This window comes from Capricornis sumatraensis, chromosome 2, assembly GCF_032405125.1.
Source record: "Capricornis sumatraensis isolate serow.1 chromosome 2, serow.2, whole genome shotgun sequence".
NCBI lineage: Eukaryota > Metazoa > Chordata > Mammalia > Artiodactyla > Bovidae > Capricornis > Capricornis sumatraensis.
Window position 1 is genome coordinate 59,751,611 of NC_091070.1, and position 123,414 is coordinate 59,875,024.

Here is a 123,414-nt window from a genome sequence, read left to right on the forward strand (position 1 = left end):
TAGATCACTATGTATTTTTTTTAGTTTGAAGTATTAACTACTATTTTTGATACCAGTGAATGTGTTGGAAAAATGAATGAATCCCAAATACTAATATTAAAAGAGTTGTTTTTTAAATTTACTTATAGCATAAAAGAAGATTTTTTTAAATAATTCAACATTAAGCTCTCAAAGTCAAAGCCTCAGAAAAAGGAAAGTTATGGTTCATAGCCACTGACTCATTTCCTTAGATGATTCAACCTCCTGGCTTTAACAGTGCCTTGCCCTCCCCTCCCCCTTCCACTTTTAATTCAGTACTGGGGGAAATAAACCTCTACCACTAAACAGCTAGCTTTCCTGTGCTAGCACATCATAATCTTTTAAGTAAATGAAGTCTCTCTACAAGCTTTTATATACTTTTGATATTAAAGTCCTATTATATAATTAACAGTGGCTCAAACACACTATGTGGATTTTTCCAAAAGTTATTGAAAAAATGCAGAGGTGTTTTTTCCACCTCTTAAATATGTCACTGGCACAAAGATGATTTCATTAAAATGTGCATCCTTCTGCTACCCTACCCTGCACAAACCTTTGAAAATAAGCCTGGGCTTCATCTCACTTCTCCATGTATTCTTTAAATATTTATATACCTCAAATGTTGTGTTCCTGATGAATAACATGTTCGTGAGCTTAGCTCATACAAAGTAGAGACCCACAAAGACAGATGAAGAGAATTAACACAAATACACCAAAGGCACGTCTACACATACCCAGAACTCCTGGCCAAATTCACAACAGAACCCAATACATCTGGCTCCTCCTCCCCGAGTAAGGCAAGACTAGCCAGCCACACAGAGTTCAGAAACCATGTGTACTGATGCTGCTCCTGAAAAACAACAAACCATCCCCTAATCAGAGGCATATAGAGGTATATAGTTCAAACCAAGTTGAAAGAAAAAGTGAAAGTCACTGTCACTCAGTCCAACTCTTTGGGACCCAGGATTTTCCAGACCAGGATACTGGAGTGGACAGCCTATCCCTTCTCCAGGGGATCTTTCTGACCCAGGAATCAAACCCAGGTCTCCCACATTGCAGGCGGATTCTTTATTAGCTGAGCCACAAGGGAAGCCCAAGAATACTGAAGTGGGTAACCTATCCCTTTTCCAGGGGCTCTTCCTGACCCAGGAATTGAATGGGGGTCTCCTTCATTACAGGCAGATTCCAACTGAGCTATCAGGGAAAACAAGTTGGGGTCACCTTATTTAACATAAGGTAGGAGAGAAGAAGGCCTCTTCCTCCTCACCATCTATGGCACCCCTCCCACCCCACACCGCCCCCTTGTTTACCCCAAAGCTTTTCTTGTCAACCAGGCCCACAGGTGAGAGAGGATATATAAAGAAGAATGTTTGGGAGTTATTTAAAACTGCCAACTTTTTCACTCTTTGGAGGGAAGTACCCTGCTCATACACTTCCAACAATCCCTGCCCTTCCAAAAGTTGTTTTGCCTCCAGGAGCATCCACAAGTCCCTGATAAGTTGGATTAATGATGGACAGATCTCCTGGATGACTGCCACCGTGTCTTACTGGATTCCATGTTGGAAAAAAATAAAACAGAAAATTATTGCAGTTTGTTAGAACCTTCCCCTTCTAAAGCCTATTGCTTTGAAGTCAGTAAGACTTGAATGTGAATGTAGGCTTTCCCATTTAATAGCTGTGGTATAATGGGCAAATTACTTGAATTTTGTACAGTAAGTTTCTTACCTGTAAAATGAAAGATAACACCACTTATGTAGCTAGTCTGTTGTGAGGATAACATTTAAAGTCTGTTGCACACTGGCAGGCACACAATAACCACTCAATAATGTGTAGTTCAATAAAATTATTTAGTACTATACTCCACTTTTTCATCCCGTAGGATTTTTTCCTCTAACTCTTAAATCATTGCAGAAGATATACCATGAAATTCAGAACTGATTCTGACAGGCAGTATTGTCAATTTGCAAATCTTTTTTTTTTTTAATAATTTATTTATTTTGGCTGTGCTGGGTCTTCATTGCTGCTCAGGGTTTTCTCTAGTTGCAGGGAGCAGGGGCTTCTCATTGCAGTGGCTTCTCTTGTGTTGGTGCACAGGCTCTAGGGCACATGAGCTTCAGTAGCTGTGGCGCACCGGCTTAGTTGCTCCATAGCATGGGGGATCTTCCCAGACTAGGGATCGAACCTGTGTTTCCTGCATTGACAGGCAGATTCTTTATCACTGAGTCACCAGGGAATCCTGCAAATCTTAAGCTTCCTAATAAATTGGTAACTATATTTTAGTTGAATTGGGATTAGGTCAATCATTATGTCTACAAATTAGAAACTCTTTTAAATTTCACTCCATGGCCATATAATTGCCAAATACAAATAAATTTTGCACCTAGTCTCAGCTACATCACTAATTGCTTTGATTTCCTGGACAAGTCAGAGCCACCATGGCTTACTTTTCCATCACATTTGTCATTACAGTGGGACTGGAACTACTCAGGCATGGTCACTGCATTTCGAAGAAGAGAGCTCCAACTAAGCTAAAACATAAAAGTATCTTACAGGAGTTAAGGTTTTCCCTGATAGCTCAGTTGGTAAAAATCTGCCTTCAATGCAGGAGACCCTGGTTCAATTCCTGGGACAGGAAGATCCCCTGGAGAAGGGATAGGCTATCCACTCCAGTATTCTGGCCTGGAGAATTCCATGGACTGTATAGTCCATGGGGTCCCTAAGAGTCAGACATGACTGATTGACTTTCACTTTCACAGGAATTAAGGTGAATATTTTTCAAATGATTTCTTTTTTCAATTTTCCTTTCCCTCTAGGAAACAGGTGGTAGGGAGCACATGTTCTCCATTCCCCACTCCACCATTAATAATCAAGACCTGCTGCTGCTGCTGAGGCTGCTAAGTCGGTTCAGTCATGTCTGACTCTGTGCGACCCCATAGATGGCAGCCCACCAGGCTCCCCCGTCCCTGGGAGTCTCGGCAAGAACACTGGAGTGGGTTGCCATTTCCTTCTCCAATGTATGAAAGTGAAAGTGAAGTTGCTTGGTCGTGTCCGACTCAGCAACCCCATGGACTGCAGCCCACCAGGCTCCTCCGTCCAAACTAGTTTCTGACCACTTCATTCAAATTTATCTAAGGAAGATCTCAATGACTTTTAATGTCAGTTCTAAAGAAGTCATTCTGAACTTGAACATTCTTGATCTCCCTGTAGGATATGATGTCATTGATATTCTGACCCATGTCTTCTAAGTCTTCTCTGTTAACACCCTCTTCTAACCATCCCTTAAACATTGGTGGTCCCCAGGGAGGTGTTCTATTCTCTGCCCTTTATTCTTCTTACTCCAAGGAAATGTCACTAGCATCTTTGGTTTGAAAAATCACCTACAAGCTAATTCCTAAACTTCCATCTGTAATCTAGATGTCTCATAACCCAGCTGGATGTAGACTGGACATCTCCATGTAAATGTCCATACCACAGGCACCTAAAACTTGCTGTCAAATCTGGGTATGTCATCTCCTTCCTCCCCTTAAACTTGTTCTTTTCCAGCTATACTTTTACAAAAATAAAACTTTAATTAGCAGCCACTTATGAAAAATTTCCCTCTTCTTCCTCTCATTTGGTTGACCCAAACTCATTTATTCTGTCTCTAAAATAGGGTTTCCCAAACTACAGTCCTCGGGACCCTTGTCTGTTTGTTGTGTGTGTGTGTGTGTTTTTTTAATATTGGGGTGTGGGATCAAATGAGTTTGGGAAATGCTGGGTTAAGGCAGGACTTCTAAGACTCTTCAATATACTGCTAAAGAGTCTTGTGAATCCCAAATGCAGATACAATCTGAAGTGTTTCCCAAATAACTCGGAAGCCTTTTTTTCCAAGGATTATCTTCTGTGATCAGTGTACCAGAGAACATACTTGACAAAATGCCATTCAGGGATTTCTCAGAAGGATCCTCTCCTCCACACCATCATAGCCACTGCTTCAGCTAGGAAATTCTATCTCATCTAGTCTATACAGTAGATTTCCGGCCTAGGAGCTTTATTCATCTTTTATACAGTATTTCGTGAGCTCCCTACAGTGTAAATTTTAGGCAGTTTCATGCTTAAAAATCTCACAGCTTTTTCCTAGTACCCAAATTATAGAATCCAAAGTTCCTCAAAACACCAAAGGCACTTCATGATCCAGCCCCTCATCATCTTTTAATCTTTATCTCACACCAGTCCACACTATGCTCAAGGCCTAACAAACCATAAATTCCAGAGTGGTGGTAACACTTTTTTGGGTTTTGCACATAACTGTTCTGCCTAAAATGTCAACCAGCTTTTGCTTATCTGAGTAATTGCTGTTTGTCCTTTAAAACTCACCTCAGATAGTCCTCTTCTGAAGCCTCCCATTCCCTAGTCAGAGGAAGGTGCCTCACTGGTGTGCAGTCAATGAGTCATCTACCATAACACATCTTTGTAATTAACTGTATATATTTATTTTCAACTGAACTGTGACCTTCTTGAAGATTAAAGGCATTTATTTATTCCAGCTACGGAGCCTAGCGCAGTGCCTGGAACCTAGTAGATGAATGCTTGGTTAATAAATGCATCAATATATACATTATCTTTTAGCTCTTTCAATATTATTTCTTTCTGAAAACTCATTTAAATGTGTAAAGTATGGGTTTTATCCTTGGAACTGTAGTTTGGGACCTAGAAAGATATTTGCCAACTTCAATTAAGGGCCAGATAGTAAAGGCCTTGTGCGCCATATGGTCTCTGCCCTAACTATTCAACTCTGCTGTCACTGTGCAAAAGCAGCCATAGACTGTACACAAATAAATGACCATGATCATGTTCCAATAAAACTTTATTTAACAAAAGCAGGCAGTGGGCCAGATTTGACTTGTGGGCATTGGTTGTCAATCCCTGGCTGAGAGAGCTTATCATATCTCAATGATCCTTAACTGGTACCCTCTAATGAAGTTACTGAAATTATAAGCATGGGATCAGGAAGAAATAACTACACTCTAAAAATGAACTGTCCAGTACGGCAGCTACTAACCACATGAGGTCACTGAGTACAGGAATGTGGCTAGTCCTAAATGAGATGTGCTTTAAGTATACAGTATTGCATACTCTTGGATTTTGAGGATTTTGTGTGAACACAAGTGAAATTATCTTAGTAACAATTATTTTACACTAGTGACATTGAAATAATATATTTGATATATTTGAGCTAAACATATTGCTAAAATTGATTTCACTATTTTTACTTTTTAAAACGTGACAACTAAAATATTTTAAATCATATACATGGCTTGCAATATATTATATTGGACAGCACTGCTCTAAGAGAAAAGTTACAAGAGTATGCCTAACAGATTCAACCTCTTTTCATTCAAATTATAAATGAGACACTTGACCTGATTATCAAACTGTTTCTATTCAAAGGTGCTGTGTATCTGGCTTTCTATCAATGATGCTATCATTATCTTTTACAAAAAGATTAAGGATCATAATCTAATTCCTTCTCCCTCCACATTAACATATGAGTAAAGTGGCAGATAAATATAGGTCAGCCAGTTAAATTGGAGTTTCAGATAAACAACAATTTTTAGTATATAATTTTAGCATATGGTTTGGGATTATTTGTACTGAAAATTAATGTTTGTGTGAAATTGAAATTTAACTCGGTGTCCTGTATTTTTATTTGCTAAATCTGGCACTCCTAGTCAGACAAGTCTTTTCTTTATCTCCCAAATACTATACATAGATTACTACCCTTGCTTACCTATTTTAACTGAGATAATCAATTCACTTACAACAGTGCTTAGCACACAATAAGCTTGAAGTAAGTACTGATATTGTTATTCCTCTGACTTTGTGGGTCTGGTACAGAATATAATCTCTCTCCTAAATCTAGTATTTGATAAAGTATTTCATTACTTACTTTGAACATTTCACATGTGTCTTATCTAGCCTTAAATTTCCACCTCATATAGAAATTACTGAGAAATAAAATAGGATGGTTAAATAAGGCATTTTGCAACTTTTTATCAACGTTTACTCTTAAGTTCCAGCTTAAATTCCTAAGCATGTGAATAAAGCGCCCTTGATAACCCTGGACTCTAGGCTCTTGCTGTCAGGAGGATACAGTGTTCAATAAACCTCACTTACAAAATGTGAGGTTACAAAAAGCAAGAAATTCATGTATTAATACCTGAAATGTCCACAGTTATAAATTTATCAAGTAAAGACAATATAAATTGTACACTCTGAATTTTCTAAAACTTTCTTAAATCAGGAGTCTATATATAAATAATCATACATTAATCAGATCATTGAAAATGTTTACCTATTTTTCACAATGATCTGTAAAATTCACAATCCAGCAAGTAGTCACACGTTATTTTTATAGAAAAAAATTTTTTCTCAGTTGGAGTTTAATACAGTACTATGTTTGCCACTATACAGAAGACTCAAATTATATAGGGACTGAAAATCTGTTGATGACCAAATAAAATTACGGGATATTCCTCAGAATAAGCTTTCTGTAACCACACACAAAATTTTAGGTACATTATTAACCAGTGGTTCACCTCAGTTATATTCTCAGGACAGTATAGACTACCTGAGTCCAAAGTCTGTCTCTGCTACTTATTAACATATGCTATCTAGTTGGTGACAGACAGGGAGGCCTGGCATGGTGCAGTCCATGGGGTCACAAAGAGTCGGACACCACTAAGCGACTGAACTGAACTAATCTAATCCTCAGTTTTCTCAGCTATAAAACGGGAGCCCTTTCTGCCAAGGCATTGTGAGGATTAAGAAGATATGCATGAAATGCTTAGAACAATGCCTGGCACATGGCAAACATTCAAAACACGCTAACTCTTATTATTCTTAGAATGTTTTCCAATTTGATTTCTTTGTGCCCCTGTAGCTCCAACTTAGGACTTATTCACAAAACTAATTTTTAGAAATAAAAAGATCTGGAGGAGAGAAAACACTTTGCTGTATTAGAACAAACTTCAAAAGTCCTGATCCTTGCTTCTATAACTCCTTTAACAAATTTGGCTTTTGCCCTTACATCCTATGATTTTCTGAGGCCAGTCTATTCAGATGTAATGGGAAACAGCTTTCATGCTTATGACTAGCCAGTTTCACATAGACCCTTCTATGAACAAGAAGTATTTTTATTTTTTAAAGCTCACTTGTAAATATCCTCCATAAAACTTACTTCCATAACTCCTAAATCATTTTAGGTTCTAAGATAGTTAGGAATTCCCACATCCTACTATGTATTTAGTATAGAACAATTTTTCTATGCAAGTAATAATTCACATGTAAATTATTTTTCCTAATTTATATTGATTAGAGGAATAGTGTTGTGGTCCATGAATAGTACAATAAGAAACCAAATACCATGCATTATATTATTTTCCAAGTCCAAATAAAACACTTCCTCTTACAAAGTTTCATAATTAAAAATACTGGATTCAGGACTTGATTAAACTAATACCAACTGAATAAAGGCCACAGTTCAATGATGTTATCAAACTATCCCAAACTAATCCAGGTTACCTGGAGGAAAGGCACTTTGAGGAAGGGTACGAAAAACATGCTTAACTTTGATATCCAAAGACCAGTGAAACGACCATAAAAATAAGAGAAATATTTTTAATGAAATGATTCACGAAATCTTTAAAAATGTGAAAACTGATACTGTAAAACTATGGATTTCACACACTTCATCCAGCAAGAAAAAAGCCCAGGTTAGACTACTCAAATACAAGTCTCAAAGATCACTACTTGTTCAACTGTGGTAAATTACATGTGCCACTGTTTCCTAAAGTTTTGATTAGACTCATTTAACAATGGTCTTTTGAGGGATTTGCTCTGTATTTTGGTAATGCTTTTAAAATAGGGCTTTAGGGAATTCCTTGGTGGTTCAGTGATTAGGACTCCATGTTTTCACTGCCGAGGGCATTTTCAGTCCCTAGTTGGGGAACCAAGATTCCACAAGCCTCGAAGTGCAGTCAAACCCCCCCACCCCCCACCCCCCGCCGAAAAACAGGGCTTTAAATCTGGGGTCAACAAACATTCTCAATCAAGGGCCAGATAAGTAAATACTGCAGGCTTTTCAGGATACTGTCACATATTCTCATTTGGTTTTTTTGATCAGTCTTTTAAGATCCTTTAAAATGTAAAAAAACATTCTTAGCTCTTAGCTTAGTCTCTATAAAAACAAGAGTAACTACATTTGCCCTTGGCCAGTTTCCCCACCCGTTTTACACTATACATATTATCTTTTTGTTACTATGTCAATTTCATTGATATTAATTTTTCTGCCTTCAAATCTTTGCTCAAAAGTCACCTTCTCAATGAGTACTTCTCTGGATACATGCCTACCGGTTCCCTATGTATATATATATGTGTGTATATATATATATATAAAACATACTATGTAATACATATCACCTAACATTTTTATCACTCCTACCTCCCAACACCAATATAAATTCCGTAAAGGAGATTTTTGTCCACTGATATATATTTTTTTCTTCATTGTCCCTACAACAGTGCCAGGCACATTAGTGGGCTCTCAGTAAGTAAACTTACACACTTAGAAAAACCATGGAGGAAATAACACAGTTGATCCTAGAACAACTTGGAGGTTAGGAGCACCGACCATCTGTGCAATGGAAAATCCAAATCTTTGCATAATGTAGTTGCACAGTATCTGCTGATTCAACCAACTCCAGATTATGTAATACTGTAGTATTTACTATTGGAAAAAAAAATCCATGTATAAGTGGACCCACTCATATCCAAACAGTTCAAACCCATGTTATTCAGGGTCAACTGTATATCCAAATGAAGACAAGAGAAAAAGTATCCAAGAAGACTGACAAATACTTTTTTAAACATTGTTTCAGGCAGTCATAAAACATTTTAAAATTCAAAAGTATTTTCTTACTGCCAAAGAAAGTAAGGTTATTTCTAGACTAATTCCCTGGAAGTTTACCATTACTTTGGCTTATTTAACAAATTTCAATTGTTATTCCTAAACCCCTCTATTCCACCTCTTTGACCTCACCTCTATGTATTCCCAGCCCATTCAACTCACTTATCTAGTCTGGCAACTTTCAAGTTTAGCAAAGCAGGGAGGGAAAAGTTACTTTGCCTCTTTTATCACTCCATCTCCCAACATTCCCTTCTATAAATTTCATAATATTGTAATCTTTCCTACTTTGTCTTTACCATTCAAAATAAACAAAGCAAAAGAAGATTCTAGTGAATATTATATTCCAAACACATTATACTCAGTGATTATTTCTAATTGCTGTATGTGGTTTTACAATTCTTACCTCTAAGGAAAAATCTGCCTTACCACCACCCATATATATACTCGGCAAGGTAAAGAGGAAATAACTTTGGGAATTCAGTAAACTTCACCACCATTCAGATTACAGCTATAATATTCCTAAGCTTATATTAAAACATAAAAACTAAGATATAAAATATCCTCTACTACTTTGATACTTGATAGCCATTAATAATATTAATATGGGAGTTAAATTATACAAGATCAAAGATATTCTAAACAAACTACTAAGTTAATAGAAGACTACTATTCTTTGCTAAGAAGGAATGCCCACAAAAAAAGATGTTTTTAAAAACCCTTTATACGTTATTTTTCATCTGTTTTATTTTCTAAAGTGCTACAATTCTGCCATGCTTATAAGACAAGCAGTCTTGGTTTTTAAAACACAAACTTTCTAAAATCCAAGTCAATTGTCAACGATTAAAACTATGCTGTAGGCTAATTAAGAGACACAATTCTGTTCTAAAAAAAAAGAAGCAGCATAATAAAAACTGCTATAGAACTTTCACTTTCTAAATTTTTCAACTGTTTTTGTGTCCTAAAAGTTATCATAAATTCAGATTAAATTTGGTGGAACTAAATCAGCACAAAATTTCCTTGACAGACAGAATCACAAGAACCAAACTGAATTCTTTTTCTTCTTACAAAGGCTATATGACTCCCAAATTAAGTCACTTTGTACCATACATCCCTGGAGAAAAACATGGCCCAACACACCACACGTCCCACTTAATCTAGTTCAAACGAGTAACATAACGTGAGAAACTGCACTGTGTAATTCCTTTATTTTCTGCATATTAGTGCTTTACCAACACTACAACCATAAAGAACACAATTCCAAGTACTGTACTTTTTAGTTTGGGGAGATCACAGTCTACAGACTCATTTACTTATATTAGACAAGATTAACCCATTCAACTTACTGCAGTTTTTAAATGCACATAAAATACAGAAATTGATGCAATTAAACAAAATCTTCAGGATCTTATTTCTTAAATTCTTAGATTGTAATTTTTTTCTGCAGGCTTAATTACCGGTCCCCATGATCACCAATGGTTATGGCTCAATTTAACTACACCAATTTATCAACCTTTCATATCCTTAAAGATAACATAAGTGAAAATTACAATTTCTTATCAAAAGGTTTAGGGTTTTCCAAATTTCAAATATTTGCTCCCCCTCCTCCCCCCACCTTAAGACATTTCAAATAAACTAAAAATAACCACATCTCACCTGCAACATTCCTTAGCAATCACTTGATGTATAAAATTTTAACTATGCCCCCAGTTATTTTAAGACACAAAAATGGCTGCCTACCAATCTGTCTTGTCACAAGTTAGAAATACTACATTTAAGAATTAACATGAGGGTTTCAAGTTTCCTCCAGTTTAGGCATTTATACCTTTGTGCTTGTCGCTTCAGGATGTTACTGTAATATTGATATTTGTATAACCCATGTTTATGTACCTTATATGTAATCATTTAAAACACTAGTAATTAAATGTATGATGGAGCTTTGGGAATTTTAAAAGCAATGAAAATGTTCTTAGATGTGTGTCAGCTTCATTTCCAGAGACACTTCTACTAAAGTGAAACTGAGAACTTGATACTTTAGTTGCATTTTGAATTCAAAAATCCCTCTGCACCATTAGGAGCCTACAACATAGCACCTTTTCTCATCTGCTTTAAGTAAAACGTTTGTCAAGAGTTTTACTTTGAAGAGTTAATTTTATAGCCTTGTATTTCTCATACATCTTTGGTAAAAGCTCCATTATACAATATGGCCAAAGCATGAAGGACCAATACTGTCCAATCATATACCATGATATCCCGTTCAATTTTTGTTTTCAGACACCCTCATAAACAAAACCCACTTCACCTTTTCCTGTAAACCGCGTTTGCAGTCTACATTTTTGAAATTCCCTAAGTTTTAATTCCTTGAGGATCTCTACAATTAATCCTTAAGGCTACACAAGAACCAGATGCTGCTACACTGTTCTATACCAAGCATTAACATTTGGTTCAAAGTTTTATCATAGTGGTCTCAATAATCTAGTTACTGGTCCTAACCAGCTAAGCAAGTAATCTTGTTAAGATCTGGGTATCACCAGCAAGCACATTGCTTACACTTGAAGAAAAACAAGTTTACATTCATTGTCATCTGTAGGTTCTTCTTCTACATCTTACTTCCCCTTTGTCATTCCTCAAGTCTACACATCATTCATTCATCACATTTCCTTCCTTAAAGGAGATAGTGTATTTTTGAACCAACAGGATATCTATTTGCATGAGTTAATCCAACAGAATACTTTTTATAAAACATCTTTTCCAGTGTTCTAATTAATGGATATGGATCACTCATTTACTAAAAAAAAAAAAAAAAAAAAGACATCTTCAGGTTAATCAGTTGCTGTAATGTGGAAACAGGCTTTTTTCAACTAGGTAAAAGGTGCATATAATTTGAATTGTTAAATGATTAATTAATGAACAAAATAACCATTCCAGTAATTTAAAATCTACTGGTCTTTAGATATTTGAAACATGGTAAAAGGATATATTCCAGTTTTGCCCAAAAGTCACTTAAAATATCTACAAATATTTCATCTGTGTATGTTATACACCATTATTGCTCCATTTTCTGGAAGAGTATGTTTTTAAAGTTAACAAAGAGGGAAAACACAGCAAAGTTGCTAACTTTGAAGTGAAAAAAAATCTGCGTCCTTGACAGGTTATATTTTCATAGTTTTATGCAGTGTAAGTTAGCTTTGCAATGGGGAACTTGAGTTTTATCCTTACTCATGCATGATGTATGTTTCAGAACTTAATAGCTGAAATTTCAAAGAACTTCTTACATTACCTGTTTAACATACTGATGTGCAACTGGAACATATTACAAGGATATTACTCATTATTTGCCACTGTGGGCTAAGTTTACTATTACTGGTCTTAGATATAAAAGGTCACATTTGAATTTACTTAAAGTCAGAACTCATAAGAGGGGGGGAAAGGCCTTAAATATAAAAGACAAACAGCAGTTTGATTAAGCAATAATTTTCAGTTTACTAGATGAAACAGACTTGCAACATAGTCTGCATGAACGCAAAATAAGCCATCTACAGCAAGTGATAAGGAAACTGGGCAAAAAGGAAAAAAGCATACATTGGAAAAGAAGATTCTCTCGAGATAAAAAAATCAAACCATTATTATAAAGGAATTTACCAAGAACTGCTATATTTCCCCCATCCCATTTGCTGGAAGTCAACAAGAGCATCTAGCACTTTGTGTTCATGTCAAAAAGTCAGATCAGAGCATCCTAACGCAAAGCAAAAAAGAAAGAAAATCCCTAACCCCCTCCCCCAAACCGCAGAACTGTAACTCCAGAGTTCAAATTCAAAAGAAGAGAAAGTGGCAATTGAAAGAGGTGATGGTGGCGATAATCCTATGAATGGGTTTTTGATTTCTCTCCTTTCCGGGGAATGGGTGGAGAATGCTCATTAGGATTTGTAGTTAGAGGTTAACCATGTGAGCCCCTCATAGAGTCCGTCCCCCGAGGTGGCACAGGAGGGCTGCACATACCAGTTCCTGTCCCGAATCCGGGTCAGGCCCAGTTTCTCCTGGATCTCGTGGGGTTTCATGGCATCGGGGAGGTCCTGCTTGTTGGCGAAGATGAGGATTATGGCGTCCCTCATCTCCCGGTCATTGATAATGCGGTGCAGCTCCTGGCGGGCCTCGTCGATGCGGTCGCGGTCGGCGCAGTCCACTACGAAGATCAGACCCTGGGTCCCGGTGTAGTAATGCCGCCAGAGCGGCCGGATCTTGTCCTGGCCGCCCACATCCCATACGTTGAACTTGACGTTTTTGTAAGTCACCGTCTCCACGTTGAAACCCACAGTGGGGATGGTGGTCACCGACTGGCCCAGCTTCAACTTGTACAGGATGGTTGTCTTGCCGGCCGCGTCCAGGCCCAACATGAGGATCCGCATTTCCTTGTTCCCGAAGATCTTAGATAGCACCTTCCCCATCGCGTCGGAAGAGCCGGGGCCGGGGGCATTCAGGTGTCCCGGGTCCCCTCCGCCAACAATGCCGCCGCAGCCGCGAAACAGAAACGGAGCCTCCCAGTTGCGAGGGCGCCCGTGCGGCCTGCGTGGGAGTCGCCTCCTCTGGGCAGAGGCCCGGGCCCGCCGCTCACTCGGGCATCACCCACCACACAACTTGATTCCTCCAGGCGCCGCGGCCGCCGGGGCGCTGAGTCTGCGCCGGGAGAGCCGCCGCCCTGCTGAGGCGCGGCCCGGCCCGGAACTGCCCTTCCCCCCGCAGGCACCGCGCGAGCGCCGCCGCGGTTCCCGCTCCTCCGCCTTCTCCTGGAAGGCTGCGGCCCTTCGGCCCGGTCCCCGGTCCGCGAGCACCGCGCTCACCACCGACCCAGGCCACCCGAGAGGCAGCGCGGCTCTGGCGTCCGGTCAGGTCATGGATCCTCGCGGGAACTCGGTGCGCTGCCTGCGGAGACACAGAGAGGGAAAAAGGAGTTACTGCGGAAGCCCCAGAGGAGAGCGGAGGCCGAGGGGGCCCGCCTCGTCAGCTCAGCCCAGGAGGTTACCTCCAGCCGCCGCCCCGCGCGCGGGCTCCCTCCGGCCTCCACAGCCTCCTCCCAGTTCTGCCGCTGCCGCCGCCGGAAAAGGCGCCGAGGAAACCGCCTCACTTCCCCTCCCGACTACGCAGGCGCAACAGAGGGAGTCCAACCGTTCGGGCAAGAGCGACCTCTGTAAGGAGAGCGGCCCGCGCGCCAAGCGTCGGGGCGCCACGCGCTGGGGGCGGGGCTACGGCGGCCCGGAGGTCTCGCAGGTGATGCCAACCCGCACCCCCGCGAACCTGGGACTCTGACTAGCTCCCACCTGTCTGTCGCTCCTCTAGCGACTCCTTCCTCTATGCATTCCTTCTTCTGCGCTCTCACTTCCTCCACTCCCAGCTCGATCCAGGGGAGCCGGTCCTCTACGGAGCTCCAAGGAGTGGGGCTCACGGACCGCCCGCTCCCCCAACGAACGCCTTCCCCGTGCTCCTTCCAGGCGTGTTCGCACACCCCGATGCCTGCCTGATGCTCCGCGAGGTCCCTCCAGCCTGCCGCAGCCTTCGGGAGCCCTCAGTCTCCCAGGGAAGCCGTAGCCACGGTTTTTACCTTTCCCCTGGCCCTCTCTGGCTTCCTTTTATCCCTCGTGTTCTGTGCGTTTCCTGAAAGACACGTGGGAGGCAAGTGGTTCGCGTGGAATCTGCCAGTCAGTGCGGCGCTTTTACTGGGCTTGGGTTTGTTCTCAAGCCCATCTTTGGGGCATTTGAGCCCAATCTCAACACATCTCGGCAGGACCAGTCCACGTTTTTGTTTTGTGTTTTTTTTAATTACAGTATTATCAACAGTTTCCATGCTTTTTCAACTTTTTAGGAGGTGATAAATTTTCATGTATAAATATTATCATCTTTTAGTGTAATTAATAATAACTTCTTACCCAGCCACTCATTTGGAGAAGAAAATGGCAACCCACTCCAGTGTTCTTGCCTGGAGGATCCCAGGGACGGGGGAGCCTGGTGGGCCGCCGTCTATGGGGTCGCACAGAGTTGGACACGACTGAAGCGACTTAGCAGCAGCAGCAGCAGCCACTCATTCTCAACTTTAAGAATTAGAAAGACTACTTCTGTTGCCTCGATTTGAACATTTAACCTTACAGAGTTATCTCATGTTTAAACTGAGTGTACTACTGACTTTGCTGTCCACAAACCCTATTTGAGGGTTAAGTAATAAGTATAATGTTTGCAGAAAACTTAAGGAAACCTGTTTGTGTCAGATGTTTATTGGTAAAGCTAGACCTAAAGTGAAAGCTGGAAATGAACGACAAACGGGAAAATAATGTTCTTTTTTTGAAGAAAATGCTGTAATAACATAAGGTAACATACTTCTTTTTTCACAGTTTAAGAAAATGTGATAGTGGTAGATGGGTTAAATGATAACCTCATAAAAGTCAGCCTGAAGTAAATTTACTTATCAAAGTTATTAATATTCTAGCAGTGATTTACTTGCCATCAGCCTGAATATGCATGCACTGTCTTAAAACTGAAAGAAAGATTTAGAGTCAGAAGATTGGGGTTCAGAGTGTCACCCCTCCATTTCATAGCTGTGAATCCTTCCCTCTAAACCTTTGTAAATTCCATCTTCTTTAAGCTGTTGAAACAGATGAAGAATGATATCATCTAGGATGAAAGTCACTATATTGATTGTCACGATGAACAGTCGTGTCCGACTCTGTGCGACCCTATAGACGGCAGCCCACCAGGCTCCCCCATCCCTGGGATTCTCCAGGCAAGAACACTGGAGTGGGTCGCCATTTCCTTCTCCAATGCATGAAAGTGAAACGTGAAAGTGAAGTCACTCAGTCGTGTCCAACTCTTCGTGACCCCATGGACTGCAGCCCACCAGGCTCCTCCATCCTTGAGATTTTCCAGGCAAGAGTACTGGAGTGGGGTGCCATTACCTTCTCCAAGGAACACTATTACATACTTTAAATATTTTCCTTCAACCTGCACAACAACCATGTGAGGTAACTTTAAGTATTAGTGGAAACTGAGGGTCAGAGAGGTTAAGTAAGTTTTTGAAGGTTCTAGTGTTGAGATCAAATGGTGAATCTATGGCTCATCCTCTTAACCCAAATTTATGCTGTCTCCTTGAGAACTTCACACGGTTGTTTGGAAGCTCGATTATATTACAGTTGACTCTTGAACACCATGGGTTTGAATGGCACACATCCACTTGTATCAAAACTTGGCTTTTTTATTTTTTTTCAGTAGATTTGTAGTATGTTACTACACAATCCGGGTTGGTTGAATCCACAGATGTGAAACCTGGGATATGGGGGGCTGACCTAGAAGTTATCCTCAGAATTTGGGCTGTGTTGATGTGAGACCTCCAATGTCCCTATTGTTCAAGGGTCAACTGTATTTCTTAAAATGCTTTATAACTATTGGGTTGGCCAAAAAGTTCATTCAGGTCTTTCTGTACGATGATATGGGAGAAACCCGAACAAGTTTTTTGGCCAAGCCAATATAAATAAGGTGCCATCAGTTCAGTTCAGTTGCTCAGTTGTTTCTGACTCTGTGACCCCGTGGACTGCAGCACGCCAGGCTTCCCTATCTATCACCAACTCCCAGAGCTTGCTCAAACTCATGCCCAGCGAGTCGGTGATGCCATCCAACGATCTCATCCTCTGTCGTCCCCTTCTCTTGCCTTCAGTCTTTCCCAGCATCGGGATCTTTTCCAATGAGTCAGTTCTTCGCATCATGGGGCCAAAGTATTGGAACTTCAGCTTCAGCATCAGTCCTTCTGATGCCATAGTAATTATTAAAGTTCCATAGTAATTATTGTTTGAGGAAGGAATTTTTTTATATGAGGCAATGACTATTGTATCTTGCTTCATTCCAACATAATAGTTTTCTCAGAGCGGATTCCAGTTTTCCCAACTAGATGGAAGATTGATTTTCTGGGCTTTTACTTATTTTTCAGTGAAAGGTGTGATATAATTAAAAATTGAAGCGACTTGAAGGACTAGCATCTACCTGCCACTGGCACTGTGCTAGGGCTAAAACAGTTCATGTTTGAAAGCCAACTTCCATTTATCTTCTAACAGAGTAAGTGAAGACAGAGACTTTGCATTCTCCACATAATGTCCCCAGTGACAGCATGTAGGTCTCAGGAGTTCAGTCATTATTTACTGAATGAATATCTTTTATACCACAGAGGAGGTAAAACAAAAAAGGAAGCACACATACACTTTTTATCTGTGGTTTGAAATAATAGGTTAGTCAAGATTTTCATACAATGGCATATCTTACAGTGGCTCTTCATGTAAATTATACAATAGATTATTTTAAGTAATGATCATAAAAAAACAAATAATAATAACCAGAATATACATACAGTGAAAAATTTTAACTATATGCACACTTTTTTTAAAAAAGTGAACTTCACTAAAACCAAAATATCTACAAAAAGTAACAATTTAGAGAACTACTAAATCATCATATCACTGATGAAATTTTGTTTTCTCAACACTTTCTTGAAACAATTAAAAAAGTAAATTTCAATTTAAAAAATATTGTCATTCAGTGAAATATTTTATAAACTAAAATTTACATTTATAAAATAAAGTATTAGATTTCTCAGTTTGCATTTTATTTCACTGTTTTAAGTTACAGACACAAATGTAAGATCTAAAGACTACTATAGAAAACTGGATCTCTGCTTTTAACTCAGCTTGCAAATGAAGAGATTTCTCCAGCTTGCTTTCAAACAAGACTTCACTTTTAAATGCCATTTCATAATGCCTAATCTGTTCAATATCACGTTTATTGTATCCCTAACTAAAGCATCATCTTATAAGAAAAATATTTACTTTCATAAAAGGACTTAGCTTTCCACTTTAAAATGAAATAAATGTCTTCTTTAACAATAGCACCTCATGCTATTTACCCTTATTTCTGAACTCCTATAACTGAAAAATCACTCACTTTGTATGATTCGGTCGTATCTTTCTATTCTATGCAGGATCAGGGAAATTCTGGCCACACATTGAGGGTGGAAACCAAAATGATAGTTCACTCCCTCTTCCCATGTCAGCTGAAGAACTGCTTTCTAGTTTTTCCTCTTTAACCATTAAAAAAAAAAAAGTATATCTCTATCAAAACCTTGATAATTTAGTTATGCCTGAGTATGAAGACTTTCATTTTCAGCAATATTAAGAGTGGAAAAGATATAACTAAAAACAAAAGTTTAAACTACAGTTGATATTTTAGCAAATAGTTTAATAGTTATGTCTTCAGACTATAAAAATAAACACTCGGGCAATGAGGTCTAGTGGCACAAGTGAATACAAAAAGCTAAATTACATCCTTAACTTACTCCTAATACTTCTTGATTTAGGTTTAACTTGGGTAATTTGTTCATCCTCATTGATTATAAATTTATCTGTTCCTGCATTAGAGAAATCTCTCTTAATTGATTAGGGCAGTTTATGTTATTTCCCTTTTCAGTTGAAGGAGCTGAGGCAGTGAGAGGGTAAGCAACTCCTTAAGATCAATAAATGGTTCAGAGGAGAGTTAACAGTTTTTTTTGATCCAAGTCTGGTGTTCTTTTCTCTATTGTGTGAACCCTGGAAGCTGGGTTAGATCAATGGTTTTCACATGACGATCAGCTGGGGCATTTTTAACTATAAATGCTTGAGCCCCACCCCAGGTCAATTAAGTCACAATATCTGTGATAGAAGTTCTGCCCACCAGTGTTTTTTAAAGCTTCCTGAATGATTCTAATGTGTAGCTAAGATTGAGAACCACTGAATTAATTAATTAATTTGGGGCTCCAAAATCACTACAGATGGTGACTGCAGCCATGGAATTGAAAGACGCTTACTTACTCCTTGGAAGGAAAGTTATGACCAACCTAGATAGCATATTAAAAGGCAGAGACATTACTTTGCCGACTAAGGTCCGTCTAGTCAAGGTTATGGTTTTTCCTGTGGTCATGTATAGATGTGAGAGTTGGACTGTGAAGAAGGCTGAGTGCTGAAGAATTGATGCATTTGAACTGTGGTGTTGGAGAAGACTCTTGAGAGTCCCTTGGACTGCAAGGAGATCCAACCAGTCCATTCTGAAGGAGATCAGCCCTGGGATTTCTCTGGAGGGAATGATGCTAAAGCTGAAACTCAGTACTTTGGCCACCTCATGTGAAGAGTTGACTCATTGGAAAAGACTTTGATGCTGGAAGGGATTGGGGGCAGGAGGAGAAGGGGCCGACCGAGGATGAGATGGCTGGATGGCATCACTGGCTCGATGGACATGAGTCTGAGTGAACTCCGGGAGTTGGTGATGGACAGGGAGGCCTGGTGTGCTGTGATTCATGGGGTCCCAAAGATCCAGACACAACTGAGCGACTGAACTGAACTAAACTGAATTAATTAGTAACTTCCTGTCACATCAAAAATTCTATAAATTCTGAATGCTATTTATTTTCTTCAAATTTCAAAGCTTGGACTAGGACATCGATTAGTAAATTAATTGAGCCCAATTCACTTCCCCAAACCCCAGCTATCAGGTAAACAGGAAAAGGAATATCTATTTGCCCCCTTTCATCCTATTTTCTACCTAAATTGTGATTAAGTCAAATAAGAGAAGTGTCTGCATACCGGGCAGCCAAATGGAAACTATCCACAGACAAGTTTTAGTCTAGAGCTTATGACTTTGATCATCCTATGGTTGCCAACAATTCTGTCTTACTTTCTCTTTATGTAACGGTGTTGACTAGCTGATGAAAAAGTGAAAAGTGAAACTGTTAGTTGCTCAGTCCTGTCCGACTCTTTGCCAACCCATGGACTGTACCCCACCAGGCTCCTCTGTCCATGGAATTCTCCAGGCAAGAATACTGGAGTGGGTAGCCATTTCCTTCTCCAGGGAATCTTCCCAACCCAGGGATTGAATTCATGTCTCCTGCATTGCAGGCATGTTCTTTACCATTTGAGCCAGTAGGGAAGGGTATTTATAGATTAGAAACCAAATAATTAAATGGTTTCAAATGCTACACATTGCTCTTTCAAAGAGAGAATAAATGGATGAATGAAAAAATAAGTAGAAAAGAAGCAAGAAAGGAAGGAATATAGAAGGGAAAAGGAAGGGAGGTAGGGAGGAGGGAAGGAAAAAAAAAAGGATTGTATTGAAAAGCAGAGCTTGGCAATGTTTTAAACTGATAGGCTAACCTAATCAAAAACCCAGTTTGGGGCTGAAAGGAAAAATTCCGTAGAAAAGCATAATCAGGTCCTCCTCCATAACCTTTTCTTTTTTAAAAATGTTGTTTTATGTGCACCAAGAATAAACAGTGGAACAGTTTTTGCTATTCAGTACCTTTGGACTATCAGTAAATTACTGTTTGTAGTTACTCCTGCTTCTAACATAAAATTCTGAACACAATGACCCAAGATTTATGAGTGTGGAAATGGTTGTACAATCCTAGCTAAATGTTACACTATAACCAATTTAACAACGGCTTAGCTGGGCAAAATTTATGAGTTTGTTTCCATTTCAAGTAAGAAAGATTTATATTCCAAAAGGGTTAGAAAGACACCTACTAGATTATATGTCTACAAATTCTAGTCAAATAATATAAGCCTGCTGAGCTCAAGACTAGCTTCAGGGGTAACTACAATTTTATAAACCAGAGTCTATGGTATGGTGACTCTCTCCAGTGAACTAGGGGGACACTTCTGTACTCTCTTCACCATAGGGAAACCCTGCTCCCCTGTATGCTGACTTCCCAAATTAACTAGATTGATGCTGGAAAAGGAAAGTTCTGGAGCATTTTGAAGCAGTTTCTGATGTTTGACTTCATTTCCAAATGTAAAAATGGGTCTTTCTGCTGCTTATTATATCTTTTAGACATTACAAGAAATATTAAGTCATGAATTCAACTTTCACAGTAGTGATGTTGGTTGTGTAAGAAGGTAAACACCTATGACTTTATAACAGTTTCAATGTAGATACATTGTTAACCATGTATCAGAGATTCTAGGAATAGAACAAAATACCCAGTGTATTGAACACTTTTGGCTGTCTTTGGAAATGGCACCCCCACCCACAGGAACACAAATTAGACTTCTGTCAGCCCTATTGGTTTTTCCATGTTCTACTTCCACACATATATCTCACACCATACCAAATGAACTACAGGTAGACTCATGATCCTAATTTGCTAATTGTACTCTTATACCTGAGAATTTAAAATCAGATCACTGATTCAATGGACAAGAGTTTGGTTAAACTCCAGGAGTTGGTGATGGACAGGGAGGCCTGGCGTGCTGCAGTCCATGGGGTCAAAAAGACTCGGACACGACTGAGCGACTGAACTGAAGGAAGACTATTATCAGTCTGTCTCTTCCCAGTAGGTCCATATCCTCTTAACTAGGGACTGTGTCACAGCCATATTCTGGTGGCCGACAGTCTTTGTCAAGAAAGAAAAAGCAGATGTACAGTGAGAAGTTGAGACAAAATATATTATACCTTGGGCTCCACTGCACAGTTCCAGGCCCTTCCTGAAGTCTGTCTTCATATCAACCCTTGAGTTTCATGAGGTACTTTCATCTTTATATAAAATGACCTTTCTTTTTGCTAAAGCAAGATCCACAAGGCTTCCCTGGTAACTCAGATGGTAAAGAATCTGCCTGCAATGCAAGAAACCTGGTTTCGATCCCTGGGTCAGGAAAATTCCCTAGAGAAGGGAATGGCTACTCAATCCAGTATTCTTACCTGAAAAATTTCAAGGACAGAGGAGAGCTGCAGTTCATGGGATAGCAAAGAGTCAGACATGACTGAACGACTGACACTTTCACCTTCAGTTTTCTTTCAAGCTCCAGTAGGCTTCTGTTACTTAAAAATAAAAGTTAAAGCTTTATAAAATGTATCAATGTAGTATGGAAGCAAAACAAAATTTTAACAATATATCAAAGTTACAGACTTTAATGCTTCATTGAAAATTATTATACCTAATATAAAATAATTGTATACTGTCACCAGTATTATGTAATAAAACCACCATTAGAACTGGAGTAGGTAGGAACAGACTATTGACAAATCTAATAATTGATTTATAAAAAGCTCTAAACCACTCTGTGACCTGGTCTTTTGACCTATCGCTGAATAGCTTTAGAGAGCTCTTAGAATATGTTAATGCATTCTCTTATGCTATAGCAATAGTTCTCTTAATGTAGGAGGAAAAGACATCCTAGAATTTCTGGAGAACTTTTTCAATCAGTATCATTTGCTCTGATCAGAAGGTAATCAATAAAATTAATAAAATCTAGGGGAATCCCCTGGTAGTCCAGGGGTTAGGACTTGGTGCTTTCACTGCCGTGGCCAAAGTTCAGTCCCTGGTTGGGGAACTAAGATCCCACAAGCCACATGGTGCAGCTAAAAAGAAAAAAGTTAACAGCCTCTTCCAGGAAGATGGCGTAAACATACTTTTTTCAATTCCTCCTTCTAAGTACAACTAAGAACCCTGGATATTACATAGAAAAGAAGCATAAGAAGACTGAAAGATGGAGAGAAGGCAGGCTGATCAGGGACTTAAAGGCCCAAGGAATGACATGGTGGTGAGTTCCCTGGGTTTTCTTTTTGCCTCGTGTATCCCAGACTTGGAGCTGGCAACCTGGAAATGCCAAAAAACCTCCAGGCGTATTCTCTCTTTAAAAAAGAATTAGGAAAGGGGCAACCTAGCAAGATAGAAAACTTTTCAAAACAACCACTTTACACTAAACCCAAAGAAAAAAGCTGTAGCCTCACCTTCACCCATGGTGAAGGGTCAGGTGAGCAGCTTAGGCTTTCACCTCACCAGTCTCTTAACAAGGTGCCCTAATCTCCTGCCTCCTCACTAGGCAGAGTGGGGAATGAGGTCTTTCATCCCCATGTCATGTTGATGAGCCCCATCCAAGCCTTTGGTGTCACTGGAAACTTCATGGGGAGCCTGAACTGCCACCTCAGTTAGGCAGTAAGAAGGTTGAAGCAGTGGGGGTGATATCAGAGGAGGTCTACTGGAAAGTCAGGATTTTCATCATGTAGAGGCCAGGCCCCTCTTCCACCATTACCCTCTTGATCCTCAACACTGCTCACCATTCATGGTGTGGTATCAGTGAAAACCATGTTGGGAGCAGTAAAGAGGCACTTCCCCCTTCCAGCCTGGGAGGTATCCCTGGAGGCTTAGCGGGGAGCCAGTGATCCCACCCCCACCCAGAAGTAACAAGCCCCCAGGCTGTCACAGATTCTAGTGAGGAACCTGGACTTCTGTTTCAACTTGACAGTAGTGAGGTGATGTTCCACTTCCCTGTTGGAGAAGTACTAGAGGAAGCCAGTTAAAACAGAAGGTTAAATAAAATTCAGAGTCTTATAATAGTCAAAATATTCAGATCTCAAACAAAAAGCACAGATTATTCTCCAAAAAAAAAAAAAAAACCATCAAATTCTCAAACAGCAATGTCAGAGCGAATGAAAAAGGGAAATCAATAAATGCCAATATCACTATGACAAAAATGTTGGGATTACCTGACAAAGATTTTATAGCAGCCATTGTAAAAATGCTTCAGTGAACAATTGTGAACACATTTGAAACAGCTGAAAAAATAGAAAGCCTCACCAAAGAAATAGGAAGTCTCAAAAAAGATATAGAAGATATAAAGAACTAAACTGAAATTTTAGAACTGAAAAAAATGTAATAACCAAAATTTTAAAACTCAACACAGAATAGAAGGGATGGAGAAAACAATCAGTGGACTGCAAGATAAAACAATAGAAATGACCTGATTTGAACAACAGAGAACAAATAGAATTTTTTTTAAATTGAGAAGAGACTCAGAAACCTGTGCTACTATAACACAATTTCTAATGTTTATATCACTGGACTCATACAAGGAAAGTATAGAGTGGGCTGAAAAAGTTCCCAAAGAAATAATGGCTAAAAATTGCCCAAATATGGCAAAAGACACAAACCTATAGATTTAAGAAGCTAAACAAACCTGAGGAGACCCACATCAAGATACATTATAATCAAGCTTCCTAAAATGAAAGCCAAAGAAGACATATTGAACAAAACCAGAGAAAAACAGCACCTTACCTACAAGGGAGAAAACTATTTAAATGATAGTGGATTTTTTTTTCTTTTTACTTTATTTTACTTTACAATACTGTATTGGTTTTGCCATACATTGACATGAATCCACCATGGGTGTATACAAGCTCCCAATACTGAATCCCCCTCCCACCTCCCACCCCATATCATCTCTCTGGATCATCCCCATGCACCAGCCCCAAGCATCCTGTATCCTGTATTGAACATAGACTGGCACTTCGTTTCTTACATGATAGTATACATGTTTCAATGCCATTTTCCCAAATCATCCCACCCTCTCCCTCTCCCTCAGAGTCCAAAAGTCCATTCTATACATCTGTGTCTCTTTTGCTCTCTCATATACAGGGTCATCATTACCATCTTTCTAAATTCCGTATATATGTGTCAGTATACTGTATTGGTGTTTTTCTTTCTGGCTTACTTCACTCTGTATAATCGGCTCCAGTTTCATCCATCTCATTAGAACTGATTCAAATGTATTCTTTTTAATGGCTGAGTAATACTCCATTGTGTATATGTACCACAGCTTTCTTATCCATTCATCTGCTGATGGACATCTAGGTTGTTTCCATGTCCTGGCTATTATAAACAGTGCTGCAATGAACATTGGGGTACATGTGTCTCTTCCTATTCTGGTTTCCTCGGTGTGTATGCCCAGCAGTGGGATTGCTGGGTCATAAGGCAGCTCTATTTGCAATTTTAAAAGGAATCTCCACACTGTTCTCCATAGTGGCTGTACTAGTTTGCATTCCCACCAACAGTGTAAGAGGGTTCCCTTTTCTCCACATCCTCTCCAGCATTTATTGCTTGTAGACTTTTGGATCACAGCCATTCTGACTGGTGTGAAATGGTACCTCATTGTGGTCTTGGTTTGCATTTCTCTGATAATGAGTGATGTTGAGCATCTTTTCATGTGTTTGTTAGCCATCCGTATGTCTTCTTTGGAGAAATGCCTATTTAGTCCTTTGGCCCATTTTTTGATTGGGTCGTTTATTTTTCTGGAGTTGAGCTGCATAAGTTGCTTGTATATTTTTGAGATTAGTTGTTTGTCAGTTGCTTCATTTGCTATTGTTTTCTCCCATTCAGAAGGCTGTCTTTTCACCTTACTTATAGTTTCCTTTGTTGTGCAGAAGCTTTTAATTTTAATTAGATCCCATTTGTTTATTTTTGCTTTTATTTCCAGTATTCTGGGAGGTGGATCATAGAGGATCCTGCTATATATCGAAAGCTATAAAACACTGATGAAAGAAATCAAAGAGGACACTAATAGATGGAGAAATATACCATGTTCATGGATTAGAAGAATCAATATAGTGAAAATGAGTATACTACCCAAAGCAATCTACAGATTCCCTATCAAGCTACCAGCAGTATTTTTCACAGAATAGAACAAATAATTTCAAGATTTGTATGGAAATACAAAAAACCTCGAATAGCCAAAGCAATCTTGAGAAAGAAGAATGGAACTGGAGGAATCAACTTGCCTGACTTCAGGCGCTACTACAAAGCCACAGTCATTAAGACAGTATGGTACTGGCACAAAGACAGAAATATAGATCAATGGAACAAAATAGAAAGCCCAGAAATAAATCCACACACCTATGAACACCTTATCTTCGACAAAGGAGGCAAGAATATACAATGGAGTAAAGACAATCTCTTTAACAAGTGGTGCTGGGAAAACTGGTCAACCACTTGTAAAAGAATGAAACTAGATCAATTTCTAACACCACACACAAAAATAAACTCAAAACGGATTAAAGATCTAAACATAAGACCAGAAACTATAAAACTCCTAGAGGAGAACATAGGCAAAACACTCTCCGATAGTGGATTTCTTATCCAAAACCATAGAGGCCAGGAGGAAGTGGTAGGACATTTTTAAGTCCTGAAAGAAAAGAGCTGTCAACCTAGAATCCTATATCCAGTGAAAATACGTTTTGAGAATGAAGGGGAAATCAAGACATTCTCAGACAAAGGAAAATAAAGAGAATTTCACCAACAGACGTTTCCTAAAATATTACCAAAGGAAGCTGGAAGTTATCTGAACAGAAAGGAAGGATTTTTTAAAAAAAAGAACCTTGAGGGTTTCCCAGGTGGCTCAGTGGTAAAGACTCTGTCTGCCAGTGCAGGAGATGTGAGTTCAATCCCTGATGCAGGAAGATCCCACATGCTGCAGGGCAACTAAGTCCATGTATCACAGCTGTTGAGCCTGTGCTCTAGAGCACAGGAACCACAACTACTGAGCCTGTATGCTGCAGCTATTGAAGCCCACATGCCCTAGAGGTCGTGTTTTGCAACCAGAGAAGCCACACAATGAGAAGCCTGCGCACTGCAACTAGAGAGTAGCCCCTGCTCTCTGAAACTAGAGAAAAGCCTGCATGGTAACAAAAACCCAGCATAGCCAAAAATAAATTAAAAAAAATATATATATTTTTAAAAAGAATCTTGGAACATCAGGAAGGAGGAAAGAACATGGTAAGCAAAAATATGGGTAAATATAATAGATTTTCCTTCTCTTCTTTCTAAATTATTTTTGATGATTGCAGTAAAAATTTATAACACTCTCTGATTTGGTTCTAAAGATTGTTGAGGAAGAATTATATATAATTATAATAATAAAGGAATATAAATGTATGAAGCAAAAACTGATAGAAATGAAAGAAGAAATAGATGAATCCACATAGTTGGAGGCCTGGGGTGCTGCTGTCCATCAGGTCGCAAAGAGTCAGACACGACTGAGCGACTGAACAACAACAACGTAGTTAGAGGCATCAGTCTCTCTTGCAATAACCAATAGAACAAACTAGACAGAAAATTGACAAGGTTATATAAAAACTCAACAATGGCATCAACCCACAAGATAATCAAAATTAATAGAACATTTCACCTAACACCACAGCATATACACTCTTCTCAAGTGTCATATCCAGGGCCAGAAAAGAAATACCAACAAAATTTAAAGACCTGTAAATCATACCGAGTATATTCTGCATCCACAATGGAATCAAACTAGAAATTAATAACAGAAAGGTAACAGGAAAATCTCAAAATCCTTGGAGACTAAACAACTTACTTCTGAATAATTCATGGGTCAAAGAGGTCTTAAAGGAAAGGATAATATGCTGAAATGAATGAAAGTGAAAATACAATGTATATAATTCTGAAGGACACAGCTAAAGCAGTGATGAAAAGGAAATTTATAGTACTATTTTCCAAACTTTTTTATCACCCCAAAATAGAAACTCTATATCCATTAAGCATCCCCCCATTCTCTGCTCCCCTCAGCCTCTCTCCACTTTCTGTCTCTATGCATTTGCCTTTCCTAGATATTGCATATAAGTCGAATCATGCATATTTTTATTTAGCATAATGTTTTTAAGGATCATTTATGCTATATATGCATCAGAACTTTTTCCTCTTTATGGGTTAGTATTTTGTTCATATGGTTTTCTATTAGGACACTTGGGTTGTTTCCACCTTTTGGCTATTGTGAGTAATATTGCAGCAAACATCCATCTACAAGTAACTGATTCCTTGTTTTCAGTTCTTGTGGCTAGGAATAGAATCACTGGACTATATAGTAATCATATGCTTAACTTTTTGAGGAACTGCCAAACGACTTTTCACAGCACCATTTTTCATTCCCACCAATAGTGTGCAAGAGCTCCCCATATTGTTGCCAACACTTATTATTATCGGTTTTTTTTTATAGTGACCCTATTAGGTATGACATGGTATCTCATTGTGGTTTTTTTTTTCTCATTGTGGTTTTAATTGTATATCCCTAATGATTAATGACTTCCCTGGTGGCTCAGACAGTAAAAGCGTCTGCCTACAATGCGGGACAACCCAGTTCAATCCCTGGGTCAGGAAGATCCCCTGGAGAAGGAGATGGCAACCCACTCCAGTATTCTTGCCTGGAAAATCCCATGGACAGAGGAGCCTAGTAGGCTACAGTTCTGGGGTTGCTAAGAGTCGGACACGACTGAGTGACTTCACTTTTGATGATTAATGATAGAGTGAATGAATGAATAAATGCATAAACAGGCTTACTAGTTTAATTAATTTCTATCACAAAGGGTAAATCACTCTTTTAGTCTATATTATTGTATTACTGTACAAGAGCACTAATATTTGTTTTAAAAATGATAAAGCATAACTCAGCATGTGTATTTATTTGTCTTGCTTATACAAATACTCTTTTTGTAATATGTAATATTGTTTATCCATACATCATGGTGACTATAGGTTATCTCCTTTTACAGAATACTGCAACTAATACATAGTGATTTTGTCTGTCTTTGTTTTTTGCCACATGTTAGGCCACGGCCCCTTGGGAAATGAGTTGAAGAAAATGAATTAGAGCTCTGCCATTGTACAGCAAGGGGGTTCATTTGAATAGGCACAAGCAGACAGTGCCTTTAGTACTCTGTGTATAAATAGGGCTTTTTTCAGGGCACACCCTGAGGAAACTATGAAGCACTTTGATATTAAATTGTTATACAGAGAAAACTTAGTGTAACAATACATTTTAATTATTATCAATGTGACTTGTAATAAAATAATGTATTTATAAAACATCTCTTAGCAAGCACCATGGTGCTATGTATTCAATCATCACATGAAATCTCAATAAGAAGCTGTCTAAACCACACTCCAAAAGTTTAAAATTTCCCTCTCCAAAATAAAAGTGAAAGCACATTGCCATTTTAACCTTAGAAGGCCTCAATGAGCTTCCACTGATTCAAGGTAAGGGGAGGAGTTCAAGATATTACCCTCCTCACCACCTTTGTATAGGGAAAGCCCTAGGATTTTTATACTAGTCATAACCAGAGGCCAGCAGTTATGCAAGATTAGAACTATTCCAGTCATTCTCCTCTTAGAAATTATGCCCTTTTCTCAAGGTTCAAGGTGAATAGACATAATCCTGTATCTTAGACTATTTGTATCATGTCAAACAACTTCCTTGTTTCTGTTTATACTTTTAATCTAACTTGTATCCCTAATATTAATAGTTAACATTTCAGGACACCTAGCACAAAGCAGGCGCTGGCTCAATAGTTAACTGTTGGATGAATGAATGAATGATTTAAAGAACATTATCTTGATCCTCTCTCGCCTTCGTCAGTATAAGCTGTATGCAGTTTAAAATACTTGTTTCTATACCGAAAGCGAGGCTGTTCAAATATACTAACCTCAATAAATAATTAACCTTGAGAATAGAAAGTTACAAAAAAGCAAATTAATTTGCCAATTATTCTGGCAGGGTGTGGCATTAGTCTGATTCTATGGTGTCCTCAAACAAAGGAAGCACTTTTTCAAACTTAATCTGGTGAAAGTGAAACGTTCTAAGGCAATCTAACACTTTCAAAATGAATAAATTAAATACAGTAGAAAGCTTTTGCCACATTGGTGTAAAGAGTTAGAATCAATAACTGCGACAAAGTTTGCTAAATATCAGGATTTTAATGTATTAAGTTTTGGTTTGGAGACGTGATTTATTTCACCTCAGATCAAAATCAATGTAACTAATAGCCATGTTTTAATGGAGTGCTGCTGCTGCTGCTAAGTCGCTACAGTCGTGTCCGACTCTGTGCGACCCCACAGACGGCAGCCCACCAGGCTCCCCCGTCCCTGGGATTCTCCAGGCAAGAACACTGGAATGGGTTGTCGCATAAAAGTCAAAAGATATTTAAATTAAGGACAATAACCCCATAAGTTTAATTTATAAGTCTAGCAGCGTGACACCGTATAAGTAACTGTGTTCACTTTAGGATTATATTCTGATATTTGAAAACCTGTCACAAGAAATGAGCTTCTGATAGACATTGTGAGATACTGTGTATTAACTATACTAAAGGCTTTTCCGTCAGAGTGTGGCCAAGAAGTAAATGTTTATTACGTCTCGTTAATCCATTGTTCCTTTATTAAATGTAACAGAATCGGGGTTAGCCCATATGGGCGTGTCTCTGAAATGCAAATAACCTATCATAAAGAAAATCCTGTCCGCAGCAGCGAAACTGTCGCGCGGTTGCGAGGGGCCGCGGGGCCGGGAGGCTTTCTTGGGAGGAGGAAGCCCAGGACTGGACTGAGATCCGGAGACCGCGGAGATCCTCGCCCCCTTGCGGCACCCGGCTCTTCCCCTGCGCCTCCGGAGTCTCCGTCCTAGAGAAGCCCCGCCTCACCTTCCCCTAGTGACCCCGCCTCTCGCCCCCTTCCTCCCCACCGAACCGTCCCTCGTGTCCCACCGCACCCTCCTCCTTGCCCCACCTTCCGCCGGCCCCCGGCTACTCTCCTCTCCAGCCCTGCGGGTCCCGCCTCTCACAGCCCAGGCGGCCCCGCCTCTCCCTGCCCAGGTGGCCCCACCTTCCCTTTCGGAGGCCCAGCCTCCTCCACTTCCTCATTCCTCTGTAGTCGGCTGGGCTGGACCGAGCTGGAAGTTGGTGCTGGAAGCAGTGCACTGGGCTCGTTCTGTATCTTCTTGGCGGGTGATCATTCCGCCTTCTTTTCTTCAACCGCGTCAGCTCTCCTCTGGTGTTCTCTTCCGGCTATGCAGCCCAGGGCCTTAGGCTAGTCCCCTGCTTGATTGTTGCTGAGGCGGTAAGCCGGGACCCGGTTTACCCACAAGCCTTCTCTTCCGGCTGCCAGGGCAGAAACCTTCTGGTTCTGACCCCATTAATGTTCCCCTGAAGGACTGATTTATAAATGACTCGAGCGCAAGCGAATGGACGTGTGTAGACAGGTTGAGACATTCCATTTGGAATGAATGCAGAATCGAGTCTGACATTTAGTGCCTCAAAATTAACTGTCATTCAGATTATGTTTTGAAAGAGCAAAACCCCAGACAGCCCATAACCTTGGTTTCTGCACTGTCAATAAGTAAAAACCTAGATAAAAGCTGGCAAGGATGTGGCGAAAAGGGAAACCTTGTGCATCGTTGGGGATGCAAACGAGTTTAGCTGCTATGGAAAACAGTATGGCTGTGTGTCAAGAAAGTCAGAGTAGAACGACCACATAATCCAGCAATCCCACTTCTGGATGTACAATTGAAATTTGCTAAGAAACTAAAACTTAAATGTTCCCCTCCCCCCGAAAAAAAAAGAAAACACGTGAGGTGATGGATGTGTTAACTTGATGGCAGGAATCCTTTTACAATGGACACAATTCATTACATTGTACGCTACCTTAAATATCTTACAATTTTATTTGAAAATTGTTCCTCAATAAAGCTGGAAGAAAAGTGACTGATGCAAATTTGTGCACAATTAACTTTGTACTGGGTATTATGTATATCACTAATTCATAAAATAATACAGGTGAAACGTATAGAATGATGAAATAGTGGTTAGGGTAACTGATAGCGGTTCAATTTAAATCATCATCAATTATACATCAAGCTGAGAGACATACTGCCACTAAAAGTATAGTGACAAATTTGAAAAGCAGAACATAAAAGTTTTACTTAAAATTATGATTTTAAAAATGGATATGAGTATAAAAGGGTGATTGTAGAAGGATACAGAACACAAAATAGAGAATCAGACTCCTTACAGGAGGTCAAGGCTGATTCATCCTTTTGGGGTGCCCTGGAGATGCCTGGAGCTCTTTCAGTTCCTGCCCTTTCTGAGTTTTGGTTAGCCAGAGTTTCCTCTGTGAGCTTCCCTAAATTAGAGGACAGAGTATGCTGCAATAATAGACACCCCAAAATATAGTGATTTAAATGAAATGGGGGTGTTACCGAAGCAAACTTGAGTCCACTTAACTGTGTGAAGTAAAGTCAATCTAATGACACTAGGTTGTGGTGAAAGAAAACGCAGCTTTTATTGCAGACACCAAGCAAAGAGTCTAGGCGGCTAATCCTCAAAAGGCCCAAACTCCTCAGTGGCCCTCAGGGAAAGGTTTTTAAAGATAGGATGAGCAAGACGGTTACAGGGTGTGTGATCAGCTCATGTACATTCTTCTGATTGATTGGTGGTGAGGTAATTAGGAGTCAACATCATCACCCTTCTGATTCCAGCTGGTCTGCAGCCTACATTCTTGTGGGCAGCATACAGTTAACTTCTTCCACCTAGTGGGAGTTTCAGTATCTGCAAAGCAGCTCAAAGGACATGGCTCAGAATGTTATCTATAGCCCTTGATGAGGCCCTGAAAGTCCTTGACTTTACTTAATGGCTAAACTCTTATTATTTTTCTTGCTTGACTGTTTTCCTTTGTTTTTACATTTTCTCACTTCTCTGATTAAATTTATTCTTTGGAACTCAGGGAAGGCTGAGGATGCTAAAGTTTTTCTACAAAATAAAGACAGGCAGAGGATATGAGTGGCTTGGGAGGGTATGTCGAGAAAGCCACATAGGGTCCTGCTTGGTTACAGGACCTGCTTGCCCAGGCAAACAGGGTTGTTCAACTCCAGTAAGTTATCCATGGGCTCTGGTTTCTTTCCACTTAATGCTGCACCTCACCTCACCAGAGGTGAGGTCCGACTCTGCAATCCTGGGGATTGTGGCACATCAGGCTTCTCTGTCCTTCACCATCTCCCAGAGTTTCCTCAAACTCATGTCCACTGTGTTGATGATACCACCCAACAATCTCATCCTCTGTCTCCCCCTCCTCCTCCTGCCTTCAATCTTCCCCAGCACTATGATCTTTTCCAGTGAGTCAGCTCTACATATCAGGTGGCCGAAGTACTGGAGCTTCAGCTTCAGCATCAGTCCTTCCAATGAATATTTAGGGTTGATTTCTTTTAGGATTGACTGGTTTGATCTCCTTGGTGTCCAAGGGACTCTCAAGAATCTTCTCCAGTACTACAATTCAAAAGCATCAGTTAATTCTTTGGCACTCAGCTGTTTTTATGGTCCAACTCTCATGTATATGGATATACATGACTACTGGAAGAACCCATAGCTTTGACTATATGGACCTTTGTTGGCAAAGATGTCTCTGCTTTTTAATATGCTATCTAGGTTTGTCATAGCTTTTCTTTCAAGGAGCAAGCATCTTTTAATTTCACAGCTGCAGTCACTGTCTGCAGTGATTTAGAAGCCCAAGAAAATTAAGTCCATGCCATGATCTTAGTTTTCTGAGTGTTGAGTTTTAAGCCAGCTTTTCCACTCTCCAATTTCATCCTCATCAAGAAGCATTTCAGTTGCTCTTCGTTTTCTGTCATTAGCGTGGTATCATTTTCCTTGCTACTGCTGCTAAGTCGCTTCAGTCGTGTCCGACTCTGTGCGACCCCAGAGACAGCAGCCCACCGGGCTCCCCCATCCCTGGGATTCTCCAGGCAAGAGCACTGGAGTGGGTTGCCATTTCCTTCTTCAATGCATGAAAGTGAAAAGTGAAAGTGAAGTCGCCCAGTCATGTCCGACTCCTAGCGACCCCATGGACTGCAGCCTACCAGGCTCCTCCGTCCATGGGATTTTCCAGGCAAGAGTACTGGAGTGGATTGCCATTGCCTTCTCCATCATTTTCCTTATTTGCATGATTAAAGCTGGGGCATTGCCAGAGGTTTGCATTGGCGCCATCTAGTGCTTGGGGAGACTTCCCTGGTGGCTCAGACAGTAAGAGCATCTGCCTACAATGCGGGAGATATGGATTCGATCCCTGGGTTGGGAAGATCCCCTGAAGAAGGAAATGGCAACCCACACTAGTTTTCTTGCCTGGAAAATCCCATGGACAGAGAAGCCTGGCAGGCTACAGTCCATGGGGTGGCAAAGAGTTGGACTCGACTGAGCGACTTCACTTCAGTGCTGGGGGAAGGGCAAAAGAGCAGAGTTGATTTATTTTTCAGCAAGTGATGCAGAAGTGGCACGTATCACTTTTACTCATACTCTGTTGCTGAGAACTTGACCACACTTGGCTTTAAGAGAAACTAGGAAATGTGGTCTCTAGCAGGGGCTTCATGTGCTCAACTGAAAATTTATTAGTTTGGTAAAAGGAAAGAACAGACTTGGGGGGACAGCTATCATTCTGCCACATTTCTTCTGTCGACAAAAAAGTTAGTCAATCTAAGAATTGGAAATTTTTATTCCAGCCAAATTTGAGGATTATAACTCAGGAAGAGTGTATCAGAAAGATATCTGAGATATCAGATATCAGTGTATCTGAGAAATATTGTAGAAGTATAGGCACAGTTATAAGTTTTTTTGGGACATCAAATGATGCATATTGACAGATTACATAATCCAGATCTAAATGCCATGTGGTAGGTCATGTGACCCCTTCCTTACAAGACCAAGAAGAAATGTTATCTTTGAAGGAGTTGCCTTGTTGATGCTAGGCGAATGTTGCTGTTTAAGGTTGGGGAGATGTTCCTGCTGATGGGGACGGTTTGGTTAATGCATGATGCAGATACAGTATGCACGGTGGCAGGAGAGAGGAGGGCAAAAGGCAGAATTTTTTATATTTAAATTTTTCTCGTCTTGCCATAAAACATACATTTTATTTTTTTAATTTTTTCATAAAATATAAATTTTTATTTCACACTCCTCTTTCCTTCCAGTTAGTCCCTTCTTAAGTGGAGTTTGTTACTTCAGTTTACAGACAGTCCTTACTGCTTGCAATTGAAGTACCCTAACTGATGCCTCATTCTTCAGGTCTCAATTTAAATGACACCTTCTCAAGGAGGCTTATCTAGCTGTTACCCAAAAACTCTGTTCTCTTGGTGGGTGTTGATCCAAGCCAAAGATTGAAAGAAGGAAGGATTTATTTATTGCAGCATAAAAGGAGAACACCAGGAATCTTTCCCAAGCAGTGAGCTCAGAACTGCAAAACTTTAAGCTAAGGGTAAATGCATGATCATGAAGGGGCTTAGGCAGAGGAGAAGCCAGCACAGAATCACTGCAAAGATAAGCAGAGTCTAAGCTTTAGAGAGAAGGCAATGGCACCCCACTCCAGTACTCTTTCCTGGAAAATCCCATGGACTGAGGAGCCTGGAAGGCTGCAGTCCATGGGGTTGCTAAGAGTCAGACACGACTGAGCGACTTCACTTTCACTTTTCACTTTCATGCATTGGAGAAGGAAATGGCAACCTGCTCCAGTGTTTTTGCCTGGAGAATCCCAGGGACGGGGGATCCTGATGGGCTGCCATCTCTGGGGTCGCACAGAGTCGGACATGACTGAAGTGACTTAGCAGCAGCAGCAGCAAGCTTTAGAGATACCAAGGGAAGATTTCATGCAAAGATGGGCTCGATAAAGGACAGAAATGGTATGGACCTAACAGAAGCAGAAGATATTAAAAAGAGGTGGCAAGAATACACAGAAGAACTGTATAAAAAAGATCTTCATGAACCAGATAATCACGATGTGATCAATCATCTAGAGCCAGACATCCTGGAATGTGAAGTCAAGTGGGCCTTAGAAAGCATCACTACGAACAAAGCTAGTGGAGGTGATGGAATTCCAGTTGAGCTATTTCAAAGCCTCAAAGATGATGCTGTGAAAGTGCTGCACTCAATATGCCAGCAAATTTGGAAAACTCAGCAGTGGCCACAGGACTGGAAAAGGTCAATTTTCATTCCAGTCCCAAAGAAAGGCAATGTCAAAGAATGCTCAAACTACCGCACAATTGCACTCATCTCACATGCTAGTAAATTAATGCTCAAAATTCTCCAAGCCAGGCTTCAGCAATACATGAACCGTGAACTTCCTGATGTTCAAGCTGGTTTTAGAAAAGGCAGAGGAACCAGAAATCAAATTGCCAACATCCGCTGGATCATGGAAAAAGCAAGAGAGTTCCAGAAAAACATCTATTTCTGCTTTATTGACTATGCCAAAGCCTTTGACTGTGTGGATCACAAGAAACTGTGGAAAATTCTGAAAGAGATGGGAATACCAGACCACCTGACCTGCCTCTTGAGAAATCTGTATGCAGGTCAGGAAGCAACAGTGAGAACTGGACATGGAACAACAGACTCATTTCAAATAGGAAAAGGAGTACGTCAAGGCTGTATACTGTCACCCTGCTTATTTAACTTATATGCAGAGTACATCATGAGAAACGCTGGATTGGAAGAAACACAAGCTGGAATCAAGATTGCCGGGACAAATATCAATACCCTCAGATATGCAGATGACACCACCCTTATGGCAGAAAGTGAAGAGGAACTAAAAAGCCTCTTGATGAAAGTGAAAGAGGAGAGTGAAAAAGTTGGCTTAAAGCTCAACATTCAGAAAACAAAGATCATGGCATCTGGTCCCATCACTTCATGGGAAATAGATGGGGAAACAGTGGAAACAGTGTCAGACTTCAAGTTTTTGGGCTCCAAATCACTGCAGATGGTGACTGCAGCCATGAAATTAAAAGATGCTTACTCTTTGGAAGAAAAGTTATGACCAACCTGGATAGCATATTCAAAAGCAGAGACATTACTTTGCCAACAAAGGTCCGTCTAGTCAAGGCTATGGTTTTTCCTGTGGTCATGTATGGATGTGAGAGTTGGACTGTGAAGAAGGCTGAGTGCCGAAGAATTGATGCTTTTGAACTGTGGTGTTGGAGAAGACTCATGAGAGTCCCTTGGACTGCAAGGAGATCCACTCAGTCCATTCTGAAGGAGATCAGCCCTGGGATTTCTTTGGAAGGAATGATACTGAAGCTGAAACTCCAGTACTTTGGCCACCTCATGAGAAGATTTGACTCATTGGAAAAGACTCTGATGCTGGGAGGGATTGGGGGCAGGAGGAGAAGTGGATGACAGACGATGAGATGGTTGGATGGCATCACTGACTCGATGGCCATGAGTCTGAGTGAACTCCAGGAGTTGGTGATGGACAGGGAGGCCTGGTGTGCTGTGATTCATGGGGTCACAAAGAGTCGGACACGACTGAGCGACTGAACTGAACTGAAGCTTTAGCTGATTAAAGTTATCAGGGTCTGATCCATGGTCAACATCATCATCCCTTAGGTTCCAGTTGATCTAGGAGTTAAGCACTTCAGGCTAATCTTTACTACTGAAACAGAACTGGGAGTCTTTATAAATGATTTATTATCTTTGTTTTTGTTACGTCTCTTGCCTGATAACAGTCACTTGTTCCTGCATTCTTTTTTTCCCTTAAGATCATTCATTAGAGACTTGTTCAAGGATAAGCATTGTGACCAAGGTTGGATCACAGAATGACTTAGGCCAAAATGTCAGGAAAGTCATGTATGGTTCTCTCTTTCCAGGGATTTCCTACCCCCGCTACCCCATCTGCTTACATGATTGCTTTCTCTAAAGTAGGTCCTCTCCCCTTTTCCTGCCATTATTGTTTTTATCTCAGCACTTTGTTTCCTTTATGGCACTTAACACAACTTGTAACCTTTTTTTTTTTTGCTATGTTCTGTCTCCTCACTATGTCCCTTTTCGTCACCACGGTATCTCCATTACCTAGCACACTGCTCATTATTGGATAGACAAAAAATAAATTTTACCTGGTGTTAAATGAATCAAACAGTGGTTAAGAATGATTCAGAGAGTTCTGAAGTGACCAACTAGATGTATTGGTAGAGAAGTTAGAAACCGTTTGGAGGAAGGGACCAGAAGATGATCAGTTTTGTTTCCACATGTTGAATATGAAGTTTTGAATAATTTCAGTATAACACCTAGTAGGCAGCTTGAAATACAGATCTGGAGCTCTGGAAAGACCATCACATTGGAGCTATAGATTTGAGAACCTTAAGAACTGGTGAGATCAGTCATGAAGAGCATGAAGAAACTACAGAGAAGGTTTAGGAGGAACTCCAAAGAATAACATTTATACAGTGGGCAGAAAGAGCAGCAAAACTTTAGAGGGCCCAGCAGGGGCTGTCAGCAAGAACCAGGGAGAAACCTTCAGGGAGCAGGTAGTGGTCACAAGTAGTTCAGATGGCTGAGCGGGGCATAAATTATGTCACATAGTCTGAAAGATCCCTTAGAACTGCCAATTAGGAGACTTAGATATGGGAACCTTATAATAATTTCAGTGAGTAGTGGGCTGTGGTCTGAAGACAGAATGTTAGGAAGTGAATGTAGTAACTGTAGAACATGCTTTCAGGAAGGGCAACCATGAAAACAGATTTTATTTGGAAAGAGAGGCAAGGTCAAAGGAGACTTGAAAGAAAGCTTAGAGTCTATATAAGAGGGGAGGGGAGACAGGGAGCGAAGATGGGTGTGGAAATAACTGATGGAAGAATTTGATAGGAGCAATTGACAGGAAGAGACAACAAAGAGTTGCCCTTCTTTGAAAATGTAAAGCTAGTGCTCACTTCAGCAGCACATATACTAAAATTGGAAGAATACAGAGACAAATAGCATGGCCCTTCCACAAGGATGACATGAAAATTCGTGAAGTGTTCCATTTAATTAAAACTACAATGAGGTATCACCTTACACCAATCAGAATGGCTATCATCCAAAATCTACCAAGAATAAATGCTGGAAAGGGTGTGGAGAAAAGAGAATCCTCTTGCACTGTTAGTGGGAATGTAAATTGATAGAATCACTATGGAGAGCAGTATGGAGATTCCTTTAAAAACTAGGAATGAAACTACCATATAACCCAGCAATCCCACTACTGGGCATATAACCTGAGAAAACAATAATTGAAAGAGATGCATGTACCCCAGTGTTCTTTGCAGTGCTGTTTACAATAGCTAGGACAAGAAAGCAACCTCGATGCCCATGGACAAATGAAAGGATAAAGAAGCTGTGGTACATATATTAAATGGAATATTACTCATCCATAAAAAAGAACACATCTGAGTCAGTCCTAATCAGGTAGATGAACCTAAAGCCTGTTATACAGAGTGAAGTAAGTCTTTTAGAAAGAGAGAAACAAATATTATATATTAATGCGTATATATGGAATCTAGAAAGATGGTACTGATGAACCTATCTGCAGGGCAGCAATCAAGACAAAGATGTAGAGAACAGATTTGTGGACACAGTAAGGGAAGGAGAGGGTGGGGTGAAAGGAGAGAGTAGCATGGAAACGTATGCATTACCATCTGTAAAACAGCCAGCCAGTGGGAATTTGCTGTATGAAGCAGGGGGCTCAAATCAGGTGCTCTGTGACAACCTAGATGGCCTGGATGGAAAGGGAGGTGGGAGGGAGATTCAAGAGGGAGAGGATGGATATATGTATGTGCTATGCAGTGCTTAGTTGCTCAGTCGTGTCCAGCTCTTTGTGACCCCATGGACTGCAGCCCACCAGGCTCCTCTGTCCGTGGGGATTCTCCAGGCAAGAATACTGGAGTGGGTTGCCATGCCCTCCTCCAGGGCTATATGTATATCTATGGCTGATTCATGTTGATATATGTCAGAGACTAATACAATACTGTAAAGCAATTATCCTCCAATTAAAAATAAATTTTTAAAAATACAAAAATAAATAAATTTAAATAGATATATAAAAGAAAATGTAAAGATAAATTTTAGAGGAGAGTGGAGTAACAAGGAGTTGAGGTGTTTCTGATGGCCTTTAAATTATCTACGAAGAGGGAGCAAAATAATCTGCTGCAAAGGGGGAAATGGAGGGGGAATTTGGACTAGTTTTTAAGAGAAAAAGAAGATGGCCAAGATTGCCTGTATAAAACAGAAAAGGTCTGCTAATTGCAGAACTACCATGGCGGGAAATTCTTTTTTCCTCCTTCCTCTTTATGCCTTCCTAACCTAGTCTTGTTCCTAAAAGACTTCAGGTTGCCAAATACTAATTCTTGCACAGTCTACTCCAATACTAGATTTTTTTCCCCCAACAATAACGGGCAATGAACAGACGGCTCCCCCACGATCCCTTCAACAGTGAACATTGAGCTGGCCTCCAGCTCTTCTGCAGACCCCAATCCCCGTTACTATGGATCACATTTCTTGGTACAGCGAAGGCACCTCCTAAATGCTTGCTGTGGCCAATGATAGATTTAGGGACAGAAAGTCCGGTTCCTTCGTAAATAACTTCTTCACAGCGTGCAGCACGTGTTTAAGATCTGCTGAAGAAAGGCAATGCTGAGGGACCGCGCACTGCATTTCCTTTTGTGCTACCTGCGTGTCCGAACACAGCACCTATGAGGACTAAGAGCCAACCGACCAACTTTTCTTAAATGAAAATACAGTAGTCCAAGGAAAACACCAGGAGCCGAGGCAGGAACAGGAAAAGGTGCGAGGTCCAAGCTCGCAAACAGACCAGGGGGAGACGATATCCCCGCCCCATGACGTCACATGGCCTCAGCCTCCCGGGCCACCCTGCGCTGGGCGTGTCTCATGCCTGGCACAACCTCTACTTCGCCCCGCCCCCAGATGACGTCACAATACCGCAACCTCTAGTATCTCCCTGCCTAGGCTTCTCATCGCCGGGCGCGGTGGCGCGCGCCTGTAGTCCCAGCTACTCGGGAGGCTGAGGCTGGAGGATCGCTTGAGCTCAGGAGTTCTGGGCTGCAGTGCGCTATGCCGATCGGGTGTCCGCACTAAGTTCGGCATCAATATGGTGACCTCCCGGGAGCGGGGGACCACCAGGTTGCCTAAGGAGGGGTGAACCGGCCCAGGTCGGAAACGGAGCAGGTCAAAACTCCCGTGCTGATCAGTAGTGGGATCGCGCCTGTGAATAGCCACTGTACTCCAGCCTGGGCAACATAGCGAGACCCCGTCTCTTTTGTTTATTTTACATCGCCATGATTTTTAAGGAAACCTAACTTTTCTGTACAACTAACGGATTCAAATTTTGTGTAAGCAAACAACAAACGTTTACCTTTTTCCAGATAAATACTTTTTACGTGTTCAATAGTTCACTAATGTGTACATTAAAAACAGACGAGATATACCTGGCCTATTGCTGGCTCACTCTTTAACACTTGTCTCCTATTTTATGTCTTCTTTACAGTTAAAACTCACTGGGTAACTAGGATATTTGAGGAATTGTACCTACCTCCCCACTGACCCCTACTGGAGAATCAGCAGAACGTCTTTGCGAAAAGGCTGCTATCACCCTTGAAACCAACAGGGGTTGCTCGTTTCCTCACAACCTATTGGAGAAAATGGTTGCTCCGCATCAGTGGAAAAATGCACCTCCGAGACAAGATTTCTTAAATTCTTCCAAGTAGTCATGTATGGATGTGAGAGTTGAACCATTAAGAAGGCTGAGCACCGAAGAACTGAAGCTTTCAAAATGTGCTGCTGGAGAAGACTCTTGAGAGTCCCTTGGACTGCAAGGAGATCAAACCAGTCAATCCTGTGGGAAATCAACCCCGAATATTCATTGGAAGGACTGATGCTGAAGCTGAAGCTCCAGTACTTTGGCTGCTTGATATGAAGAGCCTTCTCATTGCAAAAGACCCTGATGCTGGAAAAGATTGAGGGCAGGAGGAAAAGGGGCGACAGAGGATGAGTTGATTGGAGGGCATCACCAACTCAATGGACATGAGTTTGAGGAAACTCCTGGAGATGGTGAAGGACAGGGAAGCCTGTGTGCTGCAGTCCATGGGGTCACAAAGAGTCAATTGAACAACCACCTTAGAGATGGAATTGAAGTGCAGGGAACTTCGAGCACTATGTGGGGATGGGTCTGGAACTCAGTTGTTTAGAGCAATACCTCAGAGCCCTCCACTGAGCTATGTAGAGCAAGTGTTGTATCTTCATCTCATTTTTAAAAGAAATAAGTGAATAAGGTGTGAAAGAAGAGACTCTTTAAAATTGTCAGAAGTTTTTGATGGTCTGTAATAGTAATTTTATCTTTATGAAAGAACTGTTTTAGAGCTTCCCCTCTAAATTTAGGCATTTTAGGGGCAGAGCTTCTCAGTTTTGTGGAACTGAGGTGTGGTGGGCAGGATAATGCCCCACAAAAAAAGTGAACTTCCTGATGTTATTTTATGAGTTCATAGAGTGAACTTCCTCTATGTTATTTTATGAGGTAAGAGATATTTCACACATGTAAGTAACTTAAAAAGTTTGAGATGGAGAGATTATTCTGGATTATACCATTGGGCCCAATGTAATTACAAGGATTATTACAATTATATAAGGGAAGAAGGAACATCAGAGTCAGAGAGATGTGAACTGGAAGCAGAGATTGGAGTCATGCAGGGTCACCACCCAAAAAATATGAACAGCCTCTGGAAACTGCAGCCTGCTGACCTGTTTGGGACTTCTGACTTTCAGAACTGTCAGATAAAAGAGTTGCGTTGGTTAAGCCACTCAATTTGTGGTAATTTGTTACAGCAGCAATAGAAAGCAAATAGAAGGTCAGTCTGTACCTGAAAAAACTTGTGAGGTCAGAAAGGAATCATTCCAGTATCTGTCTTCTTTAAAATGCTCGTACTTTTTTTTTTTTTTAACTTTTCATGTTCAATAAGTTTTCAGGGTTAATCTTTTTCTGAGTTGTGTGTGTGTATATCTTTCTTTAAAGCATAATGTTTTAACAGTCCATCCATTTATTCATCTATCTGTTCATTTATCCATCTGTCCATTTTTTAAAAGTTTACATGCCAAATATTTGCCAGACCCTAGGTAATCAGGTACTAGATAATAATAAAATAATAATAATCAGATACTAGATAATCAGAAATAGGACAGACATTGCCTTTGTAAAGCTTCAGGTCTAATGAAAGGTGGGGCAGGGGGCAATGTGATCAGTCACTCAGTTGTGTACAACTCTTTACAACCCGGAATCAGGGTCCTCTGTCCATGGGCTTTTACAAGGGGGGCGGGGAGGGGGGAGGGGCAACAGTCACTTAAAAATAGACCATTTTTAAAGTGATTTGGGTTCTCATAATCCCTGCCAAAAATATCTAATTCATTAGCTTGCCTGAATGCCTGAAATACCCAATACCAAAAAAGCTTTCTCCTGGCCTGGGTTAAAATACTGTTTTCAGAAGGTCATTGTCACAAATGCACTTTGGCATTTACTCAACACCATTACTAAATATGTAATTTAACCATCTACCCAATACTTAGTAATACTCTACAATTTCCTACAACATCCATGAAAGAAGTTCAGTATATCATGCAGGTGACCATACTCTTTCCTAAGCCTTTAATTTTGATAACCATGGGATGTTTTAGACATTCAGCAACTTTAAGGTTTTATGTTCTCAAACCTACTAAGCCTTATCCTTTATGGTTTCTGTTTTTGGTGTTTGTTTTGAAGGGTCTCACCATTCCAAGAACATATACATAATGATGTTAATGTTTTAGGACTCTTTTATCTCCAGAGCACACACATACCTGATTAAAAAATAATGCTTTGTCCCTCCAAAACAATGCATTTTTGTTCTTAAGCCTGCTTTACTATTAATATTAGAACACTTACTTTCTTAAAACATTTTTTGCTTATTTGCCTTGTGTGTGTTTTCTATAGGGTATACTGTAGATCGAATGTTTGTGCCCCCTCAAAATTCCATATGTTGAAACCAACCCACAAGGTCACAGTATTTGGACGTGATGTCTTTGGGAGGTGATTAGGTCATGGAGGTGAAGTCCTCATGAATGGCATTAAGTGCCCTTGTGGAAGAAACCCTAGAGAGCTCCTTTGCTGCTTCCACCACATGAGGTCACAACAAGAAGATGCCTATCTATGAACCAGGAAGCAGTTCTTCACCAGATCTACTTCCCAGTCTTCAGAACTGTGAGAAAAAAAAGGTATTTATTACTTAAGCCACCCAAACTATGGTATTTTTGTTACAGTAGCCTGAAGGGACTAAGACAGTGTAGAATAAACTACTCCAAAGTTTTGTCATTTGAAATAACTATTTTATCTCATTATTTTGAGGGTCAGGAATTTGACCCTCAATTTGACCCTCAAGAATTGCTGAACAATTCTGCTCCAGGTGATACTACCTGTGGTCACTTACTGGTATTCAGCTGATGGCTGGTCTGATCTGGACAGTCCAAGGTGCCTTACTTGATATGTCTGGTACCTTGGCAGGCTCGACTGCAAAACTGCATTCAGTCATGACACTCCCTCTCCATGTAGTATTCAAGACTCTCCGTGGCAGATTGTGAGACTTCTTACATGGTGACTCACTCTTCAAGAGACCAAGTTGAAAGTTACCAGTCCACTTAAAGGCTAAAGGCAGAAAGAGCATAGCATTGCTTCCGTCTGCTGTGCTTTATTAGTTAAAGCAGCCACGGGCCAGCCTAGATTCAAAGGTGTGGAGAGAACAGAACCTCCTCTATGGATGTTAAAGAATTTGTGACCAGGACTCCCCTGATGGTTCAGTGGTGAAGATTCTGTGCTTCTATTGCAGGAGGCACGTATTTAATTCCTGATTGGGGAACTAAGATGTCACTTTGAGCAGCCAAAAAAAAAAAAAATTGTAACTATTTTAATCCCCCATATGTATCCATTAACTGTGTTTTCTTTTTAACTTCTGTGAGATATGTCATACATATGAAAAATACAAATGTAAAATTTAAAGTGCTTATAAAATGACCAACTATATAACTGGTATTCAGAAATAGAACTTGCTAGCATCCTAGAAGCCCGTACCCAAATAGCCTTCCCTCTTGGACATAACCACTATTCTAACTTTGTGACGTTGTCCTGTTATACTTTATGGTTTTACCACCTGTATCTGCATCTCTAAATAGTTTTTCCTTCTTTAAGCAGTGTTGACTTCTAGGAAGTTCTTGATTGCATTAAGACAATTTATTTCTCTGAAACTATAACCTGAGCGCCGAAGAATTGATGCGTTTGAACTGTGGTGTTGGAGAAGACTCTTGAGGGTCCCTTGGACTGCAAGGAGATCCAACCAGTCCATTCTGAAGGAGATCAGCCCTGGGATTTCTTTGGAAGGAATGATGCTAAAGCTGAAACTCCAGTACTTTGGACACCTCATGTGAAGAGCTAACTCATTGGAAAAGACTCTGATGCTGGGAGAGGCTGGGGGCAGGAGGAGAAGGGGACGACCCAGGATGAGATGGCTGGATGGCATCACGGACTCGATGGACGTGAGTCTGAGTGAACTCCGGGAGATGGTGATCGACAGGGAGGCCTGGCGTGCTGCGATTCATGGGGTCACAAAGAGTCAGACACGACTGAGCGACTGAACTGAACTGAACTGATAACCCCAGGGGTTACAGATAACAAATCAACATTTTCATCCCTCGACACCTCAACCATTTCTTGCCCTGCATTGTTTCAATCTCATTTTGCCTTTCTGTTTGTCCAGTTTTTGTATCTTTCTTGGAAAGTAATAGCCCCAGTAGAGGGCATAATATTCTATTTCTGGTTTATCCTCTAAGTGTAGAATGTCTCATCTTTCATTCTAGATCCCAAACTTCTACTGAGAAAGCCAAATAACACTGATGCCTAATGCTTACTTTTCAAGAGACTAAAATACCTGATATAAAACAATGTCTGGGGCTCAATTTATGGCTATTGAATGAATAAATGGGTGAATTTAAAAACCTTGTAAAAAGTTGGCATACTGGAACATGGTGCAGTAGAGAACTCCTAGGCTCTGTCTGTTCCTCTCAAAAGCAATGAATAAGCTGGCAAAAACTGTCAGAATCATGTTTTTTAGAACTTTAGAATCTTAAGTTTAAAAATTTACAGCAACCAGGAAAATGTTTAATGAATAAAAAAAAAACTGCAGAATGTTAGTACTGGAGCTCTGTGGCATTTTCATTTTCTCTTCCATTCCCCACTCTTCAGTTCAGCAGGAAGAGATGCTCTAAGGGATCTATTATATTTTTGGCACACTTCCTTACCTCATGGTGGAGTAGCAGTCAAATTTCTCCTTAGTAGTCAGAACAAATCATTGCAGCCAGCATAGCAACTCCCTTCTTTGCTTTTGATTCAGAGGAACAAAGAGCCAAAAATTACTAGGCAGCAGTCTAAACTTTTAGTTCAATGGAATCATTATTGTGTCTTCTAGAAGAAGTATTTCTCCCTTTAGGCCTGAGAACTCTAGGCCAGCAGATTACAAGCCCACAAGGGGCAGGATGAAAAATTTTTGCTAGAGAGTCACTAGAGGTAGTAGTGAATAATGCCACTCCCATTTCCAGCCCTTCTTTCCTGGACTCATGAATACTGGCTATGGGAGAAATAGCACCCTATATTGGACACTGAGTCAGAGTATATAGAACCTCCTGAAGAACCTTGCCTCAGTCCTGTGAAGTATTGGCACCTAGCTGTGTTGTAACTGAATCCTTGAAAGGTTATACTATCATTCTATCAAGTCAGTTGCTTCAGGATGGTGGGGGAAATGGTAAAACCAGTAAAATCCATGAGAACAAACCCATTACTCCACTTCATTTGCTGTGAAGTGAGTTTTTGATCAGAAGCAATGCTGTGTGGAAAACCATGATGGTGGAAAAGGCATTCTGTAAGCCCTGGATGGTAGTTTTGGCAGAAGCATTGCATGGAGGGTAGGCAAATCTGTGGCCAAATATATGTCTGTTCCAGTAACAACAAAACCTTGCCACTTCCATGATGGAAGTAGTCCTGTGTAATCAATCTGCCTCTAGGTAGTGGCTGATCACTTTGGGGAAAGGTGCCATGTCCAGGACTCAGTGTTGGTCTTTGCTACTGGCCAGTTAGGCTCTTGGCACTGGCTGCAGCCATCTGCCTTAGTGAGTGGAAGTCCATGTTGCTAAGCCCCTGCATAAGCGCCACCCCTGCCCCTGCCACCACGGCTACTCTGTTCATGAGCCCTTTGGCTAATGACAGCGGTAGCTGGGGAAGGAGTTTGGGTAGTATCTACAGAATAAGTTGGTCATCTTTCCGCTTGATTATTAAAATCCTTCTCTACTTAGGTCAATCTTTGGTGAGTATATATATGGGATCCAAATACCTCCATATTCTTCACCTATTTTGATAGGTCTGTCCACATACCTCTACCAGATTTCATCATCACCAATTTTCAAATTACATTCCTTATAAGTCCCTGACCATCTAGTCAAACAATTGGCCTCAGCCCATGAATTGGTGTATAATTGCATAGATGGAAATTTCTCCTTCCAAGCAAAATGAACAACCAGGTACTCTGCTCAGAGTTCTGCCTGCTGGGAGGATTTCCTTCATCACATCCCTTCAGGGAATGTCCCAAAAGGGGTCAATAGTGCTGCAGCTGTCTGTTTTAGGGTAGATATATCATACAGAACTACCTACACACCAGGCCCAAGTCTTCTCTTCTCTTCCTCAGTCATCTGATTATAGGGAACTCCACATGAGGCCATAGGTGCAGGCTGGAGAGAGAAGGTGGTATAGCAAGAGTGTGGAACATGGGCATTTGGACCACATCTTCATGTAGCTAATTTGTGCCTTCAGAATCCGCTTGGGTCTGATTTCATATCTACCAATTCCATTTGATGATGGAGGGCTACTGTGCACCCCCAACTTTGTAGCATGGTGGGTTAGGTAACACTCAGTCCATGATAGGCAGCTCAGGTTGCACGGTAACTTTGGAGGCCTGTGGTTAAGCATTCAGTTTCTCCAAAGCCCAGTAGCAGGCCAAATGCTGTTTCTTAAATGGAGAGCAGTTATCCACAGAGCATGGCAGGGCTTTATTTCAAAATTCTAAGGGCCTACAGGGTGCTTCATCTACAGGGCCCTGCCAAATGCTGCAAACTGCATGCCTGTCTGCCACAGCCACTGCAAGGCCCATTGGACCTGCTGGATCACATGTGGCAGAGCAACTGGCATGGCAGACTGGACCTGATGCACAGCCTTCTCTTGATATGGACCCCACTCAAAATTAATAGCTCTTTGGGTCCCTCAGTAAATGGGCCAGAGTGACACACCCAGAGGAGGACTATGTTGCCTCCAAAATCCAAAAAGGCCCACTGGCCTTGTACCTCTTTTTTAGTTGGAAGGGACCCAGATGCAACAATTTAAACTTCACATTAATAAGGGATATCTTGACATATACCACACCACTGGATCCCTAGAAATTTCTCTGAGACAGTTCTCTGAATTTTTGTCAGATTCATTTTCTCCCTCTGACACATAAATGTCTTACCTATAAATATACAGTAGCTGCTGTGTCTTTTTCCCTAAGTCTAATCACCGTGGTGTCATCAATGTAATGGATCCATGTGATATCTGGTGGAAGGGAAAGGTGATCAACGTCCTGGCAAATTAAATTATGATGTAGGACTGGAGAGCTGATACTCCTGAAGTAGCACAGTAAAGGTGTATCTGGCCTTGCCAGCTGAAAGTAAACTGCTTCTTGTGGTCTTTCTAACAGAGACAAAGACATAAGTAGATCAACAGCTGCATACAAGGTGCTGGGGATGTGTTAATTTGCTCAAGCAATGAAACCTCCAACAGCAGTCCCCACCAGGTTAGTCTTACAACATGCACTGTTATTCTTCAGGGTCCATCCATCTTCTGCACAGGCTGATTTGGTGAGTTGAATGGGATGTCGTGGGGATGGCCACCCTTGCATCTTTAGGTCCTTGATAGTGGTAGTAATCTCTGCAATCCCTCCAGGAAAGCAGTATTGCTTTTGGTTTACTATTTTCCTGCATAGAGACAGTTTTAGTGGCTTCCACTTGGCCTTCTCCCCATAATTGCCCTCACAGGTCAGGAAACCTGTGTGGGGATTCTGCTAGTTGTTGAGAATGTGTATTCCAATCATACTTTCCAGCACTGGAGAAATACCCGCATGAGGCATTTGAGGACACACTGGGCCCACTGTGAGACAGACCTGAGTGGAAGCTTCACTGACTACCTGACATCCATAAACCCCTACTCTGAGTGGACCACAGCCATGTTTTGAGTCTCCTGGAATTAGTGTGAGTTCAGAGTCAGTGTCCAGGAATTCCCCCCAAAGGTTGACCGTTTCCTTTTCTCCAATGCACAGTTGCTGTGGTAAAAAGATGCAGCTCTCTTTGGGGAAGTCTGGGAGAAAGACAAGCAGTATGCACTTTTGGCAGTGTCCTTCCTCAAGGGCACCCAGATTTCCTCTCAAACAAGAGGTTCTGGGTCTGTGAACTGGCTCGAGTCTGAGAACTGACTGAAAGACTACAACTCGGTTTTTATCATTTTTGTTCACTTAAGTTACAACTCTTTTGCTTATACAGACCAAATAAGAATTTAGTAAGCTTCTCATACATTTCATTTCTAGGAACACTGTGCTCAAATAGCCAACACCATCAGTCTCCCTAGTCAGACTATTCTGACTGCTGCTTTGACTCTGCTGTTCACTATGATCATCACACCCACCTGGCCTCTGCACAGGATTGTAGAGCTGCCATTGCTCTCTGCCACTCAGGCTGCAGTTACTCCCCTTGCATTCAGGTTTCCTGAATCAGTGCCACCTGCTCCCACTACAGAGAAACATGATCACTGATATCTTCAAGGATGCCCAGGACCCCCTCACAAATTTATTTCTCACTGTTGTGGGGCAAGAAGTGTCCTCTGGGCCAGCGTAGGCCACCCCAAATTGTGCCTGAATGGCACATTGACTACTTTGAATTAAAGTTACTTAAGAAATGGCCACCATGAGAGAGACACTATCATCCTCCTTTCTCTTTTTCTGAAGGCAGGAAATAATCTCTCACATGAAAGGTGCACTCCCTGCCTCCAGAGGTAGGACACCCTTAACCCCAGACTCAGGGAATTCAGGCTGAGAAGCCTGTGTAATGAACCTCATTACTTCCTTATTACCCAAGTCTATATTCAGTTTAGATTCTTCACTACTTGAGTGCCCGAAAGCCTAAGTTTTTTTGTTCTGTCAGTTCCTTACAAATTTATTAATTTATCTAAAAAGTATAAAGGCTGCCTGCTTTGGCCACTTCTTAGGTCCCATTTCTATGAAACCTCCATGTGCATTAATTAAAATTTATTTTTCTTTCTCCTCTTATGTTGTCTTGCATCACTTTTATTATTAATCCAGCCAGAAGAACTGAAGAAGGATAAAAGCAGAGATTTTTCCCTCGCTGACACTACACATTGACTATTTCCATGAGCTGAATGGAAAGTAAAATTAATAAATTATATAAATATAATTATATGGTAAAAATAAGGCAAGATTAAAATAGTTTTGATAATTATACAATAAAATCAGCCTTAATGATTGTATGATAAAAGTAAGAAACATTGAAATAAGTAGACTTTTCTTCCCACACATATCACATATATTTCAATAAGAAGTACCATGTTTATATTTTTGCAAGACTGATTTCCTGCTGTATCGTGAATCCTCTGGTTAGGCAATCTTGTCTTATAAGACTATAAATTATCCTGAAGTGAAACCCTGTTGATTCCTAACGATTACCACTTCATCTTTCTGAGATCAGTAAACTTCCTAGTACAGGCTACAGGCCCTATTCATCTTGGCAGTTACAAATACAGATACCTTGAGCCAAAGTTAATTCAAAATCTCTGGTGTCGTGTTCAGGAATTTGCTTTATCACCACAGTGATGAGTGAATCACACCAAAGCTTGAAAATCACAGCTCTAGATGATCCTACTGCTGCTGCTGCTGCTAAGTTGCTTCAGTCATCCATAAATAACTACCTCTAAATTTTCAGTTGGGACAAATGCCAGTAAAATCTGTTAGTGATTTCAGATATTCACCTTTATTTTCTCTTTGAAAATGGGAAGATGATTTGTCCATTTACTCTTACCTCTTATTTTTCTCACAAGTCTCTAAGTATCCCTGATTCAGAAGTTTTTCAAAATCAAGAAATTATTCCAAAACCCAGAAATGATAGAATTCCATAGTAAACGATAGTTTCTTTATAACACTTATCTTTATCTTTTTTTTCCCCTTATGTGTTTCCTTGTATTTTCCTCCTGACCCTCATTTTCCTTGAGAGACGAAGCAGAAGCTATGTATGAGTTAGTCGAGTGGTTGTCTTATGTATAACTTAAATTAGTATCCTGCTCCTATCTCATGAGTCTAGGTCTAAGGGCCCTAAAGTGGGTGTTTTACCATAAAGTATTTCAGTTTTTGTTTGTAAAGAAGATCCGTTTCTATGTGGATTGCTTTTATGTAAAATATTTAGGCACTATTTGGGAAATGCCTGAAAGAGCCAGCATAAGTACCTTAGTATTGTTTATGTCCAGTTAGACCTCTTGCTTTTACTGTTCGTACTACAGTTAATGGGGTTCGCTGTCTTGCCTAAAATCAAGTGGCTTATTCCATATTTTGATTTATTTTGCGTGATTTACTGTGCCATCTGATGCAGTAATGCTTCGCTGTACGTGCTAAAGCAACCCACTGGAGCATCAGTTCCCAGTTTCTTCTGAAATTATCCACCCAGCCGTTTTTACTTAGAGTCGCCTTCTACTGGTGGGAATTCGGCTTGCCACGACTTGCAGCCGGTAAACCCTAGAATTCTGGTAGGTCTGGATTCCTCGCCGGGCGCTGTGGCGCGCGCCTGTAATCCCAGCTACTCGGGAGGCTGAGGCTGGAGGATCGCTTGAGCTCAGGAGTTCTGGGCTGCAGTGCGCTATGCCGATCGGGTGTCCGCACTAAGTTCGGCATCAATATGGTGACCTCCCGGGAGCGGGGGACCACCAGGTTGCCTAAGGAGGGGTGAACCGGCCCAGGTCGGAAACGGAGCAGGTCAAAACTCCCGTGCTGATCAGTAGTGGGATCGCGCCTGTGAATAGCCACTGTACTCCAGCCTGGGCAACATAGCGAGACCCCGTCTCTTTTGAGTTCTTACCTTAAAAAAGTCTTTCTTATTTTTTAATATCTTTTCATTTTTATTTTTAATCTTATTTCACCATTATCTAGCGAAACAACTGAATAATCAGGTTGCCAAGTATTTATGGAGCCCCTGTTGTATATCACGGAGAAGGCGATGGCACCCTACTCCAGTACTCTTGCCTAGAAAATCCCATGGACGGAGGAGCCTGGTAGGCTGCAGTCCATGGGGTCGCGAAGAGTCGGACACGACTGAGCGACTTCACTTTCACTTTTCACTTTCATGCATTGGAGAAGGATATGGCAGCCCCACTCCAGTGTTCTTGCCTGGAGAATCCCAGGAACGGGGGAGCCTGGTGGGCTGCCGTCTATGGGGTCGCACAGAGTCGGGCACGACTGAAGCGACTTAGCAACAGTAGCAGCATTGTATATCAGGTACTATGTTGAGCCCAGGGCCTCCCAATACCTAGAATGAATAAGAATCTCACAGTAAAAGCAAAATGCTCTTCAGAGAGCAAGACTTATCAGAATAGGATCTTTTTTTTAAAGAGTTGGTTTGCTTTGATCATTGAGGGTAACTGTAGGGCGAAAGAAATAGTCCACTGCGTTAAATTTCAACAGTGTACGCCCCAGGGAAAGTGGTAGTTCCTCAGGTACACCGAGCCGTACCTGGGGAAATCCTCCTAGAACGTTGCTCATAAATTGTTATGACCAGTAGGGGTCACTATGGAGGCTGGCTTGAATCCCGAGAGGCCAGGGAGCAAAGTAACCGGACTAGTTTGTAAGCTTTCCAGGAAGGAATGCAGTTTCAAGAGAATAATTTGTATCTATTTCCAATTGTTTTGGTACGACGAAAAGCTAATCGATGACGACTTGACTGCCGAACGCTTCACAAAATGTGACGCAAAGACGTTCGCTTCAAAGAGTATTGGATCTTCTGCGCGGCCGTAGATCCGCCTAGTGCGCCTGCGCATAAGAGTAGCGGCGTTGAGTCAGGCCGGCAGTGGAGCAAACTGCGGTAGCGACCCTCAAGGCTCGCCATGAAGACCCGCTTTAGCACCGTTGACCTCCGTGCGGTACTTGCGGAGCTGAATGCCAGGTACCGTACGTCGGGTGACCAAGCTTGTGCGGGGGTGCAGGAGGCAGAGGCCATGGCCCTACCGTAGAAATAAGAAGGGCCTTGTGTTTTCCCTCCCCTCCACCTCCGGGTGCTGTTCTCCTGTAGACCTGGCTAGGCCTGAGTGGGCGAGCGCGTGACATCTTTCCGTGGCCCTGAGGATACCCGGGGGACCCCGGCGGCCGCGTGCTCCACCCCCCGGCTGTCCTGGGCTGCTGGTCTCGCCAGGTCTTGCGTCCTACTTTGGCAGAACTCTCGGCTTGCCGGCCTGAGTTGCCCCGGTCTGGCAGGAAACGTTTACTAAAAGAAGTCAGGTGGACGCCAGGGCACCAGAGTAAGTCATTAGTTCCAGAGGTTTCCACACCAGAAGCTTGGTTTGGTAGACTCTTCTCCTCACCCCAAAGAGTTTTAGCTGGAGTTAATAGATTCGGCCAGAGATCTGCTTTCTAGCTCGGTTTTTATTAATATTATTTAACTGTGTGAGCTTTGTCATATTTCTCAGGGTTTCGTTTACATTTTTTTCTTCTGTAATTAATTGAGTTAGATTTTACTGTATTTCCTAATATATATATTGGATCACTTAAAAAAACTCAAAGAATTGTATGGGGTTCCTGGAACTGGTCTGTCACTTTTTAAAAACAGTTACATTCGAGGTTTGGGCAGAAGGTTGCTGGCCTTCAGCCTCTGCTCTCTGGTTGACCCCCTATCGTTAAAGATTCGCTCTTCGACAGGCTGTGCTTCCGCCTACGCTTTAAATTGTGGGAAGTTTTATGTTTCAAATGGTAGTATGATTTATTACATGTTTCCTTTCTCTTTGCAGCTTGCTAGGAATGAGAGTAAACAATGTTTACGATGTGGATAATAAAACGTATCTTATTCGTCTTCAAAAGTAAGAGCATTTTATAGGCTTGTTTTATCTTTTGTAATTACTATTATTTTTTTAAAAAAGCAACCTACCGTTGGTGCTGGTAGGACCCTAAAGAAATTTTGACTTTTTTCTTCTACAGACCAGACTGTAAAGCTACGCTTTTACTCGAATCTGGCATACGAATTCACACAACAGAATTTGAGTGGCCTAAGAATATGATGCCGTCTAGTTTTGCCATGAAGGTAAACTTTATTATACTTGAAGCTTAATGTTAAGGCCCCGAGAGTGGTCACTAACAACTGAAGTTATAAACTGGTTTTTCTTCGATGGTATAAATAAAACAGGTAAATACAGAGTAGTTGAGACATACTGGATGAATCAAGGAGATGTTTATTAACTTCTCCCTTTTACTCATCACACCACTTTGTGTTCCAGATCTTTCCTTCCCAAAGTTACCATTCTAATTCAAGCTTTTATAGAGCTGGACATTATAGTCTTTTAACTCTATGCTTCTCACTATCAAAAAAATGTTGTTTCAGACCAACAGTGATTTTTCTACAGCCTCGTTTCGATTAGTTACCCCACTTTTACAAGTCAGGCAGGCTCATGTTTAGTATGTGGTAAATCAGTGACTTTTCCTAATTCTCACATTTGGGAATGCCAGATATAGCTTTGTGGCACTGACAGAAGCTTGTTTTCACCAAGATGGTAGTAGAGAAAGAAAAAAACAAGTTTTACATATGTATTATATGTCTGCCTATACTCATGATAATTTTCCCTTTTTTACCATTCCATGGTGTGGACTTCTGAGTCTGTATCCTGCACCCCGGCGTTCTTGGCTTTCTGTTTTCTGCCCTGCTTCCCTAGCCTTGTCTTGCACAGTTCACTTTTCAGCTGCCAGTATATATTCTGTTGGAATACTCAATGACATTAGTATGCTACCAGCCATATCTTTTTACTTTTTACTTCTCTCTGTTTTACTGTGAAAACTGAGATCCTGCATCTGTGAATGTATTAACCATTTGCTTATTGACATAACAGGTATACTGAGAGCTCATGGTACAGAGGAAAGACGTTAGACTCAGATTTACATAACTTTGAATTAATGGTTTTGCTGCTGAATACTTTTGTAACTTGGAAGTTTTACTTAACCTCTTGGAACTTGTTTCTTTAAATGTAAAATATAGATAATGCCTCTGTTATGGGGTTATTGGTGAGGATTGTTGAAGTTAAATGTAAAGCACCTAACACAATGCCTGACACATAATAGGGCTCCATATGTATTAATTTCCTTCTTCCTCTCCTCCTCACTTTCCTTCAGAAATTTATTTGTTTTGGCATTGTGTTATTTCATTAGAGGCTTTACAGAGAAGATCCTTAACCCCAGCAACTTAGAATCTGTTTTGGATTACACGTTAGGTAAGTGTTTCCCAAATCACAAGGCCTGTCACAAAATTATCAAATTTTTAAAAGTTTCATTTACTTAATAGTAACCCAAAATGTTTCTTTTGGAAATTGTCCTTAATAATAATGACACTTTATATTTGTATAGCACTCTTCAAGGAATAATACTTCATTTGAGTTGTTTAGCAACTCAGTGGATATGAAGAACAAATATCATTTCAGTTTTACAGATGATATAACAGATAATAAGCTATATGCTTTTGGGATTGTGTAAACATCCCCAAATAAGACTATATCAATAGGAGATCAGACACTCAAAAAACAAAAAACTTTTATGAGTTAGGTATACGTGTCAATCTAAATATGTATACAAATTCCCTCCAGTGGAGTAGACAACATTAAGCACTTAATAAATATCTAAGAGCTGTTACTGTTGTATGTCAGGCAGGATCATGTTTAGTATGTGGTAAATCAGTGACTTTTCCTAATTCTCACATTTGGGAATGCCAGATATAGCTTTGTGGCACTGACAGACGCTTGTTTTCAGCAAGATGGTAGTAGAGAAAGAAAAAATAAGTTTTATGTATGTATTATATGTCTGCCTATACTCATGATAATTTTCCCTTTTTTACCATTCCATGGTGTGGACTTCTTTTCCATTCAAGGATGCCTTTTTTCTTCATTTTAACTTTATTTTTCTCATAAAAATATTACTGGGGAAATTGATTATGATTTTCACCTGGGAATTTAAAGATAGCCCTGAATGTAGGTCACTGTTTAAATCAAAATTAATGTAGGCCACTTCTAAATGAAAACTGTTAAATTTAGGGGGGGAGATTATTTATCCTGTGAATGTTGAAAAGTCTCATATCGGCCTGAATATAATGTGAGTATAAAATTCTGCCTGAATACATAAAATGACAATTTTAGTCAGTTTGAATTGTAGCTCTGGAGAACTCTTCTTAGTTATGAAAGAATTGGCATTGATTTGAAGAATGACCCTGCATATTTCTTCTTTTTTTCTTAAGATGGTTTTAGATAAACTTATCTGTAAAATTTGTCTTGGAGTTGAGTCTTGAGGAAAAGAAAGCATCCTTTCTTTCTGGTCTTGACTAACAGGTCTTTCAAATTCAAAAATGAGAAACAATTGTTAAAATTTTTTTAAGGAGCCACAGAGTAGTTTTGTTTTTGGTTGATGTCATACTTAGATATTTATACTAAAGGGTAGTATGGGTTTCCCTCATAGCTCAGTTGGTAAAGAATTTGCCTGCAATGCAGGAGACTCAGGTTCAGTTCCTGGATTGAGAAGATCCCCTGGAGAAGGAAATGGCAACCCACTCCAGTACTCTTGCCTGGAGAATCCCACGGACAGAGGAGCCAGGGGGCTGCAGTCCATGGGGTCACAAGAGTTGGACACGACTGAGTGACTTTCACTTCGAAGGGTAGTACATGTAATATAAAACAGTAGGTATTTACCAAGTAAGTTGCCTTTGGGTTTAATATGTTCATTTTATTTTAATTGCTGATAAGAACAAGAACCTTATGACTAGGGATAGAAATGGGATTTGATAAAGATAGGAGTTGCTGCATTTGGATTTGAGCTAAGTTGTTCAAAAACTTGGAGATAGTACCAGAAAAATTCTGCTTGGGATTTATTAATAAAGTTTGTGAGAATAGGTTATAGGTTGTAAGTTGTAGGACTGATTTATAGAATTCCAGTAAGCTCATGGTTTAGAATTTGTATTTGAACTGAAAGATTAGTGGAAATCACTAATCTTGGACACAAACACAAAAGGAATTTGGGATATTTAAAAAAGTGGAGTAGAAAGAGGCTTTAAAAAAAGGTTACGGTTTTGTGTGTGGTCTTCAGGACAAGAACAGGAGTTTATTTAGCAGTGATATAAAGCAAAAAAGTAAATTTCATTATCTGTTATTGTCTACTTAAAAACTGAATATGAAGTACTGTTTCAGAGTTAGCAGCCAGAGTGGTGTGAAATAAAATGTATTTCTTCTGATTATCATTCTGTAAGTTTTGATTTTAAGACTATACTGTTTTATCTACTAGTCTTAAGATATTATTCCTAATGGAAATTAGAAGGATAAACTTACTTATAAACCAATACCAAATGATTAGAAATTCACTTTTACTATTTAAATGCCTTTTTCTTCTTTTTCTTGCCAGTGCCGAAAACATTTGAAGAGTCGGAGATTAGTCAGTGCAAAGCAGCTTGGTGTGGACAGAATTGTAGATTTTCAATTTGGAAGTGACGAAGCTGCTTATCACTTAATCATTGAGCTCTATGATAGGGTAAGTTAAATTTGGGGGTGGGGTGAGGAGAATTCACTGTATTGTCGATTATTCATGTAATAGTGCTATCAGACATGAGCAGGGAACATTTTTTTCTTGTGAAAGGCCATTGATACACTAGGATAGTGTAGTGCAATGCAGGTAAAATGTAATCTTCCATTAATCTTCATTTTATCTGGAGGCCAGAATTTAGGCAGACCTTAGCCATTTAAAATAGTATTTGAGGGACTTCCTTGGTGGTTTGTGGTTAAGACTGTGCTTCCACTGGGAACTAAGATTCCATATGCCATGTGCGCAGCCAGAAAAACAAAAAATAATAGCATTTAAATGTGGTAGATGAAGATCTGAGAATTGAAGATAGTATCTGGTACTTTAAATTTCAGGACTAATGTGAGAGAGCCAGCAAATTGTCAAATAGTTTTGTTATAAACAGCATTTGAGACTTAGAGACATTGCCACATTTTCAGTGTCATCAGTTATAAAAGGAAGACTGCTGATGGCCTCACCATTCTTCTTGCCTCTTAATCCTTAGTTACCTGTTCTATCTTGGAAATGTTTTTTCATGAGCTGTCAACAGCAAAATAAATTCTATTTGCATGAAAAATTTAAGTATAAAAAGTGAGACCATAGAAGTGCTAGGTGAAAATATGGATTAAGATGGACAAATTTGGGATGAAAAAGACTTTTAAGCTTAACAGTGAAAATAATAAATATAACTACTTAACCTACCAGTAAGACAGTTTAAAAACTGAGTAAAGCAGAAGACACTATGAACTACATATGAAGTGAAAAACTAGGGAGAAGTATTTTTAACTCATAGGGTAAATAAAATGTTCAATATGTAGTTATCACAAACCATTCAAGTGGAAAAAATGGGTGAAGTACTTGATTACACAATTCAGAAAAGAATAATACAAATGGCTTATGAAAGCATGGAAACATATAAATTCACAAATTACTGAAAGGTAAAAATATTTTTCTTTCTCTTATTTTATTTCTTGGTCAGCATATAAATGATTGGAATGTTTGATCACAACCAATATTATCAAGAATGTACAGGGAGTTCCCTGCTGGCCTAGTGGTTAGGACTCTGAGCTTTCACTGCCATGGTGCAGGTTTAATCCATGGCCAAAAAAAAGACGAATTAAAAAAAAAAGTTGTACAGGAACAAGGGCAGATTAGAAAATTACTTTCGAGGATTATTTGACAGATTATAAGGTGATTTTTAAAGTTTATGTGCCTAAACCTTTGACCCAGGAATTCCATTTCTAGGAATTTATTATAAGTGTTTGATGCAGGTGCTTGGAAAGGATCATGTCAAGGATATTCTCATAGTGCTTTGAATAGTTAAACTTGGAAAGAACCTGAATGTCTTTGTTTTTTGCTTTTTCTCCTTTTCTCTGTGATTATCATCTCCCATATGGTCCCATTTATTTCTTTCATGAGTCATTTGGACTGGACTTAATTACAGCTCTTCAGTGGAAATTGGTCCCTATTTGTTCCTTATATGTGAGATAGAGAATTTTTGTCTTCTTTCTGGACTCCAAGCAACTTCAGTATTCAAAGCTAAATTTCTTTGACTAAGAAATTAGTTAAGTAATCAAGGGAGACCCAAATAATAGAATACTGTATAATTTTTAAAAATAATATTGAGACTTTTTTTCTTATGACTGTTTTCACAAGATGCTTTTAAGATTTTTCAGATTTTTGTTAGATAAATGTGTACTTTAGTGAATCATCACAAGTGAACTTACCTGTGTTAGTTATTGACCTGAATGTGGGACAGGGACAGCAAGACCAGCTGTTAATCCCTGCACTTTCTTTAACTGTCTGTGCCCTTCTCTTTGCCAGTGATCTTTCCCCTTCTGCCCCCTCCTCCACTGTAGGCAAGAGCAGCTACAGCTGTAGCCCTCCTGGAATTGATTTTTGTATGTGGTCTCAGGTAGTGGTCCATTTTTAAAAATTTGTATGATAACTTTTTAAAAACTTTTGTTTTGAAATGCTCACAGATTCATAGGAAGTTGCAAAGATAGAACCAGAGAGGTCTGGTGTAACTTTTACCCAGTTTCCCTCAGTTGTACATCTTATATAATTATATTACAGTATCAAAATCAGGAAATCAATATTGGTACATATAGTCCTGTGCATTTTACCACGTTTGTAGTTTAATGTAACCACCACTGCAATCAAGATACAGAAGTCTTCCATTACCACAGAGATCTTCCTTGTGATACCCCTTTGTAGTAACACCCACCTCACTCCCTCACATCCCAGCACCCTGGCAACAATTCATTTGTTTCATCTCCATAATTTTGTCACTATAAATTGAATCTTTAACAAAGAAAGCAGCCTCAGAACCTTAGTTAAAAGGACATACCAGATACTCTTAAATAGAAGTTGATAAACTATATAACCTGTAGCCTCTTTTTGAAAAGGCTGTGAGTTTAAGAATGGCTTTTACATTTTGAAAGAGCTCTTTAAAATGAAAGAAGAATATGCAACAGAAACCATATGTGGCCCACAAACCCTAAAATATTTATCATCTTGCCTTTGATGGGAAAAGTTTGCTTACCCCTGCTCTTAAATAATACTCATATGTCTGAGCTAATATTGGACAGATACCAGACTGTATCAGGGATGCCAAGTTAGAATTTTTAAGACTCTTTTTAGTCTAGAAGCAGATGTTTTCATGAAAATAGTGTTAACCTATGATCTGGGACAACTAGAATTGATTATACAGGACTGAGTAAGTTGGAAAGAATCTGATTATGGTTTTTTTTTTTCAGGATATTGTTGATTTTATTTTTGTGATCATTACATGATAAAGCTCTTTACCTTTCTCTGACCTGTGAGTTAGTATACTATACTAGTGCAAATTCGAGTGATATATTCTTTAAATGGTAGTTTGCTCTCTTTGGTCCCTTAGAATTTAGGTACAATTGCCTTTTACTGAGATTGTTTTACTGCCCATTGACAATGTGTATATTTACATAGGTTCAGTAAGAATTTGTCCTTTTTACCAGGTTACAGTTAGGCAAATTTCAAGATAAATCTCATTTAATTAGATGTGAAAAGCTCACCATTAAGGAATAAACGTTATACTTCATGAGTGGAGCCTGTGTCCTCAAAGTCCTCCTGAGAACCTAACCTTGGACCTCTTGTGTGGCATATAGGATCCTAGCCTGCAGTAAGTGTGGAAGGTCACTTCTTGTAGGTTTGCATGCCTTCAGGTAGAGAAGAATTCACTTATATTTGTAGGTGTACCACAGATGAAGCCAGTAGTGTTTGGTTTTTTTCTTTTTTGGCTTCTGTGGCTTTGAGTTAGAAGCAAATAGTAATTTTTAAGTCTCTGGAATAATAGAGGCTATTGAAAATAAAATTCCAAATTTCTTGTGAATTCTTCAGGCAGCAGTGATTATTATGGCTTTGTAACTCTTGATACCATGTGGCTCTAGATTTGCTGTCTGTAGTACAAGGAGGTTTACGTAGTATATGTTAATGTTAACATTTCTTACTACACCTGTGTAAATCAGTCCAGGAAGCAGAGTAGCTTGTATATGTGTAATCAAGAATAATTTTAAATGTTGTGATTGTAAGAGGAGACTTAAAAATCCAAAATTTGAAAAGAGACAAAAAAGCATAAGATGTTGTTTTAATATCCTGCCAGGTGTTGTCTAGCCAGTACTCCTGGGGATTCTAGGGATGTATATCTTAAGTTTTTATTAGTGTATTTTTTCCGCTACCCTGGGTCTTCGTTGCTACACTCGGGCTTTCTTTAATTGGCAGCGAGTAGAGGCTCCTCCCTAGCTGTGGCGCATGGGCTTCCCATTGTAGTGGCTTCAGTGGTTGTGGAGCATGGGCTCTAGATGCGCAGGCTTCAGGAGTTGTGGTTTGTGGGTCCTAGAGCTCAGGCACAGTAGTTGTGGCACTCAGGCTTAGTTGCCTGGCAGCATGTGGAATATTTCTGGACAAGGGATCAAAGCTGCGTAGGCAGGCAGATTCTCAACCTTTGGCCCACCAGAGAAGTCCCTGCTACTTACTCTTGATTAGGCTTTTTTACAACTTGTTAAAAGTGGGCTTTAACTTGTAGAAAACTGACAGTGCAAACAATTCTTGTTTGATGGCAATGAAAATTAATTCCATGTAATAAGATATTCAAATTTTTCTTGTCAGGAGAAAAGATAGCCTCAGAGGTTGCAGTTTTATTGCCCTCAATTGGCAGTCTTGCGCAATCGCTCTTTTCTCGCCCATGCTAAGTACTTGACTAACTACACTTCTTTTAGGGCCAGGTTTGCCATCTAGTTGTCTCATTAATTAGTTAAGTAACTTTTGGCAGTTACTAAGATTGTATTTTGTCTTCTGGTGACCGCTGTTTCTGTTGTTTTCTGTTTTTGTCTGGTTTTCAGTGCATGAGGTGCATAGTTGATTTTCCTTTGTAATTACCTTCTGGGGTTCATAGTGCTTTTCCAGAATCTGTGATTGGTGTTTTTCATCAGTTTGGGAAAGTTCAGTCATATTTTCTTTTGACCTGCCTTCCAGTTCACTAATATTATTGCTCTCAGACAAGAATCATTTGGAATTGTTCTGTTACCTGATTCCTCTGATGTCTGTTTTTATAGTCTGTTGTTGTTTTGATTTTAATACATTGTCTTTTCTCCTCACATGCCTGATTATTTTATTGTGTTCATGCATTGAGTAGGAAAGGCAATAGATATGCTATGATACCTGAAAGATGTTACCCTCCTTTAGAAAGGGTACTTGCTTTTGACAGGTAGCTAAGGACACAGATAATCCCAGATAACCTTACTCCAGTCAAGAGTTGAATTGATTAGGAGCTGGGGCTGGGAAAGCTGGATAATTTCCAATTTATTCCTTGTCCTGGGATGCAGCCTTTCAGGGTCATTATTCATATCTGAACTTATCAGGGATAGCCCCCCCCTGCTAGCTCCCACACCTTTTACATGGACCCTGAACTCAAATTTTTATTCTCCTTAGTTGTCCTGTGACTCTATCTAAATTCATGCTCAGCTTGCCAGCCTGTCAGCTGCTTCTGAACTATTACATAAATGATCCTAAAGTAGCTCCAAGTATGGTGCTCACCTTTCTGAGTTTTCCTCTCCTAGATTTTTATCCTGTAGATGTTTACTACCTACCTTGTTTGCATTTTTTGTTTCCTAAAAGACTTGCTTTGTGTATTTTGTCCAATTTTTCTCAATAGTTAGAATTATCTAGACTACCATAATAGAATTATCTAGTCTACCATTTAAATGTAAAATGTTTATACAGTTAGTACACGATTACATACTCAGTATATAGAGAAGTTCATAGAATTAAAATTGAAGGTCTTTCTTATCACTCTTGGCCCAACCAGTTCCTCATCCCAGAGTAACCACTATGTTTGATGTCCTATTTATGATCACTTCCCTTCCTCCCCTTCCAATTAAAAAGGAGAAGGTTTTTTTTTTTTCATTGAGAGGAAAAATCTCTAGAATTTAAGTAACTACAGAGTGCCTTAGGTTTAACTTAATATGAAGTTTAAGCTTATATATCAGACATGGCCTTTTTTTTTTTTTCCTTTTTTCAGTTTAACTTAGCACTTAATGATGCAAAAATTTTTTCCATAGAATAAATCTTTTGTATCATTTAAAGATCTAAAGAATTTTTCAATTTTATAATAATTTTAGATGTGTAGAAAATTTGCAAAGATAATGAAGAAAATTCCTGTATACCCCTCACTTAGTTCCTCTTGATGTTAACATCTTACATAGCCATGGTACATTTGTCAAAACTTAGAAATTCACATTGGTACATTACTGCTAATTAAACTATAGGTTTTATTTAGGTTTCGCCAGTTTTTCTACTCTTTTTTTTTGGTTGCAGGATTCAATCCAGGATACCCCCTTGCATTTAGGGCCTTTTCTGTTTTGAAGTCTCTGCACAATTGACATGTATACTGTCTAGATTCCAGAGACCCAATTAGTGATAAGTTTAGAATAGGTATTCAAGATTTATATATGAGAGTAAGTGCTTGGGAATTTTCACTGTGTTATCTAAGAGAAATATGTTGGTTGATTCTTAGAGTAGATCTTGAAGATTGCTCTCGTCTTTTTATAGCAGAATCTGAACGTCTAGTCTTCATGTCTGGAATTTTGATGTATGCTTTATTTAAAATTGATCAGTGTAAAGAGACTATTGCCACTCAGACTCTTGAAGTCAGTTTATTAATTTGTGATATGAAGGATCTAGTAGGAAAGACTCTGGAGAAAATAAGATTAGAAAGTAGATTTTTTAAGTACATCAGAATCAAGTGCAGTGTTTCCCGAAATAAGTTCCTTGACACCACTTCTGTAAGATAATAGCTTAGAAAAATGGGTCCCGAATAAGGTAAAGAAAAATTTTTTAACTCTAGAACTTTCCACTGCCTTTAATATGATAGTATGATGTGTATGTACCCCAGGGAAGGGTATTTTACATAGAATTTCCAAAGCTTACTACGTCACATAATTTTTTTTTTTTTTAATGGGAAGTAGTGGGAGCCATCTTAACAGAAAACTTTTGGGAAACCTTGGTTTAAAGAAAGCCCTTTTAGGGAAGTAACTACCTTACTTGAATCTTCCAGATGCTCTTGATAACTGAACAGTTTGATTCAACAAACATTTATTGAGCACTTTCTACATGCCAGGCCCTATGGCCAGGTCTGTTTTTCAGGTCACATCTTTATGAACTAATTAGACATTATATGGACTTCTGTCCAAGTCTCCTACTTTCCTTCTGCAGTTAACATTTCTGTTCTTTAAGTTAAATAAATATTTAAATCTCTAAATGCATGGTTTCTTTGAAGTTAGAACCTTTAGCAGTAGGTCCTACTCTTTCAACACCAGAAACTTCAGATTGTCTATAGGCATACCTCATTTTACTGAGCTTTATTTTATTGTGCTTCTCATATGCTGCATTTTTTTTTTCACAAATTGAAAGTTTGTGGCAGCCCTGCATCAAGTAACTTTTTGCTTGATGTGCCATTTTTCAACAGCCTTTGCTCACTTTGTATCTCTGTTTCATTTTGTTAATTCTCACAATATTTCACTTTTTCATTACTATTTTTATAGTAATCTGTGATCAGTGATCTTTAATGTTACTACAAAACAGCTTGCTGAAAGCTCAGATGATGGTTAGGAGTTCTTAGCAATAAAGTATTTTTCAGTTAAGATATATACATTGTTTTTACAGTGTATTATTTATACACTGGACTTTCCTGGTGGCTCAGACGGTAAAGCGTCTGCCTACAATGCGGGAGACCTGGGTTCGAGCCCTGTGTTGGGAAGATCCCCTGGAGAAGGAAATGGCAATCCACTCCAGGACTATTGCCTGGAAAATCCCATGGACAGAGGAGCCTGGTAGGCTACAGTCCGTGAGGTCGCAAAGAGTCGGACACAACTGAGCGACTTCACTACTCACTACTATATGTTTTGTTATATGTTATATATCATATTATTACACATTACAGTATAGTGTAAACATTACTTTTATATGCACCGAGAAATCAAAAAATTAATGTGACTTGCTTTATTGCAATATTTGCCATATTTCAGTGGTCTGAAACCAAACCTATAATACCTTTAAGGTATACTTGTGTATCTGTGATCAAGGTGAATCATGGCCCCATCTAGTGAAATTGATGTTATTCCTCATCAGGTTGAGACTATTCCCACCATCTTTGATGACACCTTCTGAGTACTTGCTAAGGCATTTGTGACTGGTTCATGAATGCTTTTTTGTATTTTAATTATACAACAACCTGTAGCTTCACTATCTGTAATAAATTTGGAAGGTTATATTCTTTGGGCAGTTTATTTTCATTAGGCTTCTCCCTTTTTTATTAAAAAGATTATGTTAAATTTTAAAAAGATTTTTTAAATCCTCACTTTTTAATGAAAAAAAAAAGTTGAAGTGTTAGTCACTCAGTCATGTCCAGCTCTTTGCAACCCATTGACTGTAGCCCACCAGGCTCCTCTGTCCATGGAATTTCCCAGGCAAGAATACTGGAGTAAGTTGCCGTTCCCTTCTCCAGTGGATCTTCCTAACCCAGGGATCAAACCTGGGCCTCCCCATTGCAGGCAGATTCTTTGCTGTCTGAGCAAATAAGTATTTTAATTTTTCCCTGTAGTTGTCTTCCACTTGCCAGGATACAGGACTTTTTGTCTTCCAATTTTTTTTTATTATAAAACATTTTTCTACTTTTTAAACATAGTCTTAAAAGCTTTTAAATATCTTGTCATATTGATATAATTTAACACTTTCCCCAATTTTTACATTTAGGCTGTTTCCAGTTTTTTTTCTGTTGTAAAGCTGCAGTTTAAGCATGTAGCTTTTGGTTTTATTGAGTTACTACATTAGGCCACAGAAATAACCAATTGTGGGATTCCTTGATCAGAGGATATTATGACCTTTATTGATTTTGCCACATAACTGCTATTAAAAGACAAATTGCAAGTGAAAATATAAATAAATAACTTTGTGTTTGGCTTCTGAAATATATGTGCTTTTTCTTAATAAGCTACAGCGTTTGTAGATTTGCCTCAACCAGGTGCAACATTAAGTTCAACCGGTGGCCATCAAGGTGTTAATTGATTATTTTAATAGTGCCCTCTGCAGAACCATCAGACAGAGTTTAAAGTTGTTCCAGATCCCTTCATTGTGTTTCAGACTTGGAGTATTTAGATTTATTTATTTCACAGTTGATGCTGGGTCAGTGTAAGGAGCATTGTTGAGATGTAACTCAAATGCTTTTTGTTTTTAACTTCCTCTCTGTAGCCTCCATTGGGGTTTTAAATTTTTAAGAAAATTTAAGAAAAACATTTAGGAAAAACATTAAATTATATTTTATTCTATTACAGGGGAACATTGTTCTTACAGATTATGAGTACCTAATTTTAAATATCCTAAGATTTCGAACTGATGAGTCTGATGATGTTAAATTTGCTGTTCGTGAACGCTATCCAATTGATCATGCTAGAGCTGCTGAACCGTTGCTTACCTTGGAAAGGTAACATGTTTTGTTTATTAACTCATTTCATACTCTATTAGATAGTAAAATAGATTATACATCAGGATATGAAAAACTTGTCACATAAGGAAATAATTTGTTTACTTGCATAAAATAAATTTGGACTGCTTGAATTATATAAATGTACACTTGAATGTAAGCAGTTAAGCCTTATTTGGGAGTAGCAGGTGTATACTTTTTAATCTTAAGTTTGTTGTTATGTCAGATGTTTATAATTTCTTGGTGAATTGAGGGGCTTATTAGCTATTCTTTAAGAAGACAATGCATCCGGTCCCATCACTTCATGGGAAATAGATGGGGAAACAGTGGAAACAGTGTCAGACTTCATTTTTGGGGGCTGCAAAATCACTGCAGATGGTGATTGCAGCCATGAACTTAAAAGACGCTTACTCCTTGGAAGAAAAGTTATGACCAACCTAGATAGCATATTCAAAACCAGAGACATTACTTTGCTGACTAAGGTCCATCTAGTCAAGGCTATGGTTTTTCCTGTGATCATGTATGGATGTGAGAGTTGGACTGTGAAGAAGGCTGAGCACTGAAGAATTAATGCTTTTGAACTGTGGTGTTGGAGAAGACTCTTCAGAGTCCCTTGGACTGCAAGGAGATCCAACCAGTCCATTCTGAAGGAGATCAGCCTTGGGATTTCTTTGGAGGGAATGATGCTAAACTCCAGTACTTTGGCCACCTGATGCGAATAGTTGACTCATTGGAAAAGACTCTGATGCTGAGAGGGATTGGGGGCAGGAGAAGAAGGGGACGACAGAGGATGAGATGGCTGGGTGTCATCACTGACTCGATGGATGTGAGTCTGAGTGAACTCCGGGAGTTGGTGATGGACAGGGAGGCCTGGCATGGGGTCGCAAAGAGTCGGACATGACTGAGTGACTAAACTGAACTAAACTGAACTGAAGAAGACAATGGATATCTTGGCAGAGTGTGAAAGGAGATAGAAATTCTGGTTTAGTTAAAAGAAAAGGAATATGGTGAGATAAGGTTCTGACTGTAGCTATAATCTGACTGGAAGACTTTGCTGACTAACAGGCTACAACAGTGGTTTTCAACGTTTAGCATGCATCAAGATCAGCTAGAGGGGCTTGGTAAAATAGAGACTCCATGCACCACTCCCCCTCTAGTTTTTGATTAAGTAGTTCTGGTGTAGGTCCTGGGAATATACATTTCTAAGAAGTTTGTAGATGAAGTTGATGCTGATTAGGGGATTGTAATGGCCCACAGCATCCTTGAGTTCTTTCTAAATGCTTAATTAGGTAAAGCCATTTCAGGTGTTAAGGTATATTAACAGGGAGGGATAAATTGGGAGATTGGAATTGACACGTACACACTACTATGTACAAAATAGATAACTAATAACATGCAAAAAGCACAGGGAATTCTACTCTACTGTTTAGTGACCTATATGGGAAAAAACTCTAAAAGAAAGAGTAGATATATGTGTAGGTATATATATGTGTAGGTATAACTGATTCACTTTACACCTGAAACTAACATTTTAAATCAACTATACTTCAATAAAATTTTTTTAAAAAAGATGGTAACACCAATCTCCACAAGCTACATTTAACTATTGCATAAAAATGTGTCTTTTCATGTCATATGAGCACACTGATGACAAGCAGTATGACTTAGTTGAAAAAGTATTGGGTTTCTTTGGAAAACTTGGTCTTGAGTCCCAGCCTGCTGTTCAGGAACCTAGTAATTTAGATAAATTACTTTTATGACTCCCCCCAACCCCCATCCCCACCTTTTTGTTTTTAACCTATAAACTACTCTTATATTTTAGGATATTTTCAAGATCAGGTAAATAGATGCGTGCCAAAGTATTGTGAATATTTCAGTAAGATCTATTAAATATAAAATAATAAGGGGTGTGTTAATTTTGTTTCACAGATTGACTGAAATACTAGCCGGTGCACCCAAGGGTGAACTATTGAAGAGAGTTCTTAACCCATTACTTCGTGAGTAATCCTACATAGAGCAACAAAGTATTTGTTAAATAATATGGTTTTCAGGAATATATTTAACACATTCAGATCTAGTTCTAGTAGAAATTTAAATCTAGTAGAAAATTAGAACAACTTGATAAATGTAGAAAGGAGTTTAAAATGATCTTTAGAGTAAACAGAGGTTTATTTTCAAAGAAAGAGAAATTTATTATACTGTATGAACTTTGACCATTACCTTTTAGATCTTATTTAGCAGCAATACAGTTATATAAACTAATAGTATGTTATCTAGTACTTGATTGCTAGCTGTAGTTTTCTAAGAAATCAGTTTTTTTCAGTGTCATAAGCTTTTTGGTTTATTAACCCACTTAGCTTGGTTGGGTTTTCTTTGTTTTTGCTTTTTGATTTTTATTGGTGAGTCTCAGAGGATTCCAGGATCTGCCTGGTACCGTTGATAACCAGCATAAAGATTTTCCAGTAAACTTTTATACTTGAGAAAAGTCATCACTTATCCCTGTGTTAAGGAATCTGAAAAGGACATATGAGAAGACAGGTACCATTGATTACTAAGGGAGTTACTCTTCCTCTCCTATGAAATTAGAAGGCATTAAGAAGTTATCTTTAAAACTTTCCATAAGTTAGTATAACATGTGAAATTTGTAAGTTTGGATTTTTCAATAGAAAAATTTTTATTCTGTTTTTATTCTGTTCATGTGGTATATTACATTAACCAGTTTTTGGATGCTAAACCAACCTTACATCCCTGGTTTATAATCCTTTGATATGTAGCTAAATTCCATTAAATTCTTGTAACTTTTGCACTAACTTCCATGGGTTTATTGTCTCAAATTTTTATAAGTAATTTCTAGTAACTGTCATTTCTGATAACATTTCAAAATAAGTAAACTAATTGTTATTTTCACTGGTTACTGCTATTGAGTAGATGACTTATATTGGGATATACATTAGTATTATATTTTGAATGTGAAATTTTGTAGGAAAATGCTGCAAATAATATCCTTTGCTTTTATAGCCTATGGGCCAGCTCTCATTGAGCACTGTCTTATAGAAAACGGATTCCCTGCCAATGTCAAAGTGGATGAAAAATTTGAAAGTAAAGGTATATATGCATGCTACAAGTTTTGCCCATTTTTATTTATTTCATTTTTTTAAACCTATGAAAATTATTTCTGGTAAAAGTAATCAGTGAGTGCATAGTTTTAAACTTTGACCTATGAGTATTCTGTCCATATGGTATTCCTGACTTTGTACTCTAATGTGACATTTTATCCCTAGTAACATGCAGTTTAATCTTTTGATCTACCCTATTACCTTTCAATTATGAAATATTCTCCCTCCCTCCCTCTAAATTTTTGAAGGGGTTAGTGCACTTGAGATAATCTCTGAGGCTTGAAGGAGTTGAATTATTCACCTTCAGACTCAGCACCTGAGGTGTTTCTAGAAGTAGCATTATTTATGCATTTTAACTCTGTAAGTGCTGTGCTGTGACTATATAGTGAATTAGGCTTTTGTAACTACTTAAATTCAATTTCTAGATTAATTAAACCTAAATTAACTTCCAGATTAGGATAATAAAAAATTATAGGAAATATAAGGAAAATGGAAGATTTGGTCTTTGACAAGTTTTTATCTGCAGATTCTCATGTAAAATTAAAAAAATAATTTTTTCTATTTATGTTTTGGGATTATATATTATTTCTTAAGGTTTAGGGATCATTTTTATGCTGTCAAATTTTTTTGTGAATTAAAAAATACAAACTGAATGTTTGAAATGAATGATTTAGTTTCTGAAATATATGAATTCAGTGTAGTCTGGTTCAAAATGCCAACAGGTGGTATTGCTAATTTTGGTATTACACTTCCTTTATAAAAATGAATCTGATCTGTGCAATAAAAAAGCATATAAAAATGTTCAGGAAAACTCTGGAAAATAATAGTAATGATAGAGAATAATCTTTTCATAGATTAAAATGCATTATGAAACTGTAGTAATTAAGTTTTGGGAGAAGGAATACACAGCATAAAGAATTCAGAAACATGCTCAAATATATGTGAGACTTCAGCATATGAACAGAAGTACCTTTCAGATCATGAGGGGAAAGATGGATTCAGTAAAAGCTGTTGGGACAACAAGTGACCAAGATATATTCTTATTTAATACATCGATTATAAAGCATGAAATAACTAATTTTCTTAAATAACTTTATTATTTCATAACCATTTTCTATTTTCTGCATAGATGTTTAGTAATGGCTAATGGACAATTGATTGGTACTCATTCTTTCCTTTCTTATTTCCTTATTAGATATTGAAAAAGTACTTGTTTGTCTACAGAAAGCAGAAGAGTATATGAAAACAACATCCAGCTTCAATGGAAAGGTAGTGCCACATAATATTTGCTATATATTGTTGTGGCTTAGATATTAGAATTTTCATTGAAGGATCAGCATATGTAAATTTTTTGTTGTAATTTGGAAATTTAACACCTATAATATGCTTATTCTAGGGTAGTTTTTTTTTTTTAATTGCTGTTGGTTTCTGATTTTTGTTCTGTTCCTTAAATCTTCTACAAAATACTGGGTCAGTATCAGCACTCCTACAAATTTGAGGAATTTGAAGATATTTCCTCTTAGGTTGATTTTTAGATAGAAAAGCACATTTTAATTTGCTATCACTTTCTAAAAATTTACTAGCATCTTTTTAGTTATTAAATATCTGCTGCTGAATTACCTCATATCTTATTTTTCTTTCCTATTCCAAGTATAACTTCACTTACAAAAAGGTTTAGGAAAAGTTCTGATTAATTATAGCTAAATTCAGTCCAAATGTACCCATCGCCCAGTTATTAAAATGAACTAAAATTTCCTACCCGCAGTGTGAACCAAAGACCTTTTCTGCTGGAAGTAAAGTGCTTTTGGCTCTTTTAAATTTCAGAACATCTGAAAAATGGAAGAAAAAAGCAAAATGCACATGTATAATCCTACTACTTTATCAAATCATTAATATTCATTTTCTTTATTCCCTGATTTTCTCTTGTCCATGTGAATTAGTAGGTTCTAATGATTCTTACTGATCCTTAAAAACATCATTTTGAGAAGTGATACAATCAATAGACAAATCCTACTGATTATTTTTAACTAGAATAATTTTGTAAGCTAATAAAGTCAATATCATTCAAGGAAAGTCAGTCTTTGTTAATTATAAATAGAAATTAGTTTTAATGTTGGATTTTTATAGGGGTATATCATTCAGAAAAGAGAAATAAAACCAAGCCTGGAAGTAGATAAGCCAACTGAAGACATACTCACGTAAGTATGTAGGCATGGGTCTGTTTGCTTTGGGTGTTTATTAATGTTCTTGAATGTGATATAGTAAATATGTTTTACAGGTATGAGGAATTTCATCCTTTCTTGTTTTCTCAACATTCACAATGTCCATATATAGAATTTGAATCATTTGACAAGGTGGGTTTTCTGATTCTGTTTTTTGACCAGTTAGCATGATATGAATTAGATTAATCCAGCTTCCTTTGAGAAATTGAAAATATTTTTGCTCTACAATCACTATGAATCTGGACATTAAAAATCAGTGAGGTCACAGATACAGACTGTTGGAAAAGTTTGTTGCCACTTTATTTTAAGATGAAGGACCAAAGATCTGAACTTAATTTGATTCTTGACTGTTTAGCTGTATAATACATTTACTGGAAATCTGCTCAAGTTCATCAAGTGGTTATGAAACAAAATGGACTCTAAAATTCTGTGTATGAAAGTTGATGCAGAGACCATATTTTTCAGGGTTTTTTTTTCAGCTGGTTGATTGTCTTTTTCTTTTTTTTTGATAAGGCCGTAGATGAATTTTATTCCAAGATAGAAGGTCAGAAAATAGATTTAAAAGCTTTACAACAGGTATGGTATTATTAAAAACATTTATATTAAACCTTAAGTGTGGCTTTATATAAATATATATATTTATGTAAATATATATATTTATATAAATATATTTATATAGATATAAATAACATATTTAATATAATTTATTATATTAAATTTAATATAAACTGGACTTAAGTGTGGTTTGCTGGGTAGGTGATGCTCTCATACAGGAATGGGTAGACTTTTAGAAGTAGTATGGGAATGCCCTGATCTCTTGGAGTATTGATAAAGGTCCAGGGGAACCGGTGTTAAACAAAAACCCAACTCATTTGCTTTATCAGTGTATAAGATATTCTCTAAACCAGAAAATACAGTGACAAGGAGGCCTGTTATTTATTCCCTAGTATGATTTGCTTTATTACAACTACCCAGAGCTTCTCAAACTTTGCTGTAAAAGAAATAGTGTTTCAAGGAGGAGATTTTTAAATGGGCCAAAGGAGTGAAAATGAAGTGAAAGTTGCTCAGTCATGACCAACTCTTTGTGACTCCATGGACTGTAGCCTGCCAGGCTCCTCTGTCCATAGAATTCTCCAGGCAGGAATACTGGAGTGGGTTGCCATGCCCTTCTCCAGGGCATCTTCCCAACCCACAGATCAAACCCAGGTCTCCCGCATTGCAGGCATATTCTTTACCATCTGAACTACCAGGGAAGCCCTGGGCCAAAGGAGAGGGAAGGTTTTTCAATACATATATTAAAGTGGGCTTTTGAATTAGACCTTTAATATGCTTTGTGTGCATCATGACTCCTCAAGGAAGGTTTAATATGCTGTTTTCCCAGCACATCTGACCATGTTTAAGGGGCTTTCACTGCAGAGAAGTTTTAGAAAATGACCACAGTCACTCTTGAGTTCAAGGAGATTTGATTTTTAAAAATATTCATAAGATCTTAGAATATGTGTGCAAAAACTTTACGTGAATGCCTGCGTCCTCCCCACCCTCAGTTTTTTTTTTTTTAAATTAGTAAAAATCAGAATTTCAAAGCAGGTGGGTTACCAGTTACATAGTATGATTGCCATATGGTGGCAGCGCTTTAGCAAGTAAACATGTTTAAGGGTAACATTGAACACCATATTTTTATGTGCATCAGAATACACATGGATTATATTAGCAATTGTTGTGCATTCTTTTAATAGTCACCATTCTTACAATTTAAGTATTTTTAATATTATATCCAGCATGCAAATACTCATTAATTGGTGATGCTGTGACTATTGTGAAAAATTAGCTCCCATATCAGTAAGTTGTATGGAACTTAAAATGTCAGTTCCAGGTGATAAAATGCTACACAGTCATCCCTCACTGCCTGCAGTGGATTGTTCCAGGAGCCTCTGTGGGTACCAGAAATCCCAGGATTTTACAAAATGGTATAGTACAATGAATATAGTCGGCCTCCCATATCTGTAGGTTTTGTATCTGCAGATACTGAGTAGTGACTATATAAAAGGTCAGATAACTACCATCAACCTTTGTATAGTAAATTTAGGAAAAAGAATAGATACAAATAAGAGAAATTAAAAGCAGCAATAAAATAAAAAGACGCTATTTTAGGAACTCATGCTAAGGATGCATTCCCCCAAACTTTACATTTATGTCATAGGGAAAAATGTCTTGAATTCTGCCTTGAATAACGGAAGGGCATTAGGGACATATCTTAAATATACATTCCTATATAGCAAATGGGAGGTAGATGGTCAGAAGAGGTAATTTTGGATCATGAAACACTTTGGGGTAGGATAGACCTGGGGAGGTGGACTACAGGGGGCTTCAACTGGCTAGTAACAACATTGAGGAGGCAGAAGTAGGGGTGGGAGAGTGAGTCTGAGGAGGTAAGAGAGAGAAGGTGCAGATGGTAGAAGAAATCTGATTTTTAAAAATTCTATTTTGTCAACAAAAGGAAAAACAAGCATTGAAGAAATTAGATAATGTCCGAAAGGATCACGAAAACAGATTAGAAGCTCTTCAGCAGGCTCAGGTACCATGTTTAAGCTTTCTTTCAGATACTTTTTAAAAAATGGAAAGTTTAACTGGCATTGAAACAAATTTTTTTTTTGGCTTATTTCTTAAGGAAATAGACAAACTTAAAGGAGAACTTATAGAAATGAACTTACAAATAGTTGACAGAGCCATTCAGGTTGTTCGAAGTGCTTTAGCCAACCAGATAGATTGGACGGAAATCGGGTTAATTGTGAAAGAAGCCCAGGCTCAAGGAGACCCTGTTGCAAATGCAATCAAAGAATTAAAACTACAAACAAACCATGTAACAATGCTGCTAAGGTAAGTTTGATTCTTAGTTAAGCAGTTAATGTCTATTTTGCTAAAACTGTATTCATTAAAAATTCATTTGAAAATTTTTCTTTGAAAATACTGGGAAACATTAATTTACATTAAAATAATGCAACTTTTTAAGTACTATAGACCATTTATGATTTCATTGAGAAAAAAATAAGAAAGTGATGTCATTGACGTTAGTGAAATACTATTGAATATTTTTAATAGAAATCCATACTTGTTATCAGAGGAGGAAGATGACGATGTTGATGGTGACATCAGTACTGAGAAAAATGAAACTGAACCACCAAAAGGAAAAAAGAAAAAGCAAAAGAATAAGCAACTGCAGAAGCCTCAGAAAAACAGGCCGTTGCTTGTTGATGTTGATCTCAGCTTGTCAGCATATGCCAATGCCAAAAAGTAAGTCACAAATTTAAGTATAAATTAAATTTATTTTTTGGCTGTGTTGTAAGGCATGTGAGACTTTAGTTCCTTGACTGTCAGAGATTAAACCTGTGTCCCCTACAGTGAAAACATGGATTCCTAACTACTGGACTGCCAGGGAATTCCCATAAGTATAAGTTTTAGGTACAATATTATCTGCAATAAATCTGTTAGGATATTAAGGATAAGAGGTATTATTTTGACTATATATACTTTGGGGTGAAATACTTTTCAGAAAATATTTTAAAACCTTGTGGATTATTTAACTTTTTCATATACAACATACAAAACAAAGTTACATAATGTGCAAAACTTGTTCTTAATTGTTTGAGAGTCTGTAAAATTAGGAATAATGTAAATGGAAAACTAAAGTGTAAAGATTTTATCTAAAATTAAGAGATACATTTTTCTAGGTATTATGATCACAAGAGATATGCTGCTAAGAAAACTCAGAAGACTGTTGAAGCTGCTGAGAAGGTACTTAATATGTCTTAGAGTAAACGTTCATTGTTTTTCTCTGCCTTATTAATTTAATGGACTTAGTTATTTCTTCGCAATCTCAAAAATGACAGTGATCTCTGTCAAATCCCTTATGACTATACAGTGGAAGTGAGAAATAGATTTAAGCGACTAGATCTGATAGAGTGCCTGATGAACTATGGATGGAGGTTCGTGACATTGTACAGGAGATAGGGAGCAAGACCATCCCCAAGAAAAAGAAATGCAAAAAATCAAAATGGCTGTCTGAGGAGGACATACAAATAGCTGAGAAAAGAAGAGAGGCAAAAGGCAAAGGAGAAAACAAAAGATATACCCATTTGAATGCAGAGTTCCAAAGTATTAGCAAGGAGAGATAAAAAAGCCTTCCTCAGCAATCAATGCAAAGAAATAGAGGAAAACAATAGAATGGGAAAGACTAGAGTTCTCTTCAAGAAAATTAAGACACACCAAGGGAACATTTCATGCAAAGATGGGCTCAATAAAGGACAGAAATGGTATGGACCTAACAGAAGCAGAAGATATTAAAAGAGGTGGCAAGAATACACAGAAGAACTATACAAAAAAGATCTTCACGACCAAGATAATCACGAAGGTGTGATCACTCACACTCATGTAGAGCTGGACATCCTGGATATGAAGTCAGGTGGGCCTTAGGAAATATCACTATGAATAAAGCTAGTGGAGGTGATGGAATTCCAGTTGAGCTATTTCAGATCCTAAAAGAATGCTGTGAAAGTGCTGCACTCAATATGTCAGCAAATCTGGAAAACTCAGCAGTGGCCACAGGACTGGAAAAGGTCAGTTTTCATTCTAATCCCAAAGAAAGGCAATGTCAAAGAATGCTCAAACTACCACACAATTGCACTCAATGGAGAAGGCAATGGCACCCCACTCCAGTACTCTTGCCTGGCAAATCCCATGGATGGAGGAGCCTGGTAGGCTGCAGTCCACGGGGTTGCTAGGAGTTGGACACGACTGAGCGACTTCACTTTCACTTTTCACTTTCATGCATTGGAGAAGGAAATGGCAACCCACTCATGTTCTTGCCGGGAGACTCCCAGGGATGTGGGAGCCTGGTGGGCTGCCGTCTATGGGGTCACTAAGAGTCGGACACAATTGAAGCGACTTGGCAACAGCAGCAGCACCAGGGAACATTTCATGCAAAGATGGGCTCAATAAAGGACAGAAATGGTATGGACCTAACAGAAGCAGAAAATATTTATTAAGCAGCACACAGTAGTAAAGTAATGCTCAAAATTCTCCAAGCCAGGCTTCATCAGTACGTGAACTGTGAACTTCCAGATGTTCAAGCTGGTTTTAGAAAAGGCAGAGGAACCAGAGATCAAATTGCCAACATCTGATGGATCATTGAAAAAGCAAGAGAGTTCCAGAAAAACATCTATTTCTGCTTTATTGACTATGCCAAAGCCTTTGACTATGTGGATCACAACAGACTGGAAAATTCTGAAAGAGATGGGAATACCAGACCACCTGACCTGCCTCTTGAGAAACCTATATGCAGGTCAGGAAGCAACAGTTAGAACTGGACATGGAGCAACAGGCTGGTTCCAAATAGGAAAAGGAGTACATCAAGGCTGTATATTGTCACCCTGCTAATTTAACTCATATACAGAATACATCATGAGAAACTCTGGGCTGGAAGAAGCACAAGCTGGAATCAAGATTGCCGGGAGAAATATCAATAACCTCAGATATGCAGATGACATCACCCTTATGGCAGAAAGTGAAGAGGAACTAAAAAGCCTCTTGATGAAAGAGGAGAGTGAAAAAGTTGGCTTAAAGCTCAACATTCAGAAAACTTAAGATCATGGCATCCGGTCCCATCACTTCATGGGAAATAGATGGGGAAACAGTGGCTGACTTTATTTTTCTGGGCTCCAAAATCACTGCAGATGGTGACTGCACCCATGAAATTAAAAGACGCTCGCTCCTTGGAAGGAAAGTTATGACCAGCCTAGATAGCATATTCAAAAGCAGAGACATGACTTTGCCAACAAAGGTCTGTCTAGTCAAGGCTATGGTTTTTTCAGTAGTCATGTATGGATGTGAGAGTTGGACTGTGAAGAAAGCTGAGTGCCGAAGAATTGATGGTTTTGAACTGTGGTGTTGGAGAAGACTCTTGAGAGTCCCTTGGACTGCAAGGAGATCCAACCAATCCATTCTAAAGGAGATCAGTCCTGGGTTGTTCACTGGAAGGACTGATGCTAAAGCTGAAACTCCAGTACTTTGGCCACCTCATGCGAAGATTTGACTCATTGGGAAAGACTCTGATGATGGGAGGGATTGGGGTCAGGAGGAGAAGGGGGCGACAGAGGATGAGATTGTTGGATGGCATCATTGACTTGATGGACATGGGTTTGGGTGGACTCCGGGAGTTGGTAATGGACAGGGAGGCCTGGTGTGCTGTGGTTCGTGGGGTTACAAAGAGTCAGACATGACTGAAAAGCAACTGAACTGAATTGAACTGAATTATTTCTTCCATTTTTAAATGAGGTTTTCAAATTCAGAAATAGTTTTCAAATATAATTTTGCTTAAAATGTGTATGTTTTCAGTATTTATTTTCTCCCCTAAGCCTGTCTTCACTGGATTTCTCTATCTCAGTAATTTCCCCTTTGCTCAAGTTAAAAATGCTGGTGTCATCTTGGAGTATTCTCATATTCAATAACTCCTATTAAATAAAAGTGAAGTGTTTTTTCTCTGTTCAGATCTTCCAGTTTCTTCCCATCTTATTTAAGACACTGTAAAGCCCTTTTGGCCCATCAGGTCCTACACGATCTGCTTCCCTTTGATCACATCACCTATCCTGTTAAACGGGGCTTCCCTGGTGGCTCAGTCAGTGAAGACTCCACTTGCAGTGCTGGAGATGAGTTTGATCCCTGGTTGGGAAGATCCCCTGGAGAAAGAAATGGCAACCCACTTCAGTATTCTCGCCTGAAGAATCGCATAGACAAAAGAGCCTCGTGGGCTGTAATCCATGGGGTCACAAGAGTTGGACATGATTTGGTAACTGCAGCAGACGGTTACATACTCTTTCCAACTACAGTGGGATCTTAAGCTGTTCCTACAACAGTGGCCCGTGCTACTTTCTCAGGGCGTTTGCACTTCCTACTCTTTCTGCCGAGAACATTCTTCCCTCAGATTTTTTGTGGTTGGATCCCCCTCTTCATTCATATGTCTACTTAAATAAGCCTTTATCAGAAAGGCCTTTTTGGACCATTCTAAGTAAAAATACGACTGCCCTCAGTTTCTCTTTACTCTTTGTTTTTCTTGTTTAAAAACATACACCCCAACATATGATTATCTGTCTTCCCTCTAGAATGTAGATTGTATGAACATGAAATCTTTTATCTGTTTTATTCATTGCTGTGTCCCAGTCCCTAGAATATTGCCTGGAACCCAGTCACACTAAAATCTGTTAAATGAATGGCCTTCATGACTTACTTCTATCTTCCTCTCCAACCTCATTTTTTGACACTTTACCCTGTGATCATACTTGCTGATCAAGCTGCAAGTATCTTTTTATTCTTTGTGTTGGTAATTCCATTAATCCTTCAGGCTTTAGGCTAAGTGCCATTTCCTCAGAAATACCTTTGACCATAATCAATGATAAATCTGGACTCCCTTGTTACACTCTTGTAGCATCCTTTGTAGCATTTACCATGTTTATTTGAATAATTATGTATTTATATATCTCTTCTCCTAGACCCCAGTGATTTATTCATTGTGTGTCTGACATCTAGCCCCAAACCTCCTGTATGGTTGCACTAATTATCTGGCAAACAAGTGAACTGTTTGAACCGTGCCCCCCGCCCCCGCCGCGTTTTTTTTTTGAAGGTCTTGAGCAGATATTTGTTTAAAATCATTTTAATGTTTAAAGCAGAGTTTTTTTCATTACCTTCATGTGCATGTTATGTGTATTAATATATAGATTATGTCATTTCGTGACATCTAAACTATTTCTTGCCCTATCATTTACTTGGTATTATTTAAATAAAATTTTCAGCAAATTACTTAAAAACTCTTTTCTTATAAATAGGCATTCAAATCAGCAGAAAAGAAAACAAAGCAAACCTTAAAAGAAGTCCAAACAGTTACCTCTATTCAAAAAGCAAGAAAAGTATATTGGTAAGTGTTCATTTTTGAAATATATTTTGTTTTTATCAAACTTCTACATGCACATTGTTTAGAAAATCAAGCAGTTCTACAAAGCTTGTTAAAAACCACTAACCCTGCAAACTTTTGTAGCTAGTGGTCTCAGAGTGTGACATGTGGGCTCCCAGGAGGGCAGGCTCTAATAGTTGTGGCCTATCGAGTTGTTGCCCATGGACTTAGTTGCTCTGTGGCCTGTGGGGTTAGTTCCCTGACCAGGGATTAAAACCATGTCACCTACATTGCAAGGTGGATTCTTTACCGCTGGACCACCAGGGAAGTCTCTGCCTGCTCTTACTGCCTCCTCTCTCAAGGAAGCTTTTAGTTCTTTTAGCTGATTCTTTTGCTGTGTACTTCCATTTCTCTTAGTAATGTATTGCTGCCTAATTTTTCTGTTTTATACTCTTAATAACTTCCCATTATGGAAAGATGAAGATTTTATTCTTTTCATTTGTGCTCCATTACATACACATACATCACCTAGCTTCTCAATATAGTTACAGCATAATTTTGTCAAGATTGATATTCTGTATTGAGTATTATGGATATTTAAATTGTAGTCACAGCTGGTTCATACAGTATTCTGCTTTCTTTTCCTTTCCTGCTCAGCATTTTATCTTCCCTGAAGTTAATAATTGTCTTGTTTCATTTACTTTCTTTTTCTTTTGTTCTTATTAGTAATCATGTTCAAATTATCTTCCAAGTATGTTCAGACAATTGGAATCTTATCAATATCATCTCCTTGCTGAAGTCTTCCTTGGAGCTTTTTGATCTACTTTGTTCTAGATGTTTTCTCTAAGCATTTTATTTTATTTTTTATTTTTATTATTTTTTTAATTTTTATTTTTACTTCATTTTACTTTACAATACTGTATTAGTTTTCTCTAAGCATTTTAAATTCTCCTTTTATTGCTATTCTGCAAGTTCTCTTTAACCTCTCTCTTCTGAATCTCAAACTTCCATTTTCTTTGTTGATGGACTGTGTGGTCTAGAATCTTCATGAAAAGGGGGTATGTAAGAGGTAAAATTTTGAGGTCTCCAATGTCTAAAAAAATTATTTTACTCTTAACAGTTTGGATGGGTATTGAATTCTAATTTGAAAATGTTTTCCTCAGACTTTTGAAAAGGCATTTTCCATTGTATTAACTTCCAGATTTGATCTTGAAGTTTGGTGTCATTTGACAGTTGAATTTTAATAGGAAACTTGTTTTTGCTTTTCTGTAAACTTCTGGATCTTTTTTTTTTTTCCTCTTAATTTTCCAAAATTTCACAAGAATATAGGTTGGTAAGGATGTTTTTATCCTTATGATGGATAATTTGTGAGCATTTTTCATTTGGAAACAGAAATTTTCTTGAACTATTTCTTAGAAAATCGCCTACCCTCTGTTTGTTTTTTGTTTTGCGTTCTTTTTCTTACTTTCTAAAAGTCTTATTTTGTACATATGGGACCCCCTCAACAGTTGTCCGGTTTCACTGCCTTTTTTTTCCATCTCTCTCTTCTTGTTCTGTATTCTGAGTTTTTTTTTCAACTTTATCTTCAATCCTTCCATTGAATTTTTTGATCTTCTATTTCTTCCTATCATGTTTAAGTTTTGAGCTATTTTTGGTTATTTCAGTGTTACTTTAAAAATTTCTGTTTTTTAACAGTATATTTCTTTATAACTGAGAATAGTTTTGCTGTATTACATTTTATTTAATATTCTTTTCTTAATAGGTCTGTCTTCTCCAAGTTTCTTTTTCTATTTTTTGGTTTTGTCTCCAGTGTTCACTTGTGTTAATGTCTGGTGATCCTTGACTGTCTGCTCATGTTTTCTAGTAGAACTGTAAAATGCTGATTGGAAGTTCTTTGTGGTTTGTTGGACTTGTAAAATAATCTGTGTCGTCCATTTTCTGTGCAACTCTGAATGTCTTTTTGCCACTTTTTGCCTCTTCAGCTGGTCTCATTTCCTAGAAAAGTTTCTTGTGCTTATGCTTGTAAAGTGAAGACTTGGTTGTCTCCGTTTTAGGGGACCAGTGGAAATAATAAGCTAGAGAGTCTTAGTATCCAGTATTTCATACATTTACTTAATTGCCCTATTTTTACATATTAATATATATAATTTGTGATTTATTTCCCCTAGTCCAGTGATCCTCTTTGTACCCTTTTTATAGGTTTAATTTCTGGCTTTTCTGTTAGAATGTTGAAGGGGTAATTACCACCATGTTCAAAGCTGGAAAGATCTACGGAAGTTGTTACTTCTTAATCAGATTTTTAGCCAGCCTTTCTGTTTTAAACTTCATCTTAAACCTATTTCTAGCAGTACCTTGTGCTTTTTATGGGTCACACAAGCGTAAGTTGATTTGTTTCTTGACTTTTTGCACCATCAGCTTAGGATTCAGCTTCTTGAGTCAGCTCATTTGTCCATTTATTTTCCAGCTTTCAAAATTTTTTTTCTTTTTTCTCTAACATCTCTTGAATATCATTGATGTGTAATTTTCATTTCTCATAATGCTTTTGTTAGCTATTGATACAAGATTATATTATCTCATAAAACAACTGAGAAGTGTTCCTTTGTCAACTGTCCTTGATGGAAGTCAGCTGAGATTTTCTTTATGGGAAAGTTTTTCATTACAAATTCAAATTCTTTAGTAAATAACAGGACCACTCAGATTTTCTAGTTTTGGTTAGCAGTGCTTTTCTAAGATGTTGTCTATTTTGTCCAAAGTTTGAAATTTATTGGCAAAAAGTTTATTAATATCCAACTTAACTTTCTTTTCTCTCTTTTGGCTGTACCATGTGGCATGTGGGATCTTAGTTCTCTGGCCAGGGATCAAACCTGTGCCCCCTCTAGTGGAAGCGTGGAGTTTTAACCACTAGTTCATCAGGGGAGTCCCTCCACTTAACTTTTTAACATCCCTAGAATCTTTAATTACTTCTCTGTTTTCATTCAAGAATTATTTGTGCCTTCTCTTTTTCTTAATTAATCTGATCAGAAGATTTTCAGTAGTATTAGGATCCTTAAAAAACTAGTTTTTAACTATTGATCTCCATATTATATATGTAATATTTTAAGAATTATTTTCATCTTTGTGCTTTTCTTTGGGTCTTTTTTTGCATTTCCCTTTCTGGTTTCTGGAAACAGAAGCTTAGTTCATTGATTTTTTTCCCCCTTCCCTCAGCTTCTTTTCTAATATAGTTAAGCAATAAATTTATATCAGCATGGGTTTATCTTCATCTACAGCATTTTGTTGTTTAGTATTTTCATTATCTTTCATGTCAAGATATATTCTCATTTCCAATGTGATTTCTCCACCCGTGCATTATTTAGAAGTATATGTCTTACTTTCTGAACATATTGAGAGGGGGATTGGTTATATTTTTGTTACTGATTTTTAGCTTAATTGGTGTAATAGAGATGATATTCTGTATCTCAGACATTTGATGTTTATTGAAACTTGTTTCCTGGTCCAGTCTATAGACAGCTTTATTTATAAATGTTTCATGTATAATTGAAAAGAATGTCTTTTCTAGAGTTATTGAGTACATTTCTTTAAATATCAAGTCATGTTTATTAATCATGTTCAAATTTTTGGCACCTTTGATTCTTTTTAATGATTGTTTTTCCAATTACTGAGAGAGATGTGTTGAATATCATATAATTATGGATTGTCGCTCCTTTTACTTTTGCATTTTTGCTTCATATATGTTAAGGCTATCTAGTTAGGTGATACCAATATAGAACTGTTTTCTCTTTTCAGTAATTGAGCCTTTTATTACTTTTAATGAAATGTCCTTTTAACTTACATCTATTTTATCTGTCTATGCGAAATGTTCAGACTGTTTCAACTGGTTTTGGTTAGTGTTTGCATGGTATTATGTTTTGCTGTCATTGTATTTCAACATTTTTATATCCTTATGTTTTAAAGGATATATATATATCATTTTTTTCCCAGTCTGACAGTCTTTGCATTTTACCTGGAAAAATGACTGTGTGTGTGTGTTCGTCACTCAGTCGTGTCCAACTCTTTGTGACCACATGGACTGTAGCCCACCAGGCTCCTCTGTCCATAAATTCTACAGGCAAGAATACTGGACTGGATTGCCATTCCTTTCTCCAGGGGATCTTCCCAACCTGGGGATAGAACCCAGGTCTCTCTCATTGAAGGCAGATTCTTGACCATCTGAGCCACCAGGGAATCTCCAAGAGAATTGACTATGTTTATATTTAATATAGTTTCTGATATATTTTGGTTTAAATCTACTGTCTTACTGTTTGCTTTCTATGTGTCCCATTCTATGTTCTTTTTTGTCTTCTTTATTGCTTTCTTTTGATGAGTTGACTTTTTTTTGGCCTGTTATCCATTCCTTTGCTAGGATGATTACAAAATACATCCTGAATTTACCTTTCTCATTCTTTGTGTCCTTATTGGATATATGTCATTTTACAAACCTTTTTACCATCAGTGGGGAAGTGGTTAAATCCGTAGTACCTCCATTCAGCAATGAGGAAAATATATTTTTAAGTAAAAAGAGAAAAAAAGATGCAGAACAGTGTGTTGTGTCTAAAGAAAAGGTTTAGAATAAGCAGTTTATTTTAGCTTTTTTATATATAAAGAAATACTTGAGAGGGGTACATCAGAAGCTAATGACCCCCTTGGTCAGCAGCAGTGGTAGAAGATAGAGATGTAGGATCTGTCACTCTATATTTCTATATAGTCTTAAAATTTGAGCCATGTATATGTATTACTTAATAAAAAATCATTTTAGAAAATAAGAGTAGAATCCTTCTGCTGTTATATTTGATATAAGATAGTTTTGTTTAATGCCTGTGCTCAACCTGTCATTTTTTTAAAAATATTTATTTATTTGGGTATGCCAAGTCCCTTAGTTGCAGCATGAGGAGTCTAGTTCCTTGACCAGGGATCGAACCTGGTCCCTCTGCATTGGGAGTAAAGAGTCTTGGCCACTGGACCACCAGGGAATTCCCCAATCTATCATATTTAGCCAGGAATTTTAAAATTGTAGGTTAAATCATAAAAAGATTATCTTACTAGTCATATGTAGCATAGAAATATTTATGTTCATCTCATTTTCTAAATATCATACAAATATACACTCTTCAATTAAAAAAAAACAAACCTTATTTTGTATTGGGGTGTATAGCCGGTTAACAGTGTTGTGGTAGTTTCAGGTGAATAGCAAAAGGACTCAGCCATACATATGCATGTATCCGTTCTCCCCCAATCCCGCCTCCCATCCAGGCTGGCACATAACATTGAGCTGAGTTCCATGTGCTATACAATAGGTCTTTGTTGGTTATCCATTTTAAATTTGACAGTTACACTCGTTTTATCAGTGGTGGTATGTATTAACCATGAAAACCCAAGTTAATTTGCTTCTTCAGAAAAATAATTTTACACTTCTGATGACAATTTTTGGTTTTACATATTTTAAATGTAAAGAATGTCATGTATGTAAACATTAAGTTGATTAATTGAGGACAAAGAATGTCATATATGTAAACATTCAGTTGATTGAGGACAGAATGGGAAAACAATTTTTCTTTCTTACCTGCAGTCCCAAAGAATATCCAGTGCCCCACTGAAAGAGAGCTAAACCTAGGGACCAGGTGACATTTTATGTTTTTTGTAATTCATTATTACAACTTCAATCTAAGACTGTCTATATGGGAAGGAGATAAAGAGAAAACATTTTTTTAAACATAATATTAAATTGCTTTCTACTAAGACTGTTTTAAGAATATCCTAAGGCAATTTATTACAAGTTTTCAGTAAAATTCAGCTTGATACCTTAAAAGAAATTAAGCCATCAAGTTGTCTTAACCTACACATAGGAGAGCCTTCTGGTTCATTTTGTTGAGTAAAAGGATCTGAATTCAGGCAACTATGAAGGGAAAAAAATGTTAACTTTTTTCTTTAAAATTTGGTAGGTTTGAGAAATTCCTCTGGTTCATTAGCTCAGAGAACTATCTAATTATTGGTGGACGAGATCAGCAACAGAATGAAATAATTGTGAAAAGATACTTGACACCAGGTAAGTAAGATTAAAATTCTAAAAATTTTTTCTTAAGTAATTGGATTGGTTATCTCAGTGTTAGGTGTAGATTTTCATCTTGTACTCTTTTGTTTGACAGATTTAATTGGTAGAGTTTCATGGTTTATGGTTGAATATGTGCTTTGATACTTAAATTTTCATTTTAAGTGAATATTCCTAAAGGATTAATGCTCAGCTAATCTGTAGTATTAGATTTCTGATTTTCTGCTATATTAACAAAATAGCTTTTAATTTTCCAAACTGGCTGGACATCAAATTTTTTAAAGCTTAATTTTTAAATGCTGAAGTTTGCAAACGTTTTATGCATTTAGAAACAGGGCTTCACCCCTGTGTTGTAAGGCCTCTCATTTGTTTTTGTTTGCTGATAACCATCACTTCACTGTGGCTGAACCCTCAGTATGGGTATCAGAAATCAATAATCAATATGAGAGCTAATCTCATGTCCTTTGAGGATCCAGAAGCAGGAAAGAAAACAACAGGGTTCAGGTTACATGGTGCCCAGGGCTTGCTTTCTGTCTTCTCTAACTCTCTTCATTGTGAGCTGAGCCTTTCATGGAACTGTATGGGATTTGCTCTTCTTTGAGTTTCAAATCTCAGATGAACTATCCATGGCAAACAGTGGCTGCTCATTTTTTCTGTTAGAAACCAGGCACTTTACTTTTCCCTAGTTGACCATCATCCATGCATTCATCTATTTCCTCATTTATTTGTCATCACACATTTCAGAATAAAACTAGAAGTCCTTATTGTGGCTTGCAGGGTTCCTGGCTTCTTCTCTAGTCTCATTTCTTACTTATCTTCAGTCTGGCTTCATGATTGTTTGTCACATTTGTCAACCATCTGTGGTCCTTAGGACCTTTGTTTGCATTTGCTACGATGACTCACTCATCACCAGGTGTCTCTCACCAATCAGCAGGCTAGCCTGGGCTCGCTTATATGGTAACTCAGCAAATTTCTGAGAGGAAAAAGAGGAAGCATACAAGCCTGTCTAGGCCTAGACTGGGAACTGGCATTTGGTCATGTCTGCCACATTCTCTTTGTCAAGGGGTAGGACCATATTTGAGTGACAGGGAAGTGGACTCCACCTCTTGATGCAGCTTCAGGGTCATAGAGCAGAGAGGTGTGGACAGAGGGAGGGAGAAGAACTATGACCATTTTATCTGCCTTATTAGCATAGCTTTCCTCTGAGGAGGCCTATGAGAAATCCTCCCATGGTGGGAGATGGTCTTTTCTTTATTTATTTTCTTATACGTTTTGGGTTTTGAACGCTTTAAATAATAAGTAAACGATTTCAACTTAAACAGAAATAAGACTTACAGTACTATTTATTTGTTTTAAAGGGGACATTTATGTCCATGCTGACCTTCATGGAGCAACTAGCTGTGTAATTAAGAATCCAACAGGTAATGTAATTCATTCTGTTATTCAGAACTTTTATTTTGTTTAAACTATTTTTAGTATAAGAGAAAAAACACTAATAGGGGTAAGGGACACTTTATTATAATGATGTTTCAGTCCATCAGTAAGATATAGAGTAGAAATAAAACAGACTGTAGAGAAAATCAATAAAACCAAAGTTAGTTCTTTGAAAAGATCAATAAAATTGATAAACCTTTAACTATACTAACTGAAAAAATAAGATTCAAATTCCTAATATCTGTAGGACTTTTAAAGAAGACTGAAATTCAATCCTTCATAAACTCTTCCAAAAGACACAAGAGACAGGAACTTTCTAACTCATTCTTTGGGACCAGTATTACCCTAATAACAAAACCAGACAAAGATATCACAGTGAAGGAAACCACTGATCAATATCACTTATGAATAGAGACACAAAAATCCTCAACAGACTATTAGGAAATTGAATCTAGCAGTATATTATAAGGATTATACATATGATAAAATGGGATTTATTCCCAGGAATGCAAGGTTAATTTAACATATGAAAATTAATCAGTGTAATACAGTATATCAGTAGCATAGAGGACAAAAACCGCATGATGATCTCAACTAATGCAAAAAAGCCTAAAAGCCTTTGGCGGTAGTCTAGTACTCATTTGTGATAAAAATACTCAGCAAACTAAGAATAGATGGACATGTCCTCAAGTTGGTAAATAACATCTATAAAAAATTCACAGCTAAAAATCATGCTTAATTGGGAAAGACTGAGAGCTTTTCCCCCAAGATCAGGAATAAGATGAGCACATCTGTTGTTGCCATGCTTCTACTCAACATCATATGGAGGTTCTGAGTAGGCAGTTAGGCGGTGAAAAGTTTAAAATATCCAAATTGGTAAGGAACAGATAAAAGTGTCTCTGATTGCAAATGGCATAATTTTATATATTTAAAACCTTAAGGAATCCACCAAAAATTATTAGTTAACAAGTTCAGCAGTATCTAGGATATAAGGTCAGTATATAAAATGTCAGTTATGTTTTTATATACTAGTAATGAACAATATTAAGAGGAAATTAATAAAACATCCTCTTATAACAGCATTGAAGAAGAATAAAATATTTAGTAACAAACTTACCAAAAAGTAAGACATATACACCAAACTACAAAACATCATTGAAAGAAATTAAAGAAGATCTAAATAAATGGGAAGATTTCCAATGTTTATAAATTAGAAGTCTTAATATTGTTCTGATGGCAGTGTTTCCCACACTAATCAACAAATGTGGTGCAGTCTTTCTCACCACTGCCTGTTTTTGCAGAGATAGACAAAATTCATCCTAAAATTCATGTGGAAATGCAGAGAAACCAGATTAGCCAAATCATTCTTGAAAATGGAGAACAAAATTGGAGTCCTCACACTTCCTCAAAACCTCCTACAAAACAGCTGTCAGTGTGGTATCAAGACAGTGAGTGTGGTATTGGTATGAGAATGAACTGATAGATTAATAAAGAGAATTGAGATTCCTTGTTTATAGTCAGTTGATTTTTAGCAAGGGTGCCAAGGCCATTCAGGAAGGATAGAATAATCTTTTCAACAAATAGGGCTGGGGCAATTAATATCCATGTGCCAAAGAATGAAGTTAGAAATAGGAACTTCCTACCACTTATAAAAATGAACTCAAATACATCATAGACCTAAATTTAAGAGCTAAAACTCTAAGACTATTAGAAGAATATTGGCTCTGGAAGTCATTGGCTTTGGTGTCATTTTAGATATGACATCAAAAGCATAAGCAGCCAAAGAAAAAAATGTAAATTAGAGTTATGCAGAAACTAAAACTTTAATTCAAAGGATTCTATCAAAAAAATTAAAAGACACTCCACAGAAATGGGAGAAAATATTTTCAAATCATTTATCTGATAAAGGACCAATATCCAAAAAACTCTAGAACTGTTTTGAGTCAACAGTAGAAAGGCAATTTTAAAATGAACAGTTTTTAAAATGTCAAATAGATATTTCTCTAAAGATATACAAGTAGCCCACAAGCACATGATAAGATGCTCAGCATCATTCATCCATTAAGGAAATGCAAATCAAAACCACAGTGAAATGCCACTTAACACCCACAAGAATAGTTGAAAAACACAGTGGAAATTCCTAGCGATCTAGTTATTAGAACTCCAAGCTGTCTGTGCTGAGGGCTCGGGTTCAGTCACTGGTTAGGGAAGAAAATTCCACAAGCCACACAGGGTGGGGAAAAATCCAAATAAAAAAGCCAAAAACAGTAATGAGTTGGTGAAGTAGTGGAGAGACTGGACTCTTTATACACTGCTGGTGGGAATGGACAATGATCTAGCTGCAGTAGGAAAGAGTTTGATAGTTTCTGAAAAAGTTAAACATAGTATTTACCATGTGACCCACTCTTAGATATGTACCCAAGATAATTTAAAATGTGTCCAAACTTGTGTGCAGATACTTACAATAGCCAAAAAATGGAAATACCCTGTATCTCTGTTGTTACTGTTGTTTAGTCACTAAGTTGTGTCCCATTCATTGTGACCCCATAGCCCACCAGGCTCCTCTGTCCATGGGATTTCCCAAGCAAGAATACTGGAGTGGGTTGCCATTTCCTTCTCCAGGGGATTTTCCCAATGCAGGGATCAAACCTGAGTCTCCTGCATTGGCAAGTGGATTCTTTACCACTGAGCAACCAGGGAATCCCCAACCTGTATCTCTGTCAGTTGATAAATAGATACAATGTGGTATATCCATAAAGTAGAATATTATTCAGTCTTAAAAGGAAATGAAGTATTGACAAATGCTCTAACATGAATGAACCTTGAAAACATGCTAAGTGAAAGAAGCCAGGTATATATGATTCCATTTATATGAAATCCCAAAATAGGAAAATCCATAGCAACAGAAAGTAGATTAGTGATTGCCAGTGGCTGGGAAAAATGTAAAGTGACTGTAAATAGATACAGAATTTCTTTTGCAGATGATGAAAATGTTCTGGAATTAATGGTAATGATTGTATAGCTTTATGAATATATCAAAACTCAGAATTGTATACTTTAAAAGTGAATTTTATAGTATGTGAATTATATCCTAGTTTTAAAATATTTGAATTCTTAGGGATCTGTTAATATGCTCTTGATTTTTACTTTTTAGGCAATATAGTAATTCTGGCGGTCTTTAACCTTTAAATAGGTTTTTCTAAATTATCCTTTCTAGAATGAGGTTAGAATTACTGATAAAAGTGAAAGGATATTTTCTGAACTTGTTTACTTAGACCATTTAAAAACCTGCTCTATAAATACATTTTTTAAATAAAAATAGTAACTTCATACACTGATGAAGTTAAAGTGTGATATTGTTATTTAAAATATAAGAAATGAACCTGTCATACTGTATATGGTTTTCATGTCTTGCTCTAGAAAGTCCAAACTTCGGTACTGAAACATTGTAGTATCATTATTACAGGAGAACCAATTCCCCCTCGGACCTTGACTGAAGCTGGCACAATGGCTCTTTGCTACAGTGCTGCTTGGGACGCTCGAGTTATCACTAGTGCTTGGTGGGTGTACCATCATCAGGTAATAAGGGCTGTGGTCCTGTTTCTTAATTTAGTGAGAATGGTAACTGTTCCAAATTTTGAGGGTATGGAATTGAACAAGGCAGATAAAGTACCTTGTGATGGAGTTGACATTTTGATATTGAAGAAAAATATATAGTGGCAGGTAACAAAGTTTTTTTAAAGCATAGTAAGGGGATAGTGATACAGGCTACCATTTTGAATATAGTGTCAGGGAGAGCCTTTCTGGAAGGGTAAGATTTGAGCAGACACTTAGAGCAATCCATGCAGTTATATGGGATAGACTGTTCCAGTTATTACTGGCACACTGACCTTAAAAGGTCTTTCACCTGTTCATCTTTGTTGAAATTTTCTGAATTATCTTTGGCTTTTCCTGTAAAGTAGGTTATCAGTGGTGGGTGGTTATCAGTGGTGGGTGGATGTTTTTTTTTTTTTTCTATACCCTTGGTTTTAGTAATTGCCATTTTTTTGTGGTTAATGCTATTTTCTTGATGGTACTTCATTCTATATATGATTTCACATTGCTTTTCAAAGTCTTAAAGTTGTACAGCAAGATTAAAAAAGGTCAATACCATTATTCTCCCTTAGATTTAGTTTCATTTTATATTTGTTTATATTTGTTTTCTGCTGTGCTGTGATACTGTGTTCTTAGGAAATTAATATCACTTCTGGGGTTATTTTTTCTGCCTTTTGTACAGTGTAATAAAAATGGCTTTAATTCTTTTATGAATAGATTTTTTTAGTGTGCTTTTAATCCCTTGCATACCTATTACTAGTAAAGATACTCTCAGATTTGCTCGTTTCACAGATGTGTAAAATTTTTTTTAGTTGTGGAATTATATTGCTCACTTCCTATTTTGCCAAGTTAGAATATATTTTCAAAAATAAGCTATTATCCTTATTTACTAAAATGAAAAGTTATTTCATTACCCCCCCAATAAATAAGATGAAAGATTATTTCATCCGCCACCCCCACAACCAGCCACGAAAAAAATCATCTCAGGAAAGGATTTAATGTAATAAATAGAGTTAATATAATATAGTTTTATACCTTTATGTTAAGCTTGGTCCATGGTATTTGAAAATGATTGATGTAGTATATCCTTCGTTATTTCTTCCCTTTGTTACCGACAAAGTTACACCTATCTTTGAAGAGATATTTATCCTTTCAGTGTTAAGAATTTTTGCTAAATTATAAACTTTTCAGGACATACTGCTGTTTGCTTTAATATGGCTTTACTTTCTCAGGTGAAAATTTTAAAAATGTGTTTAAGACAAGAGTATAATGTATCATTGTGTTTCTCAGGTATCTAAAACAGCACCAACTGGGGAATATTTGACCACAGGAAGCTTCATGATAAGAGGTAATGACTTGTCAGTGGATTGTGGAGACAGGTTTGAAGACCATCTGCTAACATTCTCAGAACAGAAACTAATAATTCTGATTTCATATATGAAGTATGTTATTAAATAAGGAAGATTTTACTGTGGTTTGGCAAATTTAGCATTTGACATGCTCATGCTATATATATTTTTATTAATGACAATGTCCTTTCACATAGTTTATGTTTATAAGGGTAAGAAAGTAAATAGCATGACCTTTTTTCTAAAAATAGATTATTCAGGATCTGACTAACCCGGAAGATGAGAGCAAGCATTCATATTTTTTCTTTCTTAATTCTTATTCCTATACATAATGCCAAAGTCTGTTAATGGAAAATGTTGCTTGATGACAGCCAAAAAAAAAAAAAGAACACATTTGACTACTGTATCAGATACCTTATAAGCATAAAATGCAGAAAATGGATTTTTTAAAATGTACATTATCTTTGCAGGAAAAAAGAATTTCCTTCCTCCTTCACATCTAATGATGGGGTTTAGCTTCCTATTTAAGGTATTCTTCTTTTTTTTTCCCTGATTTTTACTAGTCTTACCTAACATTCCACCAATGAAAAGAACTGTTTCTGTAGGTAGATGAGTCTTGTGTTTGGAGACATCGGGGTGAACGAAAAGTCAGAGTGCAGGATGAAGACATGGAGACACTGGCAAGTTGTACAAGTGAACTCATATCAGAAGAAATGGAACAACTAGGTAGTATACAGATTTTAATAAAGTAACTTATAATGTTTTCCATTGTCTAGTTTTGCTTCTGAAGTTTTAGAAGATCGTCTCTTTTGGGATAATTAAAATTTCAAAAATACCCAACTTGTTATCAACCTTGTTGAATTTTCGTTTTTTGAAATGTTCAGTATACTTCTAGTGAATTATAAAGTGTTTAATTGAATCCATAACCAATACTTGAATGTATGTTTATATTGTAAAACTTCAATATTTACTGCATACATGTATGCTAGGTCGCTTCAGTTGTGTCCAACTCTTGGCAGCCCTGTAAACTGTAGCCTGCCAGGATTTCCTGTCCATGGCATTCTCCAGGCAGGAATACTGGAGTGGGTTCCTGTGGTCTTCTCCAGGGGATCTTCCCGACCCAGGGTTCAAACCCGGGTCTCTAAGGTCTCCTGCGTTGACAGGCGAGTTCTTTACCACTAGTGCCACCTGGGAAGCCCAGTATTAATGAGTAATAATACATAAATGTGCTTATCAGAGATAGACTCAGGTATATATAAATAAGTATTTACTTTTGGATTTAGGATTTAGAAACAATACAAAGATGAGTTATTATACATGCAGTTTCTTATGAGAATTTACCTTGATTTAATAATATATTTGCTTCAAGTAGAGAGCAGCTATGGTTGCTGGAATAAATTAACCTGCCTACCTAAAGGAACTAGGGAATATATGCCCTCGAAATTATTTTTACATATTCTACAGTCGTTGCTTTTTAAGAATATCTCATTGTTTCACTTAACAACTACTGTTGTACATGATTCTGTTTTATTTAATTTTCACCATGTTCCTGACATGAATACTTTATTTACATTATTTTTTATTGAATTCTCACAACCATCCTTGGTTGGTGGCATCTCATTTTTATAGGTGAGGTTCCTGGAGAAGATGCAGGAAACACGGGTTCGATCCTTGGTTCAGGAAGATCCCCTGGATGAGGGCATGGCAACCCACTCCAGTATTCTTGCCTGGAGAATCCATGGACAGAGGAGCCTTGTGGCCCTCAGGCCATAGGGTTGCAAAGAATTGGACGTGACTGAAGCAACCGAGAGCACACACATGCACAGCTGGACCATATTATTACCACTAGATGGTGTTCCTTTTCCAAAAGTGTGAACACTTGGCTACGTGCCAGCTACGTAACTTGTTTTATTTCATTTCAGTTCTCATGCGCAAATTATGATAAAATTGGCAGAATTTCTATAACTGCTTCTATTTTTCTCATTTCGGAAATAACAAAGACAAGATACAGTTTTCATTGCAGAAATGATTGCAATGTCTAAAAAATTTATTGTGGTATAGGATCTTGGAGATCTTTATTCCAGTCAATTCCTGATACAGAGTATCCTTTTATCTAAGTCAGTGTAACCTTTGGGGAGGATCCAGTATTTTTCTGGTGATGTTTTGGAGGAGGGAGTGAATAGAATATTTTTATGAAGTTTTCAAGGAAATCATCTAACTTGGTTGTGATGATAGCACTCTGACTTTCCTTATTGTAATTTAGCAGATGGGGGTGAAAGTAGCAGTGAAGAAGAAAAAGACGAATTACATGAAACTCCTGTGGAAGTGGAGCTCGTGACTCAGGTTGACCAAGAGGATATTACTATTCAGAGTGGTGGCAATGAAGTAAATGAACTAGTTCAGGAAGAAAGCTCTGAAGATGAAGGAGAATCTGAGGGGGTGGTAAAAGATCAGGAACCTGTTGGTGAAATGAAGGATGAAGGAGAAGAGACACTAAATTATCCTGATACTTCCATCGACTTGTCCCACCTTCAGTCCCAAAGGTAATTTCAAAGCCATAATTTTCAGTCTTATTTTGTAAGCTGGGAATGATGACCTTATAAAAATAATGCCAAGATTGACTTCAGTGCTTTTACCCTCCATTGTCCTATGATCTTACTGTCTGTTCACCATTTGATAAGGGGGTAGAACTCTCTTAAATTCTCAGGACCCAGGGTAGAAAAATGCAGTAAATATGAAAGTTGCCAAACTAGATGAAAATAGAGACAAGTTAATGTTTATAAATTCTAATAATAAAAAGGCAATTACACTTTTTTTTTAAAAGGGTGTCTTAAGTCTTTAATGTCTCACAGATCACTAAGTAAACAACACCATAGCTATAAAAACTTTATTAAGTAGTTAAGAAAGGCTTAGGAGTCAGACCAGTATTGAGTCTTAAAGTGGGTCCTTGGGCAAGTGACTGAGTCTAAGCTTCAGTTTCCTTCTTGGTGAAGACAGAATGGTACCACCCTTCATAGGGTTTTTGTGAAGGTTATATGCATGTAAAGCATCTTGCAGTGCCTGGCATATTATAGGTGTCCAATACATGTCAGCTATTTAAGAATATAAAGTGAGACAATGAGCAATTTTTTTTTAGGATGAGCAATTTGATTATACTTTTTCTCATTTTACCAAATTTGAAAAGGTATAGCATTGCCAATAATTAATTAGGAGAGTGATATGGGAATCTTTGGGGTCTTTGTAACTGAATGCCTGTAAAGGCTTGTGAATTCCTCTTTCTGTTTGTTTCCATAGGTCCCTCCAGAAATTGTCTTCAAAAGAGGAATCTTCTAATATGGTAACATTTTTCTTCAAAGTATTTTGAAGAACATCATGTCATTCTCAATAAATAATAATTTTCTATTTCTTAATTTTGGCTTTTGAAAGATTAACAGCAATGATGTTATTGTTTGTATTTGCTTGTGTTTTTCTCTTAATTTTAATAGAGTGACAGTAAGTTGCAGAGCCGAAGGCATTTGTCAGCCAAGGAAAGAAGGTAAATATACTTGTGTTATTTAACTGAAAAGCATCTATTTTTTATAATTGACAGTTTGGTTATGACAGATCGCTTGGCTGTTATAAAGATCTCATTAAAATTACCAAGATTTAGCACAAATTTTGTTTTGTTTTTTACATTCAACTCTAATAGGTTTTTCTCTTTTAAGGGCCTAGTCTGCCACTATAATCAGATAGGTCAAGTAACACAAAACAGACCTTCTATTACATAAATATGTATGGTAATAATTGCAGTATATTAAATAGGCTGATTCTATGATACTGTTGACAGAAGTGAAGAGGAATACAGGCATACCACATTTTATTGTGCTTTGCAGATTTTTAATTTTTTTTTAACATATTGAAGGTTTATGGTAACTCTGTATGGAGCAAATCTATTGCCATCGTTTTTCCAACATCATTTGTTTACTTCATGTCTCTGATCATATTTTGATAATTCTTGCAATGTTTCAAGCTTTTTATTATTAATTGCTCAGGTGATCTGTGATCAGTGAACTTTGTTTCTATTATAAAGCGATTATGAGGCACTGAAAGCTCAGGTGGTGGTATTTTTTTTTTTTTTACCAATAAAGTATTGATTAAGGTATATAATTGCTTTTTAAAGACATATTGCTTTGCACACTTGATAGACAACAGGGTAGTGTAAGCATAAGTTTATATGCACTGGGAAAGCAAGAAATTCATGACTTGCTTTACTGCAGTAGTCACTTTATTGCAGTGGTCTGGAACAGAAATTGTAATATTTCTGAGGCATGCCTGTACTGAAATTAGGCAATTTTTATGTAAGAGGAAGACTTGGGGGTTTTTTCCCCTGTCTTTTTTTTGTCCCTTTAATATAATAGGGCTTAGATGGCAAACAGGAAAAGATAAAGAGTGAAAGGACAACCGAGACAACTACTGCAGGGTGAAAAAGACTACAACTGGTAAAGCACTCCAGAAAGAGGCCCTAGGTTGGAATGGACAATAAACCCTTCTGTTTGATAATCTTTACAAATTATAGAAAACTGAGTGCTGGTATTTATGAGTATGGTATCATGCTAGATATTATGGTAGTATGCAAAGAGAGAAAATAGAAAGTTTGTGCCTTCAAGAAGCTTTTGAGTCCTGGATTCAAGAAATAGCCATAAGTCTGTAAATAGTGTTATCTGAAAAGTGATATCGTATTTCAGGAATAAGAATTTTTTGTGCATTGGAGTGTTTTGGGAAATACCATCAGAAGTTTTTACCTTGAAGATATAGTTGCATCTTAGATAATGCAAGTTAAGGTCAGAAACTTCAAGGAGAATTAGTATGATCAAAGACAGGGAAGTGGTAGGTATTTGGAAGTAATGTTGAGAGTGCTTTGGGGAAATGGATAAGTAGATTGAGGTGGAAGGAACAAAATGTTCATGTTTGTGAATTGATAGTGAAATTGAATCAAAAGTGGAGAACCTAGAATAACAAGCTAAGTGTTTTAGACTTATCTTAAAAGTGATGTGAGGAGGACTTTTGGGAGATTTTGAATGGGAATGTGACATAGGTAAACAATAACGGAGAATTAATGTAGAAGTTCATGTAGAACAGATTATGTGGGAAATATGGAGGAAGTCTGGGTGGTAAGTGATAAGGACTTGGACTAGAGCAGTGGCATTGGGAATGTGATTGCACAGTAATAGGATTTTCCTTTCCTCTTTATTTTCTAAGATCCATTTATTCCACTAACAGACCCACAAATGTTTTACTGAATATTTAACATCTGCCAAGGCCATGATGATACAAAGACTACAAATTCCTTTGCCTGGCCATCAAGGTGTTGAGGGACTGAATGTGGCTACTGAATCAGGATAAGTCAAGTATGACAGTGTGTTGAGCCTCGATGCCAGGAAGAATCATAAATGCATGAAAGAAAATTTTTTAGCTTTTTCTTATGTGATGACTTGCACTCCATTTATACTGTAGCCTGGTGATAACAAGTTAAGCAGAAGGCATGACCTCATACACGTTCCCTTCTGCATGTCATTTTTTTAGGGTATTAAGAATTTGAAATTCTAAGATTAAGATATTTTCCATTTCATTTATATTTAGGGAAATGAAGAAAAAGAAGCTTCCAAATGACTCAGGGGATTTAGAAATGACAGAAGGAAAGGACAAAGAAAAAGAAAATGCTCTACACATTGAAACTCATCAGAACACAAGCAAAAATGTCCCGGTTGTTCAGCCAGTGAAACGAGGACAAAAGGTAATATTTAGCACTATATGATTCACAAGTGAAGTTGTGAGGTTCCTTTTTTAAGGTTTAAGTGAAACAGAATAATCTTGTGTGACTTCCTTTGAAAATTAGTTGAAAAGATAGTGTTAAGGAGCATAGAGATCACTTTCTGTTCTTTTAAGATCATCTATACAGAAACTCTCAAGTTATGTAGAAGAGGAATAGGAGATTGATTTATTTGCCAGGGACACTCAGCTAAAAACTGGCAGTGCTGATCTGATAATTTAACTTAGTAGTTTCTTTTTCAATTATTTATGCAATTTTGGTTGAAGTGAAGTGAAGTGAGCTCGCTCAGTCGTGTCCGACTCTTTGCTACCCCAGGGACTGTAGCCCACCAGGCTCTTTCATCCATGGGATTCTCCAGGCAAGGATACTGGAGGGATCGAACCCGGGTCTCCTGCATTGCATGCAGGCGCTTTATCCTCTGAGCCACTGGGGAAGCCCCAATTTTGGTTACAGTTCTTAATTATTTTATGAAAGTAGGGGATGAAGAAAGAGGAGGTAGAGGATGTAGACTATACTTTTAAAAATGTAGCTGTGTAGAGATTGTAAACTGATGTATAGGTGTATCTTTAAGAAAACTAAATTCCTTAAAAAAAATTTTTTTTTTAAATTTGGTTTTCTGCTGTGGAGTTTTTTATTTTTGGTTGTGCTGGGTCTTCACTGCTGCTTGGGCTTTTCTCAAGTTGAGGCAAGCAGGGGCTACTCTCTAGTTGCAGTGCACAGACTTCTCATTTCAGTGGCTACTCTTGTAGAGCACAGGCTCTAGGCATGCAAGCTTCACAAGCTGTGGTACATGGACTCAGTTCAGTTCCTGGACCAGGGATGAAAGGGGGAAAAAAAATCAGTTCTCCCTGTATTACTATGTAAATTCAACATGAAGTCATTCAAAAAAGGATTGAGATTTTTAATTAACATTTGAAAGTTCGTTTGAAAGAATACGTACCAGAGAATAGTTGAGGGAAAGAAGAAGGATGATCTCCCTTGAAAAAGAAGAAGGATGGATCTCCCTTCAGTTCAATTCAGTCGCTCAGTCGTGACTCTTTGCGACCCCATGAATCGCAGCACGCCAGGCCTCCCTGTCCATCACCAACTCCCGGAGTTCACTCAGACTCACGTCCATCGAGTCAGCGATGCCATCCAGCCATCTCATCCTCTGTCATCCCTTCTCCTCCTGCCGCCAATCCCTCTCAGCATCAGAGTCTTTTCCAATGAGTCAACTCTTCACATGAGGTGGCCAAAGTACTGGAGTTTCAGCTTCAGCATCATTCCCTCCAAAGAAATCCCAGGGCTGATCTCCTTGCAGTCCAAGGGATTCTCAAGTCTTCTCCAACACCACAGTTCAAAAGCATCAATCTTCCGCGCTCAGCCTTCTTCACAGTCCAACTCTCACATCCATACATGACCACCAAAACCATAGCCTTGACTAGACGGACCTTAGTCGGCAAAGTAATGTCTCTGCTTTTGAATGTGCTATCTAGGTTGGCCATAACTTTTCTTCCAAGGAGTAAGCGTCTTTTAATTTCATGGCTGCAGTCACCATCTGCAGTGATTTTGGAGCCCCCAAAATCTCCCTACTAGGTAATAAGACATTTACTGTTAGACTTTCTAAAACAGAATGGTATTAATGAATGGACCAGTAGAAAAGTGAAGCAGAATAAAATCTAGACACAGAATGATAAATTGTGTTTTAAAGGGTATGAAGCATTCAAAATTAGTGGCTAGTCATGTTTTAAAAAATACTAAAGTAAATATCTGGTGGAGAAAAGAACCATCAATGTAATTGAAAGAAAGGGCAAATTGCAGGGTAGGGGGTAGATCAGAGAAATGTTTATGGAAACAAGGGGAATTTTTTCACCCATCAAATTAATAGATAATGTGTATTCAGTCATTCAGTACAAGTTTGAATATATACCATGGGACTTCCAGTCAAGAATCCTAACAGTGCATTTACCCTCTGACTCAGCAATTCTTATTTTTAGTCATTTATCTTAAAAAAAGTCGTATGTATGCACTAAGGGTATTCCTCCAGTTGATAGTATTAAGCAGTCTTACTGAGTACTCATCATTTCATCTACAGATGAAGAAGGCAATGGCAACCCACTCCAGTACTCTCGCCTGGAAAATCCCATGGACGGGGAGCCTGGTGGGCTGCCGTCTATGGGGTCACACACAGTCTGACATGACTGAAGTGACTTAGCAGCAGCAGCAGTACTTTGTATAAAATGGAGATCATTTGTTCCTTGAAATTTTTTTTTAGCGATTGGGCGTGATGTTTAGGGATATCTGGCTTCCCTGGTGGCTCAGATGGTAAAGAATCTGCATATAATGCAGGAGACCCGAGTTCCATCCCTGGGTTGGGAAGATCCTCTGGAGAAGGAAATGGCAATCCACTCCTGTATTCTTGCCTGGAGAATTCCATGGACAAGGAGCCTGGCTGGCTACAGTCCATGGGGTCACAAAAGAGTTGGACACAACTGAGCAAGTAACACTTTCAGGGTAGGTTTTGAAGTACTTAATAAATTTCTTTAGTGATCATAACTCCATTCAGGTTTTTTTTTCCAAAGTTGGTTTCCCTAAGTTATATTTTGCCAAGAAACTATTCTTTTTGTTGAGTTTTCCATTTCTTGGTTCAGTTTATTGGTAACAGTGTTCATTTTATTCTCAAGTTTTTGCTTTTTTGTGTGTGTGTGTGGTGTAATGTACATATAGTGGGCTTCCTGGGTGGCTCAGTGGTAAAGAATCTGCCTGCCTGATCCCTGGGTTGGGAAGAGCCCTTGGAGGAAATGGCAACCCACTCCAGTATTCTTGCCTGGAAAAATTCTATGGATAGAGGAGTCTGGCAGGCTGCAGTCCATGGGGTCTCCAAGAGTCAGACATGATTCAGTACACATGCTACATATATATAGTAATATGCAGATATTTTGCTTTTAGCTCAGTTTTTATATGCACGTGTATCTGTGAAACCAACACCCAGAACACCACCCTTGAATGTTTGTATTACTCCAGAAAGCTCACTCTTGCCCCTTTCTAAATAGTATTCCCACCAGAGGAAAACATGTCTTAATCACAATAGATTATTTTGCCTGTTTTTGAAAACTTTATGTAGAAAAGCAGTCATCCTTTATATGTTCCTGTCTTACGTCTTTCACTCAACCTTGTGAATCATCCATGTTGCTGTAACAGTTCATTTGCGTTGCTAAATAGTGTCTGCCAGTTTCTGTCTACTATATTGTTCGTCATTGAAGACCTGTATCTTTGAGATTCACAAATATGCATTTCTGTCCTGTATAGCTATGAGTGGAAATGCTGGGTTATAGCGCACATGTTGTGTTTGGCTTAGTAGGTATTATCAGTTTTTCGGGGTACTTGTACCAATTTGCCACCAAGCTGTGTATCCAGGTTCCAGTTGCTTTACGTCACTTTCATTTGGTATTGTTGGGGTTTTTCAAGTCATTCAAGTGTGTATATACTGAAATCTTAATTTAGCTTTTAAAAGTTGGGTTGTCCAACTTTCTCACTGGTTATAGGAGTTCTTTGAAATCCTAAATACATGTCTTTCCTTGGTTATCTGTACTACAAATATCTTTCATGTTTTGAGACTTGCTTTTTCACTTCTGTAGTAGTTTTTTGATGAGCAGCACTTGCCAATTTTAATGAAGTCTGATTTGTCAATCTTATATAGTGTTTTTTGTGTCTTATTAAATATTTACAATTTTATAAATTTGTTATTTGGGTCCTAGCTAAGACTAGTCAAGATGAAAGCCTTTGGAGGTGAAGCCTGTATGTCTATGGTTTTAAAAACTGGCCAAGTGATTTGGATGTGTGCCCAGAGTAAAGAATCAGTAGTTTAATTGATGAAATCCAAGGTATTAAGAGTCTCTGCAATAAATACCCAGCTAAACTTTGCTGTACCGTTTCCTGTTCTTATGTGTATCCTGATGGCAACCATGTGTGACGACTAGCTGTTACTACTCTGTTCTGTCTTTACATTATAATCTTGCCTTTCTTGTATTCCCAGATGCAATGAATCTTTCAGTGCTGCTTTATTTCTTCCCTTCAGTTCTTGCTCAAGCTTAAAAAAGTCTCCTTTCTCTAAATTATCTTAGATATAAACTTGTTTGCATTTAGAATATTTCGCATTAATTTACTCTTATTCTGTGTATCTTCTTTTTCCACAAGATGGTCAGTTGTTTGAGGGTGAGGACTATGGTTTATCCATCTTCAAAGACTCCATATTGTTTGTTAAAGTGGTGCCTTACTGAATAAGCATTTTGACAGAATTAAAGACATGCCTTTTCTTTATATACATGTCTTAACATTTTCTTACTGCTAAATTTTTCCAACCAAAAATTTTTTTCTTTTGTAGAGTAAAATGAAAAAAATGAAGGAAAAATACAAGGACCAAGATGAAGAAGAACGTGAGCTCATCATGAAATTGCTGGGAGTAAGTAACATTTAATAATACTTTCGTTTGTTTTTCAAGGGGCATCCAGACCACTGCCTATCATATGCTGTGCATTTAGTACTTGGTTAAAGAACTGACAGCACTGAAAATACTGTCAACATTAACTGTTTTTCCCTCTATGAAGTCTGCAGGTTCGAACAAAGAAGAAAAAGGGAAAAAGGGAAAGAAAGGCAAAATAAAGGATGAACCAGTGAAGAAACAGCCCCAGAAACCTAGAGGTGGACCAAGAGTCTCAGACAGCATAAAGAAAGAAACTCCATCCCTTGAAGTTACCACTCATGAGTTACAAGACTTGGCTGTAGATGAACCACATGACGACAAGGTTAGGCTACCACACACATGGGCTTTTGCTTCTTAATTAGGGTGACCAGCATCTCAAGGTTCCCAGGACAGGGGATTTACAGTGCTAAAATAAAACCAGGGTGAGTGGTAACCCTATTCTTAATGGGAAGTTTCCTTAGAAATATAGCCTAAAAGATCTAAATTTTAATTGCCGTATATAAAATTGGCAGTGTTGGTTAGTTCCTAAAAAGTTTATCATAAGCCATTAGAAAATTTTATGGAGAAACTAGATTCTGGTGGAAATTCAGTTAAAACAGATAACTAAGATTATGCTGACCGTGAATGAGAAATGAATTTGCACTTTTCTAATTTTTTCTATAGGAATATATACTGTATTACATGATGTCAAATGTGACTACACAGTGTGAAATGTTAACATTTTTCTAGTTAAGATAGTTGCCTCGTTGTTCTATCAGCTGAGTACGAACGTCTGGCCTTAATGTATATCTTCTTGCATGAATATATACAGCCTTTTGAAACTCTGAACAAAGGATTTATTGTTTTATAAATTGGTAAAAAAAATTTTTGTTTCACCTTTATATTTTTATTCATGGCAGTTAAACTTTGGTTGCATTGTGTGCTCCACTCAGCGCAGGTAGTGCTTACAGGGATCCTAAATGTATTACTGTTTTCTTGGTTCCCTGAACAGTGTTGTTTAGTAATATTAAAACTCACTTTGTCTTCAGATTTTTATATTACTCTGTAAACCTTACACTCAAATATTTGTAACTGTTAAAATATTCATAATCATCAATGGGCTTCCCTGGCAGCTGAGATGGTAAAGAATCTGCCTGCAGTGCAAGGAGACCTAGGTTCAATCCCTGTGTGGGGAAGATCCCTGGAGAAGGAATGGCAAGCCCTCTCCAGTATTCTTGACTGGAGAATCCCATGGACAGAGGAGCCTGGTGAGCTGTACAGTCCATGGCGTCGCAAAGGGTCGGACCCAACTGAGTGACTAACACTTTCATTAGCATATATTCTGTGGAAGTCTTTTTTTTAACTTTAGGGCACAACCTTTTTCTCTTTGAATGGCATCGCTTTCTCATATATTAGACACATGTATTAACTTAGTCTGTCTTATATTTATCAGTTTTTCTCTTCATAGATTTCAGTGGTATAGAGTTTCAATTTAAGTTACAACTGACTTTTAAATTTTTATATATTTGAAACAGGAAGAACAAGATCTAGACCAGCAGGGAAATGAGGTATGATTTTGTGTTGGGGTTCATACTACAACACTGACTGCAATCCAGGTCCCACAATATCTGGCATACAACTTCTAGCTAAAACTTAAAAAGGCTAAAAAAAAAAAAAAAAAGATTGCAAGCTCTGGAGTAACATGTTCTTGGGTTTGAATCCTAACTGTTACATATAACTACAACCTTGGAAACATTTTTCTTTGTGCCTTAGTTTCCTCATCTGAAAAATAGGGATATAATTGCCTCTACTGGGAGAATTGTGTGAGAACTAAGATAGTATACATAAAGCATTTAGAAAAGTTCATGGCATATAGTAAGCACTGACTGTACCAAGTGTTTTGTCCTAAATCTAAATTTACTCATGTTGTTAGATAAATACAGGCAATCTTCTAGGCAGCCCACAGAATGGGAACTTTAAGAAGCCCTAGAATTTCTCCTTAAGAACAGGCATAAGAGATGACTGTCCTAATCCAGTTTCCTGACTTTGACATCTTTAACATTTGGGGATGGATAATTCTTTTTTGGGGGGAGTTGCCCCATCCTTGACATCTACCCAATAATAGATGTCAATAATACTGTTTCTGCCCCCAATGGTGATTCAGTTATGACAACCAAAAATGCCTCCCGTTTTCTCCCTTTCTCTTAAATATATCTAAGTGTCATTTTGAAAATCGTCATTAGGCTCTGCTTTATATATAGCCCCAAAGGGTGAAAGATTATATATCTATCAGAAAATGATAAAATGTATTGATTGTTTTATTAGAATTTTCCTACTTTAGGGTTGGTATAAATAGCTTTTGTAATTGTTTTTGTTTTCCCTTTTTAGGAAAATCTGTTTGACTCTTTGACAGGGCAGCCACATTCTGAAGATGTACTACTGTTTGCCATTCCAATATGTGCCCCATATACCACCATGACAAACTATAAGTAAGTCATGAGTTGACTCAAACAGCTGCCACAACATTGACTTATGAATCATTCTGTAATCTGTTTAGTAACACATGCAATTCCTTTTTAAAGATACAAAGTGAAACTTACTCCTGGAGTTCAGAAAAAGGGAAAAGGTATTTAAAATCTTTTTGTGAATTATGATTTTAAACATTTCTTGACTGAACAGAAGTAGATTCTTCTATTTTCTGCTTACAGCTGCGAAAACAGCCTTGAATAGTTTCATGCATTCCAAAGAAGCAACAGCAAGAGAAAAAGACTTATTCCGCAGTGTAAAGGTAAAGTATTCCTGTAGAAACCTCTAGAGATTGGTGGTACAGTTAAATGTGAGCAGTTATAATTTTTTTTGGTTTTGCATAGCAGATGGAAGCTGCAGCTATTATTCTGGTAGAAATTGCTGTCTTACTAGAAGCAATATAAAATAAGTAAAATAATTTCAGATGAATATTTTAGAAATGCCATTCTTTTGGCAGCAGAGGACATATAAAGATAATAAAAATGTGATTCTGAAAATATTCAGCTTTTTTTTTTTTTTTTTTTTTTTTTTTTAGGACACGGATTTATCAAGAAACATTCCTGGCAAAGTGAAAGTGTCTGCACCCAATCTTCTGAATGTAAAGAGAAAATAGCTGAAATGAAATTCTTAAATATTTGAGAAGAGTCTGTTTTAGAGTCTTTTGGAAGTTCAGAGATGAAACCATCATGTAACAAGACTTCCGCATTTAAAAGTGAACTAGCGTTGGCTTGCTGTATTCGCCAAAATGACTTGGCTTTTTTCCAGTTTTATAGAGCGGAAACACTATGATAGGATTTCCTAAAATATTTGTGGACAGCAAATGCTACTTGTAAACAACTGCAATTATTCTACATTTTCTTGAAATTTGGAAGGTTAATAGTAAGTATTCATTTCATGTTATAAAGAAATGGAGTAGTGAAGTGGCTCAACTGGTTAGACTATTGACTTGGTAGTCTACTGTACATAACATCTAATATATCTATTACAGGCCAGTCACAAGTTTTGTTTTTCCTGGTGGGGGTTGGAGTGGTTATACATTTAAGTCTTGAGGAAGTAGACTACTTCTGCCTTTACTCATATTAGACCAGATTTTAAATACAAATCATTCCCATGACTTGGCTTAAGATAACACCTAGAAGAAATTGGTGTTAATAACTTCCACACATTTATATGATACCTTTACTTTCCATCTTCTTTCTTGTAATCTCATTCAGCTCTGTGCCTTTTTATTTTCCACCTTTAGTAATTATCAGTAGCATGTTACAGAGTATCTTAACCTGTAATATTATAAGTGCACTTTCAGGTTTACCACTAAAGACTCCTGACCCAGCTTTTTTCTTCTGTCTCCTAACAATGGAGAATAAAGTCATACATTATTTCCATTCTTTATGAGCTGTAAAAGCTGTTAACTTTCAAACAATTGAACAGGCTGCCTAGAGTCAACATGAGCAACTCCACTTGCCCCGGCCCTTACACCAAAGCACTGGGGTCGAGGACTGGACGGCTGTTGGTCCTTCCAAGGTTTCTTTAACCAGCTTAGTCCTATCAACAACCACTTTATGTAGCCTAGTGTTTTAAATTCAACATAACAGACTACTCAAGAAACAGCTAAAATATTAATGTCTTTAAAAAGTAACTTCACCATTTTGATACTGGTAGGAATAATTAATACAACATTTCTACAGACATAGACCCTGATGTTACCAAATAGGAAATAATCATTCCTTTGGGTAAAAAGCCCAAGTATTAACTTCTGCTGTTAAATACATTTATTGTAAACTTTAGACACAAAAATAGGTTCTCTAGGCCATTCACATGCACATTAAAACTAAAAAGCTGCAAACTACAACAGTGTATATAATTATACAAATGATTTCACTCTGATGTTTACAGAATTGCTGTCCATGCAAGTGATCAGAGGCATTGTCTATGAAGCCTTAAGATCCAGAAGTGTTGTTACTACCAAACCTCTGATTAACACTGTGAAGTAAGTGTTTTGGAAGGCAGTTCCATGAGTTGGCTAACATTTCTTTAAAGCAGATGACAGCTTCTAAACTTAGCCTGAAAGTGGACAAAGAAAAATAATTTCACTTTACTGTTTAGAAGTATATTCACTTGAAAAACTACCAAAAATGAAAAAGCACTTTAAAGATTTTCATAGGAACTGGATAGTTTTATCAGTGAAAGCTTATTATTGCCCTTAAATTATCCATAAACCTATTTTTCAAAAACACTAAAGTGTTTAAGAAGCAATTTTAAATAAGTACTAAGTAAAAAAGTTACTTACCTTACAAGAGATTTTGGTTGAACTGAAAATATAAGTATTTCATTACTGTGTGCCTGAAAAATAGACAAGGATACATTAAAGTACTTCACAAAGTTTCAGCAATAATATGAAGTGTCCTTTAATAAAGGGTGGTGTACTTACAGCTCTGTGATGGACAAGAAGGTTATTGGCACACCCTCCAAACACAATTACTTCTCCTTCATCACTGGCACAAGCTGTATGCCATAATCTACATTTAAAACAAGAACTTGTTTGAAGTCACCTCAAACACCAAATTGATAATTTATACTAGAGAATAGAGATGATGAAATAAAGACTAAAGGTCTTTAGCGCAGACCAAAACATAAAGTTGAGACACAGTTATCTCAAGGAAAAGTACAAAACGCTAGAAAAATCAATGTCTTTTATTTGGATATCATTCTTCTCTGGTCCATTCCTAATTTATGCAATGAGGAGTCTGAACTGAACAATCTGTTCTCTAGGTTTTTATGAGCAATAAAAGTTTTTGGGAGATGAATGGTATAAGTGCTCTCCTTTTCATAGGCAGGGTCAGTTGTCCTTACACAAAACATCTGAGGAATGTTTTACTCTGCCTGAGTAAACAAAGCATCTTCAGGCCTGACTCTCTGGAAAGAGTATTTGTGCCAAAAGGCATCTTAGTGGCATGACTGTACTACTTAGGTTAGAGGCATGGATAAAAATGCAAGCTGCTGCTGCTGCCAAGTGGCTTCAGTTGTGTCTGACTCTCTGCGACCTCACAGACAGCAGCCCAACAGGCTCCCCGGTCCCTGGGATTCTCCAGGCAAGAATACTGGAGTGGGTTGCCATTTCCTTCTTCAATGCATGAAAGTGAAAAGTGAAAGTGAAGTCGCTCAGTGTGTCCGACTCTTAGCGACCCCATGGACTGCAGCCCACCAGGCTCCTGTGTCCATGGGATTTTCCAGGCAAGAGTACTGGAGTGGGTTGCCATTGCCTTCTCCAAAATGCAAGCTAACGGTATACAAATGTGCTCTGAATAACAATTCTGACTACATCATTTCCTTTTAGCAGTCTGTAACAATTCTGAGATAAGAAAAGTAGCAGTGTTCTAACAGGCTCTTTTTGGACGATTCAACTTCCTAATATTTGTTATACAGCATAACTGTAAATTTGATTGAAAGTTTTTGATTCCCTCACCCTCAAACATTCTTTAGGGTTTTGAATTCTCTTCTAGAAGAGAACTAGAATTTGCTTTTTCAAATAACAAATCTAGAAACAGTTCTACTCTGGTAAAGAGCTTTAGTATAAATTTTAATGATGTAAGTATTCTAATGAAGCAAAAAGCAAAATCCAGCCCTGTTTTTCATGCATAGATGATGAAAAAGAAAGCACTAATACTAAGAACATTGGTTTTCTTTCAAATTAAACCTTAGTGAATGCTAGGGTTTTTATGAGGAAGTGAATGCAGCCAACTGAATTTTCTCATTCATTACCAGTCTTATACATCTCCAAGGACCTCACTCAACATAAGAACTACCTTTTAAATAGTTCATACCTTGGTTTTTCAGTATGGGGGTGATTAAACTGTATCCATTCATTTTTACTGATGCAGTATGTCCAGGCATCACCTGATTAAAGCAAAGAAAAAAGCATGAAGTATGTTGTTCTGTCAATGTGACACTGATATTTCAAGAGTGCAGCTTTAGTAAAAACATTAATAAATCAGATTTTGAGTAGATACAGAAAGTATATTTCCTTTTTTCCCCTGCAGTTAGGCATGTAAGCCCTTTTCATGTTACAGCCATTTAGCAGGGCAGAAAGCTCTAGGTAATTTTTCCTTCTTTTTTTTACTGGACAGATAGATGTGTCATATGAAAACAACTGTATGTATATTATAGGATCAAAATTAATACCAAACCTTCTAACCATCCCTATAGCCCTCTGATACACCTAAAATACTGATTTTTTCCAGCTATTTATAAATTACTTATGAATGACATATAATAACTTTTTAAAAGTACTTACTTAGTGGCTGTTTATCAGTGGTAAATCCTCCAAAGAGAAAGAGATGATCTGAAGAAACTGGTGTGAGTGAGTGCCAAGATCGGCCAACTGGGCATATGCCTTGTGGAATTCTGAAAATGATAGCTAAGTTACAATATCTGCATTTAAAAGCCACTACTGTATTTAAACCAGAGAAGTACTAAAGTTTTCTTTAAAATTTTATTTGGAATTTTGAAGAGACTTTAAAAAAGGCTTCTTGATATGAACTACATGCTCTTCAATGAACTATTTCCTTGGAAGGAAGGTCAACTTTGGATCTTTTCAACAAACACAGAGCACATGTTATGTGCTAGACATACAGTTATGGGAACTGAAAATTTAAAGATTCTTTAAGGTGATCATGTTTACTTAAAATTCATTGTTACAGAAAAAGAAAGCAGGTACATTATGTACTAATAATAGAGAGTAAGGGGGAAATCCATTGGAATTTTTTGGAAAAACTTTCCTAAATAATTATCTAAAGGATACCTACAGTTCATTCCACTCCCATGTATCCAGATTAAGATAGTGAAGGTCATTCATTCTAGCATCCTAAAAAAGGATAAATTAACTAGTTATCATTCTGAGTAACTGAAAAGCACATCTTTGAAACTATTTTATATACTCACTCGGTATCTGCCTCCAAACACAAAGCCTTTGTTTCCAACAGTTGCACAGGCATGGGCAGCACGAGGTGAAGGTGGTTTACCCTAGTTAAGTCGTAAAAACAATTTGATGAATAAGTGAACGTTTTATAAATACCAGAAAGAAGTCTTTTCTGGAAGTGGGATAGAATGTGCAGAATACTTGAGCTCTTAAGCTGAAGTGCAAACTTGTAGTAGACAGCAGTACTGAAGGCTGACTACCCAAACTGGGAGCTTTTGAGAAACATTACTGAATGGGCTAGTTAACAGAATGCTTACTTGCTTTTCTTTTAAAATAAAAGCTAGCACATTATATGACACTGTGTCAGAGGAAGATGACATCTAACATTTGAGTAATTTAAATCCCAATCCAGCACTAGGTCATTTATTTAATTACAAACTATACCACTTTTAACAGCTATTAGATGATAGATACTGGGCTAGTCTATACATTCATTAACTTTTTAGTTTTAGACTTCTTAGAGAATAATGAACTGTCAATTTTATACCACTGCTCTTGCTTTAATAATTAATTCATTATTCTTCAGTAACTCACAGTAGTTATAGGCTGGCTCCAGATAAACGTTTCAGTGTCTAAAATATGTACATGATCATTCCATCCTCTCGGATGACTTGAATTCTACAGAAAATAAGAATCTGAGTTAGTTTTTACAAATAATGTTTGTAAAACAACTTTTGGTTTATTAACAGGGCAAAATGAACAAAGTTAATAGCAAACGAAGTATATTATTTCAACAGACTAAGTAGGCCACATATGCGAATATGAAACTTCATTTACCCAGAAAGATGTTTCATCAAATTCAAAAGTTCCCAATACTTTGTCTTCAGGTAAATATCCATACCCTCCAAAAAATATTAACCTGTTTGATAAAAAACCAAGACATTAAAAATTCAAACATGCACAGGATACAATAGATTTTTTTTGTTTTGTAATATTCCATGAGCTGAGCAGGCACACTTGAGTATATAAAAATACTTATTCAAATAATAATGGCTAATATGGCTAACGATGATGTCTTAGGTGCTTTGCCGTCCGTTAATTTACTTAATCTTCATGGGCCTTCAGAGGCATGCTACATGATTACAATGGTTATTAGCAAAGGATACGTGAACGGCAAAGTACTTTCCACATAAAAACCCAAACCTATAGTGCTGGTCACTCACTTGTTTTTATATACCCAGACACCGAGTTTGTCCTTTGATGATGGAGGAACTCCTTGGCAGTCAATTCTTTCCCAGTGTAATACTCGGTCCGTAGACCTTGAATCCAGCATGTAGAACTGCCAGAAGCAATGTTAGATTTTGTTACATGAAGGAAATTCAACCTTGGCATTTAATGTTACTGCATTTATGCTAATAAGAATGTCGTCTAATTCAGTACTACTAAAAGTATAATTGCAAACTGGCTGCCAGTCTGCAAAATGCTTCCTAGTCTGAGTCTAGGGAAGAAATTTCTGCCAGAATGTAAATTACCTAAGTCACTGTGCACCTTGTTCGTGTTCAGCCTATTTTTTTCCCCCATACCACTTTTTGGCTGAAGGACTAGAAAGTGTGTTAATTTGCTACATTCTTTGCCTGAGATAGGCACTTTAAATTGTACTGATCTAATTGATGTATTGTGGGATGGTATTACAAAAAAAAAATCAAACTTAGCAATTCATCTTCAAATTCAATTTAACAAACATGTCTTAAGTGCCCACTTAACTCTAGGAGCTAAGGATAAATCTTAAAAGATTAAATATTCATTTGTCTTTCAGAGGGTTCACATCCAGGTACTTACATTTAAATAGTCAATAAGTTAACTTCTTTTTTTCTTTTTCTCAACTGTACTGATTTAACCATTTCTCTGATCACTCCCCTTTACTAAAGTCATTACTAGTCTTTTCCCCAAGTTTCCTCATGTTGTGTCAAAGTTCATTTTCTCCCCCTTGACCCTGAAAAATACATGGCTCAACAACAGCCTATAGCAGTGCCTTACAAAACCTTTTAGGCACAAAACCCTTTCTTCCAACAAAATCTTAAGCAAACGCCTAAATATAAAAATAAGAACCTGAAGAAATGGCTTCTCTGTTTACAACATACGCAACAGAAATCTGAGTTCACTGTGACAAGGGGCAAAACTTGTGGCCTTCCTATGAAGAAATAGAAAACACAGGTGCCCCTGCACCTCCACGTGCTGCTGGGCAGGACCAGTGTGACAGGGCTCAACATGGAAAGAAGAGCTACAGCATTTAGTGGGGAAGTTTGCCACTTAGAGCATGTCAGGTCCATGCATGGGTGAGCCATGAGTGGTGTTATAAAGGCTTTTCTTTGGATGGCAAAGAAAAGAAAAATAGATTCCAACTCTATGCCATCTGGAAAAGGCAAAACTATGGAGACAGTAAAAAGATTGATAGGAGTTTAGGGGGAGAGAGGAGATGTATACACGAAGTACATAAGTTTTTATGATCAGTGAAAGACTGTGTGACATTATAATAATGGATATATGTCATACTTTTGTCCAAACCCAAAGAGCATGCAACATTATTCACTTAATTAAAGTGAACTGTGATTTAGCTTAGGGTGAACTGTGAATAAATAAATAAGTGGAGCTAAGTTATGACCAACCTAGATAGCATATTCAAAAGCAGAGACATTACTTTGCCAACAAAGGTCTGTCTAGTCAAGGCTATGGTTTTTCCTATGGTCATGTATGGATGTGAGAGTTGGACTGTGAAGAAAGCCGAGCATCGAAGAATTGATGCTTTTGAACTGTGGTGTTGGAGAAGACTCTTGAGAGTCCCTTGGACTGCAAGGAGATCCAACCAGTCCATTCTGAAGGAGATCAGTCCTGGGTGTTCTTTGAAAGGAATGATGCTACAGCTGAAACTCCAGTACTTCGGCCACCTCATACGAAGAGCTAACTCATTGGAAAAGACTCTGATGCTGGGAGGGATTGGGGCCAGGAGGAGAAGGGGACGACAGAGGATGAGATGGCTGGATGGCATCACCTACTCGATGAACGTGAGTTTGGGTGAACTCCGGGAGTTGGTGATGGACAGGGAGGCCTGGCGTGCTGCGATTCATGGGGTCGCAAAGTGTCGGACACGACTGAGCGACTGAACTGACTGACTGACAGTTGTTAAAAGGAAGGAGGAAAAGGGTGGTGTGGAGCCTGCCTAACCCCATATACTTCTCTCACAGGTGTCCCAAAGCATCACCCCCAGAATCCCTAGAGTTCCTAGGAGCAGTTTGAAATCTGAAACCAGTTCAGCCCACATGCTCCGTCTATACCAAATCACTTGGCATTTCCATAAATCAGACATATCTGCGTGTAACTCTGCATCTTGGTACCTATATATCTTGCATAATACTCCTTCCAACTGTACTATGTGATTCCACTCATGCATCACCTCTTGGGTTAACACTTTTTGTTTTCTATTCCTCTGTCCTACCAAACACAGTGGTATGAAAGTCAAGAAACACCTGGAGTAACAGGCAAATTTGGCCTTGGAGTACAGAATGAAGCAAGGCAAAGGCCAACAGTTTTGCCAAGAGAACGCACTGCTAAGTCGCTTCAGTCATGTCTGACTCTGTGTGACCCCATAGACGGCAGTCCACCAGGCTGCCCCATCCCTGGGATTCTCCAGGCAAGAACACTGGAGTGGGTTGCCATTTCCTTCTCCAATGCATGAAAGTGAAAAGTCAAAGTGAAGTCCCTCAGTTGTGTCCGACTCTTAGCAACCCCATGGACTGCAGCTCACCAGGCCCTCCGTCCATGGGATTTTCCAGGCAAGAGTACTGGAGTAAGGTGCCATCACTGGTAATAGCAAATACCCTCTTCCAACAATACAACAGACGGCTACACACAGACATCACCAGATGGTCAACACCGAAATCAGATTGATTATATCCTTTGCAACCAAAGATGGAGAAGCTCTGTACAGTCAGCAACAACAAGTCTGTGGCTCAGATCATGAACTCCTTATTGCCAAATTCAGACTTAAATTGAAGAAAGTAGGGAAAACCACAAGACCGTTCAGGTAGGACCAAAATCAAATCCTTTACGATTATACAGTGGAAGTGACAAATAGATTCAAGGGATTAGATCTGATAGAGTGCCTGAAGAACTATGGACGGAGGTTCATGACACTGTACAGGAGTCAGTGATCAAGACAATCCCCAAGAAAAAGAAATGCAAAAAGGCAAACTGATTGTCTAAGGAGGCCTTACAAATAGCTGTAAAAACAGAAGCGAAGGCAAAGGAGAAAAGGAAAGATACATCCATTTGAATGCAGAGTTCCAAAGATTAGCAAGGAGAGATAAAAAAGCCTTCCTCAGTGATCAGTGCAAAGAAACAGAGGAAAATAATAGAATGGGAAAGACTAGAGATCTCTTCAAGAAAATTAGAGATATCAAAGGAACATTTCATGCAAAGATGGGCTGGATAAAGGACACAAATGGTATGTGTGAAATAACAGAGTGAAAGTGCAGTCGCTCAGTCGTGCCCGACTCTTTGCGACCCCGTGGACTGTAGCCTACCAGGCTCCTCTGTTCATGGGATTCTCCAGGCAAGAATACCGGAGTGGGTTGCTATTTCCTTCTCCAGGAGATCTTCCCGACCCAGAGATCAAACCCAGATCTCCTGCATTGCAGGCAGACGCTTTAACCTCTGAGCCACTGGGGAAGCATGGACCTAACAGAAGCAGAAGATATTAAGAAGAGGTGGCAAGAATACACAGAAGAACTGTACAAGAAGGATCTTCGCGACCCAGATAATCACGATGGTGTGATCACTCACCTAGAACCAGACATCCTGGAATGTGAAGTCAGGTGGGCCTTAGGAAGCATCACTTTGAACCAAGCTAGTGGAGGTGATGGAATTCCAGTTGAGCTATTTCAAATCCTAAAAGGTCATAGTGTGAAAGTGCTGCACTCAATATGCCAGCACATTTGGAAAACTCAGCAATGGCCACAGGACTGGAAAAGGTCAGTTTTCATTCCAATCCCAAAGAATGCTCAAACTACTGCACAATTGTACTCATCTCACACGCTAGAAAAGTAATGCTCAAAATTCTCCAAGCCAGGCTTCAACAGTACGTGAACCGTGAACTTCCAGATGTTCAAGGTGGATTTAGAAAAGGCAGAGGAACCAGAGGTCAAACTGTCAACATCTGCTAGATTATCGAAAAACAAGAAGTTCCAGAAAAACATCTACTTTTGTATTATTGACTATGCCAAAGCCTTTGACTGTGTGGATCACAACTGTGGAAAATTATGAAAGAGACGGGAATACCAGACCACCTGACCTGCCTCTTGAGAAATTTGTATGCAGGTCAGGAAGCAAGTTAGAACTGGACATGGAACAACAGACTGGTTCCACATCAGGAAAGGAGTGCCTCAAGCCTGTATATTGCCACCCCATATTTAACTTATATGCAGAGTACTTCATGAGAAACGCTGGGCTGGATGAAGCACAAGCTAGAATGAAGATTGCTGGGAGAAATATCAATAACCTCAGATATGAAGATGACACCACCCTTATGGAAGAAAGCGAAGTAGAACTAAAGAGCCTCTTGATGAAAGTGAAAGAGGAGAGTGCAAAAGTTGGCTTAAAACTCAGCATTCAGAAAATTAAGATCATGGCATCTGGTCCCACCACTTCATGGGAAATAGATGGGGAAACAGTGGAAACAGTGGCTGACTTTATCTTTTTGGGCTCCAAAATCACTGCAGATGGTGATTGCAGCCATGAAATTAAAAGACGCTTACTCCTTGGAAGGAAAGTTATGACCAACCTAGACAGCATATTCAAAAGCAGACATTACTTTGCCAACAAAGGTCCGTCTAGTCAAAGCTAGTAGTAATGGTTTTTCCAGTGGTCATGTATGGTTGTGAGAGTTGGACTATAAAGAAAGCTGAGCTCCAAAGACTTGATGCTTTTGAACTGTGGTGTTGGAGAAGACTCTTGAGAGTCCCTTGGATTGCAAGATCCAACCAGTCCATCCTAAAGGAGACCAGTCCTGAATATTCACTGGAAGGACCAATGCTGAAGCTAAAACTCTTAAGCCTTTGGCCACCTGATGCGAAGAACCAACTCACTGGAAAAGACCCTGATGCTGGGAAAGATTGAAGGCAGGAGGAGAAGGGGTCGACAGAGGATGAGATGGCTGGATGGTACCACCGACGCAATGGACATGAGTTTGGGTAAACTTTGGGAGTTGGTGATGGACAGGGAGGGCTGGCATGCTGCAGTCCACAGGGTCTCAAAGAGTTGGACATGACTGCAAATGAACTGAACGTATATTACATGCACCTTTCTGACTGCATCTGTCTCGTACAGGCCTGAGAAAAACATACCTTATCCCTATTTGGGCAAAACATAGACAAAGTCTGAACAACAGTATCTTATGATAGCGTGTTATAGGAATGTTAATATATGAAATTTTGTCAGTGTTAATTTCTCCTTACAGCTTTTTGAGTTGTGGCCTGTTAAATTTTACTGTGTATGTTAGTTGCTCAGTTGTGTGCAACTCACTGTAATTCCATGGACTGTAGCCCGCCAGGCTCCTGTCCATGGAATTCTCCAGGGAAGAATACTGCAGTGAATAGCCATTCCTTTCTCCAGGGGAATCTTCCCAACCCAGGGATTGAACCCAAGTCTCGTGCATTGCAGGCAGATTCTTTACCATCTGAGCCACCAATACCCTGCCCCGCCCCCCAAACTGCATCTTGTTTTTAGTTTACTAATATTCATCTAATACTACAGCATTTTATTAATAAGATAAGTAGCTGCAAAGAACATACCACAATCAAGTACACATGTTTTTGAACTTGAGCAGGAATAAACTGGGCTAACCTTAGAAATAAGTGGTCTGAAAAAGAACAAAGTTACCTGAAACCATCCTTACACACACTAACCTTATTTGTATTGCCTCTTGAATGGTGTCCTCCAAACAAGTACAGCACCCTGTCCACACACACGGCACAGCTTCCTGACATAGAAGGAGGAACATCACCCTCAGTGTTAATTTTTTTCCTGAGAGGGAAAAAACTGTATGTAAATAAATTTTCCCAAGAAGAAGAAATGCAACAATGTATCCATTCTAATTCTATCCCCACAATAAAAGGAAAAAATAAGGGGTGAGTAGCTCTGCTGAGGTCTCTTCTAGCTCTGAAATTAATTAGAAGAATTAACTTGTCCCTTTTGCCCACTCCACAGGCTGTGCCAGCAGGCACTAGCGTGACAGCATGGGAGGCTCTGAAAGCCCACATGTCATGTATCACTCTAGGAGCAAGCTATCTCAACATTTATATCTCTAACTGAATTGTTTGCTTTTTCTAGTTACTTGACCATAAATGATGGTTTTGTTTTTTTGAGTGGGCCAAGAACCCAAAGGAAGAAAACTTCAGTATCTCAGTCCTGACAGATTAATAAGTGTTTTTTGATTCAGTCACCTTTAGCCATTCAAATTAGTCTGATTCCGACCTTATGTAATACTATAGACACTCAGGTCGTGTCTGCTATAGGCCAGCCACTCCTCTGAGTGCTCTTTACTTGTTTTAACTCTAAGTCTAAAAGTGAATCTGAATCAAAAAGTTAATTCTAAGATTCAGAATATTAATATGACATTCAAGGGCTTCTGCTCCTAATATCACTTCATCTATGTTAAGCTTTATGTTTGTTTGTTTGTTTCTGGCTGTGCTGGGGGACATGCAGGAACTTAGTTCCTCGACCTGGAACTGAACCTGTGCCCCCTGCAGTGGAAGCGTGGAGTCTTAACCACTGGACCACTAGGGAATTTCCAATTTTTAAGTTTTGATAGACATTATTTTGTAAAAATTCTTCATGGGATTCAATTTTTTTTTAATTAAAGTTTCCCCATTAAAGGAATATAATTATAAATGTCCAGTTCACTAGAAAGAGCATTGAACAGCTAGATTAACACTAGCTATATGCAAAAATAATCCTAGTTTATTTTTAGTTGAACTCTTAAATCAAGTGGAACTAGTATTCTATTTCTGAGATCTCAAATCTGCTAAAATATATAACAGATTAAGTTTTCAAAAAGCAAACCATGGGGAAAACTACTTTCTAAATCCTCAAACACAGCCAACCCAGCATTTTGAGAATTCATTAATTCTGCTAAGAACGTACTCAAGTATTACTGGTATGAAACTGGCAAAAAGTCTTTTCAGAATAACCCATTTGCATGGATGGCAAATTTAATTTTTTTTTTAAGGCAAAACATGCTACCTCAGAGAAATCTGCATAGAAATTTTACTATTAGAGCTCATTAAAATAGAATACTACCTTTATTTCTAGCAAATATAGTCTACAAATTCTCTCATTCAAAATACGTAACAAGATATAACATATTGAATGTATATATGGAACTTTTATTGTATTTCCATTCCAGGATCGGAAGCCTCTACCTCTTTAATATTGCTATAATACTTGACACAGTTCTGAATAGAAATTTCTTCAAAGGCCATAAAAGCATCTAGTAACTACTGAAGAAATACAAAAGTATTTAAGCTTAGCAGCTAAGCTAAACTAGTAGAACATGGTTTTCAAAATATACAGCTAGGTTAGCATCTTTAGTTAAAGTGTTTTTATTCAGTAGTATGGGTTTTACAGAGTGTGTTTTTGTTTGCAACCTTATTTAGATGTTCTAGTCCCCCTCTTAATATCCACAGTTACCATCTTCCAGTCTCCATGTTGTAGATCCAGAGTTCTTCTCTAGGCAGATAAAAGTCATATAATCCTCTGACTTGATTACTCTAAAACAACAACAAAAAGTTGCAAATACAAAAAATAACTTGTATTCTAAAGAGGCACTATTGTATATTTTTTCACATCTATTTCATTTGAGATACTGAGAGTTACAAGAAATTAAACAGGTTTTAACAGTTCTATCACATGTACAGTTCTCTCTACCCCGTGCCTCATACTCAAAGTAATGCTTAATATAGACAGGCCTCAATTCAAATTATTGATACAGCAGTTGCAACGATGCACGAAATGAAGAGATCTCCAGGTAATCTCTAAGGCCACTGTATCCTGAACACTCCATGCACCAAATCTGAGTTACATGACCTCATGGGAGATTATCTGTGTCATGTTGGCAGGCTAAAGAAAGTTCTACCTTGAAAGCACCTGATCCACACTAACAGGTCAGACGTTCTTCCCTTTTAGCCATTCATTCTCTACCAAGAAGCACAGAGGGCAGAACTGCAAATATTAAGTCATTGTACAAAATCTTAAGTTCCTTGTTCTGCTCCGTTTCCCTTCAGATAGAGCTTACTATATGCCAGAACTAGTAAAGTGCTATCCATGGAGTGCTGTATTTAATCCTCACAACAATAGTAAGAAATAGCTGGTATAGGTTTCTCATAAAAGTTGCCCAAGGCTATTCAGCAAGGAATGGTGGAACCAGGATTCCAGCCTCCTCTCCCTGAATTTGAAACTTCAACCACTTTGCCTGACCTCTCCAGACTTTGAACCACCCTGGCCACTTTCTGAACAATGTTGACATACAGTAAACAGTTGCAGTTCACTAAGAATGGGTGTCAGAGTCATAAGCTTGAAAAACACACAGAACAGAACATCTGGGCATGTAGACATTTCTCTTTCCACTCTACCACTTATGAAACAAAAAGGCTGGCAGCAAGATAGCAGGTTGACCCAGACTACATCAGTCTGGCAGGAGGAGGAAAAATGACTTCCGTGTACGAAGCTAAGGTTTATTGAAATCAAAAGAATCTCCCAAGGGCCTCCGGTGTGTGGTACTCTTAGGGCTGTAGCCAGAATGTGGACGAAGGCCTGTTTGAGAACTACAAACTTCACTAGTCACGCTTCTCCACCCCGCCTCAGCCCTGGGCATCCAGGCCCTCCACAACTCACCTTCAGAATCTTACACCCGCACAACCCTTCTCCCCTCTCCCCTCACCTTCCCTCTTCCTACTGAAGATTAACAGTTTTACTTTTCTCCAAGGCAATTATTTACATTTTAATAAAAGTCACCAGGTACCAGCCACCTTGCTCCTACCAAACACCCTCTTCTGAACACTTACTCATTGGAGGCTGGGGAAAACATTTCAGATTAATTAGGATTAGGAGAAAGGAACCAAAGGAAGTAATCAAGACCGCTTTTTCCCAGCTATCTTTTTCAGAGTCATCTCAAAAAATGGTCACATCAACTGTAGCATAAGCTAAAATCTGTTACCAGAATCACCTAGTGCTTCCAAGTCATGGAAGGCACGGCGTACAGGACTAGATTTCTAGCAAATTGGAGCATGGGCAGATCTTTTTTTTTTTTAAAGGGACTAAAAATATTTTTGGTAAGAACAGATCCGAACCACTCCAGCAAATGAAATAAGACGATTCTAGAATGTGGAGTGTTATTAAGAAGCTCTAAAAGCAAAAGGGCAAGATAACTAGTGAGAAGGTTTAAATAGGAGGCACTTGGGCAGGACTTCCAGACGGAAGAAAAGAGAAGAAACACAACTACATGTAACTACATTAGTTACAACTGGTAACTAATCATACTGGTTCATGACTAAGGGTCAAAGGGCTGCATTCTGTAGTTAAAAGCTGTTACTGTTGATCTTTTTTTTCAGTTATTGATACAAATTTCCCATTAATTTTCTTTATAGGAGTTTCATGTGAAAAATCTCAACCCTTTCTCAGCTGAAACCAAAAGGAAAATAGCCCCGAAACATTCGAATAACACTAGGATGGCAGGTGCACAGGTGTAGCTGGGACTCCTGAACCGGCAGGAACGTTCAGCAAGCCAATTCTTGGGGAATTCCGATGCATCTTCCCTACGCGGCCGTCTCCCCGTAAGTGGGCCACGGCATCAGCGGGCACCGGACCCCGGCTCTATGCCCGATAACAAGTAAAGAGTGACCTCACACACCGTCACTTCCTACACAACTCTTTAAATAAAAACGTTTCGCGGTCTCGCACCGCACGCCGCGCCCTCGGCAGGTAAAGCTCCGGACATCTAACAGCGCGCTGGGCAAGCGCGGGCAGGGAGCGGGGAGCAGGCTTTGTAAGCAGAAGGCGGGCGTGACAACAGACCAGGAGCCCTGGGACGGGTGGGGAGACCCGTGGGAAGGTTCCCACACTCGCAAGAGAACGAACCAACCGGCGGAGTCGCGGCGCGGGGGCGCTCAAGGCGCCCGGGGCGGCCACGCTGGCCCTCCCGCCCGGCCCGCCGCCCCCGACCGGTAACTGCCGGCCGACGCCCGCGCGACCCGGCCGCCCACTGACCTTGTAGCCGCCCCAGACGAACATGTGGCGCCCGTCACTGACGGCTACGTGGCCGCTGCGCTCGGCGGGGCAGGCGAGCTCCGCGGATTCGTAGCCTTCGTAGGCCGGCCCTGGGAGCTCGTCCTCCCGCAGGTCCTCGTAGCCATCGGCCATCTTGAGGCTGCACTTCGGTTCACCAGGAATCCCCGCACCCGCGGAGGAGAAAAAGACAAAGGAAAAGAGACGCGCGGCGGCGGCGAAAGGCTCGGCGTTACGGCCGCGCCCCGCCGCCCGGGGCTTTTGTCCTCCCGGCCAGTCTCTGCGAGGACGGCCTCTCGCCGCTTGAGTAGGGGTTGCGGGCTGGGGGCGGCGAGGGCGCAGGGACGCGAGCAGGGCGGGCAAGGGTCCGCCTCGGGCTGATACCAGCTTGCAGCCCGTCAGCCCCGCCTCCAGCTCGCTTCTCGCCGCGGAGGGCCCTTGTTTACGCCGCGCTGGGAGCCGCCCGTTCCGCTGACGCCGCTCGCCGGGATCCGGAAGCGCGGCTGGCGCTGAGCGCCCCCAGCGCCGGGTCCTCCCGCCGCCTGCGCCTACCGGGCCCGGGCCCAGAAGCTAAAGGCACTTCCAAGCACCTCCGAGCCTCCCTTCCTTACGAGGAGATGCTGAATTAGCCAGACACTTCCAAAAAAGAAGGTCTTGTTTGACTGAAGGATGTTCACAGCCCGGAAAGGGCTAGCAAATTGCTCAGGTAGTAAGTTTCAGGGTCTCCAGAGTCGGTGCCCTGTCTTTCCCAGGACAGTGGATGGTGGTGGCACCTTTACCCTCACACGTGGTCCCAGGTGGCCCCCAGCCGCAATTGCTGGGCGGCTTTCGGGCGGAGGCGCCGCTGTGTGCGCCAGGCAGCTCCGGGACTGCGTGCCACCCCGATGTGCCTGAAGAGTGGTTCATAACGTCTCTTCTCGGTAAGCTCTTTTGGTCCAGCAGAAATTTTAATTCAGTGGTGCATCCTCCACCCAGTTTGGAAAACTGTGCTTAAAAAGTGTTTCAGAAATCTTCACCTCCCAGACCTTCAGGAAGGAAAGTGAATCTTGTTCACACAGACACTATTTTAGCTTACATTTTATATGACACTTCTCAATTAGATCAAGAGAAAATTAAGAATTATTGTTATCTAAATTTGATTCCTCACTTGTAAAACATTGAGACAGTGGAATATTATTCAGTACTGGGAAATGAGCCATTTTTTTCAAGCCATGAGAAAACATGGAGGAAACTTAAGTGCATATTGTATGTGAGTTGCTCAGTCGTGTCGACTCTTTGCAACCCCATCGACCGTAGCCCGCCAGGCTCCTCTGTCCATGGGATTTTTCAGGCAAGAATACTGGAGTGGGTTGCCATTTCCTTCTCCAGAGGATCTTCCGACTCAGATTGAACACGGATCTCCCACATTGCAGGCAGATTCTTTACCATCTGAGCTACCAGGGAGGCCCAAACGCATATTACTAATGAAATAAACCCATCTTAAAAGGGTACATACTGTGTAATTCTAACTGTATAACATGAAAGAGGCAAAACTATGAAAACAGTAAGATATCTACGGCTGCCAGGGCTTAGTGGGGAGGGAGGAATAAATGGGCAGAACACAGAGGATTTTTAGAGCAGTGCTTAGTTTCTATGTTACTATAAAGGCAGACACATGTTACTACACATTTGTCTAAGCCTATAACGCATACACCACCAAGAATGAACCCTAAGGTAAACTGTGGACTTCAGGTTTGTCTTAGCTCAGGCAACCATAACAAAACACCACAGACTGGATGGCTTAAACAACATTTATTTCTCACAGTTCTAGAAGCTAGGAAGTCTAAGATCAAGGTACAGACGGACTTGGTACTTAGTGAGGGTCCTCTTCCTGCCTTGCAGTGGGCTGCCTTCTCATAGGGAAGGGATATAGAAGGAGAGCTCTGGTCTCTCACACTAATCCATCACCCGTCCCCACCCTCATGACCTCATCTTAACCTAATTACCTCCCAAATACCCTACATCCAAAACCATCACACTGGGGATTAGGGTTTCAATATATGGATTTTGTGGGGATATAAACATTCAGTCCATTACCTGGGTGATTTAGAAAATGTTCTTGCTGTACCCACATGCTGGACCACATGGTAACTTCATCAAGCTGGAAAGTCCAACAGAATCACAATATTAATACAATGGAAAAACGGGCACCCAAAAATGGGAATTCTTAAAACTTTCTTTTCCTTTGAAGTGTTCTGAAATCAAAATTTTACTTTTTCAAACAGTATGTACTACCAAGAAAAT

General features: G+C 38.6%; 3 protein-coding genes and 2 non-coding genes across 7 annotated transcripts; 3 read left to right on the forward strand and 2 right to left on the reverse strand.

The window, feature by feature from the left end:
- Positions 1-10,189: 10,189 nt before the first annotated feature.
- Positions 10,190-14,361, reverse strand: ARF6 (ARF GTPase 6). Of its 2 annotated transcripts, none has more exons than XM_068991737.1 (2): positions 14,278-14,361; positions 10,190-13,882 (listed from the first exon to the last, which is right to left on the reverse strand). In XM_068991737.1, exon 2 carries the CDS (start codon positions 13,405-13,407, stop codon positions 12,880-12,882), a length of 528 nt encoding a protein of 175 aa, XP_068847838.1. In that variant the 5' UTR covers positions 13,408-13,882; positions 14,278-14,361; the 3' UTR covers positions 10,190-12,879. The 2 variants fall into 2 exon arrangements, with proteins under 2 accessions (XP_068847838.1, XP_068847831.1); XM_068991730.1 differs by lacking the exon at positions 14,278-14,361 and adding an exon at positions 13,983-14,035.
- A 23,932-nt stretch (positions 14,362-38,293) lies between these two features.
- LOC138074678 (U6 spliceosomal RNA) lies at positions 38,294-38,400 on the forward strand. The gene has a single exon (XR_011144504.1). It is a non-coding gene; the product is annotated as a U6 spliceosomal RNA (small nuclear RNA).
- A 14,225-nt stretch (positions 38,401-52,625) lies between these two features.
- NEMF (nuclear export mediator factor) lies at positions 52,626-107,533 on the forward strand. 2 transcript variants are annotated; one of them, XM_068991485.1, is made up of 33 exons: positions 52,626-52,726; positions 53,565-53,633; positions 53,752-53,854; positions 57,199-57,324; positions 66,219-66,367; positions 68,297-68,364; positions 69,386-69,472; positions 70,679-70,752; positions 71,611-71,681; positions 71,762-71,837; positions 72,219-72,281; positions 74,203-74,280; positions 74,374-74,582; positions 74,805-74,996; positions 75,434-75,497; positions 79,580-79,668; positions 85,623-85,726; positions 87,088-87,150; positions 90,630-90,742; positions 92,048-92,105; positions 92,577-92,635; positions 92,712-92,832; positions 94,373-94,649; positions 95,401-95,443; positions 95,592-95,641; positions 97,726-97,879; positions 102,279-102,356; positions 102,502-102,699; positions 103,892-103,924; positions 104,745-104,845; positions 104,939-104,982; positions 105,065-105,144; positions 105,418-107,533. In XM_068991485.1, exons 1-33 carry the CDS (start codon positions 52,668-52,670, stop codon positions 105,493-105,495), a joined length of 3,231 nt encoding a protein of 1,076 aa, XP_068847586.1. In that variant the 5' UTR covers positions 52,626-52,667; the 3' UTR covers positions 105,496-107,533. The 2 variants fall into 2 exon arrangements, with proteins under 2 accessions (XP_068847586.1, XP_068847593.1); XM_068991492.1 differs by lacking the exon at positions 87,088-87,150.
- Positions 106,412-121,525, reverse strand: KLHDC2 (kelch domain containing 2). The gene is made up of 13 exons (XM_068991498.1): positions 121,114-121,525; positions 118,540-118,619; positions 116,757-116,874; positions 111,021-111,136; positions 110,635-110,716; positions 110,392-110,475; positions 109,821-109,901; positions 109,685-109,743; positions 109,174-109,283; positions 108,704-108,776; positions 107,311-107,398; positions 107,170-107,222; positions 106,412-106,943 (listed from the first exon to the last, which is right to left on the reverse strand). The coding sequence occupies exons 1-13, from the start codon at positions 121,264-121,266 to the stop codon at positions 106,820-106,822; spliced, it is 1,221 nt and encodes a 406-aa protein (XP_068847599.1). The 5' UTR covers positions 121,267-121,525; the 3' UTR covers positions 106,412-106,819.
- LOC138074775 (small nucleolar RNA SNORA11) lies at positions 111,884-112,011 on the forward strand. Its single transcript, XR_011144585.1, has one exon. It is a non-coding gene; the product is annotated as a small nucleolar RNA SNORA11 (small nucleolar RNA).
- Positions 121,526-123,414: the final 1,889 nt, after the last annotated feature.

Bases quoted from the DNA above. Each gene is read 5' to 3' on its own strand.
- ARF6 (XM_068991737.1), bottom strand. From the start codon at position 13,407: ATGGGGAAGGTGCTATCTAAGATCTTCGGGAACAAGGAAATGCGGATC.
- NEMF (XM_068991485.1), top strand. From the start codon at position 52,668: ATGAAGACCCGCTTTAGCACCGTTGACCTCCGTGCGGTACTTGCGGAG. The intron at 97,880-102,278 runs GTAATATTTAGC...TTTCTTTTGTAG, and splicing joins CAGTGAAACGAGGACAAAAG to AGTAAAATGAAAAAAATGAA. The intron at 105,145-105,417 runs GTAAAGTATTCC...TTTTTTTTTTAG, and splicing joins ACTTATTCCGCAGTGTAAAG to GACACGGATTTATCAAGAAA.
- KLHDC2 (XM_068991498.1), bottom strand. From the start codon at position 121,266: ATGGCCGATGGCTACGAGGACCTGCGGGAGGACGAGCTCCCAGGGCCG. The intron at 118,620-121,113 runs GTCAGTGGGCGG...TTGTTGTTTTAG, and splicing joins TCGTCTGGGGCGGCTACAAG to AGTAATCAAGTCAGAGGATT. The intron at 111,137-116,756 runs GTTAGTGTGTGT...TGCTTCTGGCAG, and splicing joins CAAGAGGCAATACAAATAAG to TTCTACATGCTGGATTCAAG.